Source organism: Nothobranchius furzeri, chromosome 3 (genome assembly GCF_043380555.1).
Source record: "Nothobranchius furzeri strain GRZ-AD chromosome 3, NfurGRZ-RIMD1, whole genome shotgun sequence".
In the NCBI taxonomy this organism is placed as follows: Eukaryota; Metazoa; Chordata; class Actinopteri; order Cyprinodontiformes; family Nothobranchiidae; genus Nothobranchius; species Nothobranchius furzeri.
The window spans coordinates 30,740,445-30,878,335 of NC_091743.1; positions in this window are offsets into that span (position 1 = coordinate 30,740,445).

Here is a 137,891-nt window from a genome sequence, read left to right on the forward strand (position 1 = left end):
CAGTGTTGACATGTGGCAAGACTCTCCTCGGGGCGCTTCTTGCTTGGGCCATCTCCTGGAGGCACTCAGTCAGACCCAGTGTTGACATGTGGCAAGACGCTCCTCGGGGCACATCTTGCTTGGGCCTCTCTCCTGGAGGCGCTCAGTCAGACCCAGTGTTGACATGTGGCAAGACGCTCCTCGGGGCGCGTCTTCCTTGGGCCTCTCTCCTGGAGGCGCTCAGTCAGACCCAGTGTTGACATGTGGCAAGACGCTCCTCGGGGCGCGTCTTACTTGGGCCTCTCTCCTGGAGGCGCTCAGTCAGACCCAGTGTTGACATGTGGCAAGACGCTCCTCGGGGCGCTTCTTGCTTGGGCCTCTCTCCTGGAGGCGCTCAGTCAGACCCAGTGTTGACATGTGGCAAGACGCTCCTCGGGGCGCGTCTTACTTGGGCCTCTCTCCTGGAGGCCCTCAGTCAGACCCATTGTTGACATGTGGCAAGACGCTCTTCGGGGCGCTTCTTGCTTGGGCCTCTCTCCTGGAGGCGCTCAGTCAGACCCAGTGTTGACATGTGGCAAGACGCTCCTCGGTGCGCGTCTTGCTTGGGCCTCTCTCCTGGAGGCGCTCAGTCAGACCCAGTGTTGACATGTGGCAAGACGCTCCTCGGGGTGCGTCTTAATTGGGCCTCTCTCCTGGAGGCCCTCTGTCAGACCCAGTGTTGACATGTGGCAAGACACTCCTCGGGGCGCGTCTTGATTGGGCTTCTCTCATGGAGGCCCTCAGTCAGACCCAGGGTTAACAAGTGTCAAGACACTCCTCGGGGCGCGTCTTGCTTGGGCCTCTCTCCTGGAGGCGCTAAGTCAGACCGAGTGCTGACATGTGGCAAGACGCCTCTCGGGGCGCGTCTTGCTTGGGCCTCTCTCTTGGAGGCGCTCAGTCAGACCCAGTGGTGACGTATGGCAAGACGCTCCTCGGGGCGCGTATTGCTTGGGCCTCTGTCCTGGAGGCCCTCTGTCAGACCCAGTGTTGACATGTGCCAAGACACTCCTCGGGGCGCGTCTTGCTTGGGCTTCTCTCATGGAGGCCCTCAGTCAGACCCAGTGTTAACAAGTGTCAAGACACTCCTCGGGGCGCGTCTTGCTTGGGCCTCTCTCCTGGAGGCGCTCAGTCAGACCCATTGTTGACATGTGGCAAGACGCTCCTCGGGGCGCGTCTTGCTTTGGCTTCTCTCCTGGAGGCCCTCAGTCAGACCCATTGTTGACATGTGGCAAGACGCTCCTCGGGGAGCTTCTTGCTTGGGCCTCTCTCCAGGAGGCGCTCTGTCAGACCCAGTGTTGACATGTGGCAAGACTCTCCTCGGGGCGCTTCTTGCATGGGCCATCTCCTGGAGGCGCTCAGTCAGACCCAGTGTTGACATGTGGCAAGACGCTCCTCGGGGCACATCTTGCTTGGGCCTCTCTCCTGGAGGCGCTCAGTCAGACCCAGTGTTGACATGTGGCAAGACTCTCCTCGGGGCGCGTCTTGCTTGGGCCTCTCTCCTGGAGGCGCTCAGTCAGACCCAGTGTTGACATGTGGCAAGACGCTCCTCGGGGCGCGTCTTACTTGGGCCTCTCTCCTGGAGGCGCTCAGTCAGACCCAGTGTTGACATGTGGCAAGACGCTCCTCGGGGCGCGTCTTGCTTGGGCCTCTCTCCTGGAGGCTCTCAGTCAGACCCAGTGGTGACATGTGGCAAGACGCTACTCGGGGCGCGTCTTGCTTGGGCCTCTCTCCTGGCGGCGCTCTGTCAGACCCAGTGTTGACATGTGGCAAGACACTCCTCGGGGCGCGTCTTGCTTGGGCCTCTCTCCTGGAGGCCCTCTGTCAGACCCAGTGTTGACATGTGGCAAGACACTCCTCGGGGCGCGTCTTGCTTGGGCTTCTCTCATGGAGGCCCTCAGTAAGACCCAGTGTTGACAAGTGTCAAGACACTCCTCGGGGCGCATCTTGCTTGGGCCTCTCTCCTGGAGGCGTTCAGTCAGACCCATTGTTGACATGTGGCAAGACGCTCCTCGGGGCGCGTCTTGCTTGGGCTTCTCTCCTGGAGGCCCTCAGTCAGACCCATTGTTGACATGTGGCAAGACTCTACTCGGGGTGCTTCTTGCTTGGGCCTCTCTCCTGGAGGCGCTCAGTCAGACCCAGTGATGACATGTGGCAAGACGCTCCTCGGGGCACGTCTTGCTTGGGCCTCTCTCCTGGAGGCGCTCAGTCAGACCCAGTGGTAACATGTGGCTAGACGCTCCTCGGGGCACGTATTGCTTGGGCCTCTCTCCTGGAGGCCCTCTGTCAGACCCAGTGTTGACATGTGGCAAGACGCTCCTCGGGGCGCGTCTTGCTTGGATCTCTCTCCTGGAGGTCCTCAATCAGACCCAGTGTTGACACGTGGCAAGATGCTCCTCGGGGCGCGTCTTGCTTGGGCCTCTCTCCTGGAGGCGCTCAGTCAGACCGAGTAGTGACATGTGGCATGACGCTTCTCGGGGCGCGTCTTGCTTGGGCCTCTCTCCTGGAGGCGCTCAGTCAGACCCAGTGGTGACATATGGCAAGACGCTCCTCGGGGCGCGTGTTGCTTGGGCCTCTCTCCTGGAGGCCCTCTGTCAGACCCAGTGTTGACATGTGGCAAGACGCTCCTCGGGGCGCGTCTTGCTTGGGCCTCTCTCCTGGAGGCGCTCAGTCAGACCCAGTGTTGACATGTGGCAAGACGCTCCTCGGGGCGCGTGTTGCTTGGGCCTCTCTCCTGGAGGCCCTCTGTCAGACCCAGTGTTGACATGTGGCAAGACGCTCCTCAGGGCGCGTCTTGCTTGGGCCTCTCTCCTGGAGGCGCTCAGTCAGACCCAGTGTTGACATGTGGCAAGACGCTCCTAGGGGCGCGTCTTGCTTGGGCCTCTCTCCTGGAGGCCCTCAGTCAGACCCAGTGTTGACAGGTGGCAAGACACTCCTCGGGGCGCGTCTTGCTTGGGCCTCTCTCCTGGAGGCCCGCTGTCAGACCCATTGTTGACATGTGTCAAGACACTCCTAGGGGCGCGTCTTGCTTGGGCCTCTCTCCTTGAGGCGCTCAGTCAGACCCAGTCGTGACATATGGCAAGACGCTCCTCGGGGCGCGTGTTGCTTGGGCCTCTCTCCTGGAGGCCCTCTGTCAGACCCAGTGTTGACATGTGGCAAGACACTCTCGGGGCGCGTCTTTCTTGGGCCTTTCTCCTGGAGGCGCTCAGTCAGACCCAGTGTTGACATGTGGCAAGACGCTCCTAGGGGCGCGTCTTGCTTGGGCCTCTCTCCTGGAGGCGCTCAGTCAGACCGAGTGCTGACATGTGGCAAGACGCTACTCGGGGCGCGTCTTGCTTGGGCCTCTCTCCTGGAGGCGCTCAGTCAGACCCAGTGGTGACATATGGCAAGACGCTCCTCGGGGCGCGTATTGCTTGGGCCTCTCTCCTGGAGGCCCTCTGTCAGACCCAGTGTTGACATGTGGCAAGACACTCCTAGGGGCGCGTCTTGCTTGGGCCTCTCTCCTGGAGGCGCTCAGTCAGACCGAGTGCTGACATGTGGCAAGACGCTCCTCGGTGCGCGTCTTGCTTGGGCCTCTCTCCTGGAGGCGCTCAGTCAGACCCAGTGGTGACATATGGCAAGACGCTCCTCGGGGCGCGTGTTGCGTGGGCCTCTCTCCTCGAGGCCCTCTGTCAGACCCAGTGTTGACATGTGGCAAGACACTCCTCGGGGCGCGTCTTGCTTGGGCTTCTCTCCTGGAGGCCCTCAGTCAGACCCAGTGTTGACAAGTGTCAAGACGCTCCTCGGGGCACGTCTTGCTTGAGCCTCTCTCCTGGACGCGCTCAGTCAGACCGAGTGCTGACATGTGGCAAGACGCTCCTCGGTGCGCGTCTTGCTTGGGCCTCTCTCCTGGAGGCGCTCAGTCAGACCCAGTGTTGACATATGGCAAGACGCTCCTCGGGGCGCGTGTTGCGTGGGCCTCTCTCCTGGAGGCCCTCTGTAAGACCCAGTGTTGACATGTGGCAAGACACTCCTCAGGGCGCGTCTTGCTTGGGCTTCTCTCCTGGAGGCCCTCAGTCAGACCCAGTGTTGACAAGTGTCAAGACGCTCCTCGGGGCACGTCTTGCTTGGGCCTCTCTCCTGGAGGCGCTCAGTCAGACCCATTGTTGACATGTGGCAAGACGCTCCTCGGGGCGCGTCTTGCTTGGGCTTCTCTCCTGGAGGCCCTCAGTCAGACCCATTGTTGACATGTGGCAAGACGCTCCTCGGGGAGCTTCTTGCTTGGGCCTCTCTCCTGGAGGCGCTCAGTCAGACCCAGAGTTGACATTTGGCAAGACGCTCCTCGGGGTGCGTCTTGCTTGGGCCTCTCTCCTGGAGGCGCTCAGTCAGATCCAGTGGTGACATATGGCAAGACGCTCCTCGGGGCACGTATTGCTTGGGCCTCTCTCCTGGAGGCGCTCAGTCAGACCGAGTGCTGACATGTGGCAAGACGCTCCTCGGGGCGCGTCTTGCTTGGGCCTCTCTCCTGGAGGCCCTCTGTGTGACCCAGTGTTGAAAGGTGGCAAGACACTCCTAGGGGCACGTCTTGCTTGGCTCTCTCTCTCCTGGAGGCGCTCAGTCAGACCCAGTGTTGACATGTGGCAAGACGCTCCTCGGGGCGCGTCTTGCTTGGGCCTCTCTCCTGGAGGCTCTCAGTCAGACCCAGTGGTGACATGTGGCAAGACGCTACTCGGGGCGCGTCTTGCTTGGGCCTCTCTCCTGGAGGCGCTCAGTCAGACCCAGTGTTGACATGTGGCAAGACACTCCTCGGGGCGCGTCTTGCTTGGGCCTCTCTCCTGGAGGCCCTCTGTCAGACCCAGTGTTGACATGTGGCAAGACACTCCTCGGGGCGCGTCTTGCTTGGGCTTCTCTCATGGAGGCCCTCAGTAAGACCCAGTGTTGACAAGTGTCAAGACACTCCTCGGGGCGCATCTTGCTTGGGCCTCTCTCCTGGAGGCGCTCAGTCAGACCCATTGTTGACATGTGGCAAGACGCTCCTCGGGGCGCGTCTTGCTTGGGCTTCTCTCCTGGAGGCCCTCAGTCAGACCCATTGTTGACATGTGGCAAGACGCTCCTCGGGGCGCTTCTTGCTTGGGCCTCTCTCCTGGAGGCGCTCAGTCAGACCCATTGTTGACATGTGGCAAGACTCTACTCGGGGTGCTTCTTGCTTGGGCCTCTCTCCTGGAGGCGCTCAGTCAGACCCAGTGATGACATGTGGCAAGACGCTCCTCGGGGCACGTCTTGCTTGGGCCTCTCTCCTGGAGGCGCTCAGTCAGACCCAGTGGTAACATGTGGCTAGACGCTCCTCGGGGCACGTATTGCTTGGGCCTCTCTCCTGGAGGCCCTCTGTCAGACCCAGTGTTGACATGTGGCAAGACGCTCCTCGGGGCGCGTCTTGCTTGGATCTCTCTCCTGGAGGTCCTCAATCAGACCCAGTGTTGACACGTGGCAAGATGCTCCTCGGGGCGCGTCTTGCTTGGGCCTCTCTCCTGGAGGCGCTCAGTCAGACCGAGTAGTGACATGTGGCATGACGCTTCTCGGGGCGCGTCTTGCTTGGGCCTCTCTCCTGGAGGCGCTCAGTCAGACCCAGTGGTGACATATGGCAAGACGCTCCTCGGGGCGCGTGTTGCTTGGGCCTCTCTCCTGGAGGCCCTCTGTCAGACCCAGTGTTGACATGTGGCAAGACGCTCCTCGGGGCGCGTCTTGCTTGGGCCTCTCTCCTGGAGGCGCTCAGTCAGACCCAGTGTTGACATGTGGCAAGACGCTCCTCGGGGCGCGTGTTGCTTGGGCCTCTCTCCTGGAGGCCCTCTGTCAGACCCAGTGTTGACATGTGGCAAGACGCTCCTCAGGGCGCGTCTTGCTTGGGCCTCTCTCCTGGAGGCGCTCAGTCAGACCCAGTGTTGACATGTGGCAAGACGCTCCTAGGGGTGCGTCTTGCTTGGGCCTCTCTCCTGGAGGCCCTCAGTCAGACCCAGTGTTGACAGGTGGCAAGACACTCCTCGGGGCGCGTCTTGCTTGGGCCTCTCTCCTGGAGGCCCGCTGTCAGACCCATTGTTGACATGTGTCAAGACACTCCTAGGGGCGCGTCTTGCTTGGGCCTCTCTCCTTGAGGCGCTCAGTCAGACCCAGTCGTGACATATGGCAAGACGCTCCTCGGGGCGCGTGTTGCTTGGGCCTCTCTCCTGGAGGCCCTCTGTCAGACCCAGTGTTGACATGTGGCAAGACACTCTCGGGGCGCGTCTTTCTTGGGCCTTTCTCCTGGAGGCGCTCAGTCAGACCCAGTGTTGACATGTGGCAAGACGCTCCTAGGGGCGCGTCTTGCTTGGGCCTCTCTCCTGGAGGCGCTCAGTCAGACCGAGTGCTGACATGTGGCAAGACGCTACTCGGGGCGCGTCTTGCTTGGGCCTCTCTCCTGGAGGCGCTCAGTCAGACCCAGTGGTGACATATGGCAAGACGCTCCTCGGGGCGTGTATTGCTTGGGCCTCTCTCCTGGAGGCCCTCTGTCAGACCCAGTGTTGACATGTGGCAAGACACTCCTAGGGGCGCGTCTTGCTTGGGCCTCTCTCCTGGAGGCGCTCAGTCAGACCGAGTGCTGACATGTGGCAAGACGCTCCTCGGTGCGCGTCTTGCTTGGGCCTCTCTCCTGGAGGCGCTCAGTCAGACCCAGTGGTGACATATGGCAAGACGCTCCTCGGGGCGCGTGTTGCGTGGGCCTCTCTCCTCGAGGCCCTCTGTCAGACCCAGTGTTGACATGTGGCAAGACACTCCTCGGGGCGCGTCTTGCTTGGGCTTCTCTCCTGGAGGCCCTCAGTCAGACCCAGTGTTGACAAGTGTCAAGACGCTCCTCGGGGCACGTCTTGCTTGAGCCTCTCTCCTGGACGCGCTCAGTCAGACCGAGTGCTGACATGTGGCAAGACGCTCCTCGGTGCGCGTCTTGCTTGGGCCTCTCTCCTGGAGGCGCTCAGTCAGACCCAGTGTTGACATATGGCAAGACGCTCCTCGGGGCGCGTGTTGCGTGGGCCTCTCTCCTGGAGGCCCTCTGTAAGACCCAGTGTTGACATGTGGCAAGACACTCCTCAGGGCGCGTCTTGCTTGGGCTTCTCTCCTGGAGGCCCTCAGTCAGACCCAGTGTTGACAAGTGTCAAGACGCTCCTCGGGGCACGTCTTGCTTGGGCCTCTCTCCTGGAGGCGCTCAGTCAGACCCATTGTTGACATGTGGCAAGACGCTCCTCGGGGCGCGTCTTGCTTGGGCTTCTCTCCTGGAGGCCCTCAGTCAGACCCATTGTTGACATGTGGCAAGACGCTCCTCGGGGAGCTTCTTGCTTGGGCCTCTCTCCTGGAGGCGCTCAGTCAGACCCAGAGTTGACATTTGGCAAGACGCTCCTCGGGGTGCGTCTTGCTTGGGCCTCTCTCCTGGAGGCGCTCAGTCAGATCCAGTGGTGACATATGGCAAGACGCTCCTCGGGGCGCGTATTGCTTGGGCCTCTCTCCTGGAGGCCCTCTGTCAGACCCAGTGTTGACATGTGGCAAGACACTCCTAGGGGCACGTCTTGCTTGGCTCTCTCTCCTGGAGGCGCTCAGTCAGACCGAGTGCTGACATGTGGCAAGACGCTCCTCGGGGCGCGTCTTGCTTGGGCCTCTCTCCTGGAGGCCCTCTGTGTGACCCAGTGTTGAAAGGTGGCAAGACACTCCTAGGGGCACGTCTTGCTTGGCTCTCTCTCTCCTGGAGGCGCTCAGTCAGACCGAGTGCTGACATGTGGCAAGACGCTCCTCGGGGCGCGTCTTGCTTGGGCCTCTCTCCTGGAGGCGCTCAGTTAAACCGAGTGCTGACATGTGGCAAGACGCTCCTCGGGACGCGTCTTGCTTGGGCCTCTCTCCTGGAGGCGCTCAGTCAGACCCAGTGGTGACATATGGCAAGACGCTCCTCGGGGCGCGTGTTGCTTGGGCCTCTCTCCTGGAGGCCCTCTGTCAGACCCAGTGTTGACATGTGGCAAGACGCTCCTCGGGGCGCGTCTTGCTTGGGCCTCTCTCCTGGAGGCGCTCAGTCAGACCCAGTGTTGACATGTGGCAAGACGCTCCTCGGGGCGCGTGTTGCTTGGGCCTCTCTCCTGGAGGCCCTCTGTCAGACCCAGTGTTGACATGTGGCAAGACGCTCCTCAGGGCGCGTCTTGCTTGGGCCTCTCTCCTGGAGGCGCTCAGTCAGACCCAGTGTTGACATGTGGCAAGACGCTCCTAGGGGCGCGTCTTGCTTGGGCCTCTCTCCTGGAGGCCCTCAGTCAGACCCAGTGTTGACAGGTGGCAAGACACTCCTCGGGGCGTGTCTTGCTTGGGCCTCTCTCCTGGAGGCCCGCTGTCAGACCCATTGTTGACATGTGTCAAGACGCTCCTAGGGGCGCGTCTTGCTTGGGCCTCTCTCCTTGAGGCGCTCAGTCAGACCCAGTGGTGACATATGGCAAGACGCTCCTCGGGGCGCGTTTTGCTTGGGCCTCTCTCCTGGAGGCCCTCTGTCAGACCCAGTGTTGACATGTGGCAAGACACTCTCGGGGCGCGTCTTGCTTGGGCCTTTCTCCTGGAGGCGCTCAGTCAGACCCAGTGTTGACATGTGGCAAGACGCTCCTAGGGGCGCGTCTTGCTTGGGCCTCTCTCCTGGAGGCGCTCAGTCAGACCGAGTGCTGACATGTGGCAAGACGCTACTCGGGGCGCGTCTTGCTTGGGCCTCTCTCCTGGAGGCGCTCAGTCAGACCCAGTGGTGACATATGGCAAGACGCTCCTCGGGGCGCGTATTGCTTGGGCCTCTCTCCTGGAGGCCCTCTGTCAGACCCAGTGTTGACATGTGGCAAGACACTCCTAGGGGCGCGTCTTGCTTGGGCCTCTCTCCTGGAGGCGCTCAGTCAGACCGAGTGCTGACATGTGGCAAGACGCTCCTCGGTGCGCGTCTTGCTTGGGCCTCTCTCCTGGAGGCGCTCAGTCAGACCCAGTGGTGACATATGGCAAGACGCTCCTCGGGGCGCGTGTTGCGTGGGCCTCTCTCCTGGAGGCCCTCTGTCAGACCCAGTGTTGACATGTGGCAAGACACTCCTCGGGGCGCGTCTTGCTTGGGCTTCTCTCCTGGAGGCCCTCAGTCAGACCCAGTGTTGACAAGTGTCAAGACGCTCCTCGGGGCACGTCTTGCTTGAGCCTCTCTCCTGGACGCGCTCAGTCAGACCGAGTGCTGACATGTGGCAAGACGCTCCTCGGTGCGCGTCTTGCTTGGGCCTCTCTCCTGGAGGCGCTCAGTCAGACCCAGTGTTGACATATGGCAAGACGCTCCTCGGGGCGCGTGTTGCGTGGGCCTCTCTCCTGGAGGCCCTCTGTAAGACCCAGTGTTGACATGTGGCAAGACACTCCTCAGGGCGCGTCTTGCTTGGGCTTCTCTCCTGGAGGCCCTCAGTCAGACCCAGTGTTGACAAGTGTCAAGACGCTCCTCGGGGCACGTCTTGCTTGGGCCTCTCTCCTGGAGGCGCTCAGTCAGACCCATTGTTGACATGTGGCAAGACGCTCCTCGGGGCGCGTCTTGCTTGGGCTTCTCTCCTGGAGGCCCTCAGTCAGACCCATTGTTGACATGTGGCAAGACGCTCCTCGGGGAGCTTCTTGCTTGGGCCTCTCTCCTGGAGGCGCTCAGTCAGACCCAGTGTTGACATTTGGCAAGACGCTCCTCGGGGTGCGTCTTGCTTGGGCCTCTCTCCTGGAGGCGCTCAGTCAGACCCAGTGGTGACATATGGCAAGACGCTCCTCGGGGCGCGTATTGCTTGGGCCTCTCTCCTGGAGGCCCTCTGTCAGACCCAGTGTTGACATGTGGCAAGACACTCCTAGGGGCACGTCTTGCTTGGCTCTCTCTCCTGGAGGCGCTCAGTCAGACCGAGTGCTGACATGTGGCAAGACGCTCCTCGGGGCGCGTCTTGCTTGGGCCTCTCTCCTGGAGGCCCTCTGTGTGACCCAGTGTTGAAAGGTGGCAAGACACTCCTAGGGGCACGTCTTGCTTGGCTCTCTCTCTCCTGGAGGCGCTCAGTCAGACCGAGTGCTGACATGTGGCAAGACGCTCCTCGGGGCGCGTCTTGCTTGGGCCTCTCTCCTGGAGGCGCTCAGTCAGACCCAGTGGTGACATATGGCAAGACGCTCCTCGGGGCGCGTATTGCTTGGGCCTCTCTCCTGGAGGCCCTCTGTCAGACCCAGTGTTGACATGTGGCAAGACACTCCTCGGGGCACGTCTTGCTTGGGCTTCTCTCATGGAGGCCCTCAGTCAGACCCAGTGTTAACAAGTGTCAAGACGCTCCTCGGGACGCGTCTTGCTTGGGCCTCTCTCCTGGAGGCGCTCAGTCAGACCCAGTGGTGACATATGGTAAGACGCTCCTCGGGGCGCGTGTTGCTTGGGCCTCTCTCCTGGAGGCCCTCTGTCAGACCCAGTGTTGACATGTGGCAAGACGCTCCTCGGGGCGCGTCTTGCTTGGGCCTCTCTCCTGGAGGCGCTCAGTCAGACCCAGTGTTGACATGTGGCAAGACGCTCCTCGGGGCGCGTGTTGCTTGGGCCTCTCTCCTGGAGGCCCTCTGTCAGACCCAGTGTTGACATGTGGCAAGACGCTCCTCAGGGCGCGTCTTGCTTGGGCCTCTCTCCTGGAGGCGCTCAGTCAGACCCAGTGTTGACATGTGGCAAGACGCTCCTAGGGGCGCGTCTTGCTTGGGCCTCTCTCCTGGAGGCCCTCAGTCAGAACCAGTGTTGACAGGTGGCAAGACACTCCTCGGGGCGCGTCTTGCTTGGGCCTCTCTCCTGGAGGCCCGCTGTCAGACCCATTGTTGACATGTGTCAAGACGCTCCTAGGGGCGCGTCTTGCTTGGGCCTCTCTCCTTGAGGCGCTCAGTCAGACCCAGTGGTGACATATGGCAAGACGCTCCTCGGGGCGCGTTTTGCTTGGGCCTCTCTCCTGGAGGCCCTCTGTCAGACCCAGTGTTGACATGTGGCAAGACACTCTCGGGGCGCGTCTTGCTTGGGCCTTTCTCCTGGAGGCGCTCAGTCAGACCCAGTGTTGACATGTGGCAAGACGCTCCTAGGGGCGCGTCTTGCTTGGGCCTCTCTCCTGGAGGCGCTCAGTCAGACCGAGTGCTGACATGTGGCAAGACGCTACTCGGGGCGCGTCTTGCTTGGGCCTCTCTCCTGGAGGCGCTCAGTCAGACCCAGTGGTGACATATGGCAAGACGCTCCTCGGGGCGCGTATTGCTTGGGCCTCTCTCCTGGAGGCCCTCTGTCAGACCCAGTGTTGACATGTGGCAAGACACTCCTAGGGGCGCGTCTTGCTTGGGCCTCTCTCCTGGAGGCGCTCAGTCAGACCGAGTGCTGACATGTGGCAAGACGCTCCTCGGTGCGCGTCTTGCTTGGGCCTCTCTCCTGGAGGCGCTCAGTCAGACCCAGTGGTGACATATGGCAAGACGCTCCTCGGGGCGCGTGTTGCGTGGGCCTCTCTCCTGGAGGCCCTCTGTCAGACCCAGTGTTGACATGTGGCAAGACACTCCTCGGGGCGCGTCTTGCTTGGGCTTCTCTCCTGGAGGCCCTCAGTCAGACCCAGTGTTGACAAGTGTCAAGACGCTCCTCGGGGCACGTCTTGCTTGAGCCTCTCTCCTGGACGCGCTCAGTCAGACCGAGTGCTGACATGTGGCAAGACGCTCCTCGGTGCGCGTCTTGCTTGGGCCTCTCTCCTGGAGGCGCTCAGTCAGACCCAGTGTTGACATATGGCAAGACGCTCCTCGGGGCGCGTGTTGCGTGGGCCTCTCTCCTGGAGGCCCTCTGTAAGACCCAGTGTTGACATGTGGCAAGACACTCCTCAGGGCGCGTCTTGCTTGGGCTTCTCTCCTGGAGGCCCTCAGTCAGACCCAGTGTTGACAAGTGTCAAGACGCTCCTCGGGGCACGTCTTGCTTGGGCCTCTCTCCTGGAGGCGCTCAGTCAGACCCATTGTTGACATGTGGCAAGACGCTCCTCGGGGCGCGTCTTGCTTGGGCTTCTCTCCTGGAGGCCCTCAGTCAGACCCATTGTTGACATGTGGCAAGACGCTCCTCGGGGAGCTTCTTGCTTGGGCCTCTCTCCTGGAGGCGCTCAGTCAGACCCAGTGTTGACATTTGGCAAGACGCTCCTCGGGGTGCGTCTTGCTTGGGCCTCTCTCCTGGAGGCGCTCAGTCAGACCCAGTGGTGACATATGGCAAGACGCTCCTCGGGGCGCGTATTGCTTGGGCCTCTCTCCTGGAGGCCCTCTGTCAGACCCAGTGTTGACATGTGGCAAGACACTCCTAGGGGCACGTCTTGCTTGGCTCTCTCTCCTGGAGGCGCTCAGTCAGACCGAGTGCTGACATGTGGCAAGACGCTCCTCGGGGCGCGTCTTGCTTGGGCCTCTCTCCTGGAGGCCCTCTGTGTGACCCAGTGTTGAAAGGTGGCAAGACACTCCTAGGGGCACGTCTTGCTTGGCTCTCTCTCTCCTGGAGGCGCTCAGTCAGACCGAGTGCTGACATGTGGCAAGACGCTCCTCGGGGCGCGTCTTGCTTGGGCCTCTCTCCTGGAGGCGCTCAGTCAGACCCAGTGGTGACATATGGCAAGACGCTCCTCGGGGCGCGTATTGCTTGGGCCTCTCTCCTGGAGGCCCTCTGTCAGACCCAGTGTTGACATGTGGCAAGACACTCCTCGGGGCACGTCTTGCTTGGGCTTCTCTCATGGAGGCCCTCAGTCAGACCCAGTGTTAACAAGTGTCAAGACACTCCTCGGGCAGCGTCTTGCTTGGGCCTTTCTCCTGGAGGCGCTCAGTCAGACCGAGTAGTGACATGTGGCATGACGCTCCTCGGGGCGCGTCTTGCTTGGGCCTCTCTCCTAGAGGCGCTCAGTCATACCCAGTGGTGACATGTGGGAAGACACTCCTCGGGGCGCGTCTTGCTAAGGCCTCTCCCCTGGAGGCCCTCTGTCAGACCCAGTGTTGACATGTGGCAAGACGCTTCTCGGGGCGCGTCTTGCTTGGGCCTCTCTCATGGAGGCCCTCACTCAGACCCAGTGTTGACAAGTGTCAAGACGCTCCTCGGGGCGCGTCTTGCTTGGGCCTCTCTCCTGGAGGCGCTCAGTCAGACCCAGTGTTGACATGTGGCAAGACGCTCCTCGGGGCGCGTCTTACTTGGGCCTCTCTCCTGGAGGCGCTCAGTCAGACCCAGTGTTGACATGTGGCAAGACGCTCCTCGGGGCGCGTATTGCTTGGGCCTCTCTCCTGGAGGCCCTCTGTCAGACCCAGTGTTGACATGTGGCAAGACACTCCTCGGGGCACGTCTTGCTTGGGCTTCTCTCATGGAGGCCCTCAGTCAGACCCAGTGTTAACAAGTGTCAAGACACTCCTCGGGGCGCGTCTTGCTTGGGCCTCTCTCCTGGAGGCGCTCAGTCAGACCGAGTAGTGACTTGTGGCATGACGCTCCTCGGGGCGCGTCTTGCTTGGGCCTCTCTCCTAGAGGCGCTCAGTCAGACCCAGTGTTGACATGTGGCAAGACGCTTCTCGGGGCGCGTCTTGCTCGGGCCTCTCTCATTGAGGCCCTCAGTCAGACCCAGTGTTGACAAGTGTCAAGACGCTCCTCGGTGCGCGTCTTGCTTGGGCCTCTCTCCTGGAGGCGCTCAGTCAGACCCAGTGTTGACATGTGGCAAGACGCTCCTCGGGGCGCGTCTTGCTTGGGCCTCTCTCCTGGAGGCTCTCAGTCAGACCCAGTGGTGACGTGTGGCAAGACGCTCCTCGGGGCGTGTCTTGCTTGGGCCTCTCTCCTGGAGGCCCTCTGTCAGACCCAGTGTTAACAAGTGTCAAGACACTCCTCGGGGAGCGTCTTGCTTGGGCCTTTCTCCTGGAGGCGCTCAATCAGACCGAGTAGTGACATGTGGCATGACGCTCCTCGGGGCGCGTCTTGCTTGGGCCTCTCTCCTAGAGGCGCTCAGTCATACCCAGTGGTGACATGTGGCAAGACACTCCTCGGGGCGCGTCTTGCTAAGGCCTCTCCCCTGGAGACCCTCTGTCAGACCTAGGGATGGGTACCTTTGACATTTGAATCGATCCGGTACTAATTCCCGGTACCTACGAGTCGATACCGGTACTTAACGGTACCAATTTTCGATACTTTTGAGTGTTTATTATTTTAATTCTCTTTTATAATTAAATATATATTTTTCTCAATATATAACCATATTTGATAAATATCACGATAAATAACATACAAGTTTGTATTTTAACATCGTCCTTGTAGTTTTATAAGCTGATAGTTAAACTGAAGCAAACATCTTTACTGTTAACTAAATTTACTGTGTATCTTCATTCCTTTTACCGTCTTTTTTCATTTGATTTTTCCTACTGGGAAGTTAGAATTTCCGAGGAGAAAGTGAACGCACCATTAGCTGATAACAATGGTGGCAATGGAAGCTAACATATCAAGCTAACGTTATCTTTAACAGTTTATTTAGCTGCTGGAGCAGATTAAAACGATGATGCCTCAAACTTAGATCGTTGTCACTGGTCTTACCTTCACCCAATCACCCGTCGCATTTAGTAAAGTAAAGCCAAACTTTAGAGCGCGTTCATGTTCTTCTAGTCGGAAATTCGGAGTTCCGAGGAGAAAGCGAACGCACCATTAGCGAAACGGAAGCTAACAAATCAAGGTAACGTTATCTTAAACATTTTATTTACCTACTGGAGCAGATTAAGATGAGGATGTCTCACTTAGATCGTTGTCTGTCGCTAGTTTCATCACCCAGTTACCCATCACATTTAGTGAAGTGGACCCAAGCTTTAGCGTGCGTTCTTTCTACCATGCTGCTCTGTTTACAACGGGCTCGCAGGGACCGGCGACATAACGCTCTTGCGCATGCGCAACTGTCTTGGCAGTACCGAAACGAGGCACCGTTTGAAATGACGTGAATCGGTGTTCGGTCGGTTCTATGGAATTCGGTCGGTACCATAAAAAGTACCGAATTCGGTACTCATCCCTAGTCAGACCCAGTGTTGACATGTGGCAAGACGCTTCTCGGGGCGCGTCTTGCTTGGGCCTCTCTCATGGAGGCCCTCACTCAGACCCAGTGTTGACATATGGCAAGACGCTCCTCGGGGCGCGTGTTGCGTGGGCCTCTCTCCTGGAGGCCCTCTGTCAGACCCAATGTTGACATGTGGCAAGACACTCCTCGGGGCGCGTCTTGCTTGGGCTTCTCTCCTGGAGGCCCTCAGTCAGACCCAGTGTTGACAAGTGTCAAGACGCTCCTCGGGGCACGTCTTGCTTGAGCCTCTCTCCTGGACGCGCTCAGTCAGACCGAGTGCTGACATGTGGCAAGACGCTCCTCGGTGCGCGTCTTGCTTGGGCCTCTCTCCTGGAGGCGCTCAGTCAGACCCAGTGTTGACATATGGCAAGACGCTCCTCGGGGCGCGTGTTGCGTGGGCCTCTCTCCTGGAGGCCCTCTGTAAGACCCAGTGTTGACATGTGGCAAGACACTCCTCAGGGCGCGTCTTGCTTGGGCTTCTCTCCTGGAGGCCCTCAGTCAGACCCAGTGTTGACAAGTGTCAAGACGCTCCTCGGGGCACGTCTTGCTTGGGCCTCTCTCCTGGAGGCGCTCAGTCAGACCCATTGTTGACATGTGGCAAGACGCTCCTCGGGGCGCGTCTTGCTTGGGCTTCTCTCCTGGAGGCCCTCAGTCAGACCCATTGTTGACATGTGGCAAGACGCTCCTCGGGGAGCTTCTTGCTTGGGCCTCTCTCCTGGAGGCGCTCAGTCAGACCCAGTGTTGACATTTGGCAAGACGCTCCTCGGGGTGCGTCTTGCTTGGGCCTCTCTCCTGGAGGCGCTCAGTCAGACCCAGTGGTGACATATGGCAAGACGCTCCTCGGGGCGCGTATTGCTTGGGCCTCTCTCCTGGAGGCCCTCTGTCAGACCCAGTGTTGACATGTGGCAAGACACTCCTAGGGGCACGTCTTGCTTGGCTCTCTCTCCTGGAGGCGCTCAGTCAGACCGAGTGCTGACATGTGGCAAGACGCTCCTCGGGGCGCGTCTTGCTTGGGCCTCTCTCCTGGAGGCCCTCTGTGTGACCCAGTGTTGAAAGGTGGCAAGACACTCCTAGGGGCACGTCTTGCTTGGCTCTCTCTCTCCTGGAGGCGCTCAGTCAGACCGAGTGCTGACATGTGGCAAGACGCTCCTCGTGGCGCGTCTTGCTTGGGCCTCTCTCCTGGAGGCGCTCAGTCAGACCCAGTGGTGACATATGGCAAGACGCTCCTAGGGGCGCGTATTACTTGGGCCTCTCTCCTGGAGGCCCTCTGTCAGACCCAGTGTTGACATGTGGCAAGACACTCCTCGGGGCACGTCTTGCTTGGGCTTCTCTCATGGAGGCCCTCAGTCAGACCCAGTGTTAACAAGTGTCAAGACACTCCTCGGGGAGCGTCTTGCTTGGGCCTTTCTCCTGGAGGCGCTCAGTCAGACCGAGTAGTGACATGTGGCATGACGCTCCTCGGGGCGCGTCTTGCTTGGGCCTCTCTCCTAGAGGCGCTCAGTCATACCCAGTGGTGACATGTGGGAAGACACTCCTCGGGGCGCGTCTTGCTTGGGCCTCTCTCCTAGAGGCGCTCAGTCAGACCCAGTGTTGACATGTGGCAAGACGCTTCTCGGGGCGCGTCTTGCTCGGGCCTCTCTCATTGAGGCCCTCAGTCAGACCCAGTGTTGACAAGTGTCAAGACGCTCCTCGGTGTGCGTCTTGCTTGGGCCTCTCTCCTGGAGGCGCTCAGTCAGACCCAGTGTTGACATGTGGCAAGACGCTCCTCGGGGCGCGTCTTGCTTGGGCCTCTCTCCTGGAGGCTCTCAGTCAGACCCAGTGGTGACATGTGGCAAGACGCTCCTCGGGGCGTGTCTTGCTTGGGCCTCTCTCCTGGAGGCCCTCTGTCAGACCCAGTGTTAACAAGTGTCAAGACACTCCTCGGGGAGCGTCTTGCTTGGGCCTTTCTCCTGGAGGCGCTCAGTCAGACCGAGTAGTGACATGTGGCATGACGCTCCTCGGGGCGCGTCTTGCTTGGGCCTCTCTCCTAGAGGCGCTCAGCCATACCCAGTGGTGACATGTGGCAAGACACTCCTCGGGGCGCGTCTTGCTAAGGCCTCTCCCCTGGAGGCCCTCTGTCAGACCCAGTGTTGACATGTGGCAAGACGCTTCTCGGGGCGCGTCTTGCTTGGGCCTCTCTCATGGAGGCCCTCACTCAGACCCAGTGTTGACAAGTGTCAAGACGCTCCTCGGGGCGCGTCTTGCTTGGGCCTCTCTCCTGGAGGCGCTCAGTCAGACCCAGTGTTGACATGTGGCAAGACGCTCCTCGGGGCGCGTCTTACTTGGGCCTCTCTCCTGGAGGCGCTCAGTCAGACTCAGTGTTGACATGTGGCAAGACGCTCCTCGGGGCGCGTATTGCTTGGGCCTCTCTCCTGGAGGCCCTCTGTCAGACCCAGTGTTGACATGTGGCAAGACACTCCTCGGGGCACGTCTTGCTTGGGCTTCTCTCATTGAGGCCCTCAGTCAGACCCAGTGTTAACAAGTGTCAAGACACTCCTCGGGGCGCGTCTTGCTTGGGCCTCTCTCCTGGAGGCGCTCAGTCAGACCGAGTAGTGACATGTGGCATGACGCTCCTCGGGGTGCGTCTTGCTTGGGCCTCTCTCCTAGAGGCGCTCAGTCAGACCCAGTGGTGACATGTGGCAAGACACTCCTCGGGGCGCGTCTTGCTTGGGCCTCTCTCCTGGAGGCCCTCTGTCAGACCCAGTGTTGACATGTGGCAAGACGCTTCTCGGGGCGCGTCTTGCTTGGGCCTCTTTCATTGAGGCCCTCAGTCAGATCCAGTGTTGACAAGTGTCAAGACGCTCCTCGGTGCGCGTCTTGCTTGGGCCTCTCTCCTGGAGGCGCTCAGTCAGACCCAGTGTTTACATGTGGCAAGACGCTCCTCGGGGCGCGTCTTACTTGGGCCTCTCTCCTGGAGGCGCTGAGTCAGACCCAGTGTTGACACGTGGCAAGACGCTCCTCGGGGCGCGTCTTGCTTGGGCCTCTCTCCTGGAGGCGCTCAGTCAAACCGAGTAGTGACATGTGGCATGACGCTCCTCGGGGCGCGTCTTGCTTGGGCCTCTCTCCTAGAGGCGCTCAGTCAGACCCAGTGGTGACATGTGGCAAGACGCTCCTCGGGGCGCGTCTTGCTTGGGCCTCTCTCCTGGAGGCGCTCAGTCAGACCCAGTGGTGACATATGGCAAGACGCTCCTCGGGGCGCGTATTGCTTGGGCCTCTCTCCTGGAGGCCCTCTGTCAGACCCAGTGTTGACATGTGGCAAGACACTCCTCGGGGCACGTCTTGCTTGGGCTTCTCTCATGGAGGCCCTCAGTCAGACCCAGTGTTAACAAGTGTCAAGACACTCCTCGGGGAGCGTCTTGCTTGGGCCTCTCTCCTGGAGGCGCTCCGGCAGACCCAGTGTTGACATGTGGCAAGACGCTCCTCGGGGCACGTCTTGCTTGGGCCTCTCTCCTGGAGGCGCTCAGTCAGACCCAGTGTTGACTTATGGCAAGACGCTCCTCGGGGCGCGTCTTGCTTGGGCCTCTCTCCTGGAGGCGCTCAGTCAGACCAAGTGGTGACATGTGGCAAGACGCTCCTCGGGGCGCGTCTTACTTGGGCCTCTCTCCTGGAGGCGCTCAGTCAGACCCAGTGGTGACATGTGGCAAGACGCTCCTCGGGTCACGTATTGCTTGGGCCTCTCTCCTGGAGGCCCTCTGTAAGACCCAGTGTTGACATGTGGCAAGACACTCCTCGGGGCGCGTCTTGCTTGGGCTTCTCTAATTGAGGCCCTCAGTCAGACCCAGTGTTGACATGTGTCAAGACGCTCCTCGGGGCGTGTCTTGCTTGGGCCTCTCTCCTGGAGGCGCTCAGTCAGACCCAGTGTTGACATGTGGCAAGACACTCCTCGGGGCGCGTCTTTCTTGGGCCTCTCTCCTGGAGGCCCTCTGTCAGACCCAGTGTTGACATGTGGCAAGACGCTTCTCGGGGCGCGTCTTGCTTGGGCCTCTCTCATGGAGGCCCTCACTCAGACCCAGTGTTGACAAGTGTCAAGACGCTCCTCGGGGCGCGTCTTGCTTGGGCCTCTCTCCTGGAGGCGCTCAGTCAGACCCAGTGTTGACATGTGGCAAGACGCTCCTCGGGGCTCGTCTTACTTGGGGCTCTCTCCTGGAGGCGCTCAGTCAGACCCAGTGTTGACATGTGGCAAGACGCTCCTCGGGGCGCGTATTGCTTGGGCCTCTCTCCTGGAGGCCCTCTGTCAGACCCAGTGTTGACATGTGGCAAGACACTCCTCGGGGCACGTCTTGCTTGGGCTTCTCTCATGGAGGCCCTCAGTCAGACCCAGTGTTAACAAGTGTCAAGACACTCCTCGGGGCGCGTCTTGCTTGGGCCTCTCTCCTGGAGGCGCTCAGTCAGACCGAGTAGTGACGTGTGGCATGACGCTCCTTGGGGCGCGTCTTGCTTGGGCCTCTCTCCTAGAGGCGCTCAGTCAGACCCAGTGGTGACATGTGGAAAGACACTCCTTGGGGTGCGTCTTGCTTGGGCCTCTCTCCTGGAGGCCCTCTGTCAGACCCAGTGTTGACATGTGGCAAGACGCTTCTCGGGGCGCGTCTCGCTTGGGCCTCTCTCATTGAGGCCCTCAGTCAGATCCAGTGTTGACAAGTGTCAAGACGCTCCTCGGTGCGCGTCTTGCTTGGGCCTCTCTCCTGGAGGCGCTCAATAAGACCCAGTGTTGACATGTGGCAAGACACTCCTCGGGGCGCGTCTTGCTTGGGCTTCTCTCCTGGAGGCCCTCTGTCAGACCCAGTGTTGACATGTGGCAAGACACTCCTCGGGGCGCGTCTTGCTTGGGCTTCTCTCCTGGAGGCCCTCAGTCAGACCCAGTGTTGACAAGTGTCAAGACGCTCCTCGGGGCACGTCTTGCTTGAGCCTCTCTCCTGGACGCGCTCAGTCAGACCGAGTGCTGACATGTGGCAAGACGCTCCTCGGTGCGCGTCTTGCTTGGGCCTCTCTCCTGGAGGCGCTCAGTCAGACCCAGTGGTGACATATGGCAAGACGCTCCTCGGGGCGCGTGTTGCGTGGGCCTCTCTCCTGGAGGCCCTCTGTAAGACCCAGTGTTGACATGTGGCAAGACACTCCTCAGGGCGCGTCTTGCTTGGGCTTCTCTCCTGGAGGCCCTCAGTCAGACCCAGTGTTGACAAGTGTCAAGACGCTCCTCGGGGCACGTCTTGCTTGGGCCTCTCTCCTGGAGGCGCTCAGTCAGACCCATTGTTGACATGTGGCAAGACGCTCCTCGGGGCGCGTCTTGCTTGGGCTTCTCTCCTGGAGGCGCTCAGTCAGACCCAGTGTTGACATGTGGCAAGACGCTCCTCGGGGCGCGTCTTACTTGGGCCTCTCTCCTGGAGGCGCTCAGTCAGACCCAGTGTTGACATGTGGCAAGACGCTCCTCGGGGCGCGTCTTGCTTGGGCCTCTCTCCTGGAGGCTCTCAGTCAGACCCAGTGGTGACATGTGGCAAGACGCTACTCGGGGCGCGTCTTGCTTGGGCCTCTCTCCTGGAGGCGCTCAGTCAGACCCAGTGTTGACATGTGGCAAGACACTCCTCGGGGCGCGTCTTGCTTGGGCCTCTCTCCTGGAGGCCCTCTGTCAGACCCAGTGTTGACATGTGGCAAGACACTCCTCGGGGCGCATCTTGCTTGGGCTTCTCTCATGGAGGCCCTCAGTAAGACCCAGTGTTGACAAGTGTCAAGACACTCCTCGGGGCGCATCTTGCTTGGGCCTCTCTCCTGGAGGCGCTCAGTCAGACCCATTGTTGACATGTGGCAAGACGCTCCTCGGGGCGCGTCTTGCTTGGGCTTCTCTCCTGGAGGCCCTCAGTCAGACCCATTGTTGACATGTGGCAAGACGCTCCTCGGGGCGCTTCTTGCTTGGGCCTCTCTCCTGGAGGCGCTCAGTCAGACCCATTGTTGACATGTGGCAAGACTCTACTCGGGGCGCTTCTTGCTTGGGCCTCTCTCCTGGAGGCGCTAAGTCAGACCCAGTGGTAACATGTGGCTAGACGCTCCTCGGGGCATGTATTGCTTGGGCCTCTCTCCTGGAGGCCCTCTGTCAGACCGAGTGTTGACATGTGGCAAGACGCTCCTCGGGGCGCGTCTTGCTTGGATCTCTCTCCTGGAGGTCCTCAATCAGACCCAGTGTTGACACGTGGCAAGATGCTCCTCGGGGCGCGTCTTGCTTGGGCCTCTCTCCTGGAGGCGCTCAGTCAGACCGAGTAGTGACATGTGGCATGACGCTTCTCGGGGCGCGTCTTGCTTGGGCCTCTCTCCTGGAGGCGCTCAGTCAGACCCAGTGGTGACATGTGGCAAGACACTCCTCGGGGCGCGTCTTGCTTCGGCCTCTCTCCTGGAGGCCCGCTGTCAGACCCAGTGTTGACATGTGGCAAGACGCTCCTAGGGGCGCGTCTTGCTTGGGCCTCTCTCCTGGAGGCGCTCAGTCAAACCGAGTGCTGACATGTGGCAAGACGCTCCTCGGGACGCGTCTTGCTTGGGCCTCTCTCCTGGAGGCGCTCAGTCAGACCCAGTGGTGACATATGGCAAGACGCTCCTCGGGGCGCGTGTTACTTGGGCCTCTCTCCTGGAGGCGCTCAGTCAGACCCAGTGTTGACATGTGGCAAGACGCTCCTCGGGGCGCGTCTTACTTGGGCCTCTCTCCTAGAGGCGCTCAGTCAGACCCAGTGTTGACATGTGGCAAGACGCTCCTCGGGGCGCGTATTGCTTGGGCCTCTCTCCTGGAGGCCCTCCGTCAGACCCAGTGTTGACATGTGGCAAGACACTCCTCGGGGCACGTCTTGCTTGGGCTTCTCTCATTGAGGCCCTCAGTCAGACCCAGTGTTAACAAGTGTCAGGACACTCCTCGGGGCGCGTCTTGCTTGGGCCTCTCTCCTGGAGGCGCTCAGTCAGACCGAGTAGTGACATGTGGCATGACGCTCCTCGGGGCGCGTCTTGCTTGGGCCTCTCTCCTAGAGGCGCTCAGTCAGACCCAGTGGTGACATGTGGCAAGACACTCCTCGGGGCGCGTCTTGCTTGGGCCTCTCTCCTGGAGGCCCTCTGTCAGACCCAGTGTTGACATGTGGCAAGACGCTTCTCGGGGCGCGTCTTGCTTGGGCCTCTTTCATTGAGGCCCTCAGTCAGATCCAGTGTTGACAAGTGTCAAGACGCTCCTCGGTGCGCGTCTTGCTTGGGCCTCTCTCCTGGAGGCGCTCAGTCAGACCCAGTGTTGACATTTGGCAAGACGCTCCTCGGGGCGCGTCTTACTTGGGCCTCTCTCCTGGAGGCGCTGAGTCAGACCCAGTGTTGACATGTGGCAAGACGCTCCTCGGGGCGCGTCTTGCTTGGGCCTCTCTCCTGGAGGCTCTCAGTCAGACCCAGTGGTGACATGTGGCAAGACGCTCCTCGGGGCGCGTCTTGCTTGGGCCTCTCTCCTGGAGGCGCTCAGTCAGAACGAGTGCTGACATGTGGCAAGACGCTCCTCGGGGCGCGTCTTGCTTGGGCCTCTCTCCTGGAGGCGCTCAGTCAGACCCAGTGGTGACATGTGGCAAGATGCTCCTCAGGGCACGTCTTGCTTGGGCCTCTCTCCTGGAGGCCCTCAATCAGACCCAGTGTTGACACGTGGCAAGACGCTCCTCGGGGCGCGTCTTGCTTGGGCCTCTCTCCTGGAGGCGCTCAGTCAGACCCAGTGTTGACATGTGGCAAGACGCTCCTCGGGGGGCGTCTTACTTGGGCCTCTCTCCTGGAGGCGCTCAGTCAGACCCAGTGTTGACACGTGGCAAGACGCTCCTCGGGGCGCGTCTTGCTTGGGCCTCTCTCCTGGAGGCCCTCTGTCAGACCCAGTGTTGACATGTGGCAAGACGCTCCTCGGGGCAGGTCTTGCTTGGGCCTCTCTCCTGGAGGCCCTCAATCAGACCCAGTGTTGACACGTGGCAAGACGCTCCTCGGGGCGCGTCTTGCTTGGGCCTCTCTCCTGGAGGCGCTCAGTCAAACCGAGTAGTGACATGTGGCATGACGCTCCTCGGGGCGCGTCTTGCTTGGGCCTCTCTCCTAGAGGCGCTCAGTCAGACCCAGTGGTGACATGTGGCAAGACACTCCTCGGGGCGAGTCTTGCTTGGGCCTCTCTCCTGGAGGCCCTCTGTCAGACCCAGTGTTGACATGGGGCAAGACACTCCTCGGGGCGCGTCTTGCTTGGGCTTCTCTCATGGAGGCACTCAGTCAGACCCATTGTTGACATGTGGCAAGACGCTCCTCGGGGCGCGTCTTGCTTGGGCTTCTCTCCTGGAGGCCCTCAGTCAGACCCATTGTTGACAAGAGACAAGACGCTCCTCGGGGCGCTTCTTGCTTGGGCCTCTCTCCTGGAGGCGCTCAGTCAGACCCAGTGTTGACATGTGGCAAGACGCTCCTCGGGGCGCGTCTTGCTTGGGCCTCTCTCCTGGAGGCGCTCCGGCAGACCCAGTGTTGACATATGGCAAGACGCTCCTCGGGGCGCGTCTTGCTTGGGCCTCTCTCCTGGAGGCGCTCAGTCAGACCAAGTGGTGACATGTGGCAAGACGCTCCTCGGGGCGCGTCTTACTTGGGCCTGTCTCCTGGAGGCGCTCAGTCAGACCCAGTGGTGACATGTGGCAAGACGCTCCTCGGGTCACGTATTGCTTGGGCCTCTCTCCTGGAGGCCCTCTGTAACACCCAGTGTTGACATGTGGCAAGACACTCCTCGGGGCGCGTCTTGCTTGGGCTTCTCTAATTGAGGCCCTCAGTCAGACCCAGTGTTGACATGTGTCAAGACGCTCCTCGGGGCGTGTCTTGCTTGGGCCTCTCTCCTGGAGGCGCTCAGTCAGACCCAGTGTTGACATGTGGCAAGACACTCCTCGGGGCGCGTCTTTCTTGGGCCTCTCTCCTGGAGGCCCTCTGTCAGACCCAGTGTTGACATGTGGCAAGACGCTTCTCGGGGCGCGTCTTGCTTGGGCCTCTCTCATGGAGGCCCTCACTCAGACCCAGTGTTGACAAGTGTCAAGACGCTCCTCGGGGCGCGTCTTGCTTGGGCCTCTCTCCTGGAGGCGCTCAGTCAGACCCAGTGTTGACATGTGGCAAGACGCTCCTCGGGGCGCGTCTTACTTGGGGCTCTCTCCTGGAGGCGCTCAGTCAGACCCAGTGTTGACATGTGGCAGGACGCTCCTCGGGGCGCGTATTGCTTGGGCCTCTCTCCTGGAGGCCCTCTGTCAGACCCAGTGTTGACATGTGGCAAGACACTCCTCGGGGCACGTCTTGCTTGGGCTTCTCTCATGGAGGCCCTCAGTCAGACCCAGTGTTAACAAGTGTCAAGACACTCCTTGGGGCGCGTCTTGCTTGGGCCTCTCTCCTGGAGGCGCTCAGTCAGACCGAGTAGTGACGTGTGGCATGACGCTCCTTGGGGCGCGTCTTGCTTGGGCCTCTCTCCTAGAGGCGCTCAGTCAGACCCAGTGGTGACATGTGGAAAGACACTCCTTGGGGTGCGTCTTGCTTGGGCCTCTCTCCTGGAGGCCCTCTGTCAGACCCAGTGTTGACATGTGGCAAGACGCTTCTCGGGGCGCGTCTCGCTTGGGCCTCTCTCATTGAGGCCCTCAGTCAGATCCAGTGTTGACAAGTGTCAAGACGCTCCTCGGTGCGCGTCTTGCTTGGGCCTCTCTCCTGGAGGCGCTCAGTCAGACCCAGTGGTGACATATGGCAAGACGCTCCTCGGGGCGCGTGTTGCTTGGGCTTCTCTCCTGGAGGCCCTCTGTCAGACCCAGTGTTGACATGTGGCAAGACACTCCTCGGGGCGCGTCTTGCTTGGGCTTCTCTCCTGGAGGCCCTCAGTCAGACCCAGTGTTGACAAGTGTCAAGACGCTCCTCGGGGCACGTCTTGCTTGGGCCTCTCTCCTGGAGGCGCTCAGTCAGACCCATTGTTGACATGTGGCAAGACGCTCCTCGGGGCGCGTCTTGCTTGGGCTTCTCTCCTGGAGGCGCTCAGTCAGACCCAGTGTTGACATGTGGCAAGACGCTCCTCGGGGCGCGTCTTACTTGGGCCTCTCTCCTGGAGGCGCTCAGTCAGACCCAGTGTTGACATGTGGCAAGACGCTCCTCGGGGCGCGTCTTGCTTGGGCCTCTCTCCTGGAGGCTCTCAGTCAGACCCAGTGGTGACATGTGGCAAGACGCTACTCGGGGCGCGTCTTGCTTGGGCCTCTCTCCTGGAGGCGCTCAGTCAGACCCAGTGTTGACATGTGGCAAGACACTCCTCGGGGCGCGTCTTGCTTGGGCCTCTCTCCTGGAGGCCCTCTGTCAGACCCAGTGTTGACATGTGGCAAGACACTCCTCGGGGCGCATCTTGCTTGGGCTTCTCTCATGGAGGCCCTCAGTAAGACCCAGTGTTGACAAGTGTCAAGACACTCCTCGGGGCGCATCTTGCTTGGGCCTCTCTCCTGGAGGCGCTCAGTCAGACCCATTGTTGACATGTGGCAAGACGCTCCTCGGGGCGCGTCTTGCTTGGGCTTCTCTCCTGGAGGCCCTCAGTCAGACCCATTGTTGACATGTGGCAAGACGCTCCTCGGGGCGCTTCTTGCTTGGGCCTCTCTCCTGGAGGCGCTCAGTCAGACCCATTGTTGACATGTGGCAAGACTCTACTCGGGGCGCGTCTTGCTTGGGCCTCTCTCCTGGAGGCGCTCAGTCAGACCCAGTGATGACATGTGGCAAGACGCTCCTCGGGGCACGTCTTGCTTGGGCCTCTCTCCTGGAGGCCCTCTGTCAGACCCAGTGTTGACATGTGGCAAGACGCTCCTCGGGGCGCGTGTTGCTTGGGCCTCTCTCCTGGAGGCCCTCTGTCAGACCCAGTGTTGACATGTGGCAAGACGCTCCTCAGGGCGCGTCTTGCTTGGGCCTCTCTCCTGGAGGCGCTCAGTCAGACCCAGTGTTGACATGTGGCAAGACGCTCCTAGGGGCGCGTCTTGCTTGGGCCTCTCTCCTGGAGGCCCTCAGTCAGACCCAGTGTTGACAGGTGGCAAGACACTCCTCGGGGCGCGTCTTGCTTGGGCCTCTCTCCTGGAGGCCCGCTGTCAAACCCATTGTTGACATGTGTCAAGACGCTCCTAGGGGCGCGTCTTGCTTGGGCCTCTCTCCTTGAAGCGCTCAGTCAGACCCAGTGGTGACATATGGCAAGACGCTCCTCGGGGCGCGTGTTGCTTGGGCCTCTCTCCTGGAGGCCCTCTGTCAGACCCAGTGTTGACATGTGGCAAGACACTCTCGGGGCGCGTCTTGCTTGGGCCTTTCTCCTGGAGGCGCTCAGTCAGACCCAGTGTTGACATGTGGCAAGACGCTCCTAGGGGCGCGTCTTGCTTGGGCCTCTCTCCTGGAGGCGCTCAGTCAGACCGAGTGCTGACATGTGGCAAGACGCTACTCGGGGCGCGTCTTGCTTGGGCCTCTCTCCTGGAGGCGCTCAGTCAGACCCAGTGGTGACATATGGCAAGACGCTCCTCGGGGCGCGTATTGCTTGGGCCTCTCTCCTGGAGGCCCTCTGTCAGACCCAGTGTTGACATGTGGCAAGACACTCCTAGGGGCGCGTCTTGCTTGGGCCTCTCTCCTGGAGGCGCTCAGTCAGACCGAGTGCTGACATGTGGCAAGACGCTCCTCGGTGCGCGTCTTGCTTGGGCCTCTCTCCTGGAGGCGCTCAGTCAGACCCAGTGGTGACATATGGCAAGACGCTCCTCGGGGCGCGTGTTGCGTGGGCCTCTCTCCTGGAGGCCCTCTGTCAGACCCAGTGTTGACATGTGGCAAGACACTCCTCGGGGCGCGTCTTGCTTGGGCTTCTCTCCTGGAGGCCCTCAGTCAGACCCAGTGTTGACAAGTGTCAAGACGCTCCTCGGGGCACGTCTTGCTTGAACCTCTCTCCTGGACGCGCTCAGTCAGACCGAGTGCTGACATGTGGCAAGACGCTCCTCGGTGCGCGTCTTGCTTGGGCCTCTCTCCTGGAGGCGCTCAGTCAGACCCAGTGGTGACATATGGCAAGACGCTCCTCGGGGCGCGTGTTGCGTGGGCCTCTCTCCTGGAGGCCCTCTGTAAGACCCAGTGTTGACATGTGGCAAGACACTCCTCAGGGCGCGTCTTGCTTGGGCTTCTCTCCTGGAGGCCCTCAGTCAGACCCAGTGTTGACAAATGTCAAGACGCTCCTCGGGGCACGTCTTGCTTGGGCCTCTCTCCTGGAGGCGCTCAGTCAGACCCATTGTTGACATGTGGCAAGACGCTCCTCGGGGCGCGTCTTGCTTGGGCTTCTCTCCTGGAGGCCCTCAGTCAGACCCATTGTTGACATGTGGCAAGACGCTCCTCGGGGAGCTTCTTGCTTGGGCCTCTCTCCTGGAGGCGCTCAGTCAGACCCAGTGTTGACATTTGGCAAGACGCTCCTCGGGGTGCGTCTTGCTTGGGCCTCTCTCCTGGAGGCGCTCAGTCAGACCCAGTGGTGACATATGGCAAGACGCTCCTCGGGGCGCGTATTGCTTTGGCCTCTCTCCTGGAGGCCCTCTGTCAGACCCAGTGTTGACATGTGGCAAGACACTCCTAGGGGCACGTCTTGCTTGGCTCTCTCTCCTGGAGGCGCTCAGTCAGACCGAGTGCTGACATGTGGCAAGACGCTCCTCGGGGCGCGTCTTGCTTGGGCCTCTCTCCTGGAGGCCCTCTGTCAGACCCAGTGTTGACATGTGGCAAGACACTCCTAGGGGCACGTCTTGCTTGGCTCTCTCTCTCCTGGAGGCGCTCAGTCAGACCGAGTGCTGACATGTGGCAAGACGCTCCTCGGGGCGCGTCTTGCTTGGGCCTCTCTCCTGGAGGCGCTCAGTCAGACCCAGTAGTGACATATGGCAAGACGCTCCTCGGGGCGCGTATTGCTTGGGCCTCTCTCCTGGAGGCCCTCTGTCAGACCCAGTGTTGACATGTGGCAAGACACTCCTCGGGGCACGTCTTGCTTGGGCTTCTCTCATGGAGGCCCTCAGTCAGACCCAGTGTTAACAAGTGTCAAGACACTCCTCGGGGAGCGTCTTGCTTGGGCCTTTCTCCTGGAGGCGCTCAGTCAGACCGAGTAGTGACATGTGGCATGACGCTCCTCGGGGCGCGTCTTGCTTGGGCCTCTCTCCTAGAGGCGCTCAGTCATACCCAGTGGTGACATGTGGGAAGACACTCCTCGGGGCGCGTCTTGCTAAGGCCTCTCCCCTGGAGGCCCTCTGTCAGACCCAGTGTTGACATGTGGCAAGACGCTTCTCGGGGCGCGTCTTGCTTGGGCCTCTCTCATGGAGGCCCTCACTCAGACCCAGTGTTGACAAGTGTCAAGACGCTCCTCGGGGCGCGTCTTGCTTGGGCCTCTCTCCTGGAGGCGCTCAGTCAGACCCAGTGTTGACATGTGGCAAGACGCTCCTCGGGGCGCGTCTTACTTGGGCCTCTCTCCTGGAGGCGCTCAGTCAGACCCAGTGTTGACATGTGGCAAGACGCTCCTCGGGGCGCGTATTGCTTGGGCCTCTCTCCTGGAGGCCCTCTGTCAGACCCAGTGTTGACATGTGGCAAGACACTCCTCGGGGCACGTCTTGCTTGGGCTTCTCTCATGGAGGCCCTCAGTCAGACCCAGTGTTAACAAGTGTCAAGACACTCCTCGGGGCGCGTCTTGCTTGGGCCTCTCTCCTGGAGGCGCTCAGTCAGACCGAGTAGTGACTTGTGGCATGACGCTCCTCGGGGCGCGTCTTGCTTGGGCCTCTCTCCTGGAGGCCCTCTGTCAGACCCAGTGTTGACATGTGGCAAGACACTCCTAGGGGCACGTCTTGCTTGGCTCTCTCTCTCCTGGAGGCGCTCAGTCAGACCGAGTGCTGACATGTGGCAAGACGCTCCTCGGGGCGCGTCTTGCTTGGGCCTCTCTCCTGGAGGCGCTCAGTCAGACCCAGTAGTGACATATGGCAAGACGCTCCTCGGGGCGCGTATTGCTTGGGCCTCTCTCCTGGAGGCCCTCTGTCAGACCCAGTGTTGACATGTGGCAAGACACTCCTCGGGGCACGTCTTGCTTGGGCTTCTCTCATGGAGGCCCTCAGTCAGACCCAGTGTTAACAAGTGTCAAGACACTCCTCGGGGAGCGTCTTGCTTGGGCCTTTCTCCTGGAGGCGCTCTGTCAGACCGAGTAGTGACATGTGGCATGACGCTCCTCGGGGCGCGTCTTGCTTGGGCCTCTCTCCTAGAGGCGCTCAGTCATACCCAGTGGTGACATGTGGGAAGACACTCCTCGGGGGGCGTCTTGCTAAGGCCTCTCCCCTGGAGGCCCTCTGTCAGACCCAGTGTTGACATGTGGCAAGACGCTTCTCGGGGCGCGTCTTGCTTGGGCCTCTCTCATGGAGGCCCTCACTCAGACCCAGTGTTGACAAGTGTCAAGACGCTCCTCGGGGCGCGTCTTGCTTGGGCCTCTCTCCTGGAGGCGCTCAGTCAGACCCAGTGTTGACATGTGGCAAGACGCTCCTCGGGGCGCGTCTTACTTGGGCCTCTCTCCTGGAGGCGCTCAGTCAGACCCAGTGTTGACATGTGGCAAGACGCTCCTCGGGGCGCGTATTGCTTGGGCCTCTCTCCTGGAGGCCCTCTGTCAGACCCAGTGTTGACATGTGGCAAGACACTCCTCGGGGCACGTCTTGCTTGGGCTTCTCTCATGGAGGCCCTCAGTCAGACCCAGTGTTAACAAGTGTCAAGACACTCCTCGGGGCGCGTCTTGCTTGGGCCTCTCTCCTGGAGGCGCTCAGTCAGACCGAGTAGTGACTTGTGGCATGACGCTCCTCGGGGCGCGTCTTGCTTGGGCCTCTCTCCTAGAGGCGCTCAGTCAGACCCAGTGGTGACATGTGGCAAGACACTCCTCGGGGCGCGTCTTGCTTGGGCCTCTCTCCTGGAGGCCCTCTGTCAGACCCAGTGTTGACATGTGGCAAGACGCTTCTCGGGGCGCGTCTTGCTCGGGCCTCTCTCATTGAGGCCCTCAGTCAGACCCAGTGTTGACAAGTGTCAAGACGCTCCTCGGTGCGCGTCTTGCTTGGGCCTCTCTCCTGGAGGCGCTCAGTCAGACCGAGTAGTGACATGTGGCATGACGCTCCTTGGGGCGCGTCTTGCTTGGGCCTCTCTCCTAGAGGCGCTCAGTCAGACCCAGTGGTGACATGTGGAAAGACACTCCTTGGGGTGCGTCTTGCTTGGGCCTCTCTCCTGGAGGCCCTCTGTCAGACCCAGTGTTGACATGTGGCAAGACGCTTCTCGGGGCGCGTCTCGCTTGGGCCTCTCTCATTGAGGCCCTCAGTCAGATCCAGTGTTGACAAGTGTCAAGACGCTGCTCGGTGCGCGTCTTGCTTGGGCCTCTCTCCTGGAGGCGCTCAATAAGACCCAGTGCTGACATGTGGCAAGACACTCCTCGGGGCGCGTCTTGCTTGGGCTTCTCTCCTGGAGGCCCTCTGTCAGACCCAGTGTTGACATGTGGCAAGACACTCCTCGGGGCGCGTCTTGCTTGGGCTTCTCTCCTGGAGGCCCTCAGTCAGACCCAGTGTTGACAAGTGTCAAGACGCTCCTCGGGGCACGTCTTGCTTGAGCCTCTCTCCTGGACGCGCTCAGTCAGACCGAGTGCTGACATGTGGCAAGACGCTCCTCGGTGCGCGTCTTGCTTGGGCCTCTCTCCTGGAGGCGCTCAGTCAGACCCAGTGGTGACATATGGCAAGACGCTCCTCGGGGCGCGTGTTGCGTGGGCCTCTCTCCTGGAGGCCCTCTGTAAGACCCAGTGTTGACATGTGGCAAGACACTCCTCAGGGCGCGTCTTGCTTGGGCTTCTCTCCTGGAGGCCCTCAGTCAGACCCAGTGTTGACAAGTGTCAAGACGCTCCTCGGGGCACGTCTTGCTTGGGCCTCTCTCCTGGAGGCGCTCAGTCAGACCCATTGTTGACATGTGGCAAAACGCTCCTCGGGGCGCGTCTTGCTTGGGCTTCTCTCCTGGAGGCGCTCAGTCAGACCCAGTGTTGACATGTGGCAAGACGCTCCTCGGGGCGCGTCTTACTTGGGCCTCTCTCCTGGAGGCGCTCAGTCAGACCCAGTGTTGACATGTGGCAAGACGCTCCTCGGGGCGCGTCTTGCTTGGGCCTCTCTCCTGGAGGCTCTCAGTCAGACCCAGTGGTGACATGTGGCAAGACGCTACTCGGGGCGCGTCTTGCTTGGGCCTCTCTCCTGGATGCGCTCAGTCAGACCCAGTGTTGACATGTGGCAAGACACTCCTCGGGGCGCGTCTTGCTTGGGCCTCTCTCCTGGAGGCCCTCTGTCAGACCCAGTGTTGACATGTGGCAAGACACTCCTCGGGGCGCGTCTTGCTTGGGCTTCTCTCATGGAGGCCCTCAGTAAGACCCAGTGTTGACAAGTGTCAAGACACTCCTCGGGGCGCATCTTGCTTGGGCCTCTCTCCTGGAGGCGCTCAGTCAGACCCATTGTTGACATGTGGCAAGACGCTCCTCGGGGCGCGTCTTGCTTGGGCTTCTCTCCTGGAGGCCCTCAGTCAGACCCATTGTTGACATGTGGCAAGACGCTCCTCGGGGCGCTTCTTGCTTGGGCCTCTCTCCTGGAGGCGCTCAGTCAGACCCATTGTTGACATGTGGCAAGACTCTACTCGGGGCGCTTCTTGCTTGGGCCTCTCTCCTGGAGGCGCTCAGTCAGACCCAGTGATGACATGTGGCAAGACGCTCCTCGGGGCACGTCTTGCTTGGGCCTCTCTCCTGGAGGCGCTAAGTCAGACCCAGTGGTAACATGTGGCTAGACGCTCCTCGGGGCACGTATTGCTTGGGCCTCTCTCCTGGAGGCCCTCTGTCAGACCCAGTGTTGACATGTGGCAAGACGCTCCTCGGGGCGCGTCTTGCTTGGATCTCTCTCCTGGAGGTCCTCAATCAGACCCAGTGTTGACACGTGGCAAGATGCTCCTCGGGGCGCGTCTTGCTTGGGCCTCTCTCCTGGAGGCGCTCAGTCAGACCGAGTAGTGACATGTGGCATGACGATTCTCGGGGCGCGTCTTGCTTGGGCCTCTCTCCTGGAGGCGCTCAGTCAGACCCAGTGGTGACATGTGGCAAGACACTCCTCGGGGCGCGTCTTGCTTCGGCCTCTCTCCTGGAGGCCCGCTGTCAGACCCAGTGTTGACATGTGGCAAGACGCTCCTAGGGGCGCGTCTTGCTTGGGCCTCTCTCCTGGAGGCGCTCAGTCAAACCGAGTGCTGACATGTGGCAAGACGCTCCTCGGGACGCGTCTTGCTTGGGCCTCTCTCCTGGAGGCGCTCAGTCAGACCCAGTGGTGACATATGGCAAGACGCTCCTCGGGGCGCGTGTTGCTTGGGCCTCTCTCCTGGAGGCCCTCTGTCAGACCCAGTGTTGACATGTGGCAAGACGCTCCTCGGGGCGCGTCTTGCTTGGGCCTCTCTCCTGGAGGCGCTCAGTCAGACCCAGTGTTGACATCTGGCAAGACGCTCCTCGGGGCGCGTGTTGCTTGGGCCTCTCTCCTGGAGGCCCTCTGTCAGACCCAGTGTTGACATGTGGCAAGACGCTCCTCAGGGCGCGTCTTGCTTGGGCCTCTCTCCTGGAGGCGCTCAGTCAGACCCAGTGTTGACATGTGGCAAGACGCTCCTAGGGGCGCGTCTTGCTTGGGCCTCTCTCCTGGAGGCCTGCTGTCAGACCCATTGTTGACATGTGTCAAGACGCTCCTAGGGGCGCGTCTTGCTTGGGCCTCTCTCCTTGAGGCGCTCAGTCAGACCCAGTGGTGACATATGGCAAGACGCTCCTCGGGGCGCGTGTTGCTTGGGCCTCTCTCCTGGAGGCCCTCTGTCAGACCCAGTGTTGACATGTGGCAAGACACTCTCGGGGCGCGTCTTGCTTGGGCCTTTCTCCTGGAGGCGCTCAGTCAGACCCAGTGTTGACATGTGGCAAGACGCTCCTAGGGGCGCGTCTTGCTTGGGCCTCTCTCCTGGAGGCGCTCAGTCAGACCGAGTGCTGACATGTGGCAAGACGCTCCTCGGTGCGCGTCTTGCTTGGGCCTCTCTCCTGGAGGCGCTCAGTCAGACCCAGTGGTGACATATGGCAAGACGCTCCTCGGGGCGCGTATTGCTTGGGCCTCTCTCCTGGAGGCCCTCTGTCAGACCCAGTGTTGACATGTGGCAAGACACTCCTAGGGGCGCGTCTTGCTTGGGCCTCTCTCCTGGAGGCGCTCAGTCAGACCGAGTGCTGACATGTGGCAAGACGCTCCTCGGTGCGCGTCTTGCTTGGGCCTCTCTCCTGGAGGCGCTCAGTCAGACCCAGTGGTGACATATGGCAAGACGCTCCTCGGGGCGCGTGTTGCGTGGGCCTCTCTCCTGGAGGCCCTCTGTCAGACCGAGTGTTGACATGTGGCAAGACACTCCTCGGGGCGCGTCTTGCTTGGGCTTCTCTCCTGGAGGCCCTCAGTCAGACCCAGTGTTGACAAGTGTCAAGACGCTCCTCGGGGCACATCTTGCTTGAGCCTCTCTCCTGGACGCGCTCAGTCAGACCGAGTGCTGACATGTGGCAAGACGCTCCTCGGTGCGCGTCTTGCTTGGGCCTCTCTCCTGGAGGCGCTCAGTCAGACCCAGTGGTGACATATGGCAAGACGCTCCTCGGGGCGCGTGTTGCGTGGGCCTCTCTCCTGGAGGCCCTCTGTAAGACCCAGTGTTGACATGTGGCAAGACACTCCTCAGGGCGCGTCTTGCTTGGGCTTCTCTCCTGGAGGCCCTCAGTCAGACCCAGTGTTGACAAGTGTCAAGACGCTCCTCGGGGCACGTCTTGCTTGGGCCTCTCTCCTGGAGGCGCTCAGTCAGACCCATTGTTGACATGTGGCAAGACGCTCCTCGGGGCGCGTCTTGCTTGGCCTTCTCTCCTGGAGGCCCTCAGTCAGACCCATTGTTGACATGTGGCAAGACGCTCCTCGGGGAGCTTCTTGCTTGGGCCTCTCTCCTGGAGGCGCTCAGTCAGACCCAGTGTTGACATTTGGCAAGACGCTCCTCGGGGTGCGTCTTGCTTGGGCCTCTCTCCTGGAGGCGCTCAGTCAGACCCAGTGGTGACATATGGCAAGACGCTCCTCGGGGCGCGTATTGCTTGGGCCTCTCTCCTGGAGGCCCTCTGTCAGACCCAGTGTTGACATGTGGCAAGACACTCCTAGGGGCACGTCTTGCTTGGCTCTCTCTCCTGGAGGCGCTCAGTCAGACCGAGTGCTGACATGTGGCAAGACGCTCCTCGGGGCGCGTCTTGCTTGGGCCTCTCTCCTGGAGGCCCTCTGTCAGACCCAGTGTTGACATGTGGCAAGACACTCCTAGGGGCACGTCTTGCTTGGCTCTCTCTCTCCTGGAGGCGCTCAGTCAGACCGAGTGCTGACATGTGGCAAGACGCTCCTCGGGGCGCGTCTTGCTTGGGCCTCTCTCCTGGAGGCGCTCAGTCAGACCCAGTGGTGACATATGGCAAGACGCTCCTCGGGGCGCGTATTGCTTGGGCCTCTCTCCTGGAGGCCCTCTGTCAGACCCAGTGTTGACATGTGGCAAGACACTCCTCGGGGCACGTCTTGCTTGGGCTTCTCTCATGGAGGCCCTCAGTCAGACCCAGTGTTAACAAGTGTCAAGACACTCCTCGGGGAGCGTCTTGCTTGGGCCTTTCTCCTGGAGGCGCTCAGTCAGACCGAGTAGTGACATGTGGCATGACGCTCCTCGGGGCGCGTCTTGCTTGGGCCTCTCTCCTAGAGGCGCTCAGTCATACCCAGTGGTGACATGTGGGAAGACGCTCCTCGGGGCACATCTTGCTTGAGCCTCTCTCCTGGACGCGCTCAGTCAGACCGAGTGCTGACATGTGGCAAGACGCTCCTCGGTGCGCGTCTTGCTTGGGCCTCTCTCCTGGAGGCGCTCAGTCAGACCCAGTGGTGACATATGGCAAGACGCTCCTCGGGGCGCGTGTTGCGTGGGCCTCTCTCCTGGAGGCGCTCAGTCAGACCCAGTGGTGACATATGGCAAGACGCTCCTCGGGGCGCGTGTTGCGTGGGCCTCTCTCCTGGAGGCCCTCTGTAAGACCCAGTGTTGACATGTGGCAAGACACTCCTCAGGGCGCGTCTTGCTTGGGCTTCTCTCCTGGAGGCCCTCAGTCAGACCCAGTGTTGACAAGTGTCAAGACGCTCCTCGGGGCACGTCTTGCTTGGGCCTCTCTCCTGGAGGCGCTCAGTCAGACCCATTGTTGACATGTGGCAAGACGCTCCTCGGGGCGCGTCTTGCTTGGCCTTCTCTCCTGGAGGCCCTCAGTCAGACCCATTGTTGACATGTGGCAAGACGCTCCTCGGGGAGCTTCTTGCTTGGGCCTCTCTCCTGGAGGCGCTCAGTCAGACCCAGTGTTGACATTTGGCAAGACGCTCCTCGGGGTGCGTCTTGCTTGGGCCTCTCTCCTGGAGGCGCTCAGTCAGACCCAGTGGTGACATATGGCAAGACGCTCCTCGGGGCGCGTATTGCTTGGGCCTCTCTCCTGGAGGCCCTCTGTCAGACCCAGTGTTGACATGTGGCAAGACACTCCTAGGGGCACGTCTTGCTTGGCTCTCTCTCCTGGAGGCGCTCAGTCAGACCGAGTGCTGACATGTGGCAAGACGCTCCTCGGGGCGCGTCTTGCTTGGGCCTCTCTCCTGGAGGCCCTCTGTCAGACCCAGTGTTGACATGTGGCAAGACACTCCTAGGGGCACGTCTTGCTTGGCTCTCTCTCTCCTGGAGGCGCTCAGTCAGACCGAGTGCTGACATGTGGCAAGACGCTCCTCGGGGCGCGTCTTGCTTGGGCCTCTCTCCTGGAGGCGCTCAGTCAGACCCAGTGGTGACATATGGCAAGACGCTCCTCGGGGCGCGTATTGCTTGGGCCTCTCTCCTGGAGGCCCTCTGTCAGACCCAGTGTTGACATGTGGCAAGACACTCCTCGGGGCACGTCTTGCTTGGGCTTCTCTCATGGAGGCCCTCAGTCAGACCCAGTGTTAACAAGTGTCAAGACACTCCTCGGGGAGCGTCTTGCTTGGGCCTTTCTCCTGGAGGCGCTCAGTCAGACCGAGTAGTGACATGTGGCATGACGCTCCTCGGGGCGCGTCTTGCTTGGGCCTCTCTCCTAGAGGCGCTCAGTCATACCCAGTGGTGACATGTGGGAAGACACTCCTCGGGGCGCGTCTTGCTAAGGCCTCTCCCCTGGAGGCCCTCTGTCAGACCCAGTGTTGACATGTGGCAAGACGCTCCTCGGGGCGCGTCTTACTTGGGCCTCTCTCCTGGAGGCGCTCAGTCAGACCCAGTGTTGACATGTGGCAAGACGCTCCTCGGGGCGGGTATTGCTTGGGCCTCTCTCCTGGAGGCCCTCTGTCAGACCCAGTGTTGACATGTGGCAAGACACTCCTCGGGGCACGTCTTGCTTGGGCTTCTCTCCTGGAGGCCCTCAGTCAGACCCAGTGTTAACAAGTGTCAAGACACTCCTCGGGGCGCGTCTTTCTTGGGCCTCTCTCCTGGAGGCGCTCAGTCAGACCGAGTAGTGACTTGTGGCATGACGCTCCTCGGGGCGCATCTTGCTTGGGCCTCTCTCCTAGAGGCGCTCAGTCAGACCCAGTGGTGACATGTGGCAAGACACTCCTCGGGGCGCGTCTTGCTTGGGCCTCTCTCCTGGAGGCCCTCTGTCAGACCCAGTGTTGACATGTGGCAAGACGCTTCTCGGGGCGCGTCTTGCTCGGGCCTCTCTCATTGAGGCCCTCAGTCAGACCCAGTGTTGACAAGTGTCAAGACGCTCCTCGGTGCGCGTCTTGCTTGGGCCTCTCTCCTGGAGGCTCTCAGTCAGACCCAGTGGTGACATGTGGCAAGACGCTCCTCAGGGCGTGTCTTGCTTGGGCCTCTCTCCTGGAGGCCCTCTGTCAGACCCAGTGTTAACAAGTGTCAAGACACTCCTCGGGGAGCGTCTTGCTTGGGCCTTTCTCCTGGAGGCGCTCAGTCAGACCGAGTAGTGACATGTGGCATGACGCTCCTCGGGGCGCGTCTTGCTTGGGCCTCTCTCCTAGAGGCGCTCAGTCATACCCAGTGGTGACATGTGGCAAGACACTCCTCGGGGCGCGTCTTGCTAAGGCCTCTCCCCTGGAGGCCCTCTGTCAGACCCAGTGTTGACATGTGGCAAGACGCTTCTCGGGGCGCGTCTTGCTTGGGCCTCTCTCATGGAGGCCCTCACTCAGACCCAGTGTTGACAAGTGTCAAGACGCTCCTCGGGGCGCGTCTTGCTTGGGCCTCTCTCCTGGAGGCGCTCAGTCAGACCCAGTGTTGACATGTGGCAAGACGCTCCTCGGGGCGCGTCTTACTTGGGCCTCTCTCATGGAGGCGCTCAGTCAGACCCAGTGTTGACATGTGGCAAGACGCTCCTCGGGGCGCGTATTGCTTGGGCCTCTCTCCTGGAGGCCCTCTGTCAGACCCAGTGTTGACATGTGGCAAGACACTCCTCGGGGCACGTCTTGCTTGGGCTTCTCTCATTGAGGCCCTCAGTCAGACCCAGTGTTAACAAGTGTCAAGACACTCCTCGGGGCGCGTCTTGCTTGGGCCTCTCTCCTGGAGGCGCTCAGTCAGACCGAGTAGTGACATGTGGCATGACGCTCCTCGGGGCGCGTCTTGCTTGGGCCTCTCTCCTAGAGGCGCTCAGTCAGACCCAGTGGTGACATGTGGCAAGACACTCCTCGGGGCGCGTCTTGCTTGGGCCTCTCTCCTGGAGGCCCTCTGTCAGACCCAGTGTTGACATGTGGCAAGACGCTTCTCGGGGCGCGTCTTGCTTGGGCCTCTTTCATTGAGGCCCTCAGTCAGATCCAGTGTTGACAAGTGTCAAGACGCTCCTCGGTGCGCGTCTTGCTTGGGCCTCTCTCCTGGAGGCGCTCAGTCAGACCCAGTGTTGACATGTGGCAAGACCCTCCTCGGGGCGCGTCTTACTTGGGCCTCTCTCCTGGAGGCGCTGAGTCAGACCCAGTGTTGACATGTGGCAAGACGCTCCTCGGGGCGCGTCTTGCTTGGGCCTCTCTCCTGGAGGCTCTCAGTCAGACCCAGTGGTGACATGTGGCAAGACGCTCCTCGGGGCGCGTCTTGCTTGGGCCTCTCTCCTGGAGGCGCTCAGTCAGAACGAGTGCTGACATGTGGCAAGACGCTCCTCGGGGCGCGTCTTGCTTGGGCCTCTCTCCTGGAGGCGCTCAGTCAGACCCAGTGGTGACATGTGGCAAGATGCTCCTCAGGGCACGTCTTGCTTGGGCCTCTCTCCTGGAGGCCCTCAATCAGACCCAGTGTTGACACGTGGCAAGACGCTCCTCGGGGCGCGTCTTGCTTGGGCCTCTCTCCTGGAGGCGCTCAGTCAGACCCAGTGTTGACATGTGGCAAGACGCTCCTCGGGGCGCGTCTTACTTGGGCCTCTCTCCTGGAGGCGCTCAGTCAGACCCAGTGTTGACATGTGGCAAGACGCTCCTCGGGGCGCGTCTTGCTTGGTCCTCTCTCCTGGATGCGCTCAGTCAGACCGAGTGCTGACATGTGGCAAGACGCTCCTCGGGGCGGGTCTTGCTTGGGCCTCTCTCCTGGAGGCCCTCTGTCAGACCCAGTGTTGACATGTGGCAAGACGCTCCTCGGGGCAGGTCTTGCTTGGGCCTCTCTCCTGGAGGCCCTCAATCAGACCCAGTGTTGACACGTGGCAAGACGCTCCTCGGGGCGCGTCTTGCTTGGGCCTCTCTCCTGGAGGCGCTCAGTCAAACCGAGTAGTGACATGTGGCATGACGCTCCTCGGGGCGCGTCTTGCTTGGGCCTCTCTCCTAGAGGCGCTCAGTCAGACCCAGTGGTGACATGTGGCAAGAAACTCCTCGGGGCGAGTCTTGCTTGGGCCTCTCTCCTGGAGGCCCTCTGTCAGACCCAGTGTTGACATGTGGCAAGACACTCCTCGGGGCGCGTCTTGCTTGGGCTTCTCTCATGGAGGCACTCAGTCAGACCCATTGTTGACATGTGGCAAGACGCTCCTCGGGGCGCGTCTTGCTTGGGCTTCTCTCCTGGAGGCCCTCAGTCAGACCCATTGTTGACAAGAGGCAAGACGCTCCTCGGGGCGCTTCTTGCTTGGGCCTCTCTCCTGGAGGCGCTCAGTCAGACCCAGTGTTGACATGTGGCAAGACGCTCCTCGGGGCGCGTCTTGCTTGGGCTTCTCTCCTGGAGGCCCTCAGTCAGACCCATTGTTGACAAGAGGCAAGACGCTCCTCGGGGCGCTTCTTGCTTGGGCCTCTCTCCTGGAGGCGCTCCGGCAGACCCAGTGTTGACATGTGGCAAGACGCTCCTCGGGGCACGTCTTGCTTGGGCCTCTCTCCTGGAGGCGCTCAGTCAGACCCAGTGTTGACATATGGCAAGACGCTCCTCGGGGCGCGTCTTGCTTGGGACTCTCTCCTGGAGGCGCTCAGTCAGACCAAGTGGTGACATGTGGCAAGACGCTCCTCGGGGCGCGTCTTACTTGGGCCTCTCTCCTGGAGGCGCTCAGTCAGACCCAGTGGTGACATGTGGCAAGACGCTCCTCGGGTCACGTATTGCTTGGGCCTTTCTCCTGGAGGCGCTCAGTCAGACCGAGTAGTGACATGTGGCATGACGCTCCTCGGGGCGCGTCTTGCTTGGGCCTCTCTCCTAGAGGCGCTCAGTCATACCCAGTGGTGACATGTGGGAAGACACTCCTCGGGGCGCGTCTTGCTAAGGCCTCTCCCCTGGAGGCCCTCTGTCAGACCCAGTGTTGACATGTGGCAAGACGCTCCTCGGGGCGCGTCTTACTTGGGCCTCTCTCCTGGAGGCGCTCAGTCAGACCCAGTGTTGACATGTGGCAAGACGCTCCTCGGGGCGTGTATTGCTTGGGCCTCTCTCCTGGAGGCCCTCTGTCAGACCCAGTGTTGACATGTGGCAAGACACTCCTCGGGGCACGTCTTGCTTGGGCTTCTCTCCTGGAGGCCCTCAGTCAGACCCAGTGTTAACAAGTGTCAAGACACTCCTCGGGGCGCGTCTTGCTTGGGCCTCTCTCCTGGAGGCGCTCAGTCAGACCGAGTAGTGACTTGTGGCATGACGCTCCTCGGGGCGCGTCTTGCTTGGGCCTCTCTCCTAGAGGCGCTCAGTCAGACCCAGTGGTGACATGTGGCAAGACACTCCTCGGGGCGCGTCTTGCTTGGGCCTCTCTCCTGGAGGCCCTCTGTCAGACCCAGTGTTGACATGTGGCAAGACGCTTCTCGGGGCGCGTCTTGCTCGGGCCTCTCTCATTGAGGCCCTCAGTCAGACCCAGTGTTGACAAGTGTCAAGACGCTCCTCGGTGCGCGTCTTGCTTGGGCCTCTCTCCTGGAGGCTCTCAGTCAGACCCAGTGGTGACATGTGGCAAGACGCTCCTCGGGGCACATCTTGCTTGGGCCTCTCTCCTGGAGGCGCTCAGTCAGACCCAGTGTTGACATGTGGCAAGACGCTCCTCGGGGCGCGTCTTCCTTGGGCCTCTCTCCTGGAGGCGCTCAGTCAGACCCAGTGTTGACATGTGGCAAGACGCTCCTCGGGGCGCGTCTTACTTGGGCCTCTCTCCTGGAGGCGCTCAGTCAGACCCAGTGTTGACATGTGGCAAGACGCTCCTCGGGGCGCTTCTTGCTTGGGCCTCTCTCCTGGAGGCGCTCAGTCAGACCCAGTGTTGACATGTGGCAAGACGCTCCTCGGGGCGCGTCTTACTTGGGCCTCTCTCCTGGAGGCCCTCAGTCAGACCCATTGTTGACATGTGGCAAGACGCTCTTCGGGGCGCTTCTTGCTTGGGCCTCTCTCCTGGAGGCGCTCAGTCAGACCCAGTGTTGACATGTGGCAAGACGCTCCTCGGTGCGCGTCTTGCTTGGGCCTCTCTCCTGGAGGCGCTCAGTCAGACCCAGTGTTGACATGTGGCAAGACACTCCTCGGGGTGCGTCTTAATTGGGCCTCTCTCCTGGAGGCCCTCTGTCAGACCCAGTGTTGACATGTGGCAAGACACTCCTCGGGGCGCGTCTTGATTGGGCTTCTCTCATGGAGGCCCTCAGTCAGACCCAGGGTTAACAAGTGTCAAGACACTCCTCGGGGCGCGTCTTGCTTGGGCCTCTCTCCTGGAGGCGCTAAGTCAGACCGAGTGCTGACATGTGGCAAGACGCCTCTCGGGGCGCGTCTTGCTTGGGCCTCTCTCTTGGAGGCGCTCAGTCAGACCCAGTGGTGACGTATGGCAAGACGCTCCTCGGGGCGCGTATTGCTTGGGCCTCTGTCCTGGAGGCCCTCTGTCAGACCCAGTGTTGACATGTGCCAAGACACTCCTCGGGGCGCGTCTTGCTTGGGCTTCTCTCATGGAGGCCCTCAGTCAGACCCAGTGTTAACAAGTGTCAAGACACTCCTCGGGGCGCGTCTTGCTTGGGCCTCTCTCCTGGAGGCGCTCAGTCAGACCCATTGTTGACATGTGGCAAGACGCTCCTCGGGGCGCGTCTTGCTTTGGCTTCTCTCCTGGAGGCCCTCAGTCAGACCCATTGTTGACATGTGGCAAGACGCTCCTCGGGGAGCTTCTTGCTTGGGCCTCTCTCCAGGAGGCGCTCTGTCAGACCCAGTGTTGACATGTGGCAAGACTCTCCTCGGGGCGCTTCTTGCATGGGCCATCTCCTGGAGGCGCTCAGTCAGACCCAGTGTTGACATGTGGCAAGACGCTCCTCGGGGCACATCTTGCTTGGGCCTCTCTCCTGGAGGCGCTCAGTCAGACCCAGTGTTGACATGTGGCAAGACTCTCCTCGGGGCGCGTCTTGCTTGGGCCTCTCTCCTGGAGGCGCTCAGTCAGACCCAGTGTTGACATGTGGCAAGACGCTCCTCGGGGCGCGTCTTACTTGGGCCTCTCTCCTGGAGGCGCTCAGTCAGACCCAGTGTTGACATGTGGCAAGACGCTCCTCGGGGCGCGTCTTGCTTGGGCCTCTCTCCTGGAGGCTCTCAGTCAGACCCAGTGGTGACATGTGGCAAGACGCTACTCGGGGCGCGTCTTGCTTGGGCCTCTCTCCTGGCGGCGCTCTGTCAGACCCAGTGTTGACATGTGGCAAGACACTCCTCGGGGCGCGTCTTGCTTGGGCCTCTCTCCTGGAGGCCCTCTGTCAGACCCAGTGTTGACATGTGGCAAGACACTCCTCGGGGCGCGTCTTGCTTGGGCTTCTCTCATGGAGGCCCTCAGTAAGACCCAGTGTTGACAAGTGTCAAGACACTCCTCGGGGCGCATCTTGCTTGGGCCTCTCTCCTGGAGGCGCTCAGTCAGACCCATTGTTGACATGTGGCAAGACGCTCCTCGGGGCGCGTCTTGCTTGGGCTTCTCTCCTGGAGGCCCTCAGTCAGACCCATTGTTGACATGTGGCAAGACGCTCCTCGGGGCGCTTCTTGCTTGGGCCTCTCTCCTGGAGGCGCTCAGTCAGACCCATTGTTGACATGTGGCAAGACTCTACTCGGGGTGCTTCTTGCTTGGGCCTCTCTCCTGGAGGCGCTCAGTCAGACCCAGTGATGACATGTGGCAAGACGCTCCTCGGGGCACGTCTTGCTTGGGCCTCTCTCCTGGAGGCGCTCAGTCAGACCCAGTGGTAACATGTGGCTAGACGCTCCTCGGGGCACGTATTGCTTGGGCCTCTCTCCTGGAGGCCCTCTGTCAGACCCAGTGTTGACATGTGGCAAGACGCTCCTCGGGGCGCGTCTTGCTTGGATCTCTCTCCTGGAGGTCCTCAATCAGACCCAGTGTTGACACGTGGCAAGATGCTCCTCGGGGCGCGTCTTGCTTGGGCCTCTCTCCTGGAGGCGCTCAGTCAGACCGAGTAGTGACATGTGGCATGACGCTTCTCGGGGCGCGTCTTGCTTGGGCCTCTCTCCTGGAGGCGCTCAGTCAGACCCAGTGGTGACATATGGCAAGACGCTCCTCGGGGCGCGTGTTGCTTGGGCCTCTCTCCTGGAGGCCCTCTGTCAGACCCAGTGTTGACATTTGGCAAGACGCTCCTCGGGGCGCGTCTTGCTTGGGCCTCTCTCCTGGAGGCGCTCAGTCAGACCCAGTGTTGACATGTGGCAAGACGCTCCTCGGGGCGCGTGTTGCTTGGGCCTCTCTCCTGGAGGCCCTCTGTCAGACCCAGTGTTGACATGTGGCAAGACGCTCCTCAGGGCGCGTCTTGCTTGGGCCTCTCTCCTGGAGGCGCTCAGTCAGACCCAGTGTTGACATGTGGCAAGACGCTCCTAGGGGCGCGTCTTGCTTGGGCCTCTCTCCTGGAGGCCCTCAGTCAGACCCAGTGTTGACAGGTGGCAAGACACTCCTCGGGGCGCGTCTTGCTTGGGCCTCTCTCCTGGAGGCCCGCTGTCAGACCCATTGTTGACATGTGTCAAGACACTCCTAGGGGCGCGTCTTGCTTGGGCCTCTCTCCTTGAGGCGCTCAGTCAGACCCAGTCGTGACATATGGCAAGACGCTCCTCGGGGCGCGTGTTGCTTGGGCCTCTCTCCTGGAGGCCCTCTGTCAGACCCAGTGTTGACATGTGGCAAGACACTCTCGGGGCGCGTCTTTCTTGGGCCTTTCTCCTGGAGGCGCTCAGTCAGACCCAGTGTTGACATGTGGCAAGACGCTCCTAGGGGCGCGTCTTGCTTGGGCCTCTCTCCTGGAGGCGCTCAGTCAGACCGAGTGCTGACATGTGGCAAGACGCTACTCGGGGCGCGTCTTGCTTGGGCCTCTCTCCTGGAGGCGCTCAGTCAGACCCAGTGGTGACATATGGCAAGACGCTCCTCGGGGCGCGTATTGCTTGGGCCTCTCTCCTGGAGGCCCTCTGTCAGACCCAGTGTTGACATGTGGCAAGACACTCCTAGGGGCGCGTCTTGCTTGGGCCTCTCTCCTGGAGGCGCTCAGTCAGACCGAGTGCTGACATGTGGCAAGACGCTCCTCGGTGCGCGTCTTGCTTGGGCCTCTCTCCTGGAGGCGCTCAGTCAGACCCAGTGGTGACATATGGCAAGACGCTCCTCGGGGCGCGTGTTGCGTGGGCCTCTCTCCTCGAGGCCCTCTGTCAGACCCAGTGTTGACATGTGGCAAGACACTCCTCGGGGCGCGTCTTGCTTGGGCTTCTCTCCTGGAGGCCCTCAGTCAGACCCAGTGTTGACAAGTGTCAAGACGCTCCTCGGGGCACGTCTTGCTTGAGCCTCTCTCCTGGACGCGCTCAGTCAGACCGAGTGCTGACATGTGGCAAGACGCTCCTCGGTGCGCGTCTTGCTTGGGCCTCTCTCCTGGAGGCGCTCAGTCAGACCCAGTGTTGACATATGGCAAGACGCTCCTCGGGGCGCGTGTTGCGTGGGCCTCTCTCCTGGAGGCCCTCTGTAAGACCCAGTGTTGACATGTGGCAAGACACTCCTCAGGGCGCGTCTTGCTTGGGCTTCTCTCCTGGAGGCCCTCAGTCAGACCCAGTGTTGACAAGTGTCAAGACGCTCCTCGGGGCACGTCTTGCTTGGGCCTCTCTCCTGGAGGCGCTCAGTCAGACCCATTGTTGACATGTGGCAAGACGCTCCTCGGGGCGCGTCTTGCTTGGGCTTCTCTCCTGGAGGCCCTCAGTCAGACCCATTGTTGACATGTGGCAAGACGCTCCTCGGGGAGCTTCTTGCTTGGGCCTCTCTCCTGGAGGCGCTCAGTCAGACCCAGAGTTGACATTTGGCAAGACGCTCCTCGGGGTGCGTCTTGCTTGGGCCTCTCTCCTGGAGGCGCTCAGTCAGATCCAGTGGTGACATATGGCAAGACGCTCCTCGGGGCACGTATTGCTTGGGCCTCTCTCCTGGAGGCGCTCAGTCAGACCGAGTGCTGACATGTGGCAAGACGCTCCTCGGGGCGCGTCTTGCTTGGGCCTCTCTCCTGGAGGCCCTCTGTGTGACCCAGTGTTGAAAGGTGGCAAGACACTCCTAGGGGCACGTCTTGCTTGGCTCTCTCTCTCCTGGAGGCGCTCAGTCAGACCCAGTGTTGACATGTGGCAAGACGCTCCTCGGGGCGCGTCTTGCTTGGGCCTCTCTCCTGGAGGCTCTCAGTCAGACCCAGTGGTGACATGTGGCAAGACGCTACTCGGGGCGCGTCTTGCTTGGGCCTCTCTCCTGGAGGCGCTCAGTCAGACCCAGTGTTGACATGTGGCAAGACACTCCTCGGGGCGCGTCTTGCTTGGGCCTCTCTCCTGGAGGCCCTCTGTCAGACCCAGTGTTGACATGTGGCAAGACACTCCTCGGGGCGCGTCTTGCTTGGGCTTCTCTCATGGAGGCCCTCAGTAAGACCCAGTGTTGACAAGTGTCAAGACACTCCTCGGGGCGCATCTTGCTTGGGCCTCTCTCCTGGAGGCGCTCAGTCAGACCCATTGTTGACATGTGGCAAGACGCTCCTCGGGGCGCGTCTTGCTTGGGCTTCTCTCCTGGAGGCCCTCAGTCAGACCCATTGTTGACATGTGGCAAGACGCTCCTCGGGGCGCTTCTTGCTTGGGCCTCTCTCCTGGAGGCGCTCAGTCAGACCCATTGTTGACATGTGGCAAGACTCTACTCGGGGTGCTTCTTGCTTGGGCCTCTCTCCTGGAGGCGCTCAGTCAGACCCAGTGATGACATGTGGCAAGACGCTCCTCGGGGCACGTCTTGCTTGGGCCTCTCTCCTGGAGGCGCTCAGTCAGACCCAGTGGTAACATGTGGCTAGACGCTCCTCGGGGCACGTATTGCTTGGGCCTCTCTCCTGGAGGCCCTCTGTCAGACCCAGTGTTGACATGTGGCAAGACGCTCCTCGGGGCGCGTCTTGCTTGGATCTCTCTCCTGGAGGTCCTCAATCAGACCCAGTGTTGACACGTGGCAAGATGCTCCTCGGGGCGCGTCTTGCTTGGGCCTCTCTCCTGGAGGCGCTCAGTCAGACCGAGTAGTGACATGTGGCATGACGCTTCTCGGGGCGCGTCTTGCTTGGGCCTCTCTCCTGGAGGCGCTCAGTCAGACCCAGTGGTGACATATGGCAAGACGCTCCTCGGGGCGCGTGTTGCTTGGGCCTCTCTCCTGGAGGCCCTCTGTCAGACCCAGTGTTGACATGTGGCAAGACGCTCCTCGGGGCGCGTCTTGCTTGGGCCTCTCTCCTGGAGGCGCTCAGTCAGACCCAGTGTTGACATGTGGCAAGACGCTCCTCGGGGCGCGTGTTGCTTGGGCCTCTCTCCTGGAGGCCCTCTGTCAGACCCAGTGTTGACATGTGGCAAGACGCTCCTCAGGGCGCGTCTTGCTTGGGCCTCTCTCCTGGAGGCGCTCAGTCAGACCCAGTGTTGACATGTGGCAAGACGCTCCTAGGGGCGCGTCTTGCTTGGGCCTCTCTCCTGGAGGCCCTCAGTCAGACCCAGTGTTGACAGGTGGCAAGACACTCCTCGGGGCGCGTCTTGCTTGGGCCTCTCTCCTGGAGGCCCGCTGTCAGACCCATTGTTGACATGTGTCAAGACACTCCTAGGGGCGCGTCTTGCTTGGGCCTCTCTCCTTGAGGCGCTCAGTCAGACCCAGTCGTGACATATGGCAAGACGCTCCTCGGGGCGCGTGTTGCTTGGGCCTCTCTCCTGGAGGCCCTCTGTCAGACCCAGTGTTGACATGTGGCAAGACACTCTCGGGGCGCGTCTTTCTTGGGCCTTTCTCCTGGAGGCGCTCAGTCAGACCCAGTGTTGACATGTGGCAAGACGCTCCTCGGGGCGCGTATTGCTTGGGCCTCTCTCCTGGAGGCCCTCTGTCAGACCCAGTGTTGACATGTGGCAAGACACTCCTAGGGGCGCGTCTTGCTTGGGCCTCTCTCCTGGAGGCGCTCAGTCAGACCGAGTGCTGACATGTGGCAAGACGCTCCTCGGTGCGCGTCTTGCTAGGGCCTCTCTCCTGGAGGCGCTCAGTCAGACCCAGTGGTGACATATGGCAAGACGCTCCTCGGGGCGCGTGTTGCGTGGGCCTCTCTCCTCGAGGCCCTCTGTCAGACCCAGTGTTGACATGTGGCAAGACACTCCTCGGGGCGCGTCTTGCTTGGGCTTCTCTCCTGGAGGCCCTCAGTCAGACCCAGTGTTGACAAGTGTCAAGACGCTCCTCGGGGCACGTCTTGCTTGAGCCTCTCTCCTGGACGCGCTCAGTCAGACCGAGTGCTGACATGTGGCAAGACGCTCCTCGGTGCGCGTCTTGCTTGGGCCTCTCTCCTGGAGGCGCTCAGTCAGACCCAGTGTTGACATATGGCAAGACGCTCCTCGGGGCGCGTGTTGCGTGGGCCTCTCTCCTGGAGGCCCTCTGTAAGACCCAGTGTTGACATGTGGCAAGACACTCCTCAGGGCGCGTCTTGCTTGGGCTTCTCTCCTGGAGGCCCTCAGTCAGACCCAGTGTTGACAAGTGTCAAGACGCTCCTCGGGGCACGTCTTGCTTGGGCCTCTCTCCTGGAGGCGCTCAGTCAGACCCATTGTTGACATGTGGCAAGACGCTCCTCGGGGCGCGTCTTGCTTGGGCTTCTCTCCTGGAGGCCCTCAGTCAGACCCATTGTTGACATGTGGCAAGACGCTCCTCGGGGAGCTTCTTGCTTGGGCCTCTCTCCTGGAGGCGCTCAGTCAGACCCAGAGTTGACATTTGGCAAGACGCTCCTCGGGGTGCGTCTTGCTTGGGCCTCTCTCCTGGAGGCGCTCAGTCAGATCCAGTGGTGACATATGGCAAGACGCTCCTCGGGGCGCGTATTGCTTGGGCCTCTCTCCTGGAGGCCCTCTGTCAGACCCAGTGTTGACATGTGGCAAGACACTCCTAGGGGCACGTCTTGCTTGGCTCTCTCTCCTGGAGGCGCTCAGTCAGACCGAGTGCTGACATGTGGCAAGACGCTCCTCGGGGCGCGTCTTGCTTGGGCCTCTCTCCTGGAGGCCCTCTGTGTGACCCAGTGTTGAAAGGTGGCAAGACACTCCTAGGGGCACGTCTTGCTTGGCTCTCTCTCTCCTGGAGGCGCTCAGTCAGACCGAGTGCTGACATGTGGCAAGACGCTCCTCGGGGCGCGTCTTGCTTGGGCCTCTCTCCTGGAGGCGCTCAGTTAAACCGAGTGCTGACATGTGGCAAGACGCTCCTCGGGACGCGTCTTGCTTGGGCCTCTCTCCTGGAGGCGCTCAGTCAGACCCAGTGGTGACATATGGCAAGACGCTCCTCGGGGCGCGTGTTGCTTGGGCCTCTCTCCTGGAGGCCCTCTGTCAGACCCAGTGTTGACATGTGGCAAGACGCTCCTCGGGGCGCGTCTTGCTTGGGCCTCTCTCCTGGAGGCGCTCAGTCAGACCCAGTGTTGACATGTGGCAAGACGCTCCTCGGGGCGCGTGTTGCTTGGGCCTCTCTCCTGGAGGCCCTCTGTCAGACCCAGTGTTGACATGTGGCAAGACGCTCCTCAGGGCGCGTCTTGCTTGGGCCTCTCTCCTGGAGGCGCTCAGTCAGACCCAGTGTTGACATGTGGCAAGACGCTCCTAGGGGCGCGTCTTGCTTGGGCCTCTCTCCTGGAGGCCCTCAGTCAGACCCAGTGTTGACAGGTGGCAAGACACTCCTCGGGGCGTGTCTTGCTTGGGCCTCTCTCCTGGAGGCCCGCTGTCAGACCCATTGTTGACATGTGTCAAGACGCTCCTAGGGGCGCGTCTTGCTTGGGCCTCTCTCCTTGAGGCGCTCAGTCAGACCCAGTGGTGACATATGGCAAGACGCTCCTCGGGGCGCGTTTTGCTTGGGCCTCTCTCCTGGAGGCCCTCTGTCAGACCCAGTGTTGACATGTGGCAAGACACTCTCGGGGCGCGTCTTGCTTGGGCCTTTCTCCTGGAGGCGCTCAGTCAGACCCAGTGTTGACATGTGGCAAGACGCTCCTAGGGGCGCGTCTTGCTTGGGCCTCTCTCCTGGAGGCGCTCAGTCAGACCGAGTGCTGACATGTGGCAAGACGCTACTCGGGGCGCGTCTTGCTTGGGCCTCTCTCCTGGAGGCGCTCAGTCAGACCCAGTGGTGACATATGGCAAGACGCTCCTCGGGGCGCGTATTGCTTGGGCCTCTCTCCTGGAGGCCCTCTGTCAGACCCAGTGTTGACATGTGGCAAGACACTCCTAGGGGCGCGTCTTGCTTGGGCCTCTCTCCTGGAGGCGCTCAGTCAGACCGAGTGCTGACATGTGGCAAGACGCTCCTCGGTGCGCGTCTTGCTTGGGCCTCTCTCCTGGAGGCGCTCAGTCAGACCCAGTGGTGACATATGGCAAGACGCTCCTCGGGGCGCGTGTTGCGTGGGCCTCTCTCCTGGAGGCCCTCTGTCAGACCCAGTGTTGACATGTGGCAAGACACTCCTCGGGGCGCGTCTTGCTTGGGCTTCTCTCCTGGAGGCCCTCAGTCAGACCCAGTGTTGACAAGTGTCAAGACGCTCCTCGGGGCACGTCTTGCTTGAGCCTCTCTCCTGGACGCGCTCAGTCAGACCGAGTGCTGACATGTGGCAAGACGCTCCTCGGTGCGCGTCTTGCTTGGGCCTCTCTCCTGGAGGCGCTCAGTCAGACCCAGTGTTGACATATGGCAAGACGCTCCTCGGGGCGCGTGTTGCGTGGGCCTCTCTCCTGGAGGCCCTCTGTAAGACCCAGTGTTGACATGTGGCAAGACACTCCTCAGGGCGCGTCTTGCTTGGGCTTCTCTCCTGGAGGCCCTCAGTCAGACCCAGTGTTGACAAGTGTCAAGACGCTCCTCGGGGCACGTCTTGCTTGGGCCTCTCTCCTGGAGGCGCTCAGTCAGACCCATTGTTGACATGTGGCAAGACGCTCCTCGGGGCGCGTCTTGCTTGGGCTTCTCTCCTGGAGGCCCTCAGTCAGACCCATTGTTGACATGTGGCAAGACGCTCCTCGGGGAGCTTCTTGCTTGGGCCTCTCTCCTGGAGGCGCTCAGTCAGACCCAGTGTTGACATTTGGCAAGACGCTCCTCGGGGTGCGTCTTGCTTGGGCCTCTCTCCTGGAGGCGCTCAGTCAGACCCAGTGGTGACATATGGCAAGACGCTCCTCGGGGCGCGTATTGCTTGGGCCTCTCTCCTGGAGGCCCTCTGTCAGACCCAGTGTTGACATGTGGCAAGACACTCCTAGGGGCACGTCTTGCTTGGCTCTCTCTCCTGGAGGCGCTCAGTCAGACCGAGTGCTGACATGTGGCAAGACGCTCCTCGGGGCGCGTCTTGCTTGGGCCTCTCTCCTGGAGGCCCTCTGTGTGACCCAGTGTTGAAAGGTGGCAAGACACTCCTAGGGGCACGTCTTGCTTGGCTCTCTCTCTCCTGGAGGCGCTCAGTCAGACCGAGTGCTGACATGTGGCAAGACGCTCCTCGGGGCGCGTCTTGCTTGGGCCTCTCTCCTGGAGGCGCTCAGTCAGACCCAGTGGTGACATATGGCAAGACGCTCCTCGGGGCGCGTATTGCTTGGGCCTCTCTCCTGGAGGCCCTCTGTCAGACCCAGTGTTGACATGTGGCAAGACACTCCTCGGGGCACGTCTTGCTTGGGCTTCTCTCATGGAGGCCCTCAGTCAGACCCAGTGTTAACAAGTGTCAAGACGCTCCTCGGGACGCGTCTTGCTTGGGCCTCTCTCCTGGAGGCGCTCAGTCAGACCCAGTGGTGACATATGGCAAGACGCTCCTCGGGGCGCGTGTTGCTTGGGCCTCTCTCCTGGAGGCCCTCTGTCAGACCCAGTGTTGACATGTGGCAAGACGCTCCTCGGGGCGCGTCTTGCTTGGGCCTCTCTCCTGGAGGCGCTCAGTCAGACCCAGTGTTGACATGTGGCAAGACGCTCCTCGGGGCGCGTGTTGCTTGGGCCTCTCTCCTGGAGGCCCTCTGTCAGACCCAGTGTTGACATGTGGCAAGACGCTCCTCAGGGCGCGTCTTGCTTGGGCCTCTCTCCTGGAGGCGCTCAGTCAGACCCAGTGTTGACATGTGGCAAGACGCTCCTAGGGGCGCGTCTTGCTTGGGCCTCTCTCCTGGAGGCCCTCAGTCAGAACCAGTGTTGACAGGTGGCAAGACACTCCTCGGGGCGCGTCTTGCTTGGGCCTCTCTCCTGGAGGCCCGCTGTCAGACCCATTGTTGACATGTGTCAAGACGCTCCTAGGGGCGCGTCTTGCTTGGGCCTCTCTCCTTGAGGCGCTCAGTCAGACCCAGTGGTGACATATGGCAAGACGCTCCTCGGGGCGCGTTTTGCTTGGGCCTCTCTCCTGGAGGCCCTCTGTCAGACCCAGTGTTGACATGTGGCAAGACACTCTCGGGGCGCGTCTTGCTTGGGCCTTTCTCCTGGAGGCGCTCAGTCAGACCCAGTGTTGACATGTGGCAAGACGCTCCTAGGGGCGCGTCTTGCTTGGGCCTCTCTCCTGGAGGCGCTCAGTCAGACCGAGTGCTGACATGTGGCAAGACGCTACTCGGGGCGCGTCTTGCTTGGGCCTCTCTCCTGGAGGCGCTCAGTCAGACCCAGTGGTGACATATGGCAAGACGCTCCTCGGGGCGCGTATTGCTTGGGCCTCTCTCCTGGAGGCCCTCTGTCAGACCCAGTGTTGACATGTGGCAAGACACTCCTAGGGGCGCGTCTTGCTTGGGCCTCTCTCCTGGAGGCGCTCAGTCAGACCGAGTGCTGACATGTGGCAAGACGCTCCTCGGTGCGCGTCTTGCTTGGGCCTCTCTCCTGGAGGCGCTCAGTCAGACCCAGTGGTGACATATGGCAAGACGCTCCTCGGGGCGCGTGTTGCGTGGGCCTCTCTCCTGGAGGCCCTCTGTCAGACCCAGTGTTGACATGTGGCAAGACACTCCTCGGGGCGCGTCTTGCTTGGGCTTCTCTCCTGGAGGCCCTCAGTCAGACCCAGTGTTGACAAGTGTCAAGACGCTCCTCGGGGCACGTCTTGCTTGAGCCTCTCTCCTGGACGCGCTCAGTCAGACCGAGTGCTGACATGTGGCAAGACGCTCCTCGGTGCGCGTCTTGCTTGGGCCTCTCTCCTGGAGGCGCTCAGTCAGACCCAGTGTTGACATATGGCAAGACGCTCCTCGGGGCGCGTGTTGCGTGGGCCTCTCTCCTGGAGGCCCTCTGTAAGACCCAGTGTTGACATGTGGCAAGACACTCCTCAGGGCGCGTCTTGCTTGGGCTTCTCTCCTGGAGGCCCTCAGTCAGACCCAGTGTTGACAAGTGTCAAGACGCTCCTCGGGGCACGTCTTGCTTGGGCCTCTCTCCTGGAGGCGCTCAGTCAGACCCATTGTTGACATGTGGCAAGACGCTCCTCGGGGCGCGTCTTGCTTGGGCTTCTCTCCTGGAGGCCCTCAGTCAGACCCATTGTTGACATGTGGCAAGACGCTCCTCGGGGAGCTTCTTGCTTGGGCCTCTCTCCTGGAGGCGCTCAGTCAGACCCAGTGTTGACATTTGGCAAGACGCTCCTCGGGGTGCGTCTTGCTTGGGCCTCTCTCCTGGAGGCGCTCAGTCAGACCCAGTGGTGACATATGGCAAGACGCTCCTCGGGGCGCGTATTGCTTGGGCCTCTCTCCTGGAGGCCCTCTGTCAGACCCAGTGTTGACATGTGGCAAGACACTCCTAGGGGCACGTCTTGCTTGGCTCTCTCTCCTGGAGGCGCTCAGTCAGACCGAGTGCTGACATGTGGCAAGACGCTCCTCGGGGCGCGTCTTGCTTGGGCCTCTCTCCTGGAGGCCCTCTGTGTGACCCAGTGTTGAAAGGTGGCAAGACACTCCTAGGGGCACGTCTTGCTTGGCTCTCTCTCTCCTGGAGGCGCTCAGTCAGACCGAGTGCTGACATGTGGCAAGACGCTCCTCGGGGCGCGTCTTGCTTGGGCCTCTCTCCTGGAGGCGCTCAGTCAGACCCAGTGGTGACATATGGCAAGACGCTCCTCGGGGCGCGTATTGCTTGGGCCTCTCTCCTGGAGGCCCTCTGTCAGACCCAGTGTTGACATGTGGCAAGACACTCCTCGGGGCACGTCTTGCTTGGGCTTCTCTCATGGAGGCCCTCAGTCAGACCCAGTGTTAACAAGTGTCAAGACACTCCTCGGGCAGCGTCTTGCTTGGGCCTTTCTCCTGGAGGCGCTCAGTCAGACCGAGTAGTGACATGTGGCATGACGCTCCTCGGGGCGCGTCTTGCTTGGGCCTCTCTCCTAGAGGCGCTCAGTCATACCCAGTGGTGACATGTGGGAAGACACTCCTCGGGGCGCGTCTTGCTAAGGCCTCTCCCCTGGAGGCCCTCTGTCAGACCCAGTGTTGACATGTGGCAAGACGCTTCTCGGGGCGCGTCTTTCTTGGGCCTCTCTCATGGAGGCCCTCACTCAGACCCAGTGTTGACAAGTGTCAAGACGCTCCTCGGGGCGCGTCTTGCTTGGGCCTCTCTCCTGGAGGCGCTCAGTCAGACCCAGTGTTGACATGTGGCAAGACGCTCCTCGGGGCGCGTCTTACTTGGGCCTCTCTCCTGGAGGCGCTCAGTCAGACCCAGTGTTGACATGTGGCAAGACGCTCCTCGGGGCGCGTATTGCTTGGGCCTCTCTCCTGGAGGCCCTCTGTCAGACCCAGTGTTGACATGTGGCAAGACACTCCTCGGGGCACGTCTTGCTTGGGCTTCTCTCATGGAGGCCCTCAGTCAGACCCAGTGTTAACAAGTGTCAAGACACTCCTCGGGGCGCGTCTTGCTTGGGCCTCTCTCCTGGAGGCGCTCAGTCAGACCGAGTAGTGACTTGTGGCATGACGCTCCTCGGGGCGCGTCTTGCTTGGGCCTCTCTCCTAGAGGCGCTCAGTCAGACCCAGTGTTGACATGTGGCAAGACGCTTCTCGGGGCGCGTCTTGCTCGGGCCTCTCTCATTGAGGCCCTCAGTCAGACCCAGTGTTGACAAGTGTCAAGACGCTCCTCGGTGCGCGTCTTGCTTGGGCCTCTCTCCTGGAGGCGCTCAGTCAGACCCAGTGTTGACATGTGGCAAGACGCTCCTCGGGGCGCGTCTTGCTTGGGCCTCTCTCCTGGAGGCTCTCAGTCAGACCCAGTGGTGACGTGTGGCAAGACGCTCCTCGGGGCGTGTCTTGCTTGGGCCTCTCTCCTGGAGGCCCTCTGTCAGACCCAGTGTTAACAAGTGTCAAGACACTCCTCGGGGAGCGTCTTGCTTGGGCCTTTCTCCTGGAGGCGCTCAGTCAGACCGAGTAGTGACATGTGGCATGACGCTCCTCAGGGCGCGTCTTGCTTGGGCCTCTCTCCTAGAGGCGCTCAGTCATACCCAGTGGTGACATGTGGCAAGACACTCCTCGGGGCGCGTCTTGCTAAGGCCTCTCCCCTGGAGACCCTCTGTCAGACCTAGGGATGGGTACCTTTGACATTTGAATCGATCCGGTACTAATTCCCGGTACCTACGAGTCGATACCGGTACTTAACGGTACCAATTTTCGATACTTTTGAGTGTTTATTATTTTAATTCTCTTTTATAATTAAATATATATTTTTCTCAATATATAACCATATTTGATAAATATCACGATAAATAACATACAAGTTTGTATTTTAACATCGTCCTTGTAGTTTTATAAGCTGATAGTTAAACTGAAGCAAACATCTTTACTGTGAACTAAATTTACTGTGTATCTTCATTCCTTTTACCGTCTTTTTTCATTTGATTTTTCCTACTGGGAAGTTAGAATTTCCGAGGAGAAAGTGAACGCACCATTAGCTGATAACAATGGTGGCAATGGAAGCTAACATATCAAGCTAACGTTATCTTTAACAGTTTATTTAGCTGCTGGAGCAGATTAAAACGATGATGCCTCAAACTTAGATCGTTGTCACTGGTCTTACCTTCACCCAATCACCCGTCGCATTTAGTAAAGTAAAGCCAAACTTTAGAGCGCGTTCATGTTCTTCTAGTCGGAAATTCGGAGTTCCGAGGAGAAAGCGAACGCACCATTAGCGAAACGGAAGCTAACAAATCAAGGTAACGTTATCTTAAACATTTTATTTACCTACTGGAGCAGATTAAGATGAGGATGTCTCACTTAGATCGTTGTCTGTCGCTAGTTTCATCACCCAGTTACCCATCACATTTAGTGAAGTGGACCCAAGCTTTAGCGTGCGTTCTTTCTACCATGCTGCTCTGTTTACAACGGGCTCGCAGGGACCGGCGACATAACGCTCTTGCGCATGCGCAACTGTCTTGGCAGTACCGAAACGAGGCACCGTTTGAAATGACGTGAATCGGTGTTCGGTCGGTTCTATGGAATTCGGTCGGTACCATAAAAAGTACCGAATTCGGTACTCATCCCTAGTCAGACCCAGTGTTGACATGTGGCAAGACGCTTCTCGGGGCGCGTCTTGCTTGGGCCTCTCTCATGGAGGCCCTCACTCAGACCCAGTGTTGACAAGTGTCAAGACGCTCCTCGGGGCGCGTCTTGCTTGGGCCTCTCTCCTGGAGGCGCTCAGTCAGACCCAGTGTTGACATGTGGCAAGACGCTCCTCGGGGCGCGTCTTACTTGGGCCTCTCTCCTGGAGGCGCTCAGTCAGACCCAGTGTTGACATGTGGCAAGACGCTCCTCGGGGCGCGTATTGCTTGGGCCTCTCTCCTGGAGGCCCTCTGTCAGACCCAGTGTTGACATGTGGCAAGACACTCCTCGGGGCACGTCTTGCTTGGGCTTCTCTCATTGAGGCCCTCAGTCAGACCCAGTGTTAACAAGTGTCAAGACACTCCTCGGGGCGCGTCTTGCTTGGGCCTCTCTCCTGGAGGCGCTCAGTCAGACCGAGTAGTGACATGTGGCATGACGCTCCTCGGGGCGCGTCTTGCTTGGGCCTCTCTCCTAGAGGCGCTCAGTCAGACCCAGTGGTGACATGTGGCAAGACACTCCTCGGGGCGCGTCTTGCTTGGGCCTCTCTCCTGGAGGCCCTCTGTCAGACCCAGTGTTGACATGTGGCAAGACGCTTCTCGGGGCGCGTCTTGCTTGGGCCTCTTTCATTGAGGCCCTCAGTCAGATCCAGTGTTGACAAGTGTCAAGACGCTCCTCGGTGCGCGTCTTGCTTGGGCCTCTCTCCTGGAGGCGCTCAGTCAGACCCAGTGTTGACATGTGGCAAGACGCTCCTCGGGGCGCGTCTTACTTGGGCCTCTCTCCTGGAGGCGCTGAGTCAGACCCAGTGTTGACATGTGGCAAGACGCTCCTCGGGGCGCGTCTTGCTTGGGCCTCTCTCCTGGAGATCTCAGTCAGACCCAGTGGTGACATGTGGCAAGACGCTCCTCGGGGCGCGTCTTGCTTGGGCCTCTCTCCTGGAGGCGCTCAGTCAGAACGAGTGCTGACATGTGGCAAGACGCTCCTCGGGGCGCGTCTTGCTTGGGCCTCTCTCCTGGAGGCGCTCAGTCAGACCCAGTGGTGACATGTGGCAAGATGCTCCTCAGGGCGCGTCTTGCTTGGGCCTCTCTCCTGGAGGCGCTCAGTCAGACCCAGTGGTGACATATGGCAAGACGCTCCTCGGGGCGCGTGTTGCGTGGGCCTCTCTCCTGGAGGCCCTCTGTCAGACCCAATGTTGACATGTGGCAAGACACTCCTCGGGGCGCGTCTTGCTTGGGCTTCTCTCCTGGAGGCCCTCAGTCAGACCCAGTGTTGACAAGTGTCAAGACGCTCCTCGGGGCACGTCTTGCTTGAGCCTCTCTCCTGGACGCGCTCAGTCAGACCGAGTGCTGACATGTGGCAAGACGCTCCTCGGTGCGCGTCTTGCTTGGGCCTCTCTCCTGGAGGCGCTCAGTCAGACCCAGTGTTGACATATGGCATGACGCTCCTCGGGGCGCGTGTTGCGTGGGCCTCTCTCCTGGAGGCCCTCTGTAAGACCCAGTGGTGACATGTGGCAAGACACTCCTCGGGGCGCGTCTTGCTTGGGCCTCTCTCCTAGAGGCGCTCAGTCAGACCCAGTGTTGACATGTGGCAAGACGCTTCTCGGGGCGCGTCTTGCTCGGGCCTCTCTCATTGAGGCCCTCAGTCAGACCCAGTGTTGACAAGTGTCAAGACGCTCCTCGGTGTGCGTCTTGCTTGGGCCTCTCTCCTGGAGGCGCTCAGTCAGACCCAGTGTTGACATGTGGCAAGACGCTCCTCGGGGCGCGTCTTGCTTGGGCCTCTCTCCTGGAGGCTCTCAGTCAGACCCAGTGGTGACATGTGGCAAGACGCTCCTCGGGGCGTGTCTTGCTTGGGCCTCTCTCCTGGAGGCCCTCTGTCAGACCCAGTGTTAACAAGTGTCAAGACACTCCTCGGGGAGCGTCTTGCTTGGGCCTTTCTCCTGGAGGCGCTCAGTCAGACCGAGTAGTGACATGTGGCATGACGCTCCTCGGGGCGCGTCTTGCTTGGGCCTCTCTCCTAGAGGCGCTCAGCCATACCCAGTGGTGACATGTGGCAAGACACTCCTCGGGGCGCGTCTTGCTAAGGCCTCTCCCCTGGAGGCCCTCTGTCAGACCCAGTGTTGACATGTGGCAAGACGCTTCTCGGGGCGCGTCTTGCTTGGGCCTCTCTCATGGAGGCCCTCACTCAGACCCAGTGTTGACAAGTGTCAAGACGCTCCTCGGGGCGCGTCTTGCTTGGGCCTCTCTCCTGGAGGCGCTCAGTCAGACCCAGTGTTGACATGTGGCAAGACGCTCCTCGGGGCGCGTCTTACTTGGGCCTCTCTCCTGGAGGCGCTCAGTCAGACCCAGTGTTGACATGTGGCAAGACGCTCCTCGGGGCGCGTATTGCTTGGGCCTCTCTCCTGGAGGCCCTCTGTCAGACCCAGTGTTGACATGTGGCAAGACACTCCTCGGGGCACGTCTTGCTTGGGCTTCTCTCATTGAGGCCCTCAGTCAGACCCAGTGTTAACAAGTGTCAAGACACTCCTCGGGGCGCGTCTTGCTTGGGCCTCTCTCCTGGAGGCGCTCAGTCAGACCGAGTAGTGACATGTGGCATGACGCTCCTCGGGGTGCGTCTTGCTTGGGCCTCTCTCCTAGAGGCGCTCAGTCAGACCCAGTGGTGACATGTGGCAAGACACTCCTCGGGGCGCGTCTTGCTTGGGCCTCTCTCCTGGAGGCCCTCTGTCAGACCCAGTGTTGACATGTGGCAAGACGCTTCTCGGGGCGCGTCTTGCTTGGGCCTCTTTCATTGAGGCCCTCAGTCAGATCCAGTGTTGACAAGTGTCAAGACGCTCCTCGGTGCGCGTCTTGCTTGGGCCTCTCTCCTGGAGGCGCTCAGTCAGACCCAGTGTTTACATGTGGCAAGACGCTCCTCGGGGCGCGTCTTACTTGGGCCTCTCTCCTGGAGGCGCTGAGTCAGACCCAGTGTTGACATGTGGCAAGACGCTCCTCGGGGCGCGTCTTGCTTGGGCCTCTCTCCTGGAGGCTCTCAGTCAGACCCAGTGGTGACATGTGGCAAGACGCTCCTCGGGGCGCGTCTTGCTTGGGCCTCTCTCCTGGAGGCGCTCAGTCAGAACGAGTGCTGACATGTGGCAAGACGCTCCTCGGGGCGCGTCTTGCTTGGGCCTCTCTCCTGGAGGCGCTCAGTCAGACCCAGTGGTGACATGTGGCAAGATGCTCCTCAGGGCACGTCTTGCTTGGGCCTCTCTCCTGGAGGCCCTCAATCAGACCCAGTGTTGACACGTGGCAAGACGCTCCTCGGGGCGCGTCTTGCTTGGGCCTCTCTCCTGGAGGCGCTCAGTCAGACCCAGTGTTGACATGTGGCAAGACGCTCCTCGGGGGGCGTCTTACTTGGGCCTCTCTCCTGGAGGCGCTCAGTCAGACCCAGTGTTGACATGTGGCAAGACGCTCCTCGGGGCGCGTCTTGCTTGGTCCTCTCTCCTGGAGGCGCTCAGTCAGACCGAGTGCTGACATGTGGCAAGACGCTCCTCGGGGCGGGTCTTGCTTGGGCCTCTCTCCTGGAGGCCCACTGTCAGACCCAGTGTTGACATGTGGCAAGACGCTCCTCGGGGCAGGTCTTGCTTGGGCCTCTCTCCTGGAGGCCCTCAATCAGACCCAGTGTTGACACGTGGCAAGACGCTCCTCGGGGCGCGTCTTGCTTGGGCCTCTCTCCTGGAGGCGCTCAGTCAAACCGAGTAGTGACATGTGGCATGACGCTCCTCGGGGCGCGTCTTGCTTGGGCCTCTCTCCTAGAGGCGCTCAGTCAGACCCAGTGGTGACATGTGGCAAGACACTCCTCGGGGCGAGTCTTGCTTGGGCCTCTCTCCTGGAGGCCCTCTGTCAGACCCAGTGTTGACATGTGGCAAGACACTCCTCGGGGCGCGTCTTGCTTGGGCTTCTCTCATGGAGGCACTCAGTCAGACCCATTGTTGACATGTTGCAAGACGCTCCTCGGGGCGCGTCTTGCTTGGGCTTCTCTCCTGGAGGCCCTCAGTCAGACCCATTGTTGACAAGAGGCAAGACGCTCCTCGGGGCGCTTCTTGCTTGGGCCTCTCTCCTGGAGGCGCTCAGTCAGACCCAGTGTTGACATGTGGCAAGACGCTCCTCGGGGCGCGTCTTTCTTGGGCTTCTCTCCTGGAGGCCCTCAGTCAGACCCATTGTTGACAAGAGGCAAGACGCTCCTCGGGGCGCTTCTTGCTTGGGCCTCTCTCCTGGAGGCGCTCCGGCAGACCCAGTGTTGACATGTGGCAAGACGCTCCTCGGGGCACGTCTTGCTTGGGCCTCTCTCCTGGAGGCGCTCAGTCAGACCCAGTGTTGACATATGGCAAGACGCTCCTCGGGGCGCGTCTTGCTTGGGCCTCTCTCCTGGAGGCGCTCAGTCAGACCAAGTGGTGACATGTGGCAAGACGCTCCTCGGGGCGCGTCTTGCTTGGGCCTCTCTCCTGGAGGCGCTCAGTCAGACCCAGTGGTGACATATGGCAAGACGCTCCTCGGGGCGCGTATTGCTTGGGCCTCTCTCCTGGAGGCCCTCTGTCAGACCCAGTGTTGACATGTGGCAAGACACTCCTAGGGGCACGTCTTGCTTGGCTCTCTCTCCTGGAGGCGCTCAGTCAGACCGAGTGCTGACATGTGGCAAGACGCTCCTCGGGGCGCGTCTTGCTTGGGCCTCTCTCCTGGAGGCCCTCTGTGTGACCCAGTGTTGAAAGGTGGCAAGACACTCCTAGGGGCACGTCTTGCTTGGCTCTCTCTCTCCTGGAGGCGCTCAGTCAGACCGAGTGCTGACATGTGGCAAGACGCTCCTCGGGGCGCGTCTTGCTTGGGCCTCTCTCCTGGAGGCGCTCAGTCAGACCCAGTGGTGACATATGGCAAGACGCTCCTCGGGGCGCGTATTGCTTGGGCCTCTCTCCTGGAGGCCCTCTGTCAGACCCAGTGTTGACATGTGGCAAGACACTCCTCGGGGCACGTCTTGCTTGGGCTTCTCTCATGGAGGCCCTCAGTCAGACCCAGTGTTAACAAGTGTCAAGACACTCCTCGGGGAGCGTCTTGCTTGGGCCTTTCTCCTGGAGGCGCTCAGTCAGACCGAGTAGTGACATGTGGCATGACGCTCCTCGGGGCGCGTCTTGCTTGGGACTCTCTCCTAGAGGCGCTCAGTCATACCCAGTGGTGACATGTGGGAAGACACTCCTCGGGGCGCGTCTTGCTAAGGCCTCTCCCCTGGAGGCCCTCTGTCAGACCCAGTGTTGACATGTGGCAAGACGCTTCTCGGGGCGCGTCTTGCTTGGGCCTCTCTCATGGAGGCCCTCACTCAGACCCAGTGTTGACAAGTGTCAAGACGCTCCTCGGGGCGCGTCTTGCTTGGGCCTCTCTCCTGGAGGCGCTCAGTCAGACCCAGTGTTGACATGTGGCAAGACGCTCCTCGGGGCGCGTCTTACTTGGGCCTCTCTCCTGGAGGCGCTCAGTCAGACCCAGTGTTGACATGTGGCAAGACGCTCCTCGGGGCGCGTATTGCTTGGGCCTCTCTCCTGGAGGCCCTCTGTCAGACCCAGTGTTGACATGTGGCAAGACACTCCTCGGGGCACGTCTTGCTTGGGCTTCTCTCATGGAGGCCCTCAGTCAGACCCAGTGTTAACAAGTGTCAAGACACTCCTCGGGGCGCGTCTTGCTTGGGCCTCTCTCCTGGAGGCGCTCAGTCAGACCGAGTAGTGACTTGTGGCATGACGCTCCTCGGGGCGCGTCTTGCTTGGGCCTCTCTCCTAGAGGCGCTCAGTCAGACCCAGTGTTGACATGTGGCAAGACGCTTCTCGGGGCGCGTCTTGCTCGGGCCTCTCTCATTGAGGCCCTCAGTCAGACCCAGTGTTGACAAGTGTCAAGACGCTCCTCGGTGCGCGTCTTGCTTGGGCCTCTCTCCTGGAGGCGCTCAGTCAGACCCAGTGTTGACATGTGGCAAGACGCTCCTCGGGGCGCGTCTTGCTTGGGCCTCTCTCCTGGAGGCTCTCAGTCAGACCCAGTGGTGACATGTGGCAAGACGCTCCTCGGGGCGTGTCTTGCTTGGGCCTCTCTCCTGGAGGCCCTCTGTCAGACCCAGTGTTAACAAGTGTCAAGACACTCCTCGGGGAGCGTCTTGCTTGGGCCTTTCTCCTGGAGGCGCTCAGTCAGACCGAGTAGTGACATGTGGCATGACGCTCCTCGGGGCGCGTCTTGCTTGGGCCTCTCTCCTAGAGGCGCTCAGTCATACCCAGTGGTGACATGTGGCAAGACACTCCTCGGGGCGCATCTTGCTAAGGCCTCTCCCCTGGAGGCCCTCTGTCAGACCCAGTGTTGACATGTGGCAAGACGCTTCTCGGGGCGCGTCTTGCTTGGGCCTCTCTCATGGAGGCCCTCACTCAGACCCAGTGTTGACAAGTGTCAAGACGCTCCTCGGGGCGCGTCTTGCTTGGGCCTCTCTCCTGGAGGCGCTCAGTCAGACCCAGTGTTGACATGTGGCAAGACGCTCCTCGGGGCGCGTCTTACTTGGGCCTCTCTCCTGGAGGCGCTCAGTCAGACCCAGTGTTGACATGTGGCAAGACGCTCCTCGGGGCGCGTATTGCTTGGGCCTCTCTCCTGGAGGCCCTCTGTCAGACCCAGTGTTGACATGTGGCAAGACACTCCTCGGGGCACGTCTTGCTTGGGCTTCTCTCATTGAGGCCCTCAGTCAGACCCAGTGTTAACAAGTGTCAAGACACTCCTCGGGGCGCGTCTTGCTTGGGCCTCTCTCCTGGAGGCGCTCAGTCAGACCGAGTAGTGACATGTGGCATGACGCTCCTCGGGGCGCGTCTTGCTTGGGCCTCTCTCCTAGAGGCGCTCAGTCAGACCCAGTGGTGACATGTGGCAAGAAACTCCTCGGGGCGCGTCTTACTTGGGCCTCTCTCCTGGAGGCGCTGAGTCAGACCCAGTGTTGACATGTGGCAAGACGCTCCTCGGGGCGCGTCTTGCTTGGGCCTCTCTCCTGGAGGCGCTCAGTCAGACCCAGTGTTGACATGTGGCAAGACGCTCCTCGGGGCGCGTCTTACTTGGGCCTCTCTCCTGGAGGCGCTGAGTCAGACCCAGTGTTGACATGTGGCAAGACGCTCCTCGGGGCGCGTCTTGCTTGGGCCTCTCTCCTGGAGGCTCTCAGTCAGACCCAGTGGTGACATGTGGCAAGACGCTCCTCGGGGCGCGTCTTGCTTGGGCCTCTCTCCTGGAGGCGCTCAGTCAGACCCAGTGGTGACATGTGGCAAGAAACTCCTCGGGGCGCGTCTTACTTGGGCCTCTCTCCTGGAGGCGCTGAGTCAGACCCAGTGTTGACATGTGGCAAGACGCTCCTCGGGGCGCGTCTTGCTTGGGCCTCTCTCCTGGAGGCGCTCAGTCAGACCCAGTGTTGACATGTGGCAAGACGCTCCTCGGGGCGCGTCTTACTTGGGCCTCTCTCCTGGAGGCGCTGAGTCAGACCCAGTGTTGACATGTGGCAAGACGCTCCTCGGGGCGCGTCTTGCTTGGGCCTCTCTCCTGGAGGCTCTCAGTCAGACCCAGTGGTGACATGTGGCAAGACGCTCCTCGGGGCGCGTCTTGCTTGGGCCTCTCTCCTGGAGGCGCTCAGTCAGACCCAGTGGTGACATGTGGCAAGATGCTCCTCAGGGCACGTCTTGCTTGGGCCTCTCTCCTGGAGGCCCTCAATCAGACCCAGTGTTGACACGTGGCAAGACGCTCCTCGGGGCGCGTCTTGCTTGGGCCTCTCTCCTGGAGGCGCTCAGTCAGACCCAGTGTTGACATGTGGCAAGACGCTCCTCGGGGGGCGTCTTACTTGGGCCTCTCTCCTGGAGGCGCTCAGTCAGACCCAGTGTTGACATGTGGCAAGACGCTCTTCGGGGCGCGTCTTGCTTGGTCCTCTCTCCTGGAGGCGCTCAGTCAGACCGAGTGCTGACATGTGGCAAGACGCTCCTCGGGGCGGGTCTTGCTTGGGCCTCTCTCCTGGAGGCCCTCTGTCAGACCCAGTGTTGACATGTGGCAAGACGCTCCTCGGGGCAGGTCTTGCTTGGGCCTCTCTCCTGGAGGTCCTCAATCAGACCCAGTGTTGACACGTGGCAAGACGCTCCTCGGGGCGCGTCTTGCTTGGGCCTCTCTCCTGGAGGCGCTCAGTCAAACCGAGTAGTGACAGGTGGCATGACGCTCCTCGGGGCGCGTCTTGCTTGGGCCTCTCTCCTAGAGGCGCTCAGTCAGACCCAGTGGTGACATGTGGCAAGACACTCCTCGGGGCGAGTCTTGCTTGGGCCTCTCTCCTGGAGGCCCTCTGTCAGACCCAGTGTTGACATGTGGCAAGACACTCCTCGGGGCGCGTCTTGCTTGGGCTTCTCTCATGGAGGCACTCAGTCAGACCCATTGTTGACATGTGGCAAGACGCTCCTCGGGGCGCGTCTTGCTTGGGCTTCTCTCCTGGAGGCCCTCAGTCAGACCCATTGTTGACAAGAGGCAAGACGCTCCTCGGGGCGCTTCTTGCTTGGGCCTCTCTCCTGGAGGCGCTCAGTCAGACCCAGTGTTGACATGTGGCAAGACGCTCCTCGGGGCGCGTCTTGCTTGGGCCTCTCTCCTGGAGGCGCTCCGGCAGACCCAGTGTTGACATGTGGCAAGACGCTCCTCGGGGCACGTCTTGCTTGGGCCTCTCTCCTGGAGGCGCTCAGTCAGACCCAGTGTTGACTTATGGCAAGACGCTCCTCGGGGCGCGTCTTGCTTGGGCCTCTCTCCTGGAGGCGCTCAGTCAGACCAAGTGGTGACATGTGGCAAGACGCTCCTCGGGGCGCGTCTTACTTGGGCCTCTCTCCTGGAGGCGCTCAGTCAGACCCAGTGGTGACATGTGGCAAGACGCTCCTCGGGTCACGTATTGCTTGGGCCTCTCTCCTGGAGGCCCTCTGTAAGACCCAGTGTTGACATGTGGCAAGACACTCCTCGGGGCGCGTCTTGCTTGGGCTTCTCTAATTGAGGCCCTCAGTCAGACCCAGTGTTGACATGTGTCAAGACGCTCCTCGGGGCGTGTCTTGCTTGGGCCTCTCTCCTGGAGGCGCTCAGTCAGACCCAGTGTTGACATGTGGCAAGACACTCCTCGGGGCGCGTCTTTCTTGGGCCTCTCTCCTGGAGGCCCTCTGTCAGACCCAGTGTTGACATGTGGCAAGACGCTTCTCGGGGCGCGTCTTGCTTGGGCCTCTCTCATGGAGGCCCTCACTCAGACCCAGTGTTGACAAGTGTCAAGACGCTCCTCGGGGCGCGTCTTGCTTGGGCCTCTCTCCTGGAGGCGCTCAGTCAGACCCAGTGTTGACATGTGGCAAGACGCTCCTCGGGGCGCGTCTTACTTGGGGCTCTCTCCTGGAGGCGCTCAGTCAGACCCAGTGTTGACATGTGGCAAGACGCTCCTCGGGGCGCGTATTGCTTGGGCCTCTCTCCTGGAGGCCCTCTGTCAGACCCAGTGTTGACATGTGGCAAGACACTCCTCGGGGCACGTCTTGCTTGGGCTTCTCTCATGGAGGCCCTCAGTCAGACCCAGTGTTAACAAGTGTCAAGACACTCCTCGGGGCGCGTCTTGCTTGGGCCTCTCTCCTGGAGGCGCTCAGTCAGACCGAGTAGTGACGTGTGGCATGACGCTCCTTGGGGCGCGTCTTGCTTGGGCCTCTCTCCTAGAGGCGCTCAGTCAGACCCAGTGGTGACATGTGGAAAGACACTCCTTGGGGTGCGTCTTGCTTGGGCCTCTCTCCTGGAGGCCCTCTGTCAGACCCAGTGTTGACATGTGGCAAGACGCTTCTCGGGGCGCGTCTCGCTTGGGCCTCTCTCATTGAGGCCCTCAGTCAGATCCAGTGTTGACAAGTGTCAAGACGCTCCTCGGTGCGCGTCTTGCTTGGGCCTCTCTCCTGGAGGCGCTCAATAAGACCCAGTGTTGACATGTGGCAAGACACTCCTCGGGGCGCGTCTTGCTTGGGCTTCTCTCCTGGAGGCCCTCTGTCAGACCCAGTGTTGACATGTGGCAAGACACTCCTCGGGGCGCGTCTTGCTTGGGCTTCTCTCCTGGAGGCCCTCAGTCAGACCCAGTGTTGACAAGTGTCAAGACGCTCCTCGGGGCACGTCTTGCTTGAGCCTCTCTCCTGGACGCGCTCAGTCAGACCGAGTGCTGACATGTGGCAAGACGCTCCTCGGTGCGCGTCTTGCTTGGGCCTCTCTCCTGGAGGCGCTCAGTCAGACCCAGTGGTGACATATGGCAAGACGCTCCTCGGGGCGCGTGTTGCGTGGGCCTCTCTCCTGGAGGCCCTCTGTAAGACCCAGTGTTGACATGTGGCAAGACACTCCTCAGGGCGCGTCTTGCTTGGGCTTCTCTCCTGGAGGCCCTCAGTCAGACCCAGTGTTGACAAGTGTCAAGACGCTCCTCGGGGCACGTCTTGCTTGGGCCTCTCTCCTGGAGGCGCTCAGTCAGACCCATTGTTGACATGTGGCAAGACGCTCCTCGGGGCGCGTCTTGCTTGGGCTTCTCTCCTGGAGGCGCTCAGTCAGACCCAGTGTTGACATGTGGCAAGACGCTCCTCGGGGCGCGTCTTACTTGGGCCTCTCTCCTGGAGGCGCTCAGTCAGACCCAGTGTTGACATGTGGCAAGACGCTCCTCGGGGCGCGTCTTGCTTGGGCCTCTCTCCTGGAGGCTCTCAGTCAGACCCAGTGGTGACATGTGGCAAGACGCTACTCGGGGCGCGTCTTGCTTGGGCCTCTCTCCTGGAGGCGCTCAGTCAGACCCAGTGTTGACATGTGGCAAGACACTCCTCGGGGCGCGTCTTGCTTGGGCCTCTCTCCTGGAGGCCCTCTGTCAGACCCAGTGTTGACATGTGGCAAGACACTCCTCGGGGCGCATCTTGCTTGGGCTTCTCTCATGGAGGCCCTCAGTAAGACCCAGTGTTGACAAGTGTCAAGACACTCCTCGGGGCGCATCTTGCTTGGGCCTCTCTCCTGGAGGCGCTCAGTCAGACCCATTGTTGACATGTGGCAAGACGCTCCTCGGGGCGCGTCTTGCTTGGGCTTCTCTCCTGGAGGCCCTCAGTCAGACCCATTGTTGACATGTGGCAAGACGCTCCTCGGGGCGCTTCTTGCTTGGGCCTCTCTCCTGGAGGCGCTCAGTCAGACCCATTGTTGACATGTGGCAAGACTCTACTCGGGGCGCTTCTTGCTTGGGCCTCTCTCCTGGAGGCGCTAAGTCAGACCCAGTGGTAACATGTGGCTAGACGCTCCTCGGGGCATGTATTGCTTGGGCCTCTCTCCTGGAGGCCCTCTGTCAGACCGAGTGTTGACATGTGGCAAGACGCTCCTCGGGGCGCGTCTTGCTTGGATCTCTCTCCTGGAGGTCCTCAATCAGACCCAGTGTTGACACGTGGCAAGATGCTCCTCGGGGCGCGTCTTGCTTGGGCCTCTCTCCTGGAGGCGCTCAGTCAGACCGAGTAGTGACATGTGGCATGACGCTTCTCGGGGCGCGTCTTGCTTGGGCCTCTCTCCTGGAGGCGCTCAGTCAGACCCAGTGGTGACATGTGGCAAGACACTCCTCGGGGCGCGTCTTGCTTCGGCCTCTCTCCTGGAGGCCCGCTGTCAGACCCAGTGTTGACATGTGGCAAGACGCTCCTAGGGGCGCGTCTTGCTTGGGCCTCTCTCCTGGAGGCGCTCAGTCAAACCGAGTGCTGACATGTGGCAAGACGCTCCTCGGGACGCGTCTTGCTTGGGCCTCTCTCCTGGAGGCGCTCAGTCAGACCCAGTGGTGACATATGGCAAGACGCTCCTCGGGGCGCGTGTTACTTGGGCCTCTCTCCTGGAGGCGCTCAGTCAGACCCAGTGTTGACATGTGGCAAGACGCTCCTCGGGGCGCGTCTTACTTGGGCCTCTCTCCTAGAGGCGCTCAGTCAGACCCAGTGTTGACATGTGGCAAGACGCTCCTCGGGGCGCGTATTGCTTGGGCCTCTCTCCTGGAGGCCCTCCGTCAGACCCAGTGTTGACATGTGGCAAGACACTCCTCGGGGCACGTCTTGCTTGGGCTTCTCTCATTGAGGCCCTCAGTCAGACCCAGTGTTAACAAGTGTCAAGACACTCCTCGGGGCGCGTCTTGCTTGGGCCTCTCTCCTGGAGGCGCTCAGTCAGACCGAGTAGTGACATGTGGCATGACGCTCCTCGGGGCGCGTCTTGCTTGGGCCTCTCTCCTAGAGGCGCTCAGTCAGACCCAGTGGTGACATGTGGCAAGACACTCCTCGGGGCGCGTCTTGCTTGGGCCTCTCTCCTGGAGGCCCTCTGTCAGACCCAGTGTTGACATGTGGCAAGACGCTTCTCGGGGCGCGTCTTGCTTGGGCCTCTTTCATTGAGGCCCTCAGTCAGATCCAGTGTTGACAAGTGTCAAGACGCTCCTCGGTGCGCGTCTTGCTTGGGCCTCTCTCCTGGAGGCGCTCAGTCAGACCCAGTGTTGACATTTGGCAAGACGCTCCTCGGGGCGCGTCTTACTTGGGCCTCTCTCCTGGAGGCGCTGAGTCAGACCCAGTGTTGACATGTGGCAAGACGCTCCTCGGGGCGCGTCTTGCTTGGGCCTCTCTCCTGGAGGCTCTCAGTCAGACCCAGTGGTGACATGTGGCAAGACGCTCCTCGGGGCGCGTCTTGCTTGGGCCTCTCTCCTGGAGGCGCTCAGTCAGAACGAGTGCTGACATGTGGCAAGACGCTCCTCGGGGCGCGTCTTGCTTGGGCCTCTCTCCTGGAGGCGCTCAGTCAGACCCAGTGGTGACATGTGGCAAGATGCTCCTCAGGGCACGTCTTGCTTGGGCCTCTCTCCTGGAGGCCCTCAATCAGACCCAGTGTTGACACGTGGCAAGACGCTCCTCGGGGCGCGTCTTGCTTGGGCCTCTCTCCTGGAGGCGCTCAGTCAGACCCAGTGTTGACATGTGGCAAGACGCTCCTCGGGGGGCGTCTTACTTGGGCCTCTCTCCTGGAGGCGCTCAGTCAGACCCAGTGTTGACACGTGGCAAGACGCTCCTCGGGGCGCGTCTTGCTTGGGCCTCTCTCCTGGAGGCCCTCTGTCAGACCCAGTGTTGACATGTGGCAAGACGCTCCTCGGGGCAGGTCTTGCTTGGGCCTCTCTCCTGGAGGCCCTCTGTCAGACCCAGTGTTGACATGTGGCAAGACACTCCTAGGGGCGCGTCTTGCTTGGGCCTCTCTCCTGGAGGCGCTCAGTCAGACCGAGTGCTGACATGTGGCAAGACGCTCCTCGGTGCGCGTCTTGCTTGGGCCTCTCTCCTGGAGGCGCTCAGTCAGACCCAGTGGTGACATATGGCAAGACGCTCCTCGGGGCGCGTGTTGCGTGGGCCTCTCTCCTGGAGGCCCTCTGTCAGACCCAGTGTTGACATGTGGCAAGACACTCCTCGGGGCGCGTCTTGCTTGGGCTTCTCTCCTGGAGGCCCTCAGTCAGACCCAGTGTTGACAAGTGTCAAGACGCTCCTCGGGGCACGTCTTGCTTGAACCTCTCTCCTGGACGCGCTCAGTCAGACCGAGTGCTGACATGTGGCAAGACGCTCCTCGGTGCGCGTCTTGCTTGGGCCTCTCTCCTGGAGGCGCTCAGTCAGACCCAGTGGTGACATATGGCAAGACGCTCCTCGGGGCGCGTGTTGCGTGGGCCTCTCTCCTGGAGGCCCTCTGTAAGACCCAGTGTTGACATGTGGCAAGACACTCCTCAGGGCGCGTCTTGCTTGGGCTTCTCTCCTGGAGGCCCTCAGTCAGACCCAGTGTTGACAAATGTCAAGACGCTCCTCGGGGCACGTCTTGCTTGGGCCTCTCTCCTGGAGGCGCTCAGTCAGACCCATTGTTGACATGTGGCAAGACGCTCCTCGGGGCGCGTCTTGCTTGGGCTTCTCTCCTGGAGGCCCTCAGTCAGACCCATTGTTGACATGTGGCAAGACGCTCCTCGGGGAGCTTCTTGCTTGGGCCTCTCTCCTGGAGGCGCTCAGTCAGACCCAGTGTTGACATTTGGCAAGACGCTCCTCGGGGTGCGTCTTGCTTGGGCCTCTCTCCTGGAGGCGCTCAGTCAGACCCAGTGGTGACATATGGCAAGACGCTCCTCGGGGCGCGTATTGCTTTGGCCTCTCTCCTGGAGGCCCTCTGTCAGACCCAGTGTTGACATGTGGCAAGACACTCCTAGGGGCACGTCTTGCTTGGCTCTCTCTCCTGGAGGCGCTCAGTCAGACCGAGTGCTGACATGTGGCAAGACGCTCCTCGGGGCGCGTCTTGCTTGGGCCTCTCTCCTGGAGGCCCTCTGTCAGACCCAGTGTTGACATGTGGCAAGACACTCCTAGGGGCACGTCTTGCTTGGCTCTCTCTCTCCTGGAGGCGCTCAGTCAGACCGAGTGCTGACATGTGGCAAGACGCTCCTCGGGGCGCGTCTTGCTTGGGCCTCTCTCCTGGAGGCGCTCAGTCAGACCCAGTAGTGACATATGGCAAGACGCTCCTCGGGGCGCGTATTGCTTGGGCCTCTCTCCTGGAGGCCCTCTGTCAGACCCAGTGTTGACATGTGGCAAGACACTCCTCGGGGCACGTCTTGCTTGGGCTTCTCTCATGGAGGCCCTCAGTCAGACCCAGTGTTAACAAGTGTCAAGACACTCCTCGGGGAGCGTCTTGCTTGGGCCTTTCTCCTGGAGGCGCTCAGTCAGACCGAGTAGTGACATGTGGCATGACGCTCCTCGGGGCGCGTCTTGCTTGGGCCTCTCTCCTAGAGGCGCTCAGTCATACCCAGTGGTGACATGTGGGAAGACACTCCTCGGGGCGCGTCTTGCTAAGGCCTCTCCCCTGGAGGCCCTCTGTCAGACCCAGTGTTGACATGTGGCAAGACGCTTCTCGGGGCGCGTCTTGCTTGGGCCTCTCTCATGGAGGCCCTCACTCAGACCCAGTGTTGACAAGTGTCAAGACGCTCCTCGGGGCGCGTCTTGCTTGGGCCTCTCTCCTGGAGGCGCTCAGTCAGACCCAGTGTTGACATGTGGCAAGACGCTCCTCGGGGCGCGTCTTACTTGGGCCTCTCTCCTGGAGGCGCTCAGTCAGACCCAGTGTTGACATGTGGCAAGACGCTCCTCGGGGCGCGTATTGCTTGGGCCTCTCTCCTGGAGGCCCTCTGTCAGACCCAGTGTTGACATGTGGCAAGACACTCCTCGGGGCACGTCTTGCTTGGGCTTCTCTCATGGAGGCCCTCAGTCAGACCCAGTGTTAACAAGTGTCAAGACACTCCTCGGGGCGCGTCTTGCTTGGGCCTCTCTCCTGGAGGCGCTCAGTCAGACCGAGTAGTGACTTGTGGCATGACGCTCCTCGGGGCGCGTCTTGCTTGGGCCTCTCTCCTGGAGGCCCTCTGTCAGACCCAGTGTTGACATGTGGCAAGACACTCCTAGGGGCACGTCTTGCTTGGCTCTCTCTCTCCTGGAGGCGCTCAGTCAGACCGAGTGCTGACATGTGGCAAGACGCTCCTCGGGGCGCGTCTTGCTTGGGCCTCTCTCCTGGAGGCGCTCAGTCAGACCCAGTAGTGACATATGGCAAGACGCTCCTCGGGGCGCGTATTGCTTGGGCCTCTCTCCTGGAGGCCCTCTGTCAGACCCAGTGTTGACATGTGGCAAGACACTCCTCGGGGCACGTCTTGCTTGGGCTTCTCTCATGGAGGCCCTCAGTCAGACCCAGTGTTAACAAGTGTCAAGACACTCCTCGGGGAGCGTCTTGCTTGGGCCTTTCTCCTGGAGGCGCTCTGTCAGACCGAGTAGTGACATGTGGCATGACGCTCCTCGGGGCGCGTCTTGCTTGGGCCTCTCTCCTAGAGGCGCTCAGTCATACCCAGTGGTGACATGTGGGAAGACACTCCTCGGGGGGCGTCTTGCTAAGGCCTCTCCCCTGGAGGCCCTCTGTCAGACCCAGTGTTGACATGTGGCAAGACGCTTCTCGGGGCGCGTCTTGCTTGGGCCTCTCTCATGGAGGCCCTCACTCAGACCCAGTGTTGACAAGTGTCAAGACGCTCCTCGGGGCGCGTCTTGCTTGGGCCTCTCTCCTGGAGGCGCTCAGTCAGACCCAGTGTTGACATGTGGCAAGACGCTCCTCGGGGCGCGTCTTACTTGGGCCTCTCTCCTGGAGGCGCTCAGTCAGACCCAGTGTTGACATGTGGCAAGACGCTCCTCGGGGCGCGTATTGCTTGGGCCTCTCTCCTGGAGGCCCTCTGTCAGACCCAGTGTTGACATGTGGCAAGACACTCCTCGGGGCACGTCTTGCTTGGGCTTCTCTCATGGAGGCCCTCAGTCAGACCCAGTGTTAATAAGTGTCAAGACACTCCTCGGGGCGCGTCTTGCTTGGGCCTCTCTCCTGGAGGCGCTCAGTCAGACCGAGTAGTGACTTGTGGCATGACGCTCCTCGGGGCGCGTCTTGCTTGGGCCTCTCTCCTAGAGGCGCTCAGTCAGACCCAGTGGTGACATGTGGCAAGACACTCCTCGGGGCGCGTCTTGCTTGGGCCTCTCTCCTGGAGGCCCTCTGTCAGACCCAGTGTTGACATGTGGCAAGACGCTTCTCGGGGCGCGTCTTGCTCGGGCCTCTCTCATTGAGGCCCTCAGTCAGACCCAGTGTTGACAAGTGTCAAGACGCTCCTCGGTGCGCGTCTTGCTTGGGCCTCTCTCCTGGAGGCGCTCAGTCAGACCGAGTAGTGACATGTGGCATGACGCTCCTTGGGGCGCGTCTTGCTTGGGCCTCTCTCCTAGAGGCGCTCAGTCAGACCCAGTGGTGACATGTGGAAAGACACTCCTTGGGGTGCGTCTTGCTTGGGCCTCTCTCCTGGAGGCCCTCTGTCAGACCCAGTGTTGACATGTGGCAAGACGCTTCTCGGGGCGCGTCTCGCTTGGGCCTCTCTCATTGAGGCCCTCAGTCAGATCCAGTGTTGACAAGTGTCAAGACGCTGCTCGGTGCGCGTCTTGCTTGGGCCTCTCTCCTGGAGGCGCTCAATAAGACCCAGTGCTGACATGTGGCAAGACACTCCTCGGGGCGCGTCTTGCTTGGGCTTCTCTCCTGGAGGCCCTCTGTCAGACCCAGTGTTGACATGTGGCAAGACACTCCTCGGGGCGCGTCTTGCTTGGGCTTCTCTCCTGGAGGCCCTCAGTCAGACCCAGTGTTGACAAGTGTCAAGACGCTCCTCGGGGCACGTCTTGCTTGAGCCTCTCTCCTGGACGCGCTCAGTCAGACCGAGTGCTGACATGTGGCAAGACGCTCCTCGGTGCGCGTCTTGCTTGGGCCTCTCTCCTGGAGGCGCTCAGTCAGACCCAGTGGTGACATATGGCAAGACGCTCCTCGGGGCGCGTGTTGCGTGGGCCTCTCTCCTGGAGGCCCTCTGTAAGACCCAGTGTTGACATGTGGCAAGACACTCCTCAGGGCGCGTCTTGCTTGGGCTTCTCTCCTGGAGGCCCTCAGTCAGACCCAGTGTTGACAAGTGTCAAGACGCTCCTCGGGGCACGTCTTGCTTGGGCCTCTCTCCTGGAGGCGCTCAGTCAGACCCATTGTTGACATGTGGCAAAACGCTCCTCGGGGCGCGTCTTGCTTGGGCTTCTCTCCTGGAGGCGCTCAGTCAGACCCAGTGTTGACATGTGGCAAGACGCTCCTCGGGGCGCGTCTTACTTGGGCCTCTCTCCTGGAGGCGCTCAGTCAGACCCAGTGTTGACATGTGGCAAGACGCTCCTCGGGGCGCGTCTTGCTTGGGCCTCTCTCCTGGAGGCTCTCAGTCAGACCCAGTGGTGACATGTGGCAAGACGCTACTCGGGGCGCGTCTTGCTTGGGCCTCTCTCCTGGATGCGCTCAGTCAGACCCAGTGTTGACATGTGGCAAGACACTCCTCGGGGCGCGTCTTGCTTGGGCCTCTCTCCTGGAGGCCCTCTGTCAGACCCAGTGTTGACATGTGGCAAGACACTCCTCGGGGCGCGTCTTGCTTGGGCTTTTCTCATGGAGGCCCTCAGTAAGACCCAGTGTTGACAAGTGTCAAGACACTCCTCGGGGCGCATCTTGCTTGGGCCTCTCTCCTGGAGGCGCTCAGTCAGACCCATTGTTGACATGTGGCAAGACGCTCCTCGGGGCGCGTCTTGCTTGGGCTTCTCTCCTGGAGGCCCTCAGTCAGACCCATTGTTGACATGTGGCAAGACGCTCCTCGGGGCGCTTCTTGCTTGGGCCTCTCTCCTGGAGGCGCTCAGTCAGACCCATTGTTGACATGTGGCAAGACTCTACTCGGGGCGCTTCTTGCTTGGGCCTCTCTCCTGGAGGCGCTCAGTCAGACCCAGTGATGACATGTGGCAAGACGCTCCTCGGGGCACGTCTTGCTTGGGCCTCTCTCCTGGAGGCGCTAAGTCAGACCCAGTGGTAACATGTGGCTAGACGCTCCTCGGGGCACGTATTGCTTGGGCCTCTCTCCTGGAGGCCCTCTGTCAGACCCAGTGTTGACATGTGGCAAGACGCTCCTCGGGGCGCGTCTTGCTTGGATCTCTCTCCTGGAGGTCCTCAATCAGACCCAGTGTTGACACGTGGCAAGATGCTCCTCGGGGCGCGTCTTGCTTGGGCCTCTCTCCTGGAGGCGCTCAGTCAGACCGAGTAGTGACATGTGGCATGACGATTCTCGGGGCGCGTCTTGCTTGGGCCTCTCTCCTGGAGGCGCTCAGTCAGACCCAGTGGTGACATGTGGCAAGACACTCCTCGGGGCGCGTCTTGCTTCGGCCTCTCTCCTGGAGGCCCGCTGTCAGACCCAGTGTTGACATGTGGCAAGACGCTCCTAGGGGCGCGTCTTGCTTGGGCCTCTCTCCTGGAGGCGCTCAGTCAAACCGAGTGCTGACATGTGGCAAGACGCTCCTCGGGACGCGTCTTGCTTGGGCCTCTCTCCTGGAGGCGCTCAGTCAGACCCAGTGGTGACATATGGCAAGACGCTCCTCGGGGCGCGTGTTGCTTGGGCCTCTCTCCTGGAGGCCCTCTGTCAGACCCAGTGTTGACATGTGGCAAGACGCTCCTCGGGGCGCGTCTTGCTTGGGCCTCTCTCCTGGAGGCGCTCAGTCAGACCCAGTGTTGACATCTGGCAAGACGCTCCTCGGGGCGCGTGTTGCTTGGGCCTCTCTCCTGGAGGCCCTCTGTCAGACCCAGTGTTGACATGTGGCAAGACGCTCCTCAGGGCGCGTCTTGCTTGGGCCTCTCTCCTGGAGGCGCTCAGTCAGACCCAGTGTTGACATGTGGCAAGACGCTCCTAGGGGCGCGTCTTGCTTGGGCCTCTCTCCTGGAGGCCCTCAGTCAGACCCAGTGTTGACAGGTGGCAAGACACTCCTCGGGGCGCGTCTTGCTTGGGCCTCTCTCCTGGAGGCCTGCTGTCAGACCCATTGTTGACATGTGTCAAGACGCTCCTAGGGGCGCGTCTTGCTTGGGCCTCTCTCCTTGAGGCGCTCAGTCAGACCCAGTGGTGACATATGGCAAGACGCTCCTCGGGGCGCGTGTTGCTTGGGCCTCTCTCCTGGAGGCCCTCTGTCAGACCCAGTGTTGACATGTGGCAAGACACTCTCGGGGCGCGTCTTGCTTGGGCCTTTCTCCTGGAGGCGCTCAGTCAGACCCAGTGTTGACATGTGGCAAGACGCTCCTAGGGGCGCGTCTTGCTTGGGCCTCTCTCCTGGAGGCGCTCAGTCAGACCGAGTGCTGACATGTGGCAAGACGCTCCTCGGTGCGCGTCTTGCTTGGGCCTCTCTCCTGGAGGCGCTCAGTCAGACCCAGTGGTGACATATGGCAAGACGCTCCTCGGGGCGCGTATTGCTTGGGCCTCTCTCCTGGAGGCCCTCTGTCAGACCCAGTGTTGACATGTGGCAAGACACTCCTAGGGGCGCGTCTTGCTTGGGCCTCTCTCCTGGAGGCGCTCAGTCAGACCGAGTGCTGACATGTGGCAAGACGCTCCTCGGTGCGCGTCTTGCTTGGGCCTCTCTCCTGGAGGCGCTCAGTCAGACCCAGTGGTGACATATGGCAAGACGCTCCTCGGGGCGCGTGTTGCGTGGGCCTCTCTCCTGGAGGCCCTCTGTCAGACCGAGTGTTGACATGTGGCAAGACACTCCTCGGGGCGCGTCTTGCTTGGGCTTCTCTCCTGGAGGCCCTCAGTCAGACCCAGTGTTGACAAGTGTCAAGACGCTCCTCGGGGCACATCTTGCTTGAGCCTCTCTCCTGGACGCGCTCAGTCAGACCGAGTGCTGACATGTGGCAAGACGCTCCTCGGTGCGCGTCTTGCTTGGGCCTCTCTCCTGGAGGCGCTCAGTCAGACCCAGTGGTGACATATGGCAAGACGCTCCTCGGGGCGCGTGTTGCGTGGGCCTCTCTCCTGGAGGCCCTCTGTAAGACCCAGTGTTGACATGTGGCAAGACACTCCTCAGGGCGCGTCTTGCTTGGGCTTCTCTCCTGGAGGCCCTCAGTCAGACCCAGTGTTGACAAGTGTCAAGACGCTCCTCGGGGCACGTCTTGCTTGGGCCTCTCTCCTGGAGGCGCTCAGTCAGACCCATTGTTGACATGTGGCAAGACGCTCCTCGGGGCGCGTCTTGCTTGGCCTTCTCTCCTGGAGGCCCTCAGTCAGACCCATTGTTGACATGTGGCAAGACGCTCCTCGGGGAGCTTCTTGCTTGGGCCTCTCTCCTGGAGGCGCTCAGTCAGACCCAGTGTTGACATTTGGCAAGACGCTCCTCGGGGTGCGTCTTGCTTGGGCCTCTCTCCTGGAGGCGCTCAGTCAGACCCAGTGGTGACATATGGCAAGACGCTCCTCGGGGCGCGTATTGCTTGGGCCTCTCTCCTGGAGGCCCTCTGTCAGACCCAGTGTTGACATGTGGCAAGACACTCCTAGGGGCACGTCTTGCTTGGCTCTCTCTCCTGGAGGCGCTCAGTCAGACCGAGTGCTGACATGTGGCAAGACGCTCCTCGGGGCGCGTCTTGCTTGGGCCTCTCTCCTGGAGGCCCTCTGTCAGACCCAGTGTTGACATGTGGCAAGACACTCCTAGGGGCACGTCTTGCTTGGCTCTCTCTCTCCTGGAGGCGCTCAGTCAGACCGAGTGCTGACATGTGGCAAGACGCTCCTCGGGGCGCGTCTTGCTTGGGCCTCTCTCCTGGAGGCGCTCAGTCAGACCCAGTGGTGACATATGGCAAGACGCTCCTCGGGGCGCGTATTGCTTGGGCCTCTCTCCTGGAGGCCCTCTGTCAGACCCAGTGTTGACATGTGGCAAGACACTCCTCGGGGCACGTCTTGCTTGGGCTTCTCTCATGGAGGCCCTCAGTCAGACCCAGTGTTAACAAGTGTCAAGACACTCCTCGGGGAGCGTCTTGCTTGGGCCTTTCTCCTGGAGGCGCTCAGTCAGACCGAGTAGTGACATGTGGCATGACGCTCCTCGGGGCGCGTCTTGCTTGGGCCTCTCTCCTAGAGGCGCTCAGTCATACCCAGTGGTGACATGTGGGAAGACGCTCCTCGGGGCACATCTTGCTTGAGCCTCTCTCCTGGACGCGCTCAGTCAGACCGAGTGCTGACATGTGGCAAGACGCTCCTCGGTGCGCGTCTTGCTTGGGCCTCTCTCCTGGAGGCGCTCAGTCAGACCCAGTGGTGACATATGGCAAGACGCTCCTCGGGGCGCGTGTTGCGTGGGCCTCTCTCCTGGAGGCGCTCAGTCAGACCCAGTGGTGACATATGGCAAGACGCTCCTCGGGGCGCGTGTTGCGTGGGCCTCTCTCCTGGAGGCCCTCTGTAAGACCCAGTGTTGACATGTGGCAAGACACTCCTCAGGGCGCGTCTTGCTTGGGCTTCTCTCCTGGAGGCCCTCAGTCAGACCCAGTGTTGACAAGTGTCAAGACGCTCCTCGGGGCACGTCTTGCTTGGGCCTCTCTCCTGGAGGCGCTCAGTCAGACCCATTGTTGACATGTGGCAAGACGCTCCTCGGGGCGCGTCTTGCTTGGCCTTCTCTCCTGGAGGCCCTCAGTCAGACCCATTGTTGACATGTGGCAAGACGCTCCTCGGGGAGCTTCTTGCTTGGGCCTCTCTCCTGGAGGCGCTCAGTCAGACCCAGTGTTGACATTTGGCAAGACGCTCCTCGGGGTGCGTCTTGCTTGGGCCTCTCTCCTGGAGGCGCTCAGTCAGACCCAGTGGTGACATATGGCAAGACGCTCCTCGGGGCGCGTATTGCTTGGGCCTCTCTCCTGGAGGCCCTCTGTCAGACCCAGTGTTGACATGTGGCAAGACACTCCTAGGGGCACGTCTTGCTTGGCTCTCTCTCCTGGAGGCGCTCAGTCAGACCGAGTGCTGACATGTGGCAAGACGCTCCTCGGGGCGCGTCTTGCTTGGGCCTCTCTCCTGGAGGCCCTCTGTCAGACCCAGTGTTGACATGTGGCAAGACACTCCTAGGGGCACGTCTTGCTTGGCTCTCTCTCTCCTGGAGGCGCTCAGTCAGACCGAGTGCTGACATGTGGCAAGACGCTCCTCGGGGCGCGTCTTGCTTGGGCCTCTCTCCTGGAGGCGCTCAGTCAGACCCAGTGGTGACATATGGCAAGACGCTCCTCGGGGCGCGTATTGCTTGGGCCTCTCTCCTGGAGGCCCTCTGTCAGACCCAGTGTTGACATGTGGCAAGACACTCCTCGGGGCACGTCTTGCTTGGGCTTCTCTCATGGAGGCCCTCAGTCAGACCCAGTGTTAACAAGTGTCAAGACACTCCTCGGGGAGCGTCTTGCTTGGGCCTTTCTCCTGGAGGCGCTCAGTCAGACCGAGTAGTGACATGTGGCATGACGCTCCTCGGGGCGCGTCTTGCTTGGGCCTCTCTCCTAGAGGCGCTCAGTCATACCCAGTGGTGACATGTGGGAAGACACTCCTCGGGGCGCGTCTTGCTAAGGCCTCTCCCCTGGAGGCCCTCTGTCAGACCCAGTGTTGACATGTGGCAAGACGCTCCTCGGGGCGCGTCTTACTTGGGCCTCTCTCCTGGAGGCGCTCAGTCAGACCCAGTGTTGACATGTGGCAAGACGCTCCTCGGGGCGGGTATTGCTTGGGCCTCTCTCCTGGAGGCCCTCTGTCAGACCCAGTGTTGACATGTGGCAAGACACTCCTCGGGGCACGTCTTGCTTGGGCTTCTCTCCTGGAGGCCCTCAGTCAGACCCAGTGTTAACAAGTGTCAAGACACTCCTCGGGGCGCGTCTTGCTTGGGCCTCTCTCCTGGAGGCGCTCAGTCAGACCGAGTAGTGACTTGTGGCATGACGCTCCTCGGGGCGCATCTTGCTTGGGCCTCTCTCCTAGAGGCGCTCAGTCAGACCCAGTGGTGACATGTGGCAAGACACTCCTCGGGGCGCGTCTTGCTTGGGCCTCTCTCCTGGAGGCCCTCTGTCAGACCCAGTGTTGACATGTGGCAAGACGCTTCTCGGGGCGCGTCTTGCTCGGGCCTCTCTCATTGAGGCCCTCAGTCAGACCCAGTGTTGACAAGTGTCAAGACGCTCCTCGGTGCGCGTCTTGCTTGGGCCTCTCTCCTGGAGGCTCTCAGTCAGACCCAGTGGTGACATGTGGCAAGACGCTCCTCAGGGCGTGTCTTGCTTGGGCCTCTCTCCTGGAGGCCCTCTGTCAGACCCAGTGTTAACAAGTGTCAAGACACTCCTCGGGGAGCGTCTTGCTTGGGCCTTTCTCCTGGAGGCGCTCAGTCAGACCGAGTAGTGACATGTGGCATGACGCTCCTCGGGGCGCGTCTTGCTTGGGCCTCTCTCCTAGAGGCGCTCAGTCATACCCAGTGGTGACATGTGGCAAGACACTCCTCGGGGCGCGTCTTGCTAAGGCCTCTCCCCTGGAGGCCCTCTGTCAGACCCAGTGTTGACATGTGGCAAGACGCTTCTCGGGGCGCGTCTTGCTTGGGCCTCTCTCATGGAGGCCCTCACTCAGACCCAGTGTTGACAAGTGTCAAGACGCTCCTCGGGGCGCGTCTTGCTTGGGCCTCTCTCCTGGAGGCGCTCAGTCAGACCCAGTGTTGACATGTGGCAAGACGCTCCTCGGGGCGCGTCTTACTTGGGCCTCTCTCATGGAGGCGCTCAGTCAGACCCAGTGTTGACATGTGGCAAGACGCTCCTCGGGGCGCGTATTGCTTGGGCCTCTCTCCTGGAGGCCCTCTGTCAGACCCAGTGTTGACATGTGGCAAGACACTCCTCGGGGCACGTCTTGCTTGGGCTTCTCTCATTGAGGCCCTCAGTCAGACCCAGTGTTAACAAGTGTCAAGACACTCCTCGGGGCGCGTCTTGCTTGGGCCTCTCTCCTGGAGGCGCTCAGTCAGACCGAGTAGTGACATGTGGCATGACGCTCCTCGGGGCGCGTCTTGCTTGGGCCTCTCTCCTAGAGGCGCTCAGTCAGACCCAGTGGTGACATGTGGCAAGACACTCCTCGGGGCGCGTCTTGCTTGGGCCTCTCTCCTGGAGGCCCTCTGTCAGACCCAGTGTTGACATGTGGCAAGACGCTTCTCGGGGCGCGTCTTGCTTGGGCCTCTTTCATTGAGGCCCTCAGTCAGATCCAGTGTTGACAAGTGTCAAGACGCTCCTCGGTGCGCGTCTTGCTTGGGCCTCTCTCCTGGAGGCGCTCAGTCAGACCCAGTGTTGACATGTGGCAAGACCCTCCTCGGGGCGCGTCTTACTTGGGCCTCTCTCCTGGAGGCGCTGAGTCAGACCCAGTGTTGACATGTGGCAAGACGCTCCTCGGGGCGCGTCTTGCTTGGGCCTCTCTCCTGGAGGCTCTCAGTCAGACCCAGTGGTGACATGTGGCAAGACGCTCCTCGGGGCGCGTCTTGCTTGGGCCTCTCTCCTGGAGGCGCTCAGTCAGAACGAGTGCTGACATGTGGCAAGACGCTCCTCGGGGCGCGTCTTGCTTGGGCCTCTCTCCTGGAGGCGCTCAGTCAGACCCAGTGGTGACATGTGGCAAGATGCTCCTCAGGGCACGTCTTGCTTGGGCCTCTCTCCTGGAGGCCCTCAATCAGACCCAGTGTTGACACGTGGCAAGACGCTCCTCGGGGCGCGTCTTGCTTGGGCCTCTCTCCTGGAGGCGCTCAGTCAGACCCAGTGTTGACATGTGGCAAGACGCTCCTCGGGGCGCGTCTTACTTGGGCCTCTCTCCTGGAGGCGCTCAGTCAGACCCAGTGTTGACATGTGGCAAGACGCTCCTCGGGGCGCGTCTTGCTTGGTCCTCTCTCCTGGATGCGCTCAGTCAGACCGAGTGCTGACATGTGGCAAGACGCTCCTCGGGGCGGGTCTTGCTTGGGCCTCTCTCCTGGAGGCCCTCTGTCAGACCCAGTGTTGACATGTGGCAAGACGCTCCTCGGGGCAGGTCTTGCTTGGGCCTCTCTCCTGGAGGCCCTCAATCAGACCCAGTGTTGACACGTGGCAAGACGCTCCTCGGGGCGCGTCTTGCTTGGGCCTCTCTCCTGGAGGCGCTCAGTCAAACCGAGTAGTGACATGTGGCATGACGCTCCTCGGGGCGCGTCTTGCTTGGGCCTCTCTCCTAGAGGCGCTCAGTCAGACCCAGTGGTGACATGTGGCAAGAAACTCCTCGGGGCGAGTCTTGCTTGGGCCTCTCTCCTGGAGGCCCTCTGTCAGACCCAGTGTTGACATGTGGCAAGACACTCCTCGGGGCGCGTCTTGCTTGGGCTTCTCTCATGGAGGCACTCAGTCAGACCCATTGTTGACATGTGGCAAGACGCTCCTCGGGGCGCATCTTGCTTGGGCTTCTCTCCTGGAGGCCCTCAGTCAGACCCATTGTTGACAAGAGGCAAGACGCTCCTCGGGGCGCTTCTTGCTTGGGCCTCTCTCCTGGAGGCGCTCAGTCAGACCCAGTGTTGACATGTGGCAAGACGCTCCTCGGGGCGCGTCTTGCTTGGGCTTCTCTCCTGGAGGCCCTCAGTCAGACCCATTGTTGACAAGAGGCAAGACGCTCCTCGGGGCGCTTCTTGCTTGGGCCTCTCTCCTGGAGGCGCTCCGGCAGACCCAGTGTTGACATGTGGCAAGACGCTCCTCGGGGCACGTCTTGCTTGGGCCTCTCTCCTGGAGGCGCTCAGTCAGACCCAGTGTTGACATATGGCAAGACGCTCCTCGGGGCGCGTCTTGCTTGGGACTCTCTCCTGGAGGCGCTCAGTCAGACCAAGTGGTGACATGTGGCAAGACGCTCCTCGGGGCGCGTCTTACTTGGGCCTCTCTCCTGGAGGCGCTCAGTCAGACCCAGTGGTGACATGTGGCAAGACGCTCCTCGGGTCACGTATTGCTTGGGCCTTTCTCCTGGAGGCGCTCAGTCAGACCGAGTAGTGACATGTGGCATGACGCTCCTCGGGGCGCGTCTTGCTTGGGCCTCTCTCCTAGAGGCGCTCAGTCATACCCAGTGGTGACATGTGGGAAGACACTCCTCGGGGCGCGTCTTGCTAAGGCCTCTCCCCTGGAGGCCCTCTGTCAGACCCAGTGTTGACATGTGGCAAGACGCTCCTCGGGGCGCGTCTTACTTGGGCCTCTCTCCTGGAGGCGCTCAGTCAGACCCAGTGTTGACATGTGGCAAGACGCTCCTCGGGGCGCGTATTGCTTGGGCCTCTCTCCTGGAGGCCCTCTGTCAGACCCAGTGTTGACATGTGGCAAGACACTCCTCGGGGCACGTCTTGCTTGGGCTTCTCTCCTGGAGGCCCTCAGTCAGACCCAGTGTTAACAAGTGTCAAGACACTCCTCGGGGCGCGTCTTGCTTGGGCCTCTCTCCTGGAGGCGCTCAGTCAGACCGAGTAGTGACTTGTGGCATGACGCTCCTCGGGGCGCGTCTTGCTTGGGCCTCTCTCCTAGAGGCGCTCAGTCAGACCCAGTGGTGACATGTGGCAAGACACTCCTCGGGGCGCGTCTTGCTTGGGCCTCTCTCCTGGAGGCCCTCTGTCAGACCCAGTGTTGACATGTGGCAAGACGCTTCTCGGGGCGCGTCTTGCTCGGGCCTCTCTCATTGAGGCCCTCAGTCAGACCCAGTGTTGACAAGTGTCAAGACGCTCCTCGGTGCGCGTCTTGCTTGGGCCTCTCTCCTGGAGGCTCTCAGTCAGACCCAGTGGTGACATGTGGCAAGACGCTCCTCAGGGCGTGTCTTGCTTGGGCCTCTCTCCTGGAGGCCCTCTGTCAGACCCAGTGTTAACAAGTGTCAAGACACTCCTCGGGGAGCGTCTTGCTTGGGCCTTTCTCCTGGAGGCGCTCAGTCAGACCGAGTAGTGACATGTGGCATGACGCTCCTCGGGGCGCGTCTTGCTTGGGCCTCTCTCCTAGAGGCGCTCAGTCATACCCAGTGGTGACATGTGGCAAGACACTCCTCGGGGCGCGTCTTGCTAAGGCCTCTCCCCTGGAGGCCCTCTGTCAGACCCAGTGTTGACATGTGGCAAGACGCTTCTCGGGGCGCGTCTTGCTTGGGCCTCTCTCATGGAGGCCCTCACTCAGACCCAGTGTTGACAAGTGTCAAGACGCTCCTCGGGGCGCGTCTTGCTTGGGCCTCTCTCCTGGAGGCGCTCAGTCAGACCCAGTGTTGACATGTGGCAAGACGCTCCTCGGGGCGCGTCTTACTTGGGCCTCTCTCCTGGAGGCGCTCAGTCAGACCCAGTGTTGACATGTGGCAAGACGCTCCTCGGGGCGCGTATTGCTTGGGCCTCTCTCCTGGAGGCCCTCTGTCAGACCCAGTGTTGACATGTGGCAAGACACTCCTCGGGGCACGTCTTGCTTGGGCTTCTCTCATTGAGGCCCTCAGTCAGACCCAGTGTTAACAAGTGTCAAGACACTCCTCGGGGCGCGTCTTGCTTGGGCCTCTCTCCTGGAGGCGCTCAGTCAGACCGAGTAGTGACATGTGGCATGACGCTCCTCGGGGCGCGTCTTGCTTTGGCCTCTCTCCTAGAGGCGCTCAGTCAGACCCAGTGGTGACATGTGGCAAGACACTCCTCGGGGCGCGTCTTGCTTGGGCCTCTCTCCTGGAGGCCCTCTGTCAGACCCAGTGTTGACATGTGGCAAGACGCTTCTCGGGGCGCGTCTTGCTTGGGCCTCTTTCATTGAGGCCCTCAGTCAGATCCAGTGTTGACAAGTGTCAAGACGCTCCTCGGTGCGCGTCTTGCTTGGGCCTCTCTCCTGGAGGCGCTCAGTCAGACCCAGTGTTGACATGTGGCAAGACACTCCTCGGGGCGCGTCGTACTTGGGCCTCTCTCCTGGCGGCGCTGAGTCAGACCCAGTGTTGACATGTGGCAAGACGCTCCTCGGGGCGCGTCTTGCTTGGGCCTCTCTCCTGGAGGCTCTCAGTCAGACCCAGTGGTGACATGTGGCAAGACGCTCCTCGGGGCGCGTCTTGCTTGGGCCTCTCTCCTGGAGGCGCTCAGTCAGAACGAGTGCTGACATGTGGCAAGACGCTCCTCGGGGCGCGTCTTGCTTGGGCCTCTCTCCTGGAGGCGCTCAGTCAGACCCAGTGGTGACATGTGGCAAGATGCTCCTCAGGGCACGTCTTCCTTGGGCCTCTCTCCTGGAGGCCCTCAATCAGACCCAGTGTTGACACGTGGCAAGACGCTCCTCGGGGCGCGTCTTGCTTGGGCCTCTCTCCTGGAGGCGCTCAGTCAGACCCAGTGTTGACATGTGGCAAGACGCTCCTCGGGGCGCGTCTTACTTGGGCCTCTCTCCTGGAGGCGCTCAGTCAGACCCAGTGTTGACATGTGGCAAGACGCTCCTCGGGGCGCGTCTTGCTTGGTCCTCTCTCCTGGATGCGCTCAGTCAGACCGAGTGCTGACATGTGGCAAGACGCTCCTCGGGGCGGGTCTTGCTTGGGCCTCTCTCCTGGAGGCCCTCTGTCAGACCCAGTGTTGACATGTGGCAAGACGCTCCTCGGGGCGCGTCTTGCTTGGGCCTCTCTCCTGGAGGCGCTCAGTCAGACCCAGTGTTGACATGTGGCAAGACGCTCCTCGGGGCGCGTCTTACTTGGGCCTCTCTCCTGGAGGCGCTCAGTCAGACCCAGTGTTGACATGTGGCAAGACGCTCCTCGGGGCGCGTATTGCTTGGGCCTCTCTCCTGGAGGCCCTCTGTCAGACCCAGTGTTGACATGTGGCAAGACACTCCTCGGGGCACGTCTTGCTTGGGCTTCTCTCATGGAGGCCCTCAGTCAGACCCAGTGTTAACAAGTGTCAAGACACTCCTCGGGGCGCGTCTTGCTTGGGCCTCTCTCCTGGAGGCGCTCAGTCAGACCGAGTAGTGACATGTGGAATGACGCTCCTTGGGGCGCGTCTTGCTTGGGCCTCTCTCCTAGAGGCGCTCAGTCAGACCCAGTGGTGACATGTGGAAAGACACTCCTTGGGGTGCGTCTTGCTTGGGCCTCTCTCCTGGAGGCCCTCTGTCAGACCCAGTGTTGACATGTGGCAAGACGCTTCTCGGGGCGCGTCTTGCTTGGGCCTCTCTCAGTGAGGCCCTCAGTCAGATCCAGTGTTGACAAGTGTCAAGACGCTCCTCGGTGCGCGTCTTGCTTGGGCCTCTCTCCTGGAGGCGCTCAATAAGACCCAGTGTTGACATGTGGCAAGACACTCCTCGGGGCGCGTCTTGCTTGGGCTTCTCTCCTGGAGGCCCTCTGTCAGACCCAGTGTTGACATGTGGCAAGACACTCCTCGGGGCGCGTCTTGCTTGGGCTTCTCTCCTGGAGGCCCTCTGTCAGACCCAGTGTTGACATGTGGCAAGACACTCCTCGGGGCGCGTCTTGCTTGGGCTTCTCTCATGGAGGCACTCAGTCAGACCCATTGTTGACATGTGGCAAGACGCTCCTCGGGGCGCGTCTTGCTTGGGCTTCTCTCCTGGAGGCCCTCAGTCAGACCCATTGTTGACAAGAGGCAAGACGCTCCTCGGGGCGCTTCTTGCTTGGGCCTCTCTCCTGGAGGCGGTCAGTCAGACCCAGTGTTGACATGTGGCAAGACGCTCCTCGGGGCGCGTCTTGCTTGGGCTTCTCTCCTGGAGGCCCTCAGTCAGACCCATTGTTGACAAGAGGCAAGACGCTCCTCGGGGCGCTTCTTGCTTGGGCCTCTCTCCTGGAGGCGCTCCGGCAGACCCAGTGTTGACATGTGGCAAGACGCTCCTCGGGGCACGTCTTGCTTGGGCCTCTCTCCTGGAGGCGCTCAGTCAGACCCAGTGTTGACATATGGCAAGACGCTCCTCGGGGCGCGTCTTGCTTGGGCTTCTCTAATTGAGGCCCTCAGTCAGACCCAGTGTTGACATGTGTCAAGACGCTCCTCGGGGCGTGTCTTGCTTGGGCCTCTCTCCTGGAGGCGCTCAGTCAGACCCAGTGTTGACATGTGGCAAGACACTCCTCGGGGCGCGTCTTTCTTGGGCCTCTCTCCTGGAGGCCCTCTGTCAGACCCAGTGTTGACATGTGGCAAGACGCTTCTCGGGGCGCGTCTTGCTTGGGCCTCTCTCATGGAGGCCCTCACTCAGACCCAGTGTTGACAAGTGTCAAGACGCTCCTCGGGGCGCGTCTTGCTTGGGCCTCTCTCCTGGAGGCGCTCAGTCAGACCCAGTGGTGACATGTGGCAAGAAACTCCTCGGGGCGAGTCTTGCTTGGGCCTCTCTCCTGGAGGCGCTCAGTCAGACCGAGTAGTGACATGTGGCATGACGCTCCTTGGGGCGCGTCTTGCTTGGGCCTCTCTCCTAGAGGCGCTCAGTCAGACCCAGTGGTGACATGTGGAAAGGCACTCCTTGGGGTGCGTCTTGCTTGGGCCTCTCTCCTGGAGGCCCTCTGTCAGACCCAGTGTTGACATGTGGCAAGACGCTTCTCGGGGCGCGTCTTGCTTGGGCCTCTCTCATTGAGGCCCTCAGTCAGATCCAGTGTTGACAAGTGTCAAGACGCTCCTCGGTGCGCGTCTTGCTTGGGCCTCTCTCCTGGAGGCGCTCAATAAGACCCAGTGTTGACATGTGGCAAGACACTCCTCGGGGCGCGTCTTGCTTGGGCTTCTCTCCTGGAGGCCCTCTGTCAGACCCAGTGTTGACATGTGGCAAGACACTCCTCGGGGCGCGTCTTGCTTGGGCTTCTCTCCTGGAGGCCCTCAGTCAGACCCAGTGTTGACAAGTGTCAAGACGCTCCTCGGGGCACGTCTTGCTTGAGCCTCTCTCCTGGACGCGCTCAGTCAGACCGAGTGCTGACATGTGGCAAGACGCTCCTCGGTGCGCGTCTTGCTCTGGCCTCTCTCCTGGAGGCGCTCAGTCAGACCCAGTGGTGACATATGGCAAGACGCTCCTCGGGGCGCGTGTTGCGTGGGCCTCTCTCCTGGAGGCCCTCTGTAAGACCCAGTGTTGACATGTGGCAAGACACTCCTCAGGGCGCGTCTTGCTTGGGCTTCTCTCCTGGAGGCCCTCAGTCAGACCCAGTGTTGACAAGTGTCAAGACGCTCCTCGGGGCACGTCTTGCTTGGGCCTCTCTCCTGGAGGCGCTCAGTCAGACCCATTGTTGACATGTGGCAAGACGCTCCTCGGGGCGCGTCTTGCTTGGGCTTCTCTCCTGGAGGCCCTCAGTCAGACCCATTGTTGACATGTGGCAAGACGCTCCTCGGGGAGCTTCTTGCTTGGGCCTCTCTCCTGGAGGCGCTCAGTCAGACCCAGTGTTGACATTTGGCAAGACGCTCCTCGGGGTGCGTCTTGCTTGGGCCTCTCTCCTGGAGGCGCTCAGTCAGACCCAGTGGTGACATATGGCAAGACGCTCCTCGGGCGCGTATTGCTTGGGCTTCTCTCCTGGAGGCCCTCTGTCAGACCCAGTGTTGACATGTGGCAAGACACTCCTAGGGGCACGTCTTGCTTGGCTCTCTCTCCTGGAGGCGCTCAGTCAGACCGAGTGCTGACATGTGGCAAGACGCTCCTCGGGGCGCGTCTTGCTTGGGCCTCTCTCCTGGAGGCCCTCTGTCAGACCCAGTGTTGACATGTGGCAAGACACTCCTAGGGGCACGTCTTGCTTGGCTCTCTCTCTCCTGGAGGCGCATAGTAGGACCGAGTGCTGACATGTGGCAAGACGCTCCTCGGGGCGCGTCTTGCTTGGGCCTCTCTCCTGGAGGCGCTCAGTCAGACCCAGTGGTGACATATGGCAAGACGCTCCTCGGGGCGCGTCTTGCTTGGGCCTCTCTCCTGGAGGCCCTCTGTCAGACCCAGTGTTGACATGTGGCAAGACACTCCTCGGGGCACGTCTTGCTTGGGCTTCTCTCATGGAGGCCCTCAGTCAGACCCAGTGTAAACAAGTGTCAAGACACTCCTCGGGGAGCGTCTTGCTTGGGCCTTTCTCCTGGAGGCGCTCAGTCAGACCGAGTAGTGACATGTGGCATGACGCTCCTCGGGGCGCGTCTTGCTTGGGCCTCTCTCCTAGAGGCGCTCAGTCATACCCAGTGGTGACATGTGGGAAGACACTCCTCGGGGCGCGTCTTGCTAAGGCCTCTCCCCTGGAGGCCCTCTGTCAGACCCAGTGTTGACATGTGGCAAGACGCTTCTCGGGGCGCGTCTTGCTTGGGCCTCTCTCATGGAGGCCCTCACTCAGACCCAGTGTTGACAAGTGTCAAGACGCTCCTCGGGGCGCGTCTTGCTTGGGCCTCTCTCCTGGAGGCGCTCAGTCAGACCCAGTGTTGACATGTGGCAAGACGCTCCTCGGGGCGCGTCTTACTTGGGCCTCTCTCCTGGAGGCGCTCAGTCAGACCCAGTGTTGACATGTGGCAAGACGCTCCTCGGGGCGCGTATTGCTTGGGCCTCTCTCCTGGAGGCCCTCTGTCAGACCCAGTGTTGACATGTGGCAAGACACTCCTCGGGGCGCGTCTTGCTTGGGCCTCTCTCCTGGAGGCGCTCAGTCAGACCGAGTAGTGACTTGTGGCATGACGCTCCTCGGGGCGCGTCTTGCTTGGGCCTCTCTCCTAGAGGCGCTCAGTCAGACCCAGTGGTGACATGTGGCAAGACACTCCTCGGGGCGCGTCTTGCTTGGGCCTCTCTCCTGGAGGCCCTCTGTCAGACCCAGTGTTGACATGTGGCAAGACGCTTCTCTGGGCGCGTCTTGCTCGGGCCTCTCTCATTGAGGCCCTCAGTCAGACCCAGTGTTGACAAGTGTCAAGACGCTCCTCGGTGCGCGTCTTGCTTGGGCCTCTCTCCTGGAGGCGCTCAGTCAGACCCAGTGTTGACATGTGTCAAGACGCTACTCGGGGCACGTCTTGCTTGGGCCTCTCTCCTGGAGGCGCTCAGTCAGACCCAGTGGTGACATATGGCAAGACGCTCCTCGGGGCGCGTATTGCTTGGGCCTCTCTCCTGGAGGCCCTCTGTCAGACCCAGTGTTGACATGTGGCAAGACGCTCCTAGGGGCGCGTCTTGCTTGGGCCTCTCTCCTGGAGGCGCTCAGTCAGACCGAGTGCTGACATGTGGCAAGACGCTCCTCGGGGCGCGTCTTACTTGGGCCTCTCTCCTGGAGGCGCTCAGTCAGACCCAGTGTTGACATGTGGCAAGACGCTCCTCGGGGCGCGTATTGCTTGGGCCTCTCTCCTGGAGGCCCTCTGTCAGACCCAGTGTTGACATGTGGCAAGACACTCCTCGGGGCACGTCTTGCTTGGGCTTCTCTCATGGAGGCCCTCAGTCAGACCCAGTGTTAACAAGTGTCAAGACACTCCTCGGGGCGCGTCTTGCTTGGGCCTCTCTCCTGGAGGCGCTCAGTCAGACCGAGTAGTGACTTGTGGCATGACGCTCCTCGGGGCGCGTCTTGCTTGGGCCTCTCTCCTAGAGGCGCTCAGTCAGACCCAGTGGTGACATGTGGCAAGACACTCCTCGGGGCGCGTCTTGCTTGGGCCTCTCTCCTGGAGGCCCTCTGTCAGACCCAGTGTTGACATGTGGCAAGACGCTTCTCGGGGCGCGTCTTGCTCGGGCCTCTCTCATTGAGGCCCTCAGTCAGACCCAGTGTTGACAAGTGTCAAGACGCTCCTCGGTGCGCGTCTTGCTTGGGCCTCTCTCCTGGAGGCGCTCAGTCAGACCCAGTGTTGACATGTGGCAAGACGCTCCTCGGGGCGCGTCTTGCTTGGGCCTCTCTCCTGGAGGCTCTCAGTCAGACCCAGTGGTGACATGTGGCAAGACGCTCCTCGGGGCGTGTCTTGCTTGGGCCTCTCTCCTGGAGGCCCTCTGTCAGACCCAGTGTTAACAAGTGTCAAGACACTCCTCGGGGAGCGTCTTCCTTGGGCCTTTCTCCTGGAGGCGCTCAGTCAGACCGAGTAGTGACATGTGGCATGACGCTCCTCGGGGCGCGTCTTGCTTGGGCCTCTCTCCTAGAGGCGCTCAGTCATACCCAGTGGTGACATGTGGCAAGACGCTCCTCGGGGCGCGTCTTACTTGGGCCTCTCTCCTGGAGGCGCTGAGTCAGACCCAGTGTTGACATGTGGCAAGACGCTCCTCGGGGCGCGTCTTGCTTGGGCCTCTCTCCTGGAGGCTCTCAGTCAGACCCAGTGGTGACATGTGGCAAGACGCTCCTCGGGGCGCGTCTTGCTTGGGCCTCTCTCCTGGAGGCGCTCCGTCAGAACGAGTGCTGACATGTGGCAAGACGCTCCTCGGGGCGCGTCTTGCTTGGGCCTCTCTCCTGGAGGCGCTCAGTCAGACCCAGTGGTGACATGTGGCAAGATGCTCCTCAGGGCACGTCTTGCTTGGGCCTCTCTCCTGGAGGCCCTCAATCAGACCCAGTGTTGACACGTGGCAAGACGCTCCTCGGGGCGCGTCTTGCTTGGGCCTCTCTCCTGGAGGCGCTCAGTCAGACCCAGTGTTGACATGTGGCAAGACGCTCCTCGGGGGGCGTCTTACTTGGGCCTCTCTCCTGGAGGCGCTCAGTCAGACCCAGTGTTGACATGTGGCAAGACGCTCCTCGGGGCGCGTCTTGCTTGGTCCTCTCTCCTGGAGGCGCTCAGTCAGACCGAGTGCTGACATGTGGCAAGACGCTCCTCGGGGCGGGTCTTGCTTGGGCCTCTCTCCTGGAGGCCCTCTGTCAGACCCAGTGTTGACATGTGGCAAGACGCTCCTCGGGGCAGGTCTTGCTTGGGCCTCTCTCCTGGAGGCCCTCAATCAGACCCAGTGTTGACACGTGGCAAGACGCTCCTCGGGGCGCGTCTTGCTTGGGCCTCTCTCCTGGAGGCGCTCAGTCAAACCGAGTAGTGACATGTGGCATGACGCTCCTCGGGGCGCGTCTTGCTTGGGCCTCTCTCCTAGAGGCGCTCAGTCAGACCCAGTGGTGACATGTGGCAAGACACTCCTCGGGGCGAGTCTTGCTTGGGCCTCTCTCCTGGAGGTCCTCTGTCAGACCCAGTGTTGACATGTGGCAAGACGCTCCTCGGGGCGCGTCTTGCTTGGGCTTCTCTCCTGGAGGCCCTCAGTCAGACCCATTGTTGACAAGAGGCAAGACGCTCCTCGGGGCGCTTCTTGCTTGGGCCTCTCTCCTGGAGGCGCTCCGGCAGACCCAGTGTTGACATGTGGCAAGACGCTCCTCGGGGCACGTCTTGCTTGGGCCTCTCTCCTGGAGGCGCTCAGTCAGACCCAGTGTTGACATATGGCAAGACGCTCCTCGGGGCGCGTCTTGCTTGGGCCTCTCTCCTGGAGGCGCTCAGTCAGACCAAGTGGTGACATGTGGCAAGACGCTCCTCGGGGCGCGTCTTACTTGGGCCTCTCTCCTGGAGGCGCTCAGTCAGACCCAGTGGTGACATGTGGCAAGACGCTCCTCGGGGCACGTATTGCTTGGGCCTCTCTCCTGGAGGCCCTCTGTAAGACCCAGTGTTGACATGTGGCAAGACACTCCTCGGGGCGCGTCTTGCTTGGGCTTCTCTAATTGAGGCCCTCAGTCAGACCCAGTGTTGACATGTGTCAAGACGCTCCTCGGGGCGTGTCTTGCTTGGGCCTCTCTCCTGGAGGCGCTCAGTCAGACCCAGTGTTGACATGTGGCAAGACACTCCTCGGGGCGCGTCTTTCTTGGGCCTCTCTCCTGGAGGCCCTCTGTCAGACCCAGTGTTGACATGTGGCAAGACGCTTCTCGGGGCGCGTCTTGCTTGGGCCTCTCTCATGGAGGCCCTCACTCAGACCCAGTGTTGACAAGTGTCAAGACGCTCCTCGGGGCGCGTCTTGCTTGGGCCTCTCTCCTGGAGGCGCTCAGTCAGACCCAGTGTTGACATGTGGCAAGACGCTCCTCGGGGCGCGTCTTACTTGGGCCTCTCTCCTGGAGGCGCTCAGTCAGACCCAGTGTTGACATGTGGCAAGACGCTCCTCGGGGCGCGTATTGCTTGGGCCTCTCTCCTGGAGGCCCTCTGTCAGACCCAGTGTTGACATGTGGCAAGACACTCCTCGGGGCACGTCTTGCTTGGGCTTCTCTCATGGAGGCCCTCAGTCAGACCCAGTGTTAACAAGTGTCAAGACACTCCTCGGGGCGCGTCTTGCTTGGGCCTCTCTCCTGGAGGCGCTCAGTCAGACCGAGTAGTGACATGTGGCATGACGCTCCTTGGGGCGCGTCTTGCTTGGGCCTCTCTCCTAGAGGCGCTCAGTCAGACCCAGTGGTGACATGTGGAAAGACACTCCTTGGGGTGCGTCTTGCTTGGGCCTCTCTCCTGGAGGCCCTCTGTCAGACCCAGTGTTGACATGTGGCAAGACGCTTCTCGGGGCGCGTCTTGCTTGGGCCTCTCTCATTGAGGCCCTCAGTCAGATCCAGTGTTGACAAGTGTCAAGACGCTCCTCGGTGCGCGTCTTGCTTGGGCCTCTCTCCTGGAGGCGCTCAATAAGACCCAGTGTTGACATGTGGCAAGACACTCCTCGGGGCGCGTCTTGCTTGGGCTTCTCTCCTGGAGGCCCTCTGTCAGACCCAGTGTTGACATGTGGCAAGACACTCCTCGGGGCGCGTCTTGCTTGGGCTTCTCTCCTGGAGGCCCTCAGTCAGACCCAGTGTTGACAAGTGTCAAGACGCTCCTCGGGGCACGTCTTGCTTGAGCCTCTCTCCTGGACGCGCTCAGTCAGACCGAGTGCTGACATGTGGCAAGACGCTCCTCGGTGCGCGTCTTGCTTGGGCCTCTCTCCTGGAGGCGCTCAGTCAGACCCAGTGGTGACATATGGCAAGACGCTCCTCGGGGCGCGTGTTGCGTGGGCCTCTCTCCTGGAGGCCCTCTGTAAGACCCAGTGTTGACATGTGGCAAGACACTCCTCAGGGCGCGTCTTGCTTGGGCTTCTCTCCTGGAGGCCCTCAGTCAGACCCAGTGTTGACAAGTGTCAAGATGCTTCTCGGGGCACGTCTTGCTTGGGCCTCTCTCCTGGAGGCGCTCAGTCAGACCCATTGTTGACATGTGGCAAGACGCTCCTCGGGGCGCGTCTTGCTTGGGCTTCTCTCCTGGAGGCCCTCAGTCAGACCCATTGTTGACATGTGGCAAGACGCTCCTCGGGGAGCTTCTTGCTTGGGCCTCTCTCCTGGAGGAGCTCAGTCAGACCCAGTGTTGACATTTGGCAAGACGCTCCTCGGGGTACGTCTTGCTTGGGCCTCTCTCCTGGAGGCGCTCAGTCAGACCCAGTGGTGACATATGGCAAGACGCTCCTCGGGCGCGTATTTCTTGGGCCTCTCTCCTGGAGGCCCTCTGTCAGACCCAGTGTTGACATGTGGCAAGACACTCCTAGGGGCACGTCTTGCTTGGCTCTCTCTCCTGGAGGCGCTCAGTCAGACCGAGTGCTGACATGTGGCAAGACGCTCCTCGGGGCACGTCTTGCTTGGGCCTCTCTCCTGGAGGCCCTCTGTCAGACCCAGTGTTGACATGTGGCAAGACACTCCTAGGGGCACGTCTTGCTTGGCTCTCTCTCTCCTGGAGGCGCTCAGTCAGACCGAGTGCTGACATGTGGCAAGACGCTCCTCGGGGCGCGTCTTGCTTGGGCCTCTCTCCTGGATGCGCTCAGTCAGACCCAGTGGTGACATATGGCAAGACGCTCCTCGGGGCGCGTCTTGCTTGGGCCTCTCTCCTGGAGGCCCTCTGTCAGACCCAGTGTTGACATGTGGCAAGACACTCCTCGGGGCACGTCTTGCTTGGGCTTCTCTCATGGAGGCCCTCCGTCAGACCCAGTGTTAACAAGTGTCAAGACACTCCTCGGGGAGCGTCTTGCTTGGGCCTTTCTCCTGGAGGCGCTCAGTCAGACCGAGTAGTGACATGTGGCATGACGCTCCTCGGGGCGCGTCTTGCTTGGGCCTCTCTCCTAGAGGCGCTCAGTCATACCCAGTGGTGACATGTGGGAAGACACTCCTCGGGGCGCGTCTTGCTTGGGCCTCTCTCATGGAGGCCCTCACTCAGACCCAGTGTTGACAAGTGTCAAGACGCTCCTCGGGGCGCGTCTTGCATGGGCCTCTCTCCTGGAGGCGCTCAGTCAGACCCAGTGTTGACATGTGGCAAGACGCTCCTCGGGGCGCGTCTTACTTGGGCCTCTCTCCTGGAGGCGCTCAGTCAGACCCAGTGTTGACATGTGGCAAGACGCTCCTCGGGGCGCGTATTGCTTGGGCCTCTCTCCTGGAGGCCCTCTGTCAGACCCAGTGTTGACATGTGGCAAGACACTCCTCGGGGCACGTCTTGCTTGGGCTTCTCTCATGGAGGCCCTCAGTCAGACCCAGTGTTAACAAGTGTCAAGACACTCCTCGGGGCGCGTCTTGCTTGGGCCTCTCTCCTGGAGGCGCTCAGTCAGACCGAGTAGTGACTTGTGGCATGACGCTCCTCGGGGCGCGTCTTGCTTGGGCCTCTCTCCTAGAGGCGCTCAGTCAGACCCAGTGGTGACATGTGGCAAGACACTCCTCGGGGCGCGTCTTGCTTGGGCCTCTCTCCTGGAGGCCCTCTGTCAGACCCAGTGTTGACATGTGGCAAGACGCTTCTCTGGGCGCGTCTTGCTCGGGCCTCTCTCATTGAGGCCCTCAGTCAGACCCAGTGTTGACAAGTGTCAAGACGCTCCTCGGTGCGCGTCTTGCTTGGGCCTCTCTCCTGGAGGCGCTCAGTCAGACCCAGTGTTGACATGTGGCAAGACGCTCCTCGGGGCGCGTCTTACTTGGGCCTCTCTCCTGGAGGCGCTCAGTCAGACCCAGTGTTGACATGATGCAAGACGCTCCTCAGGGCGCGTCTTGCTTGGGCCTCTCTCCTGGAGGCTCTCAGTCAGACCCAGTGGTGACATGTGGCAAGACGCTCCTCGGGGCGCGTCTTGCTTGGGCCTCTCTCCTGGAGGCCCTCTGTCAGACCCAGTGTTAACAAGTGTGAGGACACTCCTCGGGGAGCGTCTTGCTTGGGCCTTTCTCCTGGAGGCGCTCAGTCAGACCGAGTAGTGACATGTGGCATGACGCTCCTCGGGGCGCGTCTTGCTTGGGCCTCTCTCCTAGAGGCGCTCAGTCATACCCAGTGGTGACATGTGGCAAGACACTCCTCGGGGCGCGTCTTGCTAAGACCTCTCCCCTGGAGGCCCTCTGTCAGACCCAGTGTTGACATGTGGCAAGACGCTTCTCGGGGCGCGTCTTGCTTGGGCCTCTCTCATGGAGGCCCTCACTCAGACCCAGTGTTGACAAGTGTCAAGACGCTCCTCGGGGCGCGTCTTGCTTGGGCCTCTCTCCTGGAGGCGCTCAGTCAGACCCAGTGTTGACATGTGGCAAGACGCTCCTCGGGGCGCGTCTTACTTGGGCCTCTCTCCTGGAGGCGCTCAGTCAGACCCAGTGTTGACATGTGGCAAGACGCTCCTCGGGGCGCGTATTGCTTGGGCCTCTCTCCTGGAGGCCCTCTGTCAGACCCAGTGTTGACATGTGGCAAGACACTCCTCGGGGCACGTCTTGCTTGGGCTTCTCTCATTGAGGCCCTCAGTCAGACCCAGTGTTAACAAGTGTCAAGACACTCCTCGGGGCGCGTCTTGCTTGGGCCTCTCTCCTGGAGGCGCTCAGTCAGACCGAGTAGTGACATGTGGCATGACGCTCCTCGGGGCGCGTCTTGCTTGGGCCTCTCTCCTAGAGGCGCTCAGTCAGACCCAGTGGTGACATGTGGTAAGACACTCCTCGGGGCGCGTCTTGCTTGGGCCTCTCTCCTAGAGGCGCTCAGTCAGACCCAGTGGTGAAATGTGGCAAGACGCTTCTCGGGGCGCGTCTTGCTTGGGCCTCTCTCATTGAGGCCCTCAGTCAGATCCAGTGTTGACAAGTGTCAAGACGCTCCTCGGTGCGCGTCTTGCTTGGGCCTCTCTCCTGGAGGCGCTCAGTCAGACCCAGTGTTGACATGTGGCAAGACGCTCCTCGGGGCGCGTCTTACTTGGGCCTCTCTCCTGGAGGCGCTGAGTCAGACCCAGTGTTGACATGTGGCAAGACGCTCCTCGGGACGCGTCTTGCTTGGGCCTCTCTCCTGGAGGCTCTCAGTCAGACCCAAGGGTGACATGTGGCAAGACGCTCCTCGGGGCGCGTCTTGCTTGGGCCTCTCTCCTGAAGGCGCTCAGTCAGAACGAGTGCTGACATGTGGCAAGACGCTCCTCAGGGCGCGTCTTGCTTGGGCCTCTCTCCTGGAGGCGCTCAGTCAGACCCAGTGGTGACATGTGGCAAGATGCTCCTCAGGGCACGTCTTGCTTGGGCCTCTCTCCTGGAGGCCCTCAATCAGACCCAGTGTTGACACGTGGCAAGACGCTCCTCGGGGCGCGTCTTGCTTGGGCCTCTCTCCTGGAGGCGCTCAGTCAGACCCAGTGTTGACATGTCGCAAGACGCTCCTCGGGGCGCGTCTTACTTGGGCCTCTCTCCTGGAGGCGCTCAGTCAGACCCAGTGTTGACATGTGGCAAGACGCTCCTCGGGGTGCGTCTTGCTTGGTCCTCTCTCCTGGAGGCGCTCAGTCAGACCGAGTGCTGACATGTGGCAAGACGCTCCTCGGGGCGGGTCTTGCTTGGGCCTCTCTCCTGGAGGCCATCTGTCAGACCCAGTGTTGACATGTGGCAAGACGCTCCTCGGGGCAGGTCTTGCTTGGGCCTCTCTCCTGGAGGCCCTCAATCAGACCCAGTGTTGACACGTGGCAAGACGCTCCTCGGGGCGCGTCTTGCTTGGGCCTCTCTCCTGGAGGCGCTCAGTCAAACCGAGTAGTGACATGTGGCATGACGCTCCTCGGGGCGCGTCTTGCTTGGGCCTCTCTCCTAGAGGCGCTCAGTCAGACCCAGTGGTGACATGTGGCAAGACACTCCTCGGGGCGAGTCTTGCTTGGGCCTCTCTCCTGGAGGCCCTCTGTCAGACCCAGTGTTGACATGTGGCAAGACACTCCTCGGGGCGCGTCTTGCTTGGGCCTCTCTCATGGAGGCACTCAGTCAGACCCATTGTTGACATGTGGCAAGACGCTCCTCGGGGCGCGTCTTGCTTGGGCTTCTCTCCTGGAGGCCCTCAGTCAGACCCATTGTTGACAAGAGGCAAGACGCTCCTCGGGGCGCTTCTTGCTTGGGCCTCTCTCCTGGAGGCGCTCAGTCAGACCCAGTGTTGACATGTGGCAAGACGCTCCTCGGGGCGCGTCATGCTTGGGCTTCTCTCCTGGAGGCCCTCAGTCAGACCCATTGTTGACAAGAGGCAAGACGCTATTCGGGGCGCTTCTTGCTTGGGCCTCTCTCCTGGAGGCGCTCCGGCAGACCCAGTGTTGACATGTGGCAAGACGCTCCTCGGGGCACGTCTTGCTTGGGCCTCTCTCCTGGAGGCGCTCAGTCAGACCCAGTGTTGACATATGGCAAGACGCTCCTCGGGGCGCGTCTTGCTTGGGCCTCTCTCCTGGAGGCGCTCAGTCAGACCAAGTGGTGACATGTGGCAAGACGCTCCTCGGGGCGCGTCTTACTTGGGCCTCTCTCCTGGAGGCGCTCAGTCAGACCCAGTGGTGACATGTGGCAAGACGCTCCTCGGGGCACGTATTGCTTGGGCCTCTCTCCTGGAGGCCCTCTGTAAGACCCAGTGTTGACATGTGGCAAGACACTCCTCGGGGCGCGTCTTGCTTGGGCTTCTCTAATTGAGGCCCTCAGTCAGACCCAGTGTTGACATGTGTCAAGACGCTCCTCGGGGCGTGTCTTGCTTGGGCCTCTCTCCTGGAGGCGCTCAGTCAGACCCAGTGTTGACATGTGGCAAGACACTCCTCGGGGCGCGTCTTTCTTGGGCCTCTCTCCTGGAGGCCCTCTGTCAGACCCAGTGTTGACATGTGGCAAGAAGCTTCTCGGGGCGCGTCTTGCTTGGGTCTCTCTCATGGAGGCCCTCACTCAGACCCAGTGTTGACAAGTGTCAAGACGCTCCTCGGGGCGCGTCTTGCTTGGGCCTCTCTCCTTGAGGCGCTCAGTCAGACCCAGTGTTGACATGTGGCAAGACTCTCCTCGGGGCGCGTCTTACTTGGGCCTCTCTCCTGGAGGCGCTCAGTCAGACCCAGTGTTGACATGTGGCAAGACGCTCCTCGGGGTGCGTCTTGCTTGGGCCTCTCTCCTGGAGGCTCTCAGTCAGACCCAGTGGTGACATGTGGCAAGACGCTCCTCGGGGCGCGTCTTGCTTGGGCCTCTCTCCTGGAGGCCCTCTGTCAGACCCAGTGTTAACAAGTGTCAAGACACTCCTCGGGGAGCGTCTTGCTTGGGCCTTTCTCCTGCAGGCGCTCAGTCAGACCGAGTAGTGACATGTGGCATGACGCTCCTCGGGGCGCGTCTTGCTTGGGCCTCTCTCCTAGAGGCGCTCAGTCATACCCAGTGGTGACATGTGGCAAGACACTCCTCGGGGCGCGTCTTGCTAAGGCCTCTCCCCCGGAGGCCCTCTGTCAGACCCAGTGTTGACATGTGGCAAGACGCTTCTCGGGGCGCGTCTTGCTTGGGCCTCTCTCATGGAGGCCCTCACTCAGACCCAGTGTTGTCAAGTGTCAAGACGCTCCTCGGGGCGCGTCTTGCTTGGGCCTCTCTCCTGGAGAAGCTCAGTCAGACCCAGTGTTGACATGTGGCAAGACGCTCCTCGGGGCGCGTCTTACTTGGGCCTCTCTCCTGGAGGCGCTCAGTCAGACCCAGTGTTGACATGTGACAAGACGCTCCTCGGGGCGCGTATTGCTTGGGCCTCTCTCCTGGAGGCTCTCTGTCAGACCCAGTGTTGACATGTGGCAAGACACTCCTCGGGGCACGTCTTGCTTGGGCTTCTCTCATTGAGGCCCTCAGTCAGACCCAGTGTTAACAAGTGTCAAGACACTCCTCGGGGCGCGTCTTGCTTGGGCCTCTCTCCTGGAGGCGCTCAGTCAGACCCAGTGTTGACATGTGGCAAGACGCTCCTCGGGGCGCGTATTGCTTGGGCCTCTCTCCTGGAGGCCCTCTGTCAGACCCAGTGTTGACATGTGGCAAGACACTCCTCGGGGCACGTCTTGCTTGGGCTTCTCTCATGGAGGCCCTCAGTCAGACCCAGTGTTAACAAGTGTCAAGACACTCCTCGGGGCGCGTCTTGCTTGGGCCTCTCTCCTGGAGGCGCTCAGTCAGACCGAGTAGTGACATGTGGCATGACGCTCCTCGGGGCGCGTCTTGCTTGGGCCTCTCTCCTAGAGGCGCTCAGTCAGACCCAGTGGTGACATGTGGCAAGACACTCCTCGGGGCGCGTCTTGCTTGGGCCTCTCTCCTAGAGGCGCTCAGTCAGACCCAGTGGTGAAATGTGGCAAGACGCTTCTCGGGGCGCGTCTTGCTTGGGCCTCTCTCATTGAGGCCCTCAGTCAGATCCAGTGTTGACAAGTGTCAAGACGCTCCTCGGTGCGCGTCTTGCTTGGGCCTCTCTCCTGGAGGCGCTCAGTCAGACCCAGTGTTGACATGTGGCAAGACGCTCCTCGGGGCGCGTCTTACTTGGGCCTCTCTCCTGGAGGCGCTGAGTCAGACCCAGTGTTGACATGTGGCAAGACGCTCCTCGGGACGCGTCTTGCTTGGGCCTCTCTCCTGGAGGCTCTCAGTCAGACCCAAGGGTGACATGTGGCAAGACGCTCCTCGGGGCGCGTCTTGCTTGGGCCTCTCTCCTGAAGGCGCTCAGTCAGAACGAGTGCTGACATGTGGCAAGACGCTCCTCAGGGCGCGTCTTGCTTGGGCCTCTCTCCTGGAGGCGCTCAGTCAGACCCAGTGGTGACATGTGGCAAGATGCTCCTCAGGGCACGTCTTGCTTGGGCCTCTCTCCTGGAGGCCCTCAATCAGACCCAGTGTTGACACGTGGCAAGACGCTCCTCGGGGCGCGTCTTGCTTGGGCCTCTCTCCTGGAGGCGCTCAGTCAGACCCAGTGTTGACATGTCGCAAGACGCTCCTCGGGGCGCGTCTTACTTGGGCCTCTCTCCTGGAGGCGCTCAGTCAGACCCAGTGTTGACATGTGGCAAGACGCTCCTCGGGGTGCGTCTTGCTTGGTCCTCTCTCCTGGAGGCGCTCAGTCAGACCGAGTGCTGACATGTGGCAAGACGCTCCTCGGGGCGGGTCTTGCTTGGGCCTCTCTCCTGGAGGCCATCTGTCAGACCCAGTGTTGACATGTGGCAAGACGCTCCTCGGGGCAGGTCTTGCTTGGGCCTCTCTCCTGGAGGCCCTCAATCAGACCCAGTGTTGACACGTGGCAAGACGCTCCTCGGGGCGCGTCTTGCTTGGGCCTCTCTCCTGGAGGCGCTCAGTCAAACCGAGTAGTGACATGTGGCATGACGCTCCTCGGGGCGCGTCTTGCTTGGGCCTCTCTCCTAGAGGCGCTCAGTCAGACCCAGTGGTGACATGTGGCAAGACACTCCTCGGGGCGAGTCTTGCTTGGGCCTCTCTCCTGGAGGCCCTCTGTCAGACCCAGTGTTGACATGTGGCAAGACACTCCTCGGGGCGCGTCTTGCTTGGGCCTCTCTCATGGAGGCACTCAGTCAGACCCATTGTTGACATGTGGCAAGACGCTCCTCGGGGCGCGTCTTGCTTGGGCTTCTCTCCTGGAGGCCCTCAGTCAGACCCATTGTTGACAAGAGGCAAGACGCTCCTCGGGGCGCTTCTTGCTTGGGCCTCTCTCCTGGAGGCGCTCAGTCAGACCCAGTGTTGACATGTGGCAAGACGCTCCTCGGGGCGCGTCATGCTTGGGCTTCTCTCCTGGAGGCCCTCAGTCAGACCCATTGTTGACAAGAGGCAAGACGCTCCTCGGGGCGCTTCTTGCTTGGGCCTCTCTCCTGGAGGCGCTCCGGCAGACCCAGTGTTGACATGTGGCAAGACGCTCCTCGGGGCACGTCTTGCTTGGGCCTCTCTCCTGGAGGCGCTCAGTCAGACCCAGTGTTGACATATGGCAAGACGCTCCTCGGGGCGCGTCTTGCTTGGGCCTCTCTCCTGGAGGCGCTCAGTCAGACCAAGTGGTGACATGTGGCAAGACGCTCCTCGGGGCGCGTCTTACTTGGGCCTCTCTCCTGGAGGCGCTCAGTCAGACCCAGTGGTGACATGTGGCAAGACGCTCCTCGGGGCACGTATTGCTTGGGCCTCTCTCCTGGAGGCCCTCTGTAAGACCCAGTGTTGACATGTGGCAAGACACTCCTCGGGGCGCGTCTTGCTTGGGCTTCTCTAATTGAGGCCCTCAGTCAGACCCAGTGTTGACATGTGTCAAGACGCTCCTCGGGGCGTGTCTTGCTTGGGCCTCTCTCCTGGAGGCGCTCAGTCAGACCCAGTGTTGACATGTGGCAAGACACTCCTCGGGGCGCGTCTTTCTTGGGCCTCTCTCCTGGAGGCCCTCTGTCAGACCCAGTGTTGACATGTGGCAAGAAGCTTCTCGGGGCGCGTCTTGCTTGGGTCTCTCTCATGGAGGCCCTCACTCAGACCCAGTGTTGACAAGTGTCAAGACGCTCCTCGGGGCGCGTCTTGCTTGGGCCTCTCTCCTTGAGGCGCTCAGTCAGACCCAGTGTTGACATGTGGCAAGACTCTCCTCGGGGCGCGTCTTACTTGGGCCTCTCTCCTGGAGGCGCTCAGTCAGACCCAGTGTTGACATGTGGCAAGACGCTCCTCGGGGTGCGTCTTGCTTGGGCCTCTCTCCTGGAGGCTCTCAGTCAGACCCAGTGGTGACATGTGGCAAGACGCTCCTCGGGGCGCGTCTTGCTTGGGCCTCTCTCCTGGAGGCCCTCTGTCAGACCCAGTGTTAACAAGTGTCAAGACACTCCTCGGGGAGCGTCTTGCTTGGGCCTTTCTCCTGCAGGCGCTCAGTCAGACCGAGTAGTGACATGTGGCATGACGCTCCTCGGGGCGCGTCTTGCTTGGGCCTCTCTCCTAGAGGCGCTCAGTCATACCCAGTGGTGACATGTGGCAAGACACTCCTCGGGGCGCGTCTTGCTAAGGCCTCTCCCCCGGAGGCCCTCTGTCAGACCCAGTGTTGACATGTGGCAAGACGCTTCTCGGGGCGCGTCTTGCTTGGGCCTCTCTCATGGAGGCCCTCACTCAGACCCAGTGTTGTCAAGTGTCAAGACGCTCCTCGGGGCGCGTCTTGCTTGGGCCTCTCTCCTGGAGAAGCTCAGTCAGACCCAGTGTTGACATGTGGCAAGACGCTCCTCGGGGCGCGTCTTACTTGGGCCTCTCTCCTGGAGGCGCTCAGTCAGACCCAGTGTTGACATGTGGCAAGACGCTCCTCGGGGCGCGTATTGCTTGGGCCTCTCTCCTGGAGGCTCTCTGTCAGACCCAGTGTTGACATGTGGCAAGACACTCCTCGGGGCACGTCTTGCTTGGGCTTCTCTCATTGAGGCCCTCAGTCAGACCCAGTGTTAACAAGTGTCAAGACACTCCTCGGGGCGCGTCTTGCTTGGGCCTCTCTCCTGGAGGCGCTCAGTCAGACCCAGTGTTGACATGTGGCAAGACGCTCCTCGGGGCGCGTATTGCTTGGGCCTCTCTCCTGGAGGCCCTCTGTCAGACCCAGTGTTGACATGTGGCAAGACACTCCTCGGGGCACGTCTTGCTTGGGCTTCTCTCATGGAGGCCCTCAGTCAGACCCAGTGTTAACAAGTGTCAAGACACTCCTCGGGGCGCGTCTTGCTTGGGCCTCTCTCCTGGAGGCGCTCAGTCAGACCGAGTAGTGACTTGTGGCATGACGCTCCTCGGGGCGCGTCTTGCTTGGGCCTCTCTCCTGGAGGCCCTCTGTCAGACCCAGTGTTGACATGTGGCAAGACACTCCTAGGGGCACGTCTTGCTTGGCTCTCTCTCTCCTGGAGGCGCTCAGTCAGACCGAGTGCTGACATGTGGCAAGACGCTCCTCGGGGCGCGTCTTGCTTGGGCCTCTCTCCTGGAGGCGCTCAGTCAGACCCAGTAGTGACATATGGCAAGACGCTCCTCGGGGCGCGTATTGCTTGGGCCTCTCTCCTGGAGGCCCTCTGTCAGACCCAGTGTTGACATGTGGCAAGACACTCCTCGGGGCACGTCTTGCTTGGGCTTCTCTCATGGAGGCCCTCAGTCAGACCCAGTGTTAACAAGTGTCAAGACACTCCTCGGGGAGCGTCTTGCTTGGGCCTTTCTCCTGGAGGCGCTCTGTCAGACCGAGTAGTGACATGTGGCATGACGCTCCTCGGGGCGCGTCTTGCTTGGGCCTCTCTCCTAGAGGCGCTCAGTCATACCCAGTGGTGACATGTGGGAAGACACTCCTCGGGGCGCGTCTTGCTAAGGCCTCTCCCCTGGAGGCCCTCTGTCAGACCCAGTGTTGACATGTGGCAAGACGCTTCTCGGGGCGCGTCTTGCTTGGGCCTCTCTCATGGAGGCCCTCACTCAGACCCAGTGTTGACAAGTGTCAAGACGCTCCTCGGGGCGCGTCTTGCTTGGGCCTCTCTCCTGGAGGCGCTCAGTCAGACCCAGTGTTGACATGTGGCAAGACGCTCCTCGGGGCGCGTCTTACTTGGGCCTCTCTCCTGGAGGCGCTCAGTCAGACCCAGTGTTGACATGTGGCAAGACGCTCCTCGGGGCGCGTATTGCTTGGGCCTCTCTCCTGGAGGCCCTCTGTCAGACCCAGTGTTGACATGTGGCAAGACACTCCTCGGGGCACGTCTTGCTTGGGCTTCTCTCATGGAGGCCCTCAGTCAGACCCAGTGTTAACAAGTGTCAAGACACTCCTCGGGGCGCGTCTTGCTTGGGCCTCTCTCCTGGAGGCGCTCAGTCAGACCGAGTAGTGACTTGTGGCATGGCGCTCCTCGGGGCGCGTCTTGCTTGGGCCTCTCTCCTAGAGGCGCTCAGTCAGACCCAGTGGTGACATGTGGCAAGACACTCCTCGGGGCGCGTCTTGCTTGGGCCTCTCTCCTGGAGGCCCTCTGTCAGACCCAGTGTTGACATGTGGCAAGACGCTTCTCGGGGCGCGTCTTGCTCGGGCCTCTCTCATTGAGGCCCTCAGTCAGACCCAGTGTTGACAAGTGTCAAGACGCTCCTCGGTGCGCGTCTTGCTTGGGCCTCTCTCCTGGAGGCGCTCAGTCAGACCGAGTAGTGACATGTGGCATGACGCTCCTTGGGGCGCGTCTTGCTTGGGCCTCTCTCCTAGAGGCGCTCAGTCAGACCCAGTGGTGACATGTGGAAAGACACTCCTTGGGGTGCGTCTTGCTTGGGCCTCTCTCCTGGAGGCCCTCTGTCAGACCCAGTGTTGACATGTGGCAAGACGCTTCTCGGGGCGCGTCTCGCTTGGGCCTCTCTCATTGAGGCCCTCAGTCAGATCCAGTGTTGACAAGTGTCAAGACGCTGCTCGGTGCGCGTCTTGCTTGGGCCTCTCTCCTGGAGGCGCTCAATAAGACCCAGTGCTGACATGTGGCAAGACACTCCTCGGGGCGCGTCTTGCTTGGGCTTCTCTCCTGGAGGCCCTCTGTCAGACCCAGTGTTGACATGTGGCAAGACACTCCTCGGGGCGCGTCTTGCTTGGGCTTCTCTCCTGGAGGCCCTCAGTCAGACCCAGTGTTGACAAGTGTCAAGACGCTCCTCGGGGCACGTCTTGCTTGAGCCTCTCTCCTGGACGCGCTCAGTCAGACCGAGTGCTGACATGTGGCAAGACGCTCCTCGGTGCGCGTCTTGCTTGGGCCTCTCTCCTGGAGGCGCTCAGTCAGACCCAGTGGTGACATATGGCAAGACGCTCCTCGGGGCGCGTGTTGCGTGGGCCTCTCTCCTGGAGGCCCTCTGTAAGACCCAGTGTTGACATGTGGCAAGACACTCCTCAGGGCGCGTCTTGCTTGGGCTTCTCTCCTGGAGGCCCTCAGTCAGACCCAGTGTTGACAAGTGTCAAGACGCTCCTCGGGGCACGTCTTGCTTGGGCCTCTCTCCTGGAGGCGCTCAGTCAGACCCATTGTTGACATGTGGCAAAACGCTCCTCGGGGCGCGTCTTGCTTGGGCTTCTCTCCTGGAGGCGCTCAGTCAGACCCAGTGTTGACATGTGGCAAGACGCTCCTCGGGGCGCGTCTTACTTGGGCCTCTCTCCTGGAGGCGCTCAGTCAGACCCAGTGTTGACATGTGGCAAGACGCTCCTCGGGGCGCGTCTTGCTTGGGCCTCTCTCCTGGAGGCTCTCAGTCAGACCCAGTGGTGACATGTGGCAAGACGCTACTCGGGGCGCGTCTTGCTTGGGCCTCTCTCCTGGATGCGCTCAGTCAGACCCAGTGTTGACATGTGGCAAGACACTCCTCGGGGCGCGTCTTGCTTGGGCCTCTCTCCTGGAGGCCCTCTGTCAGACCCAGTGTTGACATGTGGCAAGACACTCCTCGGGGCGCGTCTTGCTTGGGCTTCTCTCATGGAGGCCCTCAGTAAGACCCAGTGTTGACAAGTGTCAAGACACTCCTCGGGGCGCATCTTGCTTGGGCCTCTCTCCTGGAGGCGCTCAGTCAGACCCATTGTTGACATGTGGCAAGACGCTCCTCGGGGCGCGTCTTGCTTGGGCTTCTCTCCTGGAGGCCCTCAGTCAGACCCATTGTTGACATGTGGCAAGACGCTCCTCGGGGCGCTTCTTGCTTGGGCCTCTCTCCTGGAGGCGCTCAGTCAGACCCATTGTTGACATGTGGCAAGACTCTACTCGGGGCGCTTCTTGCTTGGGCCTCTCTCCTGGAGGCGCTCAGTCAGACCCAGTGATGACATGTGGCAAGACGCTCCTCGGGGCACGTCTTGCTTGGGCCTCTCTCCTGGAGGCGCTAAGTCAGACCCAGTGGTAACATGTGGCTAGACGCTCCTCGGGGCACGTATTGCTTGGGCCTCTCTCCTGGAGGCCCTCTGTCAGACCCAGTGTTGACATGTGGCAAGACGCTCCTCGGGGCGCGTCTTGCTTGGATCTCTCTCCTGGAGGTCCTCAATCAGACCCAGTGTTGACACGTGGCAAGATGCTCCTCGGGGCGCGTCTTGCTTGGGCCTCTCTCCTGGAGGCGCTCAGTCAGACCGAGTAGTGACATGTGGCATGACGATTCTCGGGGCGCGTCTTGCTTGGGCCTCTCTCCTGGAGGCGCTCAGTCAGACCCAGTGGTGACATGTGGCAAGACACTCCTCGGGGCGCGTCTTGCTTCGGCCTCTCTCCTGGAGGCCCGCTGTCAGACCCAGTGTTGACATGTGGCAAGACGCTCCTAGGGGCGCGTCTTGCTTGGGCCTCTCTCCTGGAGGCGCTCAGTCAAACCGAGTGCTGACATGTGGCAAGACGCTCCTCGGGACGCGTCTTGCTTGGGCCTCTCTCCTGGAGGCGCTCAGTCAGACCCAGTGGTGACATATGGCAAGACGCTCCTCGGGGCGCGTGTTGCTTGGGCCTCTCTCCTGGAGGCCCTCTGTCAGACCCAGTGTTGACATGTGGCAAGACGCTCCTCGGGGCGCGTCTTGCTTGGGCCTCTCTCCTGGAGGCGCTCAGTCAGACCCAGTGTTGACATCTGGCAAGACGCTCCTCGGGGCGCGTGTTGCTTGGGCCTCTCTCCTGGAGGCCCTCTGTCAGACCCAGTGTTGACATGTGGCAAGACGCTCCTCAGGGCGCGTCTTGCTTGGGCCTCTCTCCTGGAGGCGCTCAGTCAGACCCAGTGTTGACATGTGGCAAGACGCTCCTAGGGGCGCGTCTTGCTTGGGCCTCTCTCCTGGAGGCCCTCAGTCAGACCCAGTGTTGACAGGTGGCAAGACACTCCTCGGGGCGCGTCTTGCTTGGGCCTCTCTCCTGGAGGCCTGCTGTCAGACCCATTGTTGACATGTGTCAAGACGCTCCTAGGGGCGCGTCTTGCTTGGGCCTCTCTCCTTGAGGCGCTCAGTCAGACCCAGTGGTGACATATGGCAAGACGCTCCTCGGGGCGCGTGTTGCTTGGGCCTCTCTCCTGGAGGCCCTCTGTCAGACCCAGTGTTGACATGTGGCAAGACACTCTCGGGGCGCGTCTTGCTTGGGCCTTTCTCCTGGAGGCGCTCAGTCAGACCCAGTGTTGACATGTGGCAAGACGCTCCTAGGGGCGCGTCTTGCTTGGGCCTCTCTCCTGGAGGCGCTCAGTCAGACCGAGTGCTGACATGTGGCAAGACGCTCCTCGGTGCGCGTCTTGCTTGGGCCTCTCTCCTGGAGGCGCTCAGTCAGACCCAGTGGTGACATATGGCAAGACGCTCCTCGGGGCGCGTATTGCTTGGGCCTCTCTCCTGGAGGCCCTCTGTCAGACCCAGTGTTGACATGTGGCAAGACACTCCTAGGGGCGCGTCTTGCTTGGGCCTCTCTCCTGGAGGCGCTCAGTCAGACCGAGTGCTGACATGTGGCAAGACGCTCCTCGGTGCGCGTCTTGCTTGGGCCTCTCTCCTGGAGGCGCTCAGTCAGACCCAGTGGTGACATATGGCAAGACGCTCCTCGGGGCGCGTGTTGCGTGGGCCTCTCTCCTGGAGGCCCTCTGTCAGACCGAGTGTTGACATGTGGCAAGACACTCCTCGGGGCGCGTCTTGCTTGGGCTTCTCTCCTGGAGGCCCTCAGTCAGACCCAGTGTTGACAAGTGTCAAGACGCTCCTCGGGGCACATCTTGCTTGAGCCTCTCTCCTGGACGCGCTCAGTCAGACCGAGTGCTGACATGTGGCAAGACGCTCCTCGGTGCGCGTCTTGCTTGGGCCTCTCTCCTGGAGGCGCTCAGTCAGACCCAGTGGTGACATATGGCAAGACGCTCCTCGGGGCGCGTGTTGCGTGGGCCTCTCTCCTGGAGGCCCTCTGTAAGACCCAGTGTTGACATGTGGCAAGACACTCCTCAGGGCGCGTCTTGCTTGGGCTTCTCTCCTGGAGGCCCTCAGTCAGACCCAGTGTTGACAAGTGTCAAGACGCTCCTCGGGGCACGTCTTGCTTGGGCCTCTCTCCTGGAGGCGCTCAGTCAGACCCATTGTTGACATGTGGCAAGACGCTCCTCGGGGCGCGTCTTGCTTGGCCTTCTCTCCTGGAGGCCCTCAGTCAGACCCATTGTTGACATGTGGCAAGACGCTCCTCGGGGAGCTTCTTGCTTGGGCCTCTCTCCTGGAGGCGCTCAGTCAGACCCAGTGTTGACATTTGGCAAGACGCTCCTCGGGGTGCGTCTTGCTTGGGCCTCTCTCCTGGAGGCGCTCAGTCAGACCCAGTGGTGACATATGGCAAGACGCTCCTCGGGGCGCGTATTGCTTGGGCCTCTCTCCTGGAGGCCCTCTGTCAGACCCAGTGTTGACATGTGGCAAGACACTCCTAGGGGCACGTCTTGCTTGGCTCTCTCTCCTGGAGGCGCTCAGTCAGACCGAGTGCTGACATGTGGCAAGACGCTCCTCGGGGCGCGTCTTGCTTGGGCCTCTCTCCTGGAGGCCCTCTGTCAGACCCAGTGTTGACATGTGGCAAGACACTCCTAGGGGCACGTCTTGCTTGGCTCTCTCTCTCCTGGAGGCGCTCAGTCAGACCGAGTGCTGACATGTGGCAAGACGCTCCTCGGGGCGCGTCTTGCTTGGGCCTCTCTCCTGGAGGCGCTCAGTCAGACCCAGTGGTGACATATGGCAAGACGCTCCTAGGGGCGCGTATTGCTTGGGCCTCTCTCCTGGAGGCCCTCTGTCAGACCCAGTGTTGACATGTGGCAAGACACTCCTCGGGGCACGTCTTGCTTGGGCTTCTCTCATGGAGGCCCTCAGTCAGACCCAGTGTTAACAAGTGTCAAGACACTCCTCGGGGAGCGTCTTGCTTGGGCCTTTCTCCTGGAGGCGCTCAGTCAGACCGAGTAGTGACATGTGGCATGACGCTCCTCGGGGCGCGTCTTGCTTGGGCCTCTCTCCTAGAGGCGCTCAGTCATACCCAGTGGTGACATGTGGGAAGACGCTCCTCGGGGCACATCTTGCTTGAGCCTCTCTCCTGGACGCGCTCAGTCAGACCGAGTGCTGACATGTGGCAAGACGCTCCTCGGTGCGCGTCTTGCTTGGGCCTCTCTCCTGGAGGCGCTCAGTCAGACCCAGTGGTGACATATGGCAAGACGCTCCTCGGGGCGCGTGTTGCGTGGGCCTCTCTCCTGGAGGCGCTCAGTCAGACCCAGTGGTGACATATGGCAAGACGCTCCTCGGGGCGCGTGTTGCGTGGGCCTCTCTCCTGGAGGCCCTCTGTAAGACCCAGTGTTGACATGTGGCAAGACACTCCTCAGGGCGCGTCTTGCTTGGGCTTCTCTCCTGGAGGCCCTCAGTCAGACCCAGTGTTGACAAGTGTCAAGACGCTCCTCGGGGCACGTCTTGCTTGGGCCTCTCTCCTGGAGGCGCTCAGTCAGACCCATTGTTGACATGTGGCAAGACGCTCCTCGGGGAGCTTCTTGCTTGGGCCTCTCTCCTGGAGGCGCTCAGTCAGACCCAGTGTTGACATTTGGCAAGACGCTCCTCGGGGTGCGTCTTGCTTGGGCCTCTCTCCTGGAGGCGCTCAGTCAGACCCAGTGGTGACATATGGCAAGACGCTCCTCGGGGCGCGTATTGCTTGGGCCTCTCTCCTGGAGGCCCTCTGTCAGACCCAGTGTTGACATGTGGCAAGACACTCCTAGGGGCACGTCTTGCTTGGCTCTCTCTCCTGGAGGCGCTCAGTCAGACCGAGTGCTGACATGTGGCAAGACGCTCCTCGGGGCGCGTCTTGCTTGGGCCTCTCTCCTGGAGGCCCTCTGTCAGACCCAGTGTTGACATGTGGCAAGACACTCCTAGGGGCACGTCTTGCTTGGCTCTCTCTCTCCTGGAGGCGCTCAGTCAGACCGAGTGCTGACATGTGGCAAGACGCTCCTCGGGGCGCGTCTTGCTTGGGCCTCTCTCCTGGAGGCGCTCAGTCAGACCCAGTGGTGACATATGGCAAGACGCTCCTCGGGGCGCGTATTGCTTGGGCCTCTCTCCTGGAGGCCCTCTGTCAGACCCAGTGTTGACATGTGGCAAGACACTCCTCGGGGCACGTCTTGCTTGGGCTTCTCTCATGGAGGCCCTCAGTCAGACCCAGTGTTAACAAGTGTCAAGACACTCCTCGGGGAGCGTCTTGCTTGGGCCTTTCTCCTGGAGGCGCTCAGTCAGACCGAGTAGTGACATGTGGCATGACGCTCCTCGGGGCGCGTCTTGCTTGGGCCTCTCTCCTAGAGGCGCTCAGTCATACCCAGTGGTGACATGTGGGAAGACACTCCTCGGGGCGCGTCTTGCTAAGGCCTCTCCCCTGGAGGCCCTCTGTCAGACCCAGTGTTGACATGTGGCAAGACGCTCCTCGGGGCGCGTCTTACTTGGGCCTCTCTCCTGGAGGCGCTCAGTCAGACCCAGTGTTGACATGTGGCAAGACGCTCCTCGGGGCGGGTATTGCTTGGGCCTCTCTCCTGGAGGCCCTCTGTCAGACCCAGTGTTGACATGTGGCAAGACACTCCTCGGGGCACGTCTTGCTTGGGCTTCTCTCCTGGAGGCCCTCAGTCAGACCCAGTGTTAACAAGTGTCAAGACACTCCTCGGGGCGCGTCTTGCTTGGGCCTCTCTCCTGGAGGCGCTCAGTCAGACCGAGTAGTGACTTGTGGCATGACGCTCCTCGGGGCGCATCTTGCTTGGGCCTCTCTCCTAGAGGCGCTCAGTCAGACCCAGTGGTGACATGTGGCAAGACACTCCTCGGGGCGCGTCTTGCTTGGGCCTCTCTCCTGGAGGCCCTCTGTCAGACCCAGTGTTGACATGTGGCAAGACGCTTCTCGGGGCGCGTCTTGCTCGGGCCTCTCTCATTGAGGCCCTCAGTCAGACCCAGTGTTGACAAGTGTCAAGACGCTCCTCGGTGCGCGTCTTGCTTGGGCCTCTCTCCTGGAGGCTCTCAGTCAGACCCAGTGGTGACATGTGGCAAGACGCTCCTCAGGGCGTGTCTTGCTTGGGCCTCTCTCCTGGAGGCCCTCTGTCAGACCCAGTGTTAACAAGTGTCAAGACACTCCTCGGGGAGCGTCTTGCTTGGGCCTTTCTCCTGGAGGCGCTCAGTCAGACCGAGTAGTGACATGTGGCATGACGCTCCTCGGGGCGCGTCTTGCTTGGGCCTCTCTCCTAGAGGCGCTCAGTCATACCCAGTGGTGACATGTGGCAAGACACTCCTCGGGGCGCGTCTTGCTAAGGCCTCTCCCCTGGAGGCCCTCTGTCAGACCCAGTGTTGACATGTGGCAAGACGCTTCTCGGGGCGCGTCTTGCTTGGGCCTCTCTCATGGAGGCCCTCACTCAGACCCAGTGTTGACAAGTGTCAAGACGCTCCTCGGGGCGCGTCTTGCTTGGGCCTCTCTCCTGGAGGCGCTCAGTCAGACCCAGTGTTGACATGTGGCAAGACGCTCCTCGGGGCGCGTCTTACTTGGGCCTCTCTCATGGAGGCGCTCAGTCAGACCCAGTGTTGACATGTGGCAAGACGCTCCTCGGGGCGCGTATTGCTTGGGCCTCTCTCCTGGAGGCCCTCTGTCAGACCCAGTGTTGACATGTGGCAAGACACTCCTCGGGGCACGTCTTGCTTGGGCTTCTCTCATTGAGGCCCTCAGTCAGACCCAGTGTTAACAAGTGTCAAGACACTCCTCGGGGCGCGTCTTGCTTGGGCCTCTCTCCTGGAGGCGCTCAGTCAGACCGAGTAGTGACATGTGGCATGACGCTCCTCGGGGCGCGTCTTGCTTGGGCCTCTCTCCTAGAGGCGCTCAGTCAGACCCAGTGGTGACATGTGGCAAGACACTCCTCGGGGCGCGTCTTGCTTGGGCCTCTCTCCTGGAGGCCCTCTGTCAGACCCAGTGTTGACATGTGGCAAGACGCTTCTCGGGGCGCGTCTTGCTTGGGCCTCTTTCATTGAGGCCCTCAGTCAGATCCAGTGTTGACAAGTGTCAAGACGCTCCTCGGTGCGCGTCTTGCTTGGGCATCTCTCCTGGAGGCGCTCAGTCAGACCCAGTGTTGACATGTGGCGAGACCCTCCTCGGGGCGCGTCTTACTTGGGCCTCTCTCCTGGAGGCGCTGAGTCAGACCCAGTGTTGACATGTGGCAAGACGCTCCTCGGGGCGCGTCTTGCTTGGGCCTCTCTCCTGGAGGCTCTCAGTCAGACCCAGTGGTGACATGTGGCAAGACGCTCCTCGGGGCGCGTCTTGCTTGGGCCTCTCTCCTGGAGGCGCTCAGTCAGAACGAGTGCTGACATGTGGCAAGACGCTCCTCGGGGCGCGTCTTGCTTGGGCCTCTCTCCTGGAGGCGCTCAGTCAGACCCAGTGGTGACATGTGGCAAGATGCTCCTCAGGGCACGTCTTGCTTGGGCCTCTCTCCTGGAGGCCCTCAATCAGACCCAGTGTTGACACGTGGCAAGACGCTCCTCGGGGCGCGTCTTGCTTGGGCCTCTCTCCTGGAGGCGCTCAGTCAGACCCAGTGTTGACATGTGGCAAGACGCTCCTCGGGGCGCGTCTTACTTGGGCCTCTCTCCTGGAGGCGCTCAGTCAGACCCAGTGTTGACATGTGGCAAGACGCTCCTCGGGGCGCGTCTTGCTTGGTCCTCTCTCCTGGATGCGCTCAGTCAGACCGAGTGCTGACATGTGGCAAGACGCTCCTCGGGGCGGGTCTTGCTTGGGCCTCTCTCCTGGAGGCCCTCTGTCAGACCCAGTGTTGACATGTGGCAAGACGCTCCTCGGGGCAGGTCTTGCTTGGGCCTCTCTCCTGGAGGCCCTCAATCAGACCCAGTGTTGACACGTGGCAAGACGCTCCTCGGGGCGCGTCTTGCTTGGGCCTCTCTCCTGGAGGCGCTCAGTCAAACCGAGTAGTGACATGTGGCATGACGCTCCTCGGGGCGCGTCTTGCTTGGGCCTCTCTCCTAGAGGCGCTCAGTCAGACCCAGTGGTGACATGTGGCAAGAAACTCCTCGGGGCGAGTCTTGCTTGGGCCTCTCTCCTGGAGGCCCTCTGTCAGACCCAGTGTTGACATGTGGCAAGACACTCCTCGGGGCGCGTCTTGCTTGGGCTTCTCTCATGGAGGCACTCAGTCAGACCCATTGTTGACATGTGGCAAGACGCTCCTCGGGGCGCGTCTTGCTTGGGCTTCTCTCCTGGAGGCCCTCAGTCAGACCCATTGTTGACAAGAGGCAAGACGCTCCTCGGGGCGCTTCTTGCTTGGGCCTCTCTCCTGGAGGCGCTCAGTCAGACCCAGTGTTGACATGTGGCAAGACGCTCCTCGGGGCGCGTCTTGCTTGGGCTTCTCTCCTGGAGGCCCTCAGTCAGACCCATTGTTGACAAGAGGCAAGACGCTCCTCGGGGCGCTTCTTGCTTGGGCCTCTCTCCTGGAGGCGCTCCGGCAGACCCAGTGTTGACATGTGGCAAGACGCTCCTCGGGGCACGTCTTGCTTGGGCCTCTCTCCTGGAGGCGCTCAGTCAGACCCAGTGTTGACATATGGCAAGACGCTCCTCGGGGCGCGTCTTGCTTGGGACTCTCTCCTGGAGGCGCTCAGTCAGACCAAGTGGTGACATGTGGCAAGACGCTCCTCGGGGCGCGTCTTACTTGGGCCTCTCTCCTGGAGGCGCTCAGTCAGACCCAGTGGTGACATGTGGCAAGACGCTCCTCGGGTCACGTATTGCTTGGGCCTTTCTCCTGGAGGCGCTCAGTCAGACCGAGTAGTGACATGTGGCATGACGCTCCTCGGGGCGCGTCTTGCTTGGGCCTCTCTCCTAGAGGCGCTCAGTCATACCCAGTGGTGACATGTGGGAAGACACTCCTCGGGGCCCGTCTTGCTAAGGCCTCTCCCCTGGAGGCCCTCTGTCAGACCCAGTGTTGACATGTGGCAAGACGCTCCTCGGGGCGCGTCTTACTTGGGCCTCTCTCCTGGAGGCGCTCAGTCAGACCCAGTGTTGACATGTGGCAAGACGCTCCTCGGGGCGCGTATTGCTTGGGCCTCTCTCCTGGAGGCCCTCTGTCAGACCCAGTGTTGACATGTGGCAAGACACTCCTCGGGGCACGTCTTGCTTGGGCTTCTCTCCTGGAGGCCCTCAGTCAGACCCAGTGTTAACAAGTGTCAAGACACTCCTCGGGGCGCGTCTTGCTTGGGCCTCTCTCCTGGAGGCGCTCAGTCAGACCGAGTAGTGACTTGTGGCATGACGCTCCTCGGGGCGCGTCTTGCTTGGGCCTCTCTCCTAGAGGCGCTCAGTCAGACCCAGTGGTGACATGTGGCAAGACACTCCTCGGGGCGCGTCTTGCTTGGGCCTCTCTCCTGGAGGCCCTCTGTCAGACCCAGTGTTGACATGTGGCAAGACGCTTCTCGGGGCGCGTCTTGCTCGGGCCTCTCTCATTGAGGCCCTCAGTCAGACCCAGTGTTGACAAGTGTCAAGACGCTCCTCGGTGCGCGTCTTGCTTGGGCCTCTCTCCTGGAGGCTCTCAGTCAGACCCAGTGGTGACATGTGGCAAGACGCTCCTCAGGGCGTGTCTTGCTTGGGCCTCTCTCCTGGAGGCCCTCTGTCAGACCCAGTGTTAACAAGTGTCAAGACACTCCTCGGGGAGCGTCTTGCTTGGGCCTTTCTCCTGGAGGCGCTCAGTCAGACCGAGTAGTGACATGTGGCATGACGCTCCTCGGGGCGCGTCTTGCTTGGGCCTCTCTCCTAGAGGCGCTCAGTCATACCCAGTGGTGACATGTGGCAAGACACTCCTCGGGGCGCGTCTTGCTAAGGCCTCTCCCCTGGAGGCCCTCTGTCAGACCCAGTGTTGACATGTGGCAAGACGCTTCTCGGGGCGCGTCTTGCTTGGGCCTCTCTCATGGAGGCCCTCACTCAGACCCAGTGTTGACAAGTGTCAAGACGCTCCTCGGGGCGCGTCTTGCTTGGGCCTCTCTCCTGGAGGCGCTCAGTCAGACCCAGTGTTGACATGTGGCAAGACGCTCCTCGGGGCGCGTCTTACTTGGGCCTCTCTCCTGGAGGCGCTCAGTCAGACCCAGTGTTGACATGTGGCAAGACGCTCCTCGGGGCGCGTATTGCTTGGGCCTCTCTCCTGGAGGCCCTCTGTCAGACCCAGTGTTGACATGTGGCAAGACACTCCTCGGGGCACGTCTTGCTTGGGCTTCTCTCATTGAGGCCCTCAGTCAGACCCAGTGTTAACAAGTGTCAAGACACTCCTCGGGGCGCGTCTTGCTTGGGCCTCTCTCCTGGAGGCGCTCAGTCAGACCGAGTAGTGACATGTGGCATGACGCTCCTCGGGGCGCGTCTTGCTTTGGCCTCTCTCCTAGAGGCGCTCAGTCAGACCCAGTGGTGACATGTGGCAAGACACTCCTCGGGGCGCGTCTTGCTTGGGCCTCTCTCCTGGAGGCCCTCTGTCAGACCCAGTGTTGACATGTGGCAAGACGCTTCTCGGGGCACGTCTTGCTTGGGCCTCTTTCATTGAGGCCCTCAGTCAGATCCAGTGTTGACAAGTGTCAAGACGCTCCTCGGTGCGCGTCTTTCTTGGGCCTCTCTCCTGGAGGCGCTCAGTCAGACCCAGTGTTGACATGTGGCAAGACACTCCTCGGGGCGCGTCGTACTTGGGCCTCTCTCCTGGCGGCGCTGAGTCAGACCCAGTGTTGACATGTGGCAAGACGCTCCTCGGGGCGCGTCTTGCTTGGGCCTCTCTCCTGGAGGCTCTCAGTCAGACCCAGTGGTGACATGTGGCAAGACGCTCCTCGGGGCGCGTCTTGCTTGGGCCTCTCTCCTGGAGGCGCTCAGTCAGAACGAGTGCTGACATGTGGCAAGACGCTCCTCGGGGCGCGTCTTGCTTGGGCCTCTCTCCTGGAGGCGCTCAGTCAGACCCAGTGGTGACATGTGGCAAGATGCTCCTCAGGGCACGTCTTCCTTGGGCCTCTCTCCTGGAGGCCCTCAATCAGACCCAGTGTTGACACGTGGCAAGACGCTCCTCGGGGCGCGTCTTGCTTGGGCCTCTCTCCTGGAGGCGCTCAGTCAGACCCAGTGTTGACATGTGGCAAGACGCTCCTCGGGGCGCGTCTTACTTGGGCCTCTCTCCTGGAGGCGCTCAGTCAGACCCAGTGTTGACATGTGGCAAGACGCTCCTCGGGGCGCGTCTTGCTTGGTCCTCTCTCCTGGATGCGCTCAGTCAGACCGAGTGCTGACATGTGGCAAGACGCTCCTCGGGGCGGGTCTTGCTTGGGCCTCTCTCCTGGAGGCCCTCTGTCAGACCCAGTGTTGACATGTGGCAAGACGCTCCTCGGGGCGCGTCTTGCTTGGGCCTCTCTCCTGGAGGCGCTCAGTCAGACCCAGTGTTGACATGTGGCAAGACGCTCCTCGGGGCGCGTCTTACTTGGGCCTCTCTCCTGGAGGCGCTCAGTCAGACCCAGTGTTGACATGTGGCAAGACGCTCCTCGGGGCGCGTATTGCTTGGGCCTCTCTCCTGGAGGCCCTCTGTCAGACCCAGTGTTGACATGTGGCAAGACACTCCTCGGGGCACGTCTTGCTTGGGCTTCTCTCATGGAGGCCCTCAGTCAGACCCAGTGTTAACAAGTGTCAAGACACTCCTCGGGGCGCGTCTTGCTTGGGCCTCTCTCCTGGAGGCGCTCAGTCAGACCGAGTAGTGACATGTGGAATGACGCTCCTTGGGGCGCGTCTTGCTTGGGCCTCTCTCCTAGAGGCGCTCAGTCAGACCCAGTGGTGACATGTGGAAAGACACTCCTTGGGGTGCGTCTTGCTTGGGCCTCTCTCCTGGAGGCCCTCTGTCAGACCCAGTGTTGACATGTGGCAAGACGCTTCTCGGGGCGCGTCTTGCTTGGGCCTCTCTCAGTGAGGCCCTCAGTCAGATCCAGTGTTGACAAGTGTCAAGACGCTCCTCGGTGCGCGTCTTGCTTGGGCCTCTCTCCTGGAGGCGCTCAATAAGACCCAGTGTTGACATGTGGCAAGACACTCCTCGGGGCGCGTCTTGCTTGGGCTTCTCTCCTGGAGGCCCTCTGTCAGACCCAGTGTTGACATGTGGCAAGACACTCCTCGGGGCGCGTCTTGCTTGGGCTTCTCTCCTGGAGGCCCTCTGTCAGACCCAGTGTTGACATGTGGCAAGACACTCCTCGGGGCGCGTCTTGCTTGGGCTTCTCTCATGGAGGCACTCAGTCAGACCCATTGTTGACATGTGGCAAGACGCTCCTCGGGGCGCGTCTTGCTTGGGCTTCTCTCCTGGAGGCCCTCAGTCAGACCCATTGTTGACAAGAGGCAAGACGCTCCTCGGGGCGCTTCTTGCTTGGGCCTCTCTCCTGGAGGCGGTCAGTCAGACCCAGTGTTGACATGTGGCAAGACGCTCCTCGGGGCGCGTCTTGCTTGGGCTTCTCTCCTGGAGGCCCTCAGTCAGACCCATTGTTGACAAGAGGCAAGACGCTCCTCGGGGCGCTTCTTGCTTGGGCCTCTCTCCTGGAGGCGCTCCGGCAGACCCAGTGTTGACATGTGGCAAGACGCTCCTCGGGGCACGTCTTGCTTGGGCCTCTCTCCTGGAGGCGCTCAGTCAGACCCAGTGTTGACATATGGCAAGACGCTCCTCGGGGCGCGTCTTGCTTGGGCTTCTCTAATTGAGGCCCTCAGTCAGACCCAGTGTTGACATGTGTCAAGACGCTCCTCGGGGCGTGTCTTGCTTGGGCCTCTCTCCTGGAGGCGCTCAGTCAGACCCAGTGTTGACATGTGGCAAGACACTCCTCGGGGCGCGTCTTTCTTGGGCCTCTCTCCTGGAGGCCCTCTGTCAGACCCAGTGTTGACATGTGGCAAGACGCTTCTCGGGGCGCGTCTTGCTTGGGCCTCTCTCATGGAGGCCCTCACTCAGACCCAGTGTTGACAAGTGTCAAGACGCTCCTCGGGGCGCGTCTTGCTTGGGCCTCTCTCCTGGAGGCGCTCAGTCAGACCCAGTGGTGACATGTGGCAAGAAACTCCTCGGGGCGAGTCTTGCTTGGGCCTCTCTCCTGGAGGCGCTCAGTCAGACCGAGTAGTGACATGTGGCATGACGCTCCTTGGGGCGCGTCTTGCTTGGGCCTCTCTCCTAGAGGCGCTCAGTCAGACCCAGTGGTGACATGTGGAAAGGCACTCCTTGGGGTGCGTCTTGCTTGGGCCTCTCTCCTGGAGGCCCTCTGTCAGACCCAGTGTTGACATGTGGCAAGACGCTTCTCGGGGCGCGTCTTGCTTGGGCCTCTCTCATTGAGGCCCTCAGTCAGATCCAGTGTTGACAAGTGTCAAGACGCTCCTCGGTGCGCGTCTTGCTTGGGCCTCTCTCCTGGAGGCACTCAATAAGACCCAGTGTTGACATGTGGCAAGACACTCCTCGGGGCGCGTCTTGCTTGGGCTTCTCTCCTGGAGGCCCTCTGTCAGACCCAGTGTTGACATGTGGCAAGACACTCCTCGGGGCGCGTCTTGCTTGGGCTTCTCTCCTGGAGGCCCTCAGTCAGACCCAGTGTTGACAAGTGTCAAGACGCTCCTCGGGGCACGTCTTGCTTGAGCCTCTCTCCTGGACGCGCTCAGTCAGACCGAGTGCTGACATGTGGCAAGACGCTCCTCGGTGCGCGTCTTGCTTGGGCCTCTCTCCTGGAGGCGCTCAGTCAGACCCAGTGGTGACATATGGCAAGACGCTCCTCGGGGCGCGTGTTGCGTGGGCCTCTCTCCTGGAGGCCCTCTGTAAGACCCAGTGTTGACATGTGGCAAGACACTCCTCAGGGCGCGTCTTGCTTGGGCTTCTCTCCTGGAGGCCCTCAGTCAGACCCAGTGTTGACAAGTGTCAAGACGCTCCTCGGGGCACGTCTTGCTTGGGCCTCTCTCCTGGAGGCGCTCAGTCAGACCCATTGTTGACATGTGGCAAGACGCTCCTCGGGGCGCGTCTTGCTTGGGCTTCTCTCCTGGAGGCCCTCAGTCAGACCCATTGTTGACATGTGGCAAGACGCTCCTCGGGGAGCTTCTTGCTTGGGCCTCTCTCCTGGAGGCGCTCAGTCAGACCCAGTGTTGACATTTGGCAAGACGCTCCTCGGGGTGCGTCTTGCTTGGGCCTCTCTCCTGGAGGCGCTCAGTCAGACCCAGTGGTGACATATGGCAAGACGCTCCTCGGGCGCGTATTGCTTGGGCTTCTCTACTGGAGGCCCTCTGTCAGACCCAGTGTTGACATGTGGCAAGACACTCCTAGGGGCACGTCTTGCTTGGCTCTCTCTCCTGGAGGCGCTCAGTCAGACCGAGTGCTGACATGTGGCAAGACGCTCCTCGGGGCGCGTCTTGCTTGGGCCTCTCTCCTGGAGGCCCTCTGTCAGACCCAGTGTTGACATGTGGCAAGACACTCCTAGGGGCACGTCTTGCTTGGCTCTCTCTCTCCTGGAGGCGCATAGTCAGACCGAGTGCTGACATGTGGCAAGACGCTCCTCGGGGCGCGTCTTGCTTGGGCCTCTCTCCTGGAGGCGCTCAGTCAGACCCAGTGGTGACATATGGCAAGACGCTCCTCGGGGCGCGTCTTGCTTGGGCCTCTCTCCTGGAGGCCCTCTGTCAGACCCAGTGTTGACATGTGGCAAGACACTCCTCGGGGCACGTCTTGCTTGGGCTTCTCTCATGGAGGCCCTCAGTCAGACCCAGTGTAAACAAGTGTCAAGACACTCCTCGGGGAGCGTCTTGCTTGGGCCTTTCTCCTGGAGGCGCTCAGTCAGACCGAGTAGTGACATGTGGCATGACGCTCCTCGGGGCGCGTCTTGCTTGGGCCTCTCTCCTAGAGGCGCTCAGTCATACCCAGTGGTGACATGTGGGAAGACACTCCTCGGGGCGCGTCTTGCTAAGGCCTCTCCCCTGGAGGCCCTCTGTCAGACCCAGTGTTGACATGTGGCAAGACGCTTCTCGGGGCGCGTCTTGCTTGGGCCTCTCTCATGGAGGCCCTCACTCAGACCCAGTGTTGACAAGTGTCAAGACGCTCCTCGGGGCGCGTCTTGCTTGGGCCTCTCTCCTGGAGGCGCTCAGTCAGACCCAGTGTTGACATGTGGCAAGACGCTCCTCGGGGCGCGTCTTACTTGGGCCTCTCTCCTGGAGGCGCTCAGTCAGACCCAGTGTTGACATGTGGCAAGACGCTCCTCGGGGCGCGTATTGCTTGGGCCTCTCTCCTGGAGGCCCTCTGTCAGACCCAGTGTTGACATGTGGCAAGACACTCCTCGGGGCGCGTCTTGCTTGGGCCTCTCTCCTGGAGGCGCTCAGTCAGACCGAGTAGTGACTTGTGGCATGACGCTCCTCGGGGCGCGTCTTGCTTGGGCCTCTCTCCTAGAGGCGCTCAGTCAGACCCAGTGGTGACATGTGGCAAGACACTCCTCGGGGCGCGTCTTGCTTGGGCCTCTCTCCTGGAGGCCCTCTGTCAGACCCAGTGTTGACATGTGGCAAGACGCTTCTCTGGGCGCGTCTTGCTCGGGCCTCTCTCATTGAGGCCCTCAGTCAGACCCAGTGTTGACAAGTGTCAAGACGCTCCTCGGTGCGCGTCTTGCTTGGGCCTCTCTCCTGGAGGCGCTCAGTCAGACCCAGTGTTGACATGTGTCAAGACGCTACTCGGGGCACGTCTTGCTTGGGCCTCTCTCCTGGAGGCGCTCAGTCAGACCCAGTGGTGACATATGGCAAGACGCTCCTCGGGGCGCGTATTGCTTGGGCCTCTCTCCTGGAGGCCCTCTGTCAGACCCAGTGTTGACATGTGGCAAGACGCTCCTAGGGGCGCGTCTTGCTTGGGCCTCTCTCCTGGAGGCGCTCAGTCAGACCGAGTGCTGACATGTGGCAAGACGCTCCTCGGTGCGCGTCTTGCTTGGGCCTCTCTCCTGGAGGCGCTCAGTCAGACCCAGTGGTGACATATGGCAAGACGCTCCTCGGGGCGCGTGTTGCGTGGGCCTCTCTCCTGGAGGCCCTCTGTCAGACCCAGTGTTGACATGTGGCAAGACACTCCTCGGGGCGCGTCTTGCTTGGGCTTCTCTCCTGGAGGCCCTCAGTCAGACCCAGTGTTGACAAGTGTCAAGACGCTCCTCGGGGCACGTCTTGCTTGAGCCTCTCTCCTGGACGCGCTCAGTCAGACCGAGTGCTGACATGTGGCAAGACGCTCCTCGGTGCGCGTCTTGCTTGGGCCTCTCTCCTGGAGGCGCTCAGTCAGACCCAGTGGTGACATATGGCAAGACGCTCCTCGGGGCGCGTGTTGCGTGGGCCTCTCTCCTGGAGGCCCTCTGTAAGACCCAGTGTTGACATGTGGCAAGACACTCCTCAGGGTGCGTCTTGCTTGGGCTTCTCTCCTGGAGGCCCTCAGTCAGACCCAGTGTTGACAAGTGTCAAGACGCTCCTCGGGGCACGTCTTGCTTGGGCCTCTCTCCTGGAGGCGCTCAGTCAGACCCATTGTTGACATGTGGCAAGACGCTCCTCGGGGCGCGTCTTGCTTGGGCCTCTCTCCTGGAGGCCCTCTGTCAGACCCAGTGTTGACATGTGGCAAGACACTCCTAGGGGCACGTCTTGCTTGGCTCTCTCTCCTGGAGGCGCTCAGTCAGACCGAGTGCTGACATGTGGCAAGACGCTCCTCGGGGCGCGTCTTGCTTGGGCCTCTCTCCTGGAGGCCCTCTGTCAGACCCAGTGTTGACATGTGGCAAGACACTCCTAGGGGCACGTCTTGCTTGGCTCTCTCTCTCCTGGAGGCGCTCAGTCAGACCGAGTGCTGACATGTGGCAAGACGCTCCTCGGGGCGCGTCTTGCTTGGGCCTCTCTCCTGGAGGCGCTCAGTCAGACCCAGTGGTGACATATGGCAAGACGCTCCTCGGGGCGCGTATTGCTTGGGCCTCTCTCCTGGAGGCCCTCTGTCAGACCCAGTGTTGACATGTGGCAAGACACTCCTCGGGGCACGTCTTGCTTGGGCTTCTCTCATGGAGGCCCTCAGTCAGACCCAGTGTTAACAAGTGTCAAGACACTCCTCGGGGAGCGTCTTGCTTGGGCCTTTCTCCTGGAGGCGCTCAGTCAGACCGAGTAGTGACATGTGGCATGACGCTCTTTGGGGAGCGTCTTGCTTGGGCCTCTCTCCTAGAGGCGCTCAGTCATACCCAGTGGTGACATGTGGGAAGACACTCCTCGGGGCGCGTCTTGCTAAGGCCTCTCCCCTGGAGGCCCTCTGTCAGACCCAGTGTTGACATGTGGCAAGACGCTTCTCGGGGCGCGTCTTGCTTGGGCCTCTCTCATGGAGGCCCTCACTCAGACCCAGTGTTGACAAGTGTCAAGACGCTCCTCGGGGCGCGTCTTGCTTGGGCCTCTCTCCTGGAGGCGCTCAGTCAGACCCAGTGTTGACATGTGGCAAGACGCTCCTCGGGGCGCGTCTTACTTGGGCCTCTCTCCTGGAGGCGCTCAGTCAGACCCAGTGTTGACATGTGGCAAGACGCTCCTCGGGGCGCGTATTGCTTGGGCCTCTCTCCTGGAGGCCCTCTGTCAGACCCAGTGTTGACATGTGGCAAGACACTCCTCGGGGCACGTCTTGCTTGGGCTTCTCTCATGGAGGCCCTCAGTCAGACCCAGTGTTAACAAGTGTCAAGACACTCCTCGGGGCGCGTCTTGCTTGGGCCTCTCTCCTGGAGGCGCTCAGTCAGACCGAGTAGTGACTTGTGGCATGACGCTCCTCGGGGCGCGTCTTGCTTGGGCCTCTCTCCTAGAGGCGCTCAGTCAGACCCAGTGGTGACATGTGGCAAGACACTCCTCGGGGCGCGTCTTGCTTGGGCCTCTCTCCTGGAGGCCCTCTGTCAGACCCAGTGTTGACATGTGGCAAGACGCTTCTCGGGGCGCGTCTTGCTCGGGCCTCTCTCATTGAGGCCCTCAGTCAGACCCAGTGTTGACAAGTGTCAAGACGCTCCTCGGTGCGCGTCTTGCTTGGGCCTCTCTCCTGGAGGCGCTCAGTCAGACCCAGTGTTGACATGTGGCAAGACGCTCCTCGGGGCGCGTCTTGCTTGGGCCTCTCTCCTGGAGGCTCTCAGTCAGACCCAGTGGTGACATGTGGCAAGACGCTCCTCGGGGCGTGTCTTGCTTGGGCCTCTCTCCTGGAGGCCCTCTGTCAGACCCAGTGTTAACAAGTGTCAAGACACTCCTCGGGGAGCGTCTTCCTTGGGCCTTTCTCCTGGAGGCGCTCAGTCAGACCGAGTAGTGACATGTGGCATGACGCTCCTCGGGGCGCGTCTTGCTTGGGCCTCTCTCCTAGAGGCGCTCAGTCATACCCAGTGGTGACATGTGGCAAGACGCTCCTCGGGGCGCGTCTTACTTGGGCCTCTCTCCTGGAGGCGCTGAGTCAGACCCAGTGTTGACATGTGGCAAGACGCTCCTCGGGGCGCGTCTTGCTTGGGCCTCTCTCCTGGAGGCTCTCAGTCAGACCCAGTGGTGACATGTGGCAAGACGCTCCTCGGGGCGCGTCTTGCTTGGGCCTCTCTCCTGGAGGCGCTCCGTCAGAACGAGTGCTGACATGTGGCAAGACGCTCCTCGGGGCGCGTCTTGCTTGGGCCTCTCTCCTGGAGGGGCTCAGTCAGACCCAGTGGTGACATGTGGCAAGATGCTCCTCAGGGCACGTCTTGCTTGGGCCTCTCTCCTGGAGGCCCTCAATCAGACCCAGTGTTGACACGTGGCAAGACGCTCCTCGGGGCGCGTCTTGCTTGGGCCTCTCTCCTGGAGGCGCTCAGTCAGACCCAGTGTTGACATGTGGCAAGACGCTCCTCGGGGGGCGTCTTACTTGGGCCTCTCTCCTGGAGGCGCTCAGTCAGACCCAGTGTTGACATGTGGCAAGACGCTCCTCGGGGCGCGTCTTGCTTGGTCCTCTCTCCTGGAGGCGCTCAGTCAGACCGAGTGCTGACATGTGGCAAGACGCTCCTCGGGGCGGGTCTTGCTTGGGCCTCTCTCCTGGAGGCCCTCTGTCAGACCCAGTGTTGACATGTGGCAAGACGCTCCTCGGGGCAGGTCTTGCTTGGGCCTCTCTCCTGGAGGCCCTCAATCAGACCCAGTGTTGACACGTGGCAAGACGCTCCTCGGGGCGCGTCTTGCTTGGACCTCTCTCCTGGAGGCGCTCAGTCAAACCGAGTAGTGACATGTGGCATGACGCTCCTCGGGGCGCGTCTTGCTTGGGCCTCTCTCCTAGAGGCGCTCAGTCAGACCCAGTGGTGACATGTGGCAAGACACTCCTCGGGGCGAGTCTTGCTTGGGCCTCTCTCCTGGAGGTCCTCTGTCAGACCCAGTGTTGACATGTGGCAAGACGCTCCTCGGGGCGCGTCTTGCTTGGGCTTCTCTCCTGGAGGCCCTCAGTCAGACCCATTGTTGACAAGAGGCAAGACGCTCCTCGGGGCGCTTCTTGCTTGGGCCTCTCTCCTGGAGGCGCTCCGGCAGACCCAGTGTTGACATGTGGCAAGACGCTCCTCGGGGCACGTCTTGCTTGGGCCTCTCTCCTGGAGGCGCTCAGTCAGACCCAGTGTTGACATATGGCAAGACGCTCCTCGGGGCGCGTCTTGCTTGGGCCTCTCTCCTGGAGGCGCTCAGTCAGACCAAGTGGTGACATGTGGCAAGACGCTCCTCGGGGCGCGTCTTACTTGGGCCTCTCTCCTGGAGGCGCTCAGTCAGACCCAGTGGTGACATGTGGCAAGACGCTCCTCGGGGCACGTATTGCTTGGGCCTCTCTCCTGGAGGCCCTCTGTAAGACCCAGTGTTGACATGTGGCAAGACACTCCTCGGGGCGCGTCTTGCTTGGGCTTCTCTAATTGAGGCCCTCAGTCAGACCCAGTGTTGACATGTGTCAAGACGCTCCTCGGGGCGTGTCTTGCTTGGGCCTCTCTCCTGGAGGCGCTCAGTCAGACCCAGTGTTGACATGTGGCAAGACACTCCTCGGGGCGCGTCTTTCTTGGGCCTCTCTCCTGGAGGCCCTCTGTCAGACCCAGTGTTGACATGTGGCAAGACGCTTCTCGGGGCGCGTCTTGCTTGGGCCTCTCTCATGGAGGCCCTCACTCAGACCCAGTGTTGACAAGTGTCAAGACGCTCCTCGGGGCGCGTCTTGCTTGGGCCTCTCTCCTGGAGGCGCTCAGTCAGACCCAGTGTTGACATGTGGCAAGACGCTCCTCGGGGCGCGTCTTACTTGGGCCTCTCTCCTGGAGGCGCTCAGTCAGACCCAGTGTTGACATGTGGCAAGACGCTCCTCGGGGCGCGTATTGCTTGGGCCTCTCTCCTGGAGGCCCTCTGTCAGACCCAGTGTTGACATGTGGCAAGACACTCCTCGGGGCACGTCTTGCTTGGGCTTCTCTCATGGAGGCCCTCAGTCAGACCCAGTGTTAACAAGTGTCAAGACACTCCTCGGGGCGCGTCTTGCTTGGGCCTCTCTCCTGGAGGCGCTCAGTCAGACCGAGTAGTGACATGTGGCATGACGCTCCTTGGGGCGCGTCTTGCTTGGGCCTCTCTCCTAGAGGCGCTCAGTCAGACCCAGTGGTGACATGTGGAAAGACACTCCTTGGGGTGCGTCTTGCTTGGGCCTCTCTCCTGGAGGCCCTCTGTCAGACCCAGTGTTGACATGTGGCAAGACGCTTCTCGGGGCGCGTCTTGCTTGGGCCTCTCTCATTGAGGCCCTCAGTCAGATCCAGTGTTGACAAGTGTCAAGACGCTCCTCGGTGCGCGTCTTGCTTGGGCCTCTCTCCTGGAGGCGCTCAATAAGACCCAGTGTTGACATGTGGCAAGACACTCCTCGGGGCGCGTCTTGCTTGGGCTTCTCTCCTGGAGGCCCTCTGTCAGACCCAGTGTTGACATGTGGCAAGACACTCCTCGGGGCGCGTCTTGCTTGGGCTTCTCTCCTGGAGGCCCTCAGTCAGACCCAGTGTTGACAAGTGTCAAGACGCTCCTCGGGGCACGTCTTGCTTGAGCCTCTCTCCTGGACGCGCTCAGTCAGACCGAGTGCTGACATGTGGCAAGACGCTCCTCGGTGCGCGTCTTGCTTGGGCCTCTCTCCTGGAGGCGCTCAGTCAGACCCAGTGGTGACATATGGCAAGACGCTCCTCGGGGCGCGTGTTGCGTGGGCCTCTCTCCTGGAGGCCCTCTGTAAGACCCAGTGTTGACATGTGGCAAGACACTCCTCAGGGCGCGTCTTGCTTGGGCTTCTCTCCTGGAGGCCCTCAGTCAGACCCAGTGTTGACAAGTGTCAAGATGCTTCTCGGGGCACGTCTTGCTTGGGCCTCTCTCCTGGAGGCGCTCAGTCAGACCCATTGTTGACATGTGGCAAGACGCTCCTCGGGGCGCGTCTTGCTTGGGCTTCTCTCCTGGAGGCCCTCAGTCAGACCCATTGTTGACATGTGGCAAGACGCTCCTCGGGGAGCTTCTTGCTTGGGCCTCTCTCCTGGAGGAGCTCAGTCAGACCCAGTGTTGACATTTGGCAAGACGCTCCTCGGGGTACGTCTTGCTTGGGCCTCTCTCCTGGAGGCGCTCAGTCAGACCCAGTGGTGACATATGGCAAGACGCTCCTCGGGCGCGTATTTCTTGGGCCTCTCTCCTGGAGGCCCTCTGTCAGACCCAGTGTTGACATGTGGCAAGACACTCCTAGGGGCACGTCTTGCTTGGCTCTCTCTCCTGGAGGCGCTCAGTCAGACCGAGTGCTGACATGTGGCAAGACGCTCCTCGGGGCACGTCTTGCTTGGGCCTCTCTCCTGGAGGCCCTCTGTCAGACCCAGTGTTGACATGTGGCAAGACACTCCTAGGGGCACGTCTTGCTTGGCTCTCTCTCTCCTGGAGGCGCTCAGTCAGACCGAGTGCTGACATGTGGCAAGACGCTCCTCGGGGCGCGTCTTGCTTGGGCCTCTCTCCTGGATGCGCTCAGTCAGACCCAGTGGTGACATATGGCAAGACGCTCCTCGGGGCGCGTCTTGCTTGGGCCTCTCTCCTGGAGGCCCTCTGTCAGACCCAGTGTTGACATGTGGCAAGACACTCCTCGGGGCACGTCTTGCTTGGGCTTCTCTCATGGAGGCCCTCCGTCAGACCCAGTGTTAACAAGTGTCAAGACACTCCTCGGGGAGCGTCTTGCTTGGGCCTTTCTCCTGGAGGCGCTCAGTCAGACCGAGTAGTGACATGTGGCATGACGCTCCTCGGGGCGCGTCTTGCTTGGGCCTCTCTCCTAGAGGCGCTCAGTCATACCCAGTGGTGACATGTGGGAAGACACTCCTCGGGGCGCGTCTTGCTTGGGCCTCTCTCATGGAGGCCCTCACTCAGACCCAGTGTTGACAAGTGTCAAGACGCTCCTCGGGGCGCGTCTTGCATGGGCCTCTCTCCTGGAGGCGCTCAGTCAGACCCAGTGTTGACATGTGGCAAGACGCTCCTCGGGGCGCGTCTTACTTGGGCCTCTCTCCTGGAGGCGCTCAGTCAGACCCAGTGTTGACATGTGGCAAGACGCTCCTCGGGGCGCGTATTGCTTGGGCCTCTCTCCTGGAGGCCCTCTGTCAGACCGAGTGCTGACATGTGGCAAGACGCTCCTCGGTGCGCGTCTTGCTTGGGCCTCTCTCCTGGAGGCGCTCAGTCAGACCCAGTGGTGACATATGGCAAGACGCTCCTCGGGGCGCGTGTTGCGTGGGCCTCTCTCCTGGAGGCCCTCTGTAAGACCCAGTGTTGACATGTGGCAAGACACTCCTCAGGGCGCGTCTTGCTTGGGCTTCTCTCCTGGAGGCCCTCAGTCAGACCCAGTGTTGACAAGTGTCAAGATGCTTCTCGGGGCACGTCTTGCTTGGGCCTCTCTCCTGGAGGCGCTCAGTCAGACCCATTGTTGACATGTGGCAAGACGCTCCTCGGGGCGCGTCTTGCTTGGGCTTCTCTCCTGGAGGCCCTCAGTCAGACCCATTGTTGACATGTGGCAAGACGCTCCTCGGGGAGCTTCTTGCTTGGGCCTCTCTCCTGGAGGAGCTCAGTCAGACCCAGTGTTGACATTTGGCAAGACGCTCCTCGGGGTACGTCTTGCTTGGGCCTCTCTCCTGGAGGCGCTCAGTCAGACCCAGTGGTGACATATGGCAAGACGCTCCTCGGGCGCGTATTTCTTGGGCCTCTCTCCTGGAGGCCCTCTGTCAGACCCAGTGTTGACATGTGGCAAGACACTCCTAGAGGCACGTCTTGCTTGGCTCTCTCTCCTGGAGGCGCTCAGTCAGACCGAGTGCTGACATGTGGCAAGACGCTCCTCGGGGCACGTCTTGCTTGGGCCTCTCTCCTGGAGGCCCTCTGTCAGACCCAGTGTTGACATGTGGCAAGACACTCCTAGGGGCACGTCTTGCTTGGCTCTCTCTCTCCTGGAGGCGCTCAGTCAGACCGAGTGCTGACATGTGGCAAGACGCTCCTCGGGGCGCGTCTTGCTTGGGCCTCTCTCCTGGATGCGCTCAGTCAGACCCAGTGGTGACATATGGCAAGACGCTCCTCGGGGCGCGTCTTGCTTGGGCCTCTCTCCTGGAGGCCCTCTGTCAGACCCAGTGTTGACATGTGGCAAGACACTCCTCGGGGCACGTCTTGCTTGGGCTTCTCTCATGGAGGCCCTCCGTCAGACCCAGTGTTAACAAGTGTCAAGACACTCCTCGGGGAGCGTCTTGCTTGGGCCTTTCTCCTGGAGGCGCTCAGTCAGACCGAGTAGTGACATGTGGCATGACGCTCCTCGGGGCGCGTCTTGCTTGGGCCTCTCTCCTAGAGGCGCTCAGTCATACCCAGTGGTGACATGTGGGAAGACACTCCTCGGGGCGCGTCTTGCTTGGGCCTCTCTCATGGAGGCCCTCACTCAGACCCAGTGTTGACAAGTGTCAAGACGCTCCTCGGGGCGCGTCTTGCATGGGCCTCTCTCCTGGAGGCGCTCAGTCAGACCCAGTGTTGACATGTGGCAAGACGCTCCTCGGGGCGCGTCTTACTTGGGCCTCTCTCCTGGAGGCGCTCAGTCAGACCCAGTGTTGACATGTGGCAAGACGCTCCTCGGGGCGCGTATTGCTTGGGCCTCTCTCCTGGAGGCCCTCTGTCAGACCCAGTGTTGACATGTGGCAAGACACTCCTCGGGGCACGTCTTGCTTGGGCTTCTCTCATGGAGGCCCTCAGTCAGACCCAGTGTTAACAAGTGTCAAGACACTCCTCGGGGCGCGTCTTGCTTGGGCCTCTCTCCTGGAGGCGCTCAGTCAGACCGAGTAGTGACTTGTGGCATGACGCTCCTCGGGGCGCGTCTTGCTTGGGCCTCTCTCCTAGAGGCGCTCAGTCAGACCCAGTGGTGACATGTGGCAAGACACTCCTCGGGGCGCGTCTTGCTTGGGCCTCTCTCCTGGAGGCCCTCTGTCAGACCCAGTGTTGACATGTGGCAAGACGCTTCTCTGGGCGCGTCTTGCTCGGGCCTCTCTCATTGAGGCCCTCAGTCAGACCCAGTGTTGACAAGTGTCAAGACGCTCCTCGGTGCGCGTCTTGCTTGGGCCTCTCTCCTGGAGGCGCTCAGTCAGACCCAGTGTTGACATGTGGCAAGACGCTCCTCGGGGCGCGTCTTACTTGGGCCTCTCTCCTGGAGGCGCTCAGTCAGACCCAGTGTTGACATGATGCAAGATGCTCCTCAGGGCGCGTCTTGCTTGGGCCTCTCTCCTGGAGGCTCTCAGTCAGACCCAGTGGTGACATGTGGCAAGACGCTCCTCGGGGCGCGTCTTGCTTGGGCCTCTCTCCTGGAGGCCCTCTGTCAGACCCAGTGTTAACAAGTGTGAGGACACTCCTCGGGGAGCGTCTTGCTTGGGCCTTTCTCCTGGAGGCGCTCAGTCAGACCGAGTAGTGACATGTGGCATGACGCTCCTCGGGGCGCGTCTTGCTTGGGCCTCTCTCCTAGAGGCGCTCAGTCATACCCAGTGGTGACATGTGGCAAGACACTCCTCGGGGCGCGTCTTGCTAAGACCTCTCCCCTGGAGGCCCTCTGTCAGACCCAGTGTTGACATGTGGCAAGACGCTTCTCGGGGCGCGTCTTGCTTGGGCCTCTCTCATGGAGGCCCTCACTCAGACCCAGTGTTGACAAGTGTCAAGACGCTCCTCGGGGCGCGTCTTGCTTGGGCCTCTCTCCTGGAGGCGCTCAGTCAGACCCAGTGTTGACATGTGGCAAGACGCTCCTCGGGGCGCGTCTTACTTGGGCCTCTCTCCTGGAGGCGCTCAGTCAGACCCAGTGTTGACATGTGGCAAGACGCTCCTCGGGGCGCGTATTGCTTGGGCCTCTCTCCTGGAGGCCCTCTGTCAGACCCAGTGTTGACATGTGGCAAGACACTCCTCGGGGCACGTCTTGCTTGGGCTTCTCTCATTGAGGCCCTCAGTCAGACCCAGTGTTAACAAGTGTCAAGACACTCCTCGGGGCGCGTCTTGCTTGGGCCTCTCTCCTGGAGGCGCTCAGTCAGACCGAGTAGTGACATGTGGCATGACGCTCCTCGGGGCGCGTCTTGCTTGGGCCTCTCTCCTAGAGGCGCTCAGTCAGACCCAGTGGTGACATGTGGCAAGACACTCCTCGGGGCGCGTCTTGCTTGGGCCTCTCTCCTAGAGGCGCTCAGTCAGACCCAGTGGTGAAATGTGGCAAGACGCTTCTCGGGGCGCGTCTTGCTTGGGCCTCTCTCATTGAGGCCCTCAGTCAGATCCAGTGTTGACAAGTGTCAAGACGCTCCTCGGTGCGCGTCTTGCTTGGGCCTCTCTCCTGGAGGCGCTCAGTCAGACCCAGTGTTGACATGTGGCAAGACGCTCCTCGGGGCGCGTCTTACTTGGGCCTCTCTCCTGGAGGCGCTGAGTCAGACCCAGTGTTGACATGTGGCAAGACGCTCCTCGGGACGCGTCTTGCTTGGGCCTCTCTCCTGGAGGCTCTCAGTCAGACCCAAGGGTGACATGTGGCAAGACGCTCCTCGGGGCGCGTCTTGCTTGGGCCTCTCTCCTGAAGGCGCTCAGTCAGAACGAGTGCTGACATGTGGCAAGACGCTCCTCAGGGCGCGTCTTGCTTGGGCCTCTCTCCTGGAGGCGCTCAGTCAGACCCAGTGGTGACATGTGGCAAGATGCTCCTCAGGGCACGTCTTGCTTGGGCCTCTCTCCTGGAGGCCCTCAATCAGACCCAGTGTTGACACGTGGCAAGACGCTCCTCGGGGCGCGTCTTGCTTGGGCCTCTCTCCTGGAGGCGCTCAGTCAGACCCAGTGTTGACATGTCGCAAGACGCTCCTCGGGGCGCGTCTTACTTGGGCCTCTCTCCTGGAGGCGCTCAGTCAGACCCAGTGTTGACATGTGGCAAGACGCTCCTCGGGGTGCGTCTTGCTTGGTCCTCTCTCCTGGAGGCGCTCAGTCAGACCGAGTGCTGACATGTGGCAAGACGCTCCTCGGGGCGGGTCTTGCTTGGGCCTCTCTCCTGGAGGCCATCTGTCAGACCCAGTGTTGACATGTGGCAAGACGCTCCTCGGGGCAGGTCTTGCTTGGGCCTCTCTCCTGGAGGCCCTCAATCAGACCCAGTGTTGACACGTGGCAAGACGCTCCTCGGGGCGCGTCTTGCTTGGGCCTCTCTCCTGGAGGCGCTCAGTCAAACCGAGTAGTGACATGTGGCATGACGCTCCTCGGGGCGCGTCTTGCTTGGGCCTCTCTCCTAGAGGCGCTCAGTCAGACCCAGTGGTGACATGTGGCAAGACACTCCTCGGGGCGAGTCTTGCTTGGGCCTCTCTCCTGGAGGCCCTCTGTCAGACCCAGTGTTGACATGTGGCAAGACACTCCTCGGGGCGCGTCTTGCTTGGGCCTCTCTCATGGAGGCACTCAGTCAGACCCATTGTTGACATGTGGCAAGACGCTCCTCGGGGCGCGTCTTGCTTGGGCTTCTCTCCTGGAGGCCCTCAGTCAGACCCATTGTTGACAAGAGGCAAGACGCTCCTCGGGGCGCTTCTTGCTTGGGCCTCTCTCCTGGAGGCGCTCAGTCAGACCCAGTGTTGACATGTGGCAAGACGCTCCTCGGGGCGCGTCATGCTTGGGCTTCTCTCCTGGAGGCCCTCAGTCAGACCCATTGTTGACAAGAGGCAAGACGCTCCTCGGGGCGCTTCTTGCTTGGGCCTCTCTCCTGGAGGCGCTCCGGCAGACCCAGTGTTGACATGTGGCAAGACGCTCCTCGGGGCACGTCTTGCTTGGGCCTCTCTCCTGGAGGCGCTCAGTCAGACCCAGTGTTGACATATGGCAAGACGCTCCTCGGGGCGCGTCTTGCTTGGGCCTCTCTCCTGGAGGCGCTCAGTCAGACCAAGTGGTGACATGTGGCAAGACGCTCCTCGGGGCGCGTCTTGCTTGGGCTTCTCTAATTGAGGCCCTCAGTCAGACCCAGTGTTGACATGTGTCAAGACGCTCCTCGGGGCGTGTCTTGCTTGGGCCTCTCTCCTGGAGGCGCTCAGTCAGACCCAGTGTTGACATGTGGCAAGACACTCCTCGGGGCGCGTCTTTCTTGGGCCTCTCTACTGGAGGCCCTCTGTCAGACCCAGTGTTGACATGTGGCAAGAAGCTTCTCGGGGCGCGTCTTGCTTGGGTCTCTCTCATGGAGGCCCTCACTCAGACCCAGTGTTGACAAGTGTCAAGACGCTCCTCGGGGCGCGTCTTGCTTGGGCCTCTCTCCTTGAGGCGCTCAGTCAGACCCAGTGTTGACATGTGGCAAGACTCTCCTCGGGGCGCGTCTTACTTGGGCCTCTCTCCTGGAGGCGCTCAGTCAGACCCAGTGTTGACATGTGGCAAGACGCTCCTCGGGGTGCGTCTTGCTTGGGCCTCTCTCCTGGAGGCTCTCAGTCAGACCCAGTGGTGACATGTGGCAAGACGCTCCTCGGGGCGCGTCTTGCTTGGGCCTCTCTCCTGGAGGCCCTCTGTCAGACCCAGTGTTAACAAGTGTCAAGACACTCCTCGGGGAGCGTCTTGCTTGGGCCTTTCTCCTGCAGGCGCTCAGTCAGACCGAGTAGTGACATGTGGCATGACGCTCCTCGGGGCGCGTCTTGCTTGGGCCTCTCTCCTAGAGGCGCTCAGTCATACCCAGTGGTGACATGTGGCAAGACACTCCTCGGGGCGCGTCTTGCTAAGGCCTCTCCCCCGGAGGCCCTCTGTCAGACCCAGTGTTGACATGTGGCAAGACGCTTCTCGGGGCGCGTCTTGCTTGGGCCTCTCTCATGGAGGCCCTCACTCAGACCCAGTGTTGTCAAGTGTCAAGACGCTCCTCGGGGCGCGTCTTGCTTGGGCCTCTCTCCTGGAGAAGCTCAGTCAGACCCAGTGTTGACATGTGGCAAGACGCTCCTCGGGGCGCGTCTTACTTGGGCCTCTCTCCTGGAGGCGCTCAGTCAGACCCAGTGTTGACATGTGGCAAGACGCTCCTCGGGGCGCGTATTGCTTGGGCCTCTCTCCTGGAGGCTCTCTGTCAGACCCAGTGTTGACATGTGGCAAGACACTCCTCGGGGCACGTCTTGCTTGGGCTTCTCTCATTGAGGCCCTCAGTCAGACCCAGTGTTAACAAGTGTCAAGACACTCCTCGGGGCGCGTCTTGCTTGGGCCTCTCTCCTGGAGGCGCTCAGTCAGACCGAGTAGTGACATGTGGCATGACGCTCCTCGGGGCGCGTCTTGCTTGGGCCTCTCTCCTAGAGGCGCTCAGTCAGACCCAGTGGTGACATGTGGCAAGACACTCCTCGGGGCGCGTCTTGCTTGGGCCTCTCTCCTGGAGGCCCTCTGTCAGACCCAGTGTTGACATGTGGCAAGACGCTTCTCGGGGCGCGTCTTGCTTGGGCCTCTCTCATTGAGGCCCTCAGTCAGATCCAGTGTTGACAAGTGTCAAGACGCTCCTCGGTGCGCGTCTTGCTTGGGCCTCTCTCCTGGAGGCGCTCAGTCAGACCCAGTGTTGACATGTGGCAAGACGCTCCTCGGGGCGCGTCTTACTTGGGCCTCTCTCCTGGAGGCGCTGAGTCAGACCCAGTGTTGACATGTGGCAAGACGCTCCTCGGGGCGCGTCTTGCTTGGGCCTCTCTCCTGGAGGCTCTCAGTCAGACCCAGTGGTGACATGTGGCAAGACGCTCCTCGGGGCGCGTCTGGCTTGGGCCTCTCTCCTGGAGGCGCTCAGTCAGACCCAGTGTTGACATGTGGCAAGACACTCCTCGGGGCGCGTCTTGCTTGGGCTTCTCTAATTGAGGCCCTCAGTCAGACCCAGTGTTGACATGTGTCAAGACGCTCCTCGGGGCGTGTCTTGCTTGGGCCTCTCTCCTGGAGGCGCTCAGTCAGACCCAGTGTTGACATGTGGCAAGACACTCCTCGGGGCGCGTCTTTCTTGGGCCTCTCTCCTGGAGGCCCTCTGTCAGACCCAGTGTTGACATGTGGCAAGAAGCTTCTCGGGGCGCGTCTTGCTTGGGTCTCTCTCATGGAGGCCCTCACTCAGACCCAGTGTTGACAAGTGTCAAGACGCTCCTCGGGGCGCGTCTTGCTTGGGCCTCTCTCCTTGAGGCGCTCAGTCAGACCCAGTGTTGACATGTGGCAAGACTCTCCTCGGGGCGCGTCTTACTTGGGCCTCTCTCCTGGAGGCGCTCAGTCAGACCCAGTGTTGACATGTGGCAAGACGCTCCTCGGGGTGCGTCTTGCTTGGGCCTCTCTCCTGGAGGCTCTCAGTCAGACCCAGTGGTGACATGTGGCAAGACGCTCCTCGGGGCGCGTCTTGCTTGGGCCTCTCTCCTGGAGGCCCTCTGTCAGACCCAGTGTTAACAAGTGTCAAGACACTCCTCGGGGAGCGTCTTGCTTGGGCCTTTCTCCTGCAGGCGCTCAGTCAGACCGAGTAGTGACATGTGGCATGACGCTCCTCGGGGCGCGTCTTGCTTGGGCCTCTCTCCTAGAGGCGCTCAGTCATACCCAGTGGTGACATGTGGCAAGACACTCCTCGGGGCGCGTCTTGCTAAGGCCTCTCCCCCGGAGGCCCTCTGTCAGACCCAGTGTTGACATGTGGCAAGACGCTTCTCGGGGCGCGTCTTGCTTGGGCCTCTCTCATGGAGGCCCTCACTCAGACCCAGTGTTGTCAAGTGTCAAGACGCTCCTCGGGGCGCGTCTTGCTTGGGCCTCTCTCCTGGAGAAGCTCAGTCAGACCCAGTGTTGACATGTGGCAAGACGCTCCTCGGGGCGCGTCTTACTTGGGCCTCTCTCCTGGAGGCGCTCAGTCAGACCCAGTGTTGACATGTGGCAAGACGCTCCTCGGGGCGCGTATTGCTTGGGCCTCTCTCCTGGAGGCTCTCTGTCAGACCCAGTGTTGACATGTGGCAAGACACTCCTCGGGGCACGTCTTGCTTGGGCTTCTCTCATTGAGGCCCTCAGTCAGACCCAGTGTTAACAAGTGTCAAGACACTCCTCGGGGCGCGTCTTGCTTGGGCCTCTCTCCTGGAGGCGCTCAGTCAGACCGAGTAGTGACATGTGGCATGACGCTCCTCGGGGCGCGTCTTGCTTGGGCCTCTCTCCTAGAGGCGCTCAGTCAGACCCAGTGGTGACATGTGGCAAGACACTCCTCGGGGCGCGTCTTGCTTGGGCCTCTCTCCTGGAGGCCCTCTGTCAGACCCAGTGTTGACATGTGGCAAGACGCTTCTCGGGGCGCGTCTTGCTTGGGCCTCTCTCATTGAGGCCCTCAGTCAGATCCAGTGTTGACAAGTGTCAAGACGCTCCTCGGTGCGCGTCTTGCTTGGGCCTCTCTCCTGGAGGCGCTCAGTCAGACCCAGTGTTGACATGTGGCAAGACGCTCCTCGGGGCGCGTCTTACTTGGGCCTCTCTCCTGGAGGCGCTGAGTCAGACCCAGTGTTGACATGTGGCAAGACGCTCCTCGGGGCGCGTCTTGCTTGGGCCTCTCTCCTGGAGGCTCTCAGTCAGACCCAGTGGTGACATGTGGCAAGACGCTCCTCGGGGCGCGTCTGGCTTGGGCCTCTCTCCTGGAGGCGCTCAGTCAGACCCAGTGGTGACATGTGGCAAGATGCTCCTCAGGGCACGTCTTGCTTGGGCCTCTCTCCTGGAGGCCCTCAATCAGACCCAGTGTTGACACGTGGCAAGACGCTCCTCGGGGCGCGTCTTGCTTGGGCCTCTCTCCTGGAGGCGCTCAGTCAGACCCAGTGTTGACATGTGGCAAGACGCTCCTCGGGGCGCGTCTTACTTGGGCCTCTCTCCTGGAGGCGCTCAGTCAGACCCAGTGTTGACATGTGGCAAGACGCTCCTCGGGGCGCGTCTTGCTTGGTCCTCTCTCCTGGAGGCGCTCAGTCAGACCGAGTGCTGACATGTGGCAAGACGCTCCTCGGGGCGGGTCTTGCTTGGGCCTCTCTCCTGGAGGCCCTCTGTCAGACCCAGTGTTGACATGTGGCAAGACGCTCCTCGGGGCAGGTCTTGCTTGGGCCTCTCTCCTGGAGGCCCTCAATCAGACCCAGTGTTGACACGTGGCAAGACGCTCCTCGGGGCGCGTCTTGCTTGGGCCTCTCTCCTGGAGGCGCTCAGTCAAACCGAGTAGTGACATGTGGCATGACGCTCCTCGGGGCGCGTCTTGCTTGGGCCTCTCTCCTAGAGGCGCTCAGTCAGACCCAGTGGTGACATGTGGCAAGACACTCCTCGGGGCGAGTCTTGCTTGGGCCTCTCTCCTGGAGGCCCTCTGTCAGACCCAGTGTTGACATGTGGCAAGACACTCCTAGGGGCGCGTCTTGCTTGGGCCTCTCTCATGGAGGCACTCAGTCAGACCCATTGTTGACAAGAGGCAAGACGCTCCTCGGGGCGCTTCTTGCTTGGGCCTCTCTCCTGGAGGCGCTCAGTCAGACCCAGTGTTGACATGTGGCAAGACGCTCCTCGGGGCGCGTCTTGCTTGGGCCTCTCTCCTTGAGGCGCTCAGTCAGACCCAGTGTTGACATGTGGCAAGACTCTCCTCGGGGTGCGTCTTACTTGGGCCTCTCTCCTGGAGGCGCTCAGTCAGACCCAGTGTTGACATGTGGCAAGACGCTCCTCGGGGCGCGTCTTGCTTGGGCCTCTCTCCTGGAGGCTCTCAGTCAGACCCAGTGGTGACATGTGGCAAGACGCTCCTCGGGGCGCGTCTTGCTTGGGCCTCTCTCCTGGAGGCCCTCTGTCAGACCCAGTGTTAACAAGTGTCAAGACACTCCTCGGGGAGCGTCTTGTTTGGGCCTTTCTCCTGGAGGCGCTCAGTCAGACCGAGTAGTGACATGTGGCATGATGCTCCTCGGGGCGCGTCTTGCTTGGGCCTCTCTCCTTGAGGCGCTCAGTCAGACCCAGTGTTGACATGTGGCAAGACTCTCCTCGGGGCGCGTCTTACTTGGGCCTCTCTCCTGGAGGCGCTCAGTCAGACCCAGTGTTGACATGTGGCAAGACGCTCCTCGGGGCGCGTCTTGCTTGGGCCTCTCTCCTGGAGGCTCTCAGTCAGACCCAGTGGTGACATGTGGCAAGACGCTCCTCGGGGCGCGTCTTGCTTGGGCCTCTCTCCTGGAGGCCCTCTGTCAGACCCAGTGTTAACAAGTGTCAAGACACTCCTCGGGGAGCGTCTTGCTTGGGCCTTTCTCCTGGAGGCGCTCAGTCAGACCGAGTAGTGACATGTGGCATGATGCTCCTCGGGGCGCGTCTTGCTTGGGCCTCTCTCCTAGAGGCGCTCAGTCAGACCCAGTGGTGACATGTGGCAAGACACTCCTCGGGGCGCGTCTTGCTTGGGCCTCTCTCCTGGAGGCCCTCTGTCAGACCCAGTGTTGACATGTGGCAAGACGCTTCTCGGGGCGCGTCTTGCTTGGGCCTCTCTCATTGAGGCCCTCAGTCAGATCCAGTGTTGACAAGTGTCAAGACGCTCCTCGGTGCGCGTCTTGCTTGGGCCTCTCTCCTGGAGGCGCTCAGTCAGACCCAGTGTTGACATGTGGCAAGACGCTCCTCGGGGCGCGTCTTACTTGGGCCTCTCTCCTGGAGGCGCTGAGTCAGACCCAGTGTTGACATGTGGCAAGACGCTCCTCGGGGCGCGTCTTGCTTGGGCCTCTCTCCTGGAGGCTCTCAGTCAGACCCAGTGGTGACATGTGGC